General features: G+C 46.7%; 1 protein-coding gene across 2 annotated transcripts; it reads right to left on the reverse strand.

Annotated features, from left to right (window-relative positions):
* Positions 1-20,963: 20,963 nt before the first annotated feature.
* Positions 20,964-90,243, reverse strand: LMBR1L (limb development membrane protein 1 like). Of its 2 annotated transcripts, XM_029594664.1 has the most exons (17): positions 89,988-90,243; positions 82,811-82,895; positions 81,920-81,953; positions 60,422-60,561; positions 60,143-60,246; positions 59,930-60,056; positions 57,400-57,468; positions 51,412-51,476; positions 50,944-51,016; positions 50,477-50,560; positions 48,877-48,953; positions 48,419-48,496; positions 47,786-47,859; positions 34,359-34,449; positions 26,972-27,038; positions 23,728-23,889; positions 20,964-23,262 (listed from the first exon to the last, which is right to left on the reverse strand). In XM_029594664.1, the coding sequence occupies exons 1-17, from the start codon at positions 90,051-90,053 to the stop codon at positions 23,213-23,215; spliced, it is 1,446 nt and encodes a 481-aa protein (XP_029450524.1). In that variant the 5' UTR covers positions 90,054-90,243; the 3' UTR covers positions 20,964-23,212. The 2 variants fall into 2 exon arrangements, with proteins under 2 accessions (XP_029450524.1, XP_029450525.1); XM_029594665.1 differs by lacking the exons at positions 51,412-51,476; positions 60,422-60,561; positions 81,920-81,953; positions 82,811-82,895; positions 89,988-90,243.
* Between the last annotated feature and the right edge of the window lie 33,547 nt (positions 90,244-123,790).

Here is a 123,790-nt window from a genome sequence, read left to right on the forward strand (position 1 = left end):
ACAGACTAGGAAGGCAGGGATTGACACCAGCAAGCACAGAGGCAATGTTACCATGTTGGGGGGGGGGGGGGGGGGAAGATAACAGAGGTGAAAATAAACTTATTGAGCCGTCAAAAAACCTAAGAGGCTAGAAGGAACCGGAGAGCGACCTGCATAGAAGAAAAACACGAAAAACCCAAAAAGAAATTGGTAGAAAAGTTTTCCAAGGCAATTTTCAGAAGAAAAGCCACAAGCTCACTTCATTGCGAGGCAACAGCTCTGTGCAAAAAAAGACTGAAGAGGGACCCCGTGTGGACACGTGGTATAGGGCAGGCTCAGTGTGCCTAGTCAAAGTTCTAGAAACTTTGACATAAGTTTTCCATGCTGGGCTCCATCCGATGATGTCACTCATGTGTGAGGATTACCATTCTGCTTGCCCTAGGAGAATGCCATAGGTTCATATGCAACTTTGTCCAGAAATACAATTGTGTTAGGCCTGCACTTCATGCCCTAGGGAAAGGAGACAGGGAAGGGTCAGTACAACAAACTAGTATTGTATTCTCTTCAGCTCAGCATAGAAAACACAACTTTCACTTCATTTTAAAAATTTCCTCAACTAAAGAAAAATGCACTTGTTTTAAAGTAATTATGAGGCATTAGTGTATAGGAAGGAAACGCAAAAGGAATCTCACACAATATAGCGGAGAGGGGGATGCGGCGCAGCAACAATTACCCCTTCCAAGCTCATTTCCTGCTATGAATACACTGCTTGGAGCCAGGGGAAAGGAGGGAAGAGGGCCCTCTGATGACAGGGTCAGTGGCAGATGAAAGACGAGGACTCCCTTCTTGCCAGCTCTCACTGCACTGACTGCTCTTTGCACAGAAAGGGGAAAAAGACATTTTCATCCCAAGCACAAGCTGCTTATTTCAGGTTTGGTTGGGGTGCTCGTTCTGAAAATATCCCAAAGCTGAAGCAAGGGAGGATAGCCCTGCCCCTCAAACATCAAAGGGCATCTAAGGAAGTGCTCACAACCCTTGCATGTGACATGCAGATAAAGGAGACTTAACATTTCCTCTCAAGGTCAGGTCATAGGTAGACTACCCCCCTTCCCTATCAAGGAGGGTCCAGGGAATGCGATGGGAAATTAGTACTGCCCCATCTTGGAGTACATGGTGTTAAAATACTGGACTCGTTCTGAGCATATTTTGTATATTTTACTAGGATATTTTAGATACATATCCATGATCACTTAGGGGTGGGGTGGCAGGAGGGGGGAATAGGGAACAGAAAGGAACATTTGTTCTTACCTAATTTTCATTCTTGGAATACCACAGATCAGTCCAGACAAGTGGATTTTTTGCATCTCCACCAGCAGATGGAGGCAGAGAATAAAAACTTTTCAGACACTGCTACATAACCTAGAGTGCAGTCTCTCAGTTTTGACCTGTACCCAAGCCAAGATGAATGTAATAAACTAACCTACTCCATGATTAGCCTATCTGATATGCGATGGCTTGTAATATAGTTACTTGGAATGTTTCTGGCCTGGGGATACCAGGAAAAAGGGAAAAAGTTCTGGCAAGACTCAAGTTACAGGCTAAAATTATATTTCTCCAAGAAACACACCTATGTAAAGCAGAGGCAGTCAAATTGAAGACGAAAAGGATTGTCCAAGTATTTTCCGCTGCAGGGACATCTAAAAGCTGCAGGGTGAGCAAACATTCATAAAGCACTCGATTTTCAAATTACTAAACTGATGGCGGACCCAGGGGGAAGGTATCTCGTTCTTGTGGGGAAACTAATGGGAATCATGTTAACATTAATATTAGTGTATGCCCCCAACAAATACGATTATTCTTTTTTGTCCAGGTTGACTTCCCAGGTTTCACAACGTGATGACACTCCCATTATCTTAGGAGGAGATCTAAAAATTGCATCATCGACCCCACTCTTGCTAGGCAACCCCATGAGTGATAATAAAGGTCCCCCTTTTTTTTTTATGTAAACAGTTGGGCCTGCTAGACCTTTGGAGGTCCCTGCATCTGGGAGAAAAAAAACATATACCCACATGGCACGTGCCCATTCCACTTGGTCCCAGATTACTTATTTCAGAAAACTTATTTGTGCGATTCCCCAAAGTGTCCATTGAAGACCTGATTATTTCATACCATAGCCCAGTATTGGCACATATGGTGTTGGGGGAACCTCAGGGTCGTAGCCATTGGAGGTTACTTCTTAGCTTATCTACAGAATTCCCAGCATACCTACGTAAGAAATGGGCAGAATATGTCAAGTTTAATGGGCAACATGCTAAATCAGCCAATTTTGTTCTGGGAGACAACAAAAGCTGTGCTACGTGGTAATAGCATAAGTTATGTCAGTTATAAACAGAAACAAATGAGCAGGAAGATCAGTTTAGAAACATTACTCAGGACCCTGAAACACAAATTAATAGGAGGTCCCATAGATCCCTATCTGGAGCACTACAAAGCCACTCAAATGGCGCTTAATTTCCTACACAATAGAGCGCTAAACTCTTTATAGTGCATGAAATATCATATGTTCCAACATGCTAATAAATCTGGACGTATGTTGGCAAGACGTTTAAAAAGTCAAGAACTATCTAACAGGCCGATACAGTACAGTACGCGATTGGATGCGCGTTTGACGCACTAGCTTTACCCCTTATTCAGTAAGGGATATTAGCGCGTCGAAAACGCGCGTCGAACCCCCCCCCCCCAACCTAATAGCGCCCGCAAGATGCAAATGCATGTTGATGGCCCTATTAGGTATTCCTGCGCGATTCAGTAAGTAAATTTGCAGCCAAGCCACACATTTTACTTTCAGAAATTAGTGCCTACCCAAAGGTAGGCGTTAATTTCTGCTGGCACCAGGGAATTTCTGCTGGCACCAGAAAAGCAGTAAAAAACTGCACCCTGAGTGCACCCTCCGACTTAATATCATGGTGATATTAAGTTGGAGGTCCCGAAAGTTAAAAGAAAAAAAACCATTTGAAATAGGCCCTCGGCTCAAGGGTTGAAAACCAGATGCTCAATTTTGCCGGCGTCCGGTTTCCGAACCTGTGGCTGTCAGCGGGCTCGAGAACAGACGCCGGCAAAATTGAGCGTCGGCTGTCAAACCCGTTGACAGCTGCTGCTCCTGTCCGAAAAGAGGCGCTAGGGACGCGCTAGCGTCCCTAGCGCCTCTTTTTACCGCTGGCCCTAATTTAAATAACTTAAATTACTGTATCGCGCGCACAGGAGAGTGTCCTGTGCGCTCGCCCGCGATTTTTACTATATCGGCCCGTAAGTTTATAGAAGCTATAAAAAAGCCACAAGGGAGAAATATGTGCATGTTCCTCAGATATAGCACAAGTATTTTCTAAATATTATCAGGAACCTGTGGAGGAAGCAGACCTAAATTCTCTTACTAAATTTCTTGGACAAATGTTTTGGGGTAGATTTTCAAAGGGATACACGCGTACCCCCCAAAAACCTACCCCAACCCCCCCCTGCACGCGCCGAGCCTATTTTGCATAGGCTCGGCGGCGCGCGCAAGCCCCGGGATGCGCATAAGTCCCGGGGCTTGCATGGAGGGGCGTGTCGGGGGGCGTGTCAGGAGTGACACAGCATTGCGGGGGCGGCACCGTGGGCGTGGTTTAGGCCCGGGGGCATTCCAGGGGCATGGCCGCGGCCTCCGGACCAGCCCCCGGACCGGAACATGGAGCGAGGCAGCCGGCCCGGCGCGCAAAGTTAGGGGGGGTGGGTTAGGTAGGGGAAGGGAAGGTGCGGGGGGGGGGGGGGGGGGGGGGGGTGGAACGGAGGCAGACTGCGTGGCTCGGCGCTCGCAGGCTGCCGATTTTGGGCAGCCTTGCTTGCGCCGACCCCGGATTTTAATGGATATGCACGTATCTATTTATTTCCAGTAAAATGGGCAGATGACACTATAAAAAACTTAAGAGGTATTAATTCACAAAGATCTGGATCAATGGTGCCAAATCAATATTCCCCACTTATTGAGAAATTAAAACAAGCTGGAAATCTGGCGCTCTCCCCCACTCTCTCTACAGGGCCGTGTAGCAGTTATAAAAATGATTATTGCACCGAAGCTCTTGTATCTTTTGCTTATGCTCCCAGTATCACTACAAATCAAAGAGCAAACAATTATACAGACCAGTCTAAGAACCTTTTTATGGAAGGGGAAAATACCACATCTGGCATATTCTCCCAGGACAAGCAGGATGGTAGTCCTCCCATATGGGTGACATCATCAGATGGAGCCCTGTCACAGAACACTTTTGTCAGTTTCTAGAACTTTGACTGGCACACTGAGCATGCCGCTAACCCTGTAGCCATCAGGGGTCCCCCTTCAGTCTCTTTTTCCACACTGCAGTTGCCTCGCGGTTTAGGAGCTCTGTGAGAAATTTTTCACAACTTTCCTCACGGAACTATTTGAAGTTTATCTTCTTAAAAATCCCTAACCAGGGTTCCCCATTGCGCTCCGTTCCCTCTGGCGCTAAGTGCTTTTTCTGGTACTTGCGGTCAGTTCCCTGCAGCTTACTGCTCTGGTGCCCGACTGTCATCGACCACACGCCCGCCAAAATTTTGTCATGGCGACAGGGTTTAAAAAGTACCCCGAGGGTCCAAGGACTAGGTCAATAACGGACCCGCACAAAGTCTGTGTTTTGTGCCTAGGCCCCCCTCGCACGACGTTTGACGTTGCCCTAGTTGCGCACAAATGACCCCGAAAGGCTGTTGCGCTCGCCTAGACAAGATGGAGCAGTTACTTCCTTCGAAACGCACTGCTCCATCGATGCCAGTTCAAGCGCCACGACCGTGGAGGGTCCATCGACTCCGAGACGATTCGCCAGGAGCATCGTGGTCAGGGTGACCATCACAGACTCTATCGAGGACATCGGCTTCATTGTCCTCTGTGCCGGGGAAAGACCAGACCAAGCACCAAGGGAAACATCGACACTGGCACTGACGGACTTCCCCAATCGGTGCCGGCACAGATACCGCAGCGGCATAGACTTCCATCGAGCTGCCTGCGAAGAGGGCCCCCTCATACTCCTCTGGACCTGGGACCCCTAGGCGTTCCACTCAGATACCAGTGCCGGGCACCGAGCCTCCACAGGCCCCGGTGGAAGCTCCGGTGACGCCTAGCCTGCCTCCTACCCCGATTGCCGTGCCACCCATGCCGGCTTCCCGGGAGGAATTGGACCGCATAGACCAAGAGGCAGTGCTGAATGCCCTACGAGGCTTCCAATCGCTGCCGCCGGTCCCCATACCGGCAACCAGAACCGGCTCCCTCGATGTTCGCACTGCTCCTCAATATGCTCATCGGTGCTTTGCCGACTCAGCCCATGCCACCGGACACGCTGGCACAGAGTTGTCCATTGAGGCCTCCACAGGTCCAGATACCAATACCGGGTTCCTCGGAGGAGGAAGAATCGGTTTCCAGCCAGATCTCTCTATGGGAACCATTGATGCCAGAACCCATTCCAGGTCCATCGGGGTTATCAGTGCCCAAGCACACCCCATTTGCCCCGGTGCCCTCGGTACCAATGCCACATCCATCAATGCCTTCCCCCTTTTGGATTTGGCATACTTCCTCCATCAGGAAGTCCTCCAGGGGCTGGGGAAAGCCCCTATGATCCATGGGGAGATGCATCTACAGATGATTCTTCACAAACATCTGAGGAGAAGCTCTCAGAGCCTTCATCCCTGGAAGAGAGGCGACGATCACCTCCGGAAGACCGCTCCTTTGCCAATTTCATCAAAGAGATGTCTGAGACTGTCCCTTTTCCACTGGTGACAGAAGAAGATTCTCGTCACAAGATGTTGGAGGTCTTACAATTTGTAGGTGTTCCAAAGGAAATAATGGCTATACCAGTGCACAAAGTCCTTCTTGACCTCTTGCACCACCTCTGGTACTGTACCTCCAGTCAACAAAAAGACAGATGCTACGTACCTGGTCCAACAAGCCTCATGTTTTCAGAAAAGTCAGCTGCCACACCATTCTGTAGTTGTGGGATCAGCTCAGAAAAAGGCTAAACGATCACATCCACATTCCTCTGTTCCTCCAGGTAAGGAACAGAGGGCACTAGATGCATTGGGACGAAGAGTTTTCCAAGGGTCCATGTTGATAGCGCAAATAGCCGCATATCAATTATACATGACCCAATACAATAGAAATCTCTGGAAACAAGTCCAGGAACTTGCGGAGACATTGCCACAGCAGCAGCAAGACGCCTTTGTCTTCCATCCTACAAAAAGGATTAGAAGCAGGCAAACGAAGTCAGAGCTACCTATGATTCTTTTGAAACAGCATCTAGAGTCTCAGCAGCAGGTATCAATCAGTGCTAGGCGCTGGGCCTGGCTTAAGGCATCAGACCTACGCCCGGAAGTGCAAGACAAACTTGCAGATCTACCCTGTACCAGAGATAACCTGTTCGGGGGTAAGATCCAGGATAAAGTGGCTCAGTTAAAAGACCAGCACGAGACCCTGCGTCAGTTGTCAACTGTCTCCACAGATATTCCCTCCGTAGCTCGCAGGGGTACCCGTAGGGCCACCAGAAAGCAATTCTACCGGCCATGCTGGTATTTCTCTCCTGCGTCCCGTGTAAGACCAGCTTGAGCACTTCAGAGAAGACAAGTACATCAAGCTAGAACATCTAGGCCACAACCAGCTCCACAAGCTGGCACTGTGCCTGGATTTTGACTCCTTTCTAGAGAGCAGCAGCCATCTTCCAGTGGGGGGGGGGGGGGGGGGGGGGGCGCCTTTGCCACTTTGTAACAAATTGGCACCCAATTACCATGGGCCAGTGGGTACTATCCATCGTAACCCACGGTTACAGTCTAAATTTTTCAAAAATACCCCTGGACTTACCACCCATTCCATTCTGGAGCTGGGAAGATCAAGCAGGACTACTCGAGTCAGAGCTCTCGAACCTTCTGTCGGCCAGAGCCGTGGAACTGGTTCCACCAAATCAGCGGGGGAGAGGGTTCTACTCCAGGTATTTCCTAATTCCAAAAAAGACTGGCGGCCTCCAGCCTATTCTGGATCTCCGTGCCTTGAACACATTTCTTCACAAAGAATGGTTCAGAATGGTATCCTTGGGCACCATGCTTCCGCTGCTACAAAGGGACTGGCTCTGCTCTCTGGATCTTCGGGACGCACACGCCCACATTGCGATCTTCCCTCCTCATCGCAAGTATCTGCGATTTGTGGTGGGTCACAGGCACTATCAATACAGGGTCCTGCCATTCGGCCTTGCCTCAGCGCCCCAAGTGTTTACAAAGTACCTGGCAGTTGTGGCTGCCCAGTTACACAGCAAGGGTGTATACGTTTTTCCATACCTAGATGACTGGCTCATAAAAAAGCCAGTCCAAAACAGGAGCCCTTGACTCCCTTGGCCTCACCATAAGGCTTCTCAACTCCTTGAGGTTTCTAATCAATTACTCCAAATCCCATTTGACACCATCTCACCATCTCTCCTTCAGAGGAGCAGAACTGGACACAACCCTAGCCAGAGCATTCTTACCAAATGACTGCGCAATAATGCTGTCCAACCTGGCCAGCTCTATCCGCCATCGAAAAACCACCTCGGCTGGCCACCTACAAGTTGCTCAGCCATATGGCATCAGCAGTCCATGACACCCCAATGGCACGCTTAGCCATGAGAGTGACACAATGGATTCTAAAATCTCAGTGGTGACAAACTACGCAACCGCTTTCATCCCTGGTACACATTATCAGCCAGCTTAGTCTGTCCCTTACATGGTGGACACAAAGCCAACTTGCAAGTAGGTCTTCCTTTCCAGCAACCAGCTCCTCAGGTGACCCTAACCACAGACGCCTCCAACCTCAGTTGGGGAGCCCATGTCTAAGGTCTTCAAACTCAAGGGACTTGGACAACAGCCGAAGTGACCCATCAAATCAACTTTCTGGAGCTTCGGACGATGCAGTACACCCTATATGCATTCCAGGACTGCCTCTCCAAAACAGTTGTCCTGATCCAGACAGACAACTAAGTTGCAATGTGGTACTTAAACAAACAGAGGGGCACGGACTCTTACCTACTCTGCCAGGAGGCAGCACAGATTTGGGCCTGTGCCCTGTCGCACTCCATACTACTGCGAGCCACTTATCTAGCAGGTACAGAGAATGCACAGGTGGACCGCCTCAGCTATTTCCAACCCTACAAATGGTCTCTGGATCCCTCGGTTGCGAGCAGAACCTTCCACAGGTGGGGTCAGCCATTGACCTCTTTGCATCCAGTCAGAACCACAAAGTGGAACGCTTCTGCTCCCTACACAGGGACCGAAGAACACCAACCATGGATGCCTTCGCTCGTCCCTGGAACAAAGGTCTGCTGTACGCGTATCCTCCGATTCCGCTGATAGCCAAGACTCTCGTGAAGCTACCACAGGACAGAGGTTTAATGATACTCACAGCCCCGTATTGGCCATGCCTAGTATGCTCCCCATAACTTTACGACCTCTCTATCCAGGAACCCATTCTCCTGGGCATGGCACCCAACCTCATCACACAGAATCACGGCAAGCTACGCCACCCGAACCTCCAGACCCTGTCTCTGACAGCCTTGATGTTGAAAGGTTGATTCTACAACCACTCAATCTTTTTAGTGGTGTCCTTGTAGCTTCACAAAAGCCTTCCACTCTAAATGGAAGAGATTTACCTTGTGGTGCACGCAGAAGGGCTTTGATCCCTTTTCTTGCCCCACATCCAAGCTATTGGACTATCTCTGGTACCTCTCAGAACCTGGTCTCCAGACATTATCTATCCGAGTGTACCTTAGTGCCATTTCTGCTTACCATCAGGGAATAGGGGATACCCCAATAACGGCTCAACCCCTGGTGAGTTGCTTCCTGAGAGGCTTTTACAACTTAAGCCTCTACGACCACTGGTCGTGGCATGGGTCCTCAATGTTACCCTTGCACTCCTGCGAACTCGGATACCTTACATGGAAAGTACTTTTTCTGGTAGCCATCACATCTGCTCGCAGGGTATGTGAGTTACAGGCCCTTGTGACTTACTCACCCTACACGCGGTTCCTCCATGACCGGGTGGTTCTCCGCACTCACCCTAAATTCCTTGCTAAGGTGGTAACTGATTTCCATTTAAATCAGTCCATAGACTTGCCCACTTTCTTTCCAAGGCCTCATGCTCACCCGGAGAGCGAGCTCTGCTCATCTTGGACAGTAAGCGTGCTCTTGCATTTTACTTAGATCGCACTACAGCCTCCAGGAAGTCCACACAACTCTTTGTATCTTTTGATAAAAACAAACTTAGAAATGCGGTGGGCAAACAAACATTGTCAAACTGGTTGGCAGACTGCATCACATTCTGTTACCAGCAAGCAGGCCTTGCACTACAGGGACAAGTAAAGGCACACCCAGTCAGAGCAATGGCAACGTCAGTAGCGCACACTACCATTCAGTACCTATTGCTGACATCTGCAGAGCTGCGACATGGAGCGCTCTCCACACCTTCGCAGCTCACTACTGCCTGGACAAGGCTGGACAAGAGGATTCCATCTTTGGCCAATTTGTCCTAAGAAACTTGTTTCCAGTGTAGGAATCCAACTCGTCCTACCTCGACCCGCTGTGAATTTCAGGCTGCCTCATCCTTGCCAACAGCACCCCAGTCATTGTGCCTGTTGCACATGTGTGCTGGTTGGCCTATTTCATATGATGCAGCCTACAGCTTGCTATTCACCCATATGTGAGGACTACCATCCTGCTTGTCCTGGGAGAAAGCAGAGTTGCTTAACTGTAACAGGTGTTCTTCCCAGGACAGCAGGATTTGTCCTCACATATGGGTGACGTCATTAGGCGGAGCCCTATTACGGAACACTTTTGTCAAAGTTTCTAGAAACGTTGACTGGCACACAGAGCATGCCCAGCATGCCATGATCCCTGTGTCCACAGGGGTCTCCCTTCGGTCTCGTTTGTAGCAAAAAAAAGTGCGAGCGAAAAATAAAATAAAACGGAAGCGGACCCAACTCTGCGGGGTGTGAGTGGGTTTTGTGAGGACTACATCCTGCTGTCCTGGGAGAACACCTGTTACAGGTAAGCAACTCTGCTTTCTCCCAGGACAAGCAGGATGGTAGTCCTCACATATGCGTGATTAGCAAGCTACAGGCTGACTCATATTACAACAGGCTAATAGACAATTCATGCAACAGGCACAATAATTGGAGTGCTATTGGCGATGAGGCAGCCTGAAATCACAGGTGGTTGTGGAAGGAGTTGGGCATTATACTGGAAAAAAATTTTTCAAGACAGATTGTCCAAAGGCACAGTCTTGATGCCATCCTTATCTAAGCAGTAATGTGCTGCAAATGTGTGAAGAGAGCTCCATGTTGCAGCCTAGCAGATGTCGGCAATTGGTACGGTACAATAGTGTGCTACCGATGTTGCCATGGCCCTTACAAAATGTGCCTTCACTCACCCCTGGAGAGGAAGGCCTGCTTTTTCATAGCAGAATTCGATAGTTTGCTAGCCAGTTGGAGAGAGTTTATTTGCCCACTGCAATTCCCAGCTTATTTTTGTCAAAAAACAAAAAGTTGGGTGGATTTCCTATGGAGTGCAGTGTGGTCTAGATAGAATGCAAGTGCACACGTACAGTCCAAGGTATGCAAAAACCCAGGGCCAGAGGAACCACTAGGCGAGCTAGGCCTGTGCCTAGGGTGCCAAGAGTTAGGGGGCCTCGACTCACCCTGCCTCCCCCCAGTGCCACCCTCCCGACACCCCCCCCCTGGTGGTCCTGCGGAGGACCCGGGAGCGATCTGCCGCTCCCGGGGCCTCGGATGTCACTAAGCAAAATGGCGCAGTGACCTTTAGCCCCTACCATGTGACAGGAGCCAACCAATGGCACTGGTAGCCCCTGTCATGGTAAGGGCTGAAGGCCACCGGCACCATTTTGCTTAGTGGCAGCCGAGGCCCCGGGAGCGGCAGATCGCTCCCGGGTCCTCCGCAGGACCACCAGGGGGGGCATCGGGAGGGTGGCACTGGGGAGGGGGGAGGCAGGGCGAGTTAGGGGCTGGCTGCCTGCTGCGGCCCCCCTTAAGTCTCAGCGCCTGGTCTCCGGCTGCACCAATCTTCCTTTCTTCAGCCATGTGATCAGCTAGACCGGCTGCGCCGATCTTGTATGTGTGTGTATGTGTGTGTGTGTAAATGTGTGTGTGTGTATATGTGTGTGTGTGTATATGTGTGTGTGTGTATATGTGTGTGTGTATGTGTGTGTATGTATGTGTATGTAAGGAATGATGCTTCTCTGTGTGTGTATGTGGTATGTATGTGAGAAAGGAATCTGCCAGTTTAAAAAAAATGAAATGTGATAATACATATATCTCAACTTTTGTGCTGGTAGCGCAACTTTTGAAAAGTTGGAAGAAAGATGAAATTACTGAATTTTAAGTACCCCTCTTCTGGAAAATAAAATTTAAAAAAGTGGATAGAGCAAATACTAAAGCAAAAAAAAAATGAAAGTATTTAAAATGTTCATCTCAGCAAAATCACAAATTTAAGATAGTGATGCCAGGTGGGGTTTGGGGTTTTTTTTTGGAAGCATAATTTAAACCATGAAGACTTGAATAGTTCCAATCTGAAATGGTTTTGCTTTTTTTTTTTTTTAAGCCTTTAGAAAATATATATTTTTAAATGACTAAGACTGGAATCTTCCCATTTAAAAGGGAAGCTGACTAAGGATGTCGTTCTGTTCCATATGACTGATAGTTTGAAGAAAGACACTTGCTTTATTACCTGAAAGCGTAAAACAAGAGAAGCTGTACGGTGTGGGTGGCTGTCCCTTGGGAGGACAGAACCTGAAGGAAGGGTGTCATTTCGCCTTCTGATAGGAATGTGGTTTTCTTATTTAACGGTTGGGAGCATCACGTTCACATTTAGTAAAAGTGAAGAATGCTGTAAGTTTGAAAGCAAGGTGCTTCTGTATGTGTGTGGTGTATATGTGAGACAGGGATGGTGCTTCTGTATGTGTGTGGTGTATATGTGAATCAGAGAGGGTGCTTGTGTGTGTCAATGTGTGTGTGCAAGAGAGATGGAGCATGTTTTTGGCTGGCTTGTGGCTGTGAGAGGGCATGTGTGTGATTGAGCCTGTTTGCAAGTGAGATAGAACATGTGTGTGATTGAGAGCTTGTGTGTAAGTGAAATAGAGAGAGCATGTGTGTGATTGAAAGCCTGTGTGTAAGAGAGAGCGAGAGCGACTGGCCAGAGAGGTTGTGTGTGTTTGTATGTGTGTGTGAGTGTATATGTGTGTGTGAGTGTATATGTGTGAGTGAGAGAGAAGAGACTGGTTGTAGTCCCTAAGGAAGAGGACTGTGAGGACAGCTTCAGCAGCTACTGCTGCGGCCTGCAAGGGAAAGGAGTAGGAGAACTGCTGGAGAGGGTAAGTAAAGGTGGCTTTTAAGTTCATTTTTCTTGATTGACTACCATTTTAATTAATGGGTAGTATGTGATGTGTCTGCTGTTTGAAATATTTTATTGGTGTTCGGTAAAGCTTTCAAAATTTGCATGAGTCTAATTATTGGATATTCTATTCATCAGCTGTTTTGAAATTATTTTATTTGTATGATTTTATGATTATGATTTATATATCTTGATTTTATTGATTTGTTTCACAAGGAATGGTGAAATTTTTGTTTTTCTATTGTTACACCGTATAGAGTCTGGCGTGATGCGTTTTACAGTTCAGTTTTTGTCTGCACATTTCTATTTATACTTTATGTGGCTTTATTCTGTATTTGGTGAGGGTCTGTCTCTGCTCTGTGTGTATGACAATGAGAGATTCTGCTAGCATATATAGTGTCTGTATAGGGATCTATAACAATCGGGTTTGATTTGTTTCCTCAGTAGGTGTATTGGTATTCTAGGACCCAGTGTAATATTTACCCTTGCTTTTTCACAGGTAAGGTTATTGTTGTTTGAGTCCTTGGTGTTATTACTGTTACGTTACGATGGGATTGCAGTATAGATTGAGTGTCTTTTTTGCGGGGTTTTGTGTTAGTTCACAATGTGCCTGGCAGTGGAAGGTGTTTGTGCTGCTGTTACTGTGAGGTGACACCAGAATTTGAAAATATATTTTAGTATGATGAGCTGTAAAGGAAACATCCAAGCTCCATTGTTTGGGGGAATTTCAGTGGATGCACAGAGTTACAGAACTGGAGGTGCAGGATTTGTATTGACATTCTGTCCCTTCCTCTATATTCCAGACTTCACTCTTAGTTGAATGAGGCTATCAAATAATTTTATAGTGTGAAAATTGGCCAGCTTTTTAAAATTACGCAGAAGACCCTTTGGACTTTTTTATTAACACTTTTTTTTTTTTATAACCAATTTTAACACAGGATCCATGCTAGAGAGGTGGGAGTGATGAAGAAATGTCATTTTGACTCCCCCCCCCCCCCAACAATTCTTCTGTCTAGAGACGCCACTGATTTTCTGTGACCTTAAGCATTAGTACAAGAAGGATTAAGGGGGGATGCTGGAGAGGCACCCAAATGCATTGGCCCCCGGGCGCCGGAGACCCTTGGTGCACCACTGGGTGCGAGCCATATGGGGCTGCAAGCGGTGGCAAAGAGGAGTGGAGATTTGGCGGGCCATGAGCAGTGCCCAACCTGCTTGTGACCCAGAAAACTACACAGTCGGCGGGTGTGATCGAGAATGAGGTAGGAGTCAGGGCCGAGACCTGGGGGTGGCAACATGACCCGGGGGGGGGGCGCAAGGGAGAAGGCTCGCCTAGGGCACCAAATCCCCTTGCACCAGCCCTGCAAAAAGCTCTCGCCCTGGTGAGAGTGAGGCCTTGGGAAAAGAGTGGGCAGACTATAGACTGAGTAAGGGGAGAGACTGTGTCCACCTTAGGAAGAAATTTAGGGAGAGTACGGAGGACCACTGTCACGGAGGTACATAGTGTAGGGTATTACTCCTGGGGGGACTTCTGAGCTACTGCGGAACACAGAATTTGCGCGGAATTCCCAAATTCTGCGCAGAAAATAGCAGATAAGACCCCGACATGCTAACGGAGCACGTCCCGTGGCACACGCTCCATTTCACGGCGAAGATGAAGGCCCGCACACCGTTTGCGGTGAAAAGGGAAGGCCCCCATGTGCTGCGGGACGCGCTCCGTTCGTGAAGATGAAGGCCTGGCGCGCCATTTGCGGCATATGGGGGCCTTCCCTTTTCACCACGAATGGCATGCCGGGCCTTCATCTTCGCTGCGAACGGAGCGCATCCTGTGGCATGCCGGTGAGAATGTGTGAGAGAGAGGGGAGGGTGACAGAGCATGGTTGGTAAGAGGGGGGTAGGGAGGGTGAGAGAGCAGGAGGGTGTGAGAGAGCATGGGAGGTAAGAGAGGGGGAGTGGGGGATGCTTGAGTGGGTTTCAGAGAGAGGGAGCCTATATGAGGGGAGGGGGATGCCAGTGAGAGAGAATGTGTGTGAGAGACAGGAGAGAGGGGGTGTGGGGGAGGGTGAGAGCTTGGTTGGTAAGAGGGAGATGCTTGAGTGTGGGTTTCAGAGAGAGAGAGAGAGAGAGAGAGAGAGAGAGAGAGCGAGCCTATATGAGGAGAGGGGTGTGGGAGAGGGTGAGACAGCTTGGTTGGTAAGAGAGGAAGTGGGGGGGATGCTTGAGTGTGGGTTTCAGAGAGGGAGCCTATATGAGGGGAGGGTGACAGAGCAGGAGGGTGTGAGAGAGCATGGGAAGTAAGAGAAGGGGGCTGGGGGGATGCTTGAGTGTGGGTTTCAGAGAGAGGGAGCCTATATGAGGAGATTGTGAAGGAGTGTGTATGTGTGAGAGATTGGGAGCTCGTGTGTATGAAAAAAGGATTGTGTGTATGTAAGGGTGCTAGCCTGTGTGAAGGGATTGTGTATGTGTGAGACAGAGCCTGTGTGAAGGGGTGCGTGAGAGAGACATAGGTAGCTTGTGTAAGGATGTATGTGTGAAAGAGAAAGGGAGCTTGTGTGGGTGTGTATGCAAGAGAGGGCCCTGTATGAGGGGATGTGTGTGTGCGAGAGAGTGATGGAGCCTGTATGAGTGTGTGTGTATGTGGAAGGGACACTTACAGTGAATTTCTAGGGAAATTCTGCTCAAAATATTTATAAATTCTGCAACTTTAAGTAATAACTTTTTTCTGTAATAATTTAAAATGTAATTACTTAAAGACTGTCATGTAAATTGTGTTATTTTGACCAATATAAAGTTTGCAGAATTTTCAGTTTTTGTGCGCAGAATTCCCCCAGGAGTAGAGTATGCAACAAGGGCTTGTAACTCACTGACCCTTTGAGTAGATGTAATGGCTATGAGGAAAAGAATTTTCCATGTTAGAATTTTTAATGTCTTAGGAATGCAAAGGCTCAAACAGGGAACGCATGAGCTTTGTGAGCCCTACATTTAGGTCTCATTCCGTAACCGTGATCATAGAGGAGGCTTAAGTTGTAGAAAGCCCATCATAATCCAACTCATAAGGGGTTGAGCCATTATCAGGGCATCCCCTATTCCCTGGTGGTACACTGAAATGGCACTGAGGTGTACCCGTGTGGAGGATCTCTGGGGACCAGAATCCAAAAGGTATCCTAGATAGCTAATAGAGATGGAGTGGGGCAGGAAAAAGGGGCCAATACCTTTTTGTGTATGCCCTTTGTTAAATCCTGTCCATTTCGAATGGTAAGATTTACGTGTGGAAGGTTTTTGTGAAGCTACAAGTACCTAAAAAACATTAGTGAAAAGATTTGAAGGTTCAGATGGTATAAACTGCCGTGATTGTGTGTTATAAGATTGAGCTGTGGACAGGAGAATTGGTTCCTGGATTGATAGGTCGAGAAGTATGGGGAAGCTTACTTGTCGAGGTCAGTACGGGGGTATGAGAATCATTAAACCCCTGTTCTGTTGTAGCTTCATGAGAGTTTTTTGGCTATGACGGTATCTGAGGAGACATATATAGGAGGCCCTTTGTTCCAGGGGCAAGCATAGGCGTCCATGGCTAACGTGTTTCGTTGCCTTTGTAGGGAGCAGAATCTGTCTACTTTGTGGTTCAATTCGGACGCAAAGAGGTCGATGGTTGGTTGACCTCAGTGCTAGAAGATTTTGCTCGCTACACATGGATTCAGAGACCACTCGTGGGGATGGAGACATCGATTGAGATGGTCTGCTAGTACGTTCGATAGGCCTGTTAGATAAGTGGCCTGGAGATGCATGGAGTGTGCAAGGGCCCAGGCCCAGACATGCGCGGCTTCCTGGCAGAGCCGATAAGAGCCTGTTTGTCCCTGCTTGTTCGAGTACCACATTGCCACTATGTTGTCTGTTTGTATCCATACAGTTTTGTGTGAGAGGCGGTGTTTGAAGGCATAAAGGGCATAACGTATGGAAGCTCTAGGAAGTTGATGTGAGACTGTTCATCGATCGGAGTCTACACATCTTGGGTTTGGAGGTTGTTAATACGAGCTCCCCAACCCAAGTTGGATGCGACCGTGGCTAATGTCACCTGAGGAAGTGGTTACTGGATCGGTGACATGGTTCAGGGATGAAAGTGGTTAAATGGTTTAGAGCCACTGAATTTTAAAGTGCACTGAGTTTTTCCCATGGCTAGTCTGGCCATAGGAGTGACGTGGACCGTAGAAGCCATGTCGCCCAGCAATGGGAAGAATTGATGGGCTGAGGCTATGTTGCATGCATGCAGAGATGTGGACAGTTTGATAATGTCTGCGCGGTTGTTGGGCATGAAGGCCTTTTGGACTGTAGTGCCCAGATCTGCTCCGATGAAGGCAAGGAGGTGAGACAGATCCATATGGGATTTATGGTAGTTGATCAGAAATCCCAGCAAATTTAATAGATTTATAGTGAGTCTTAGAGAATTTAGAGCTCGTTTGGATTGACTTCTTATTAGGCAGTCGTCAGGTAAGGAAACACGTGAATGCTGTTTATTCGTAGATAAGCAGCAATCACTGCTAGGCATTTGAACACGAGCCATGGAACCATGCCTTCTTTGTGAGATGCCTCTTATCCAATACCTCCGCAATTAAACTATCTTATGACTTTTGATTTTAAGTTATGGCCCTACTCGGGCCTTTTTTACTCTATTTACTTCCAAGCTGTAAAGCCTCCAAGTTTATAGTCCTTGTTCAATGTAACTTTCTTGCTCTCTTTCTGATTATAACTTATTGTTCCGTTTTTTTTTTTTTTTTTTGTTACAAGTTTCTATCCCTCGTTCGATGTAAACCGATCTGATATGGTATTCAACCATGAAGCTCGGTATAGAAAAAATGTGAAATAAATAAATTTGGTGTAATACACGAGGTGTCGAGTGTATTGAAGGTCATGAGAATGGTCAACCTCCTTGCTGTAGTAAGGGAAGCATTTTGAACTTTTCTTTCTGAATGTTGATGGCAGTGAGGTTCCCTTGGTGTTGTGTCAAACATAGCTGGTAAACAGCAATATATGACACCAACATGGATCCCCAGAAGATTTTACGACCTAGACCTCCCAAAAACTTCTGGTCCTCTTTAGTGACCAGGTCAAAAGGGATGTCATTTGGAGGGATAGTCTCCACTTCTGATGAGAAGGCTCCGAGAGGAGGTTGGTTTAGGTCTCGATGGGATCGGTGCTGAAGCGGGATTAGAGTCCTCATTGCCCTTTGAGGATCCCGGGATAGATATAGGGGCCTGTGGAGGCTCAGGATGAGTTGGCATCGATGACTTAGGCTGTCGTTAGTAGGGTACCGTTGAGGGCAGTGAGGCAGTGCCGCAATGGTGTGAATTTCGATGGCTTCAGTGCTGATGCCAGTAGGGGGCCGGCATCGATTGAGGTTGTAGATTCTGGAAGGCATCGAGGACAGCCTGGCGGACGAGGATGTCCAGCACTTCCCTGGAGTTGGTATAGATAACGCAGCTACAGGGGGAAGCAGGCTAGAGGCGTTACTGGCACTTCCACATGGATCTGTGGTGGCTCAGTACCCGGCCCCTGTGTCGGAGGGGAATGCCTCGGTGCCTCGGGTGCAGAAGAGCATGGAGACTTGTACCAGGGTCCGCTTCGCAACTGGCTCGATGGACATAGATGCCGATGCAGTATCGGTGCCGGCAACGATGTTTCCCTCTGTACTCGGCCCGGTCATTCTCCAGCACAGAGGAAGATGCCACAGATGTCGTGGATGGTATCTGTGAAGGATGGTCACCGTGCTGGTGACGATTCCCATGGTGCTCGGCCCGGTCATTCTCCAGCACCATTGTTTTTCGCTAAGGATTACATGGGGGCTCTGGTTGAGGTCTCGAAGTATGGAGCGTTTTCATTAGTCGAGTGGCTTTGACAGTATCAACTGAGGCCTCGATGGCAGACAGCACCAATAACGTTGATGGTGGCTTAGATGGCGGTCCCGATGGATCGATGGGGGCTTCCACGGAATTGATGGCATCGACGGCGGCCCTGACGGCAGAGATGGTAGCCGTGATGGGATTGATGGCGGCCTCCACGGCATCAATGGGAACCGTGGATGCCCCGATGGAAGATCGCAGCAAGGACACCGCGGGCATCGTGGGGCGGACTGAGTGTGATAGACATAGGGAGAGAAAAAAAAAAAGAGGGCCACAAAATGGTTGGTAACCCGGGGAAACAGACAGTGAGGTGACAGGAACCGACCAGAGAAAACAGAATAGTACTCTGAGCATCGATGAAAATGTATGCGAAGGGAGACCCGTGTAGGGAAATTTGTGAAGTAAAACTTCAAGTTTTTCTGTGAGGAAAAGTTGTGAGAAAAAAAATCTCAGAGAGCTCCTAAATGGGAAGGCAACTGCAGCGTGGAAAAAAAAAAAAAAAGACTGAAGGGAGACCCCCTGTGGACACAGGGATCATGGCATGCTGGGTATTCTCAGTGTGCCACTCAAAGTTTCTAGAAACTTTGACAAAAGTGTTCCGGAATAGGGCTCCGCCTATTGATGTCACCCATATGTGAGGACTACCATCCTGCTTGTCCTGGGAGAAAGCAGAGTTGCCTACCTGTAACAGGTATTCTCCCAGGACAGCAGGATGTTAGTCCTCACGAAACCCACCCGCCACCCTGTGGAGTTGGGTTTGAAAGGAAAATTAGTTTCTTACCTGACAATTTTCATTCCTGTAGTATCACGGATCAGTCCAGACACCTGGGTTTTGCCTCCGCACCAGCAGATGGAGACAGAGCAAGATTTGACGGGCTCTGCCACATATATCAGGGTGCCACCCACAGCCTCTCAGTCTTACGTAATGTCAAAGCAGAATGGAACAACCAACCAAACTACCTAACTATGCTTCGCCTCTAAAGGCAGAGTCCAAACCCCGAACTGGAACAGAACTCTCAGAACCAAAGGAATGAACGATAAGATAACGAATATCCAGAAAAAAAGAACATACGAGAGGACTCTCCGTTACATCAGAATACACACAGACATGGGTGGGTCCCTGGACTGATCCGTGGTACTACAGGAACGAAAATCAGGTAAGAAACTAATTTTCCTTTCCCTGTACATACCCGGATCAGTCCAGACACCTGGGATGTACCAGAGCCAACTTACCGAGGGTGGGAACCAGAGAGTCCCGCTCGGAGCACTCCCTCACCAAATCCACCCGAAGTTGAGGCTTGAACATCCAGACGGTAATGCCTTGCAAAAGTATGCAACGACTTCCAAGTAGCCGCCCTGCAAATTTCCTGAGGGGACAATTGATAAGATTCCGCCCAAGAAGCAGCATGAGACTGCATAGAATGAGCCCGAAGGCCCACGGGAACAGTTTCCCCACGTAGCAAATATGCAGACCCAATAGCCTCCTTGAGCCATCAAGCTATTGTGGTTTTCGAGGCCGCACCACCTCTCTTCGGACCACTCCACAACACAAAGAGATGGTCAGACACACGGAAAGGATTTGTAACCTCGAGATATCGCAGCAGCACCCTGCGAACATCTAGTTTCTGTAAGTCTCGCGCCATAGGATCAGCCCGCTCCATCTCAGGTAAAGAAGGAAGCTCAATCGACTGATTCAAGTGAAAAGACGACACCACCTTTGGCAGAAAGGAGGGAACAGTCCTCAAAGACACCCCCGAATCAGAGATCCGCAAGAACGGCTCCCTACACGACAAAGCCTGCAATTCTGATACTCGCCTGGCCGAAGAAATCGCAATTAGAAACACCACTTTCAGCGTAAGATCCTTCAGCGTCGCCCTCTTGATAGGCTCAAAAGGCGGTGAACATAAGGCCGAAAGCACCCAATTAAGGTTCTAGGAAGGGCAAGGATGGCGAAGCGGGGGACATAAATGCTTAGCCCCCCGAAGAAAGCATTACACCCTGATGTGGCGCGTTAAGGACACTCCGTGAACCTTACACCTAAGACAACCCGGAGGGAACTTGTACCATCTGCTGGAGACAGAGAAAGACTGAGAGGCTGTGGGTGACATCCTGGTATATGTGGCAGAGCCTGTCAAATCTTGCTCTGTCTCCATCTGCTGTCTGAAAACTTTTTCTTCTCTGCCTTCATTTGCTGGTAGGAATGCAAAACCCACTTGTCTGGACTGATCTGGGATATGAACAGGAACTAACCAGATTCACAACTAAGACAAACTAGTTATAGCACTAGGGCTGCCCGAGGAACCCGGCTGGCTTTGTGGGCAGCGGACTCCCAGCATTTATAATACGGCTCACTGCCAAAACAGTTAAAGCCCTTCTGCTTCCCTCCTCCATCCTACAAACCTGTGTGCGTGGGTTTCAGCTTCTGTGCCAGCATAGCATGTACCCCTCTACATGATCAAGTGTGGGTGTGGTGGCAGTGCTCTTTTATACAAGGGTAGGTGAGTTAGGGGTCAGAGATATTTGTGATACATCACTGCAGCCTTATCACAGGACACAAAACCAATGGTTCTAGCTTTCCCCCTTCCTCCCCCCTCCCCCCAAAAAAATAAAGATTAATAAGTTAATAAACTCCCAAACTGACTTACAAATTTAAAGTTTATATTAACAGCATTGTTCATGTTTACACAGCATTGTTCATGTTTACACAGCAGATGAAGATCTGATTAAAAAAAAATATCCTTAATATAAAATCAGTCGACAGAGTGACACAGCAGAGAACAGGTAAAAACAACAAATGCACGTCTGCAGCCCAGAACAATTTGGGGGCAGTTCTACAGAAGTCTTCTTGCTCCAGGTTCTGGGGGCGAGGGGAGGGTCCTCCATCAGGTTAAAGAGGTGCAATTTACAGGCTGCATCTGCAATCCTCTTTGCAAGCTGTGGCCACAGAGTACAGCGCACAAGCCCTGGGCCTACTAATCCCCATCTAACCCACCACTCTGGAAAATAGGGTGTCCGTGTCTGTTCTTGCTGCTCAGTGGCTCTGGATACTAGTGAGAAGCATTGCTCTGCACTGTTAATATTCCGTACTCTCCAGCTCATGATATCAGTCTGCTGATTTCACCAGCTGGGAGACAAGAGTGATACAAGCACAGATGCTTTGAGGACAAAGGTCTTTCCCTCCCCTCTCCTCCAGTTTTCCCAGATATCACACCTCAGCTAAGAGCAGTCACAACACACACTGAAGAGACACAATAAATAAGGACTTTAAATGCTTGCATAAAGCCACTCAGCTGCACAGGGCTTAGTCATGTGACTTTTCCCATAGCCAATCAAATCTGGTCCACTTTTCACTGCAGCCATATCCCATAGGCTGTTTTAGGAGATTGACAGCCAATCGGCTAGGAGTCTGCACAAAAAAGCAAATTGGCTGCCAGAAACCCGATGGAATGCCAGGGTTGAAACAGTGGAAGGAGAGATTAGACCACAGATGTTTGAAGCCCATTTTCCATATCCCTGTCTCAGCCTTGCACATTACTGGAAAGCTGCAGAACCAGAGCTGGCAGGGATGCCCCAGAGTTTGTGGCATATCCATAGGCACAGTTTCTCCCAGGGCCCTGCTCACTCTTGATCCAAGGCACTAATGCTTAAGGAGGAAGTTAAGCTTCTCTTCAGTCTCGCCAGGAAGTAACCACCAAACTCTGCCTTGGCACCCTCTTCCACCTCAGGGAAAGGGATTTATTAAATCTTAAATGAAAGTGGTCCCCTAGGCAGAGATCAAGCTTGATGAGGTTGGGAACCTCTCACTAGTTCAAACAGTTTCTTCCTACATCTGCCCTTAGCCCTATATATTCTAAAAGCTCTGGCTGGTGGCATATAGTGAGGTCAGCTGGAGACTCTTCTCCCCTTTCCTGTTAGAGCAGGGTTTCTCCCACCTTCCAACTCCACATATGAACATTAAACCCCCACAAAACCCAAAGCATGATGGAGCACAAGCGCCCCCCCCCCCCCCCTCCTCCTGAAATGACCACGATCCTTGCACACTTCATTTCAGTGTCCTTTCAAGTCTTGCTGAGAGCTGCAGCAAATGCATCAAGTAAACAGTAAAACAGATTACATTTAAAAATAAAAGAGTGAAATTCAGTAAGAAAGATGGGAGTCTAGGATGGAGAGACACTAAGAATTCTGCCACAGCTAATGCTTCTGGGCACTACCCATTACAAGGTGATGGGACGTGAAGGAGCTACCTACGAGTTTCCCCCATCTATCGCTAGCACTTCTGCACCAATCCCTTCAGCCTCCCCAACCAGGGAGAGGCCGGGGATGAGATGCTGTAGCAGCACCCACCCAGTCTGTGCACCTCGGCCCTGCACCCTTTGCAGTCGGCAATGGAAACTGCTACAGACAACGGAAATCACATTCAGTCGTTAAAGAACATCAGTCCAAAACTGGCTCAGGTAGCACCTGTCAGTGATGACCGGCAGCAGGACAGCAGCCACCTGTTGCTTCTTTCCCCAAGGAAAGTCCCACTCGCTCTTAGCTGCCCCCGGCCACAGTAAAGGGGGGGGGGGGTGTCCTCTGTGCAGGTAAACGGTCACTGGAACCAGAGACTGCACCCAGCAGAAGTCACAGTTGCAGTCTCGTTTTGGGAGGGGCGAGAGGGATGGGCACCTCACAACCCACTGCAGTCCTGCCCTGTGCAGCCCCCTGGTGCAAGAAGGCTGCAGGCAGCATCCGCTAGGGCTTCTCCAGTTCCCAAGTCCCACGGGAGGGCAACAGAAGGGGTTAAGGTTCTCCTCCTGCAGGAAGTAGGTTGATGCACAGTACCCCCCCCACTGCCGAGCACCCATTGGTCTTCTGGAATCAGCACAGGATACGAAGATACTGGTTTAGCTGATTTTCCCAGGGCGGGACACAGGGAGAGGCAGCTTGTCCAAACCTGGAGACAGAACAAAGAAGGATTAGAAGATCTGCAAACAAAGAATATCCTTCATGAGGCAGATGCAAGAAGGGGCAGCATATGTTTCTAGTAATGCTTACCTCAGGGGTAGGAAACTCTGGTCCCGGCCTGCTACAAACAGATCTGGTTCTCAGTTCAGTCACAAGGAATATGGAATGAGATATATTTACATACAATGAAGCCAGTGCATGCAAATATACTTCATCTATATTCATTGTGGATATCCTGAAAACCAGTCCTGGCTGTGGCAATTCCAGAATCTGAGTAGCTTAGCCTGTAAGGACCAAGCAGCACCTCTGGTGATATCAGGATTAAATGAATCTAAATGCAAAGTGACATTAACACCCCCTGAAGGTGAAGCCATGAGTCTATTCTGCTGAAAGTGCCAGCCTCAGAAGACTGAGTACACCCAGTACAATAGCACAGGCAGTGCCGCACACTTACCAAAGGCTCGGATGAGCTCTGCCTGCATGGCCCATGTAAACTTCCTCACCAGACACAGTGTGGTGAGGCCAGCAAACAGCATGTTATACATGAAGATCAGGTAGAAGTTCCCAAGCCAGTTAAACCTCCCAAAATCTCCCAGCAGGTCAAACCGTGTGATTCCTAGAAACAAAAAAAAGTTTTATTTAGCCAATAGCAAAGAGGATGTACAGCTGGTGCTACATAAGTGTCTGCAAGTCCTTCACAGCACTGTGCTGCAGCTAAGCAGTGCAGACAACCTACAGCTTGTATGAATCCTAGCCACCACTCACAAAATGGATTTTCCCCACTTAAAAATGGATAGAAAGCTCTTTGGTACAGGGATTTAGTACTAGACAGGAACTTCAGGCAAGTCCAACAATTGCTGAAGAAAGTGTCTTCCTTGCCATGGAAATGTGAAAAAATGGCTGCCATCCTCCCCCTAGGTGTCTCCTAGCATTTCTGTGCTGTTCTCCTGTCCTCTCCCACAGCATCTGGCCACCTCCTCTTCCCAAGAGGTCCCCTTGCCCCACCATCTCACTGTCATGAGTTCTAATTGGCCCACACTGCTACTACAGTTCAGCTCTCTGTAGGCCAGGGTACCAAGCAGCTCTGTTCCCTTAAGACACACAATAGAGTACCTGCACTATACAAGCCACCAAGAGCCAGCAGCAATGAGGTGGAGGAGACAGTGGTTGGGGTAACAGGAGGATAAGGGTTAGGGATTGGGGAAAGGGGGGAGGTAGCCACAGTGGTGGCAGGGTGAAGAGTAAGGCAGCAGCTTTGCAGGGGAGGGAGGGAGGGAAAGGAAAGAGTCCATAGAAGAAACAGGAAGCTGGAAAAGAAGGATGCTAGAAGAAGAATAGGAAAAAAAGAGAAAGAGGCAGGGAGAACAAAGTGAGGAGGCATTTGGGAGAGAAACAGAAGAAAAACAGAAACTGTCAACAAAAAAAGATAAGTATTTATTGCATTTACTTTTGTACATTAATATAGCACCTTATGCAAATCTGTCACACAATTTCAAAAGCTGGGTTGCTGAATTTTCCTTTGAGATGCCACAGGAGACTGGCGGCCTCCACCACAGGAATAAATTAGTATTATATGTGTGCTGCTTTTGAGGGAAATATGCTGGTGCCACCTTGTGGAGGTCTGGAGACAATTCTTTAGTTGCCTCAGTGGCTAAGAGCACATAGCACGGCCCATTGCCCTTGACCTCTCTACTCACATTTTATGTGAATGGGTCCCAACTTTCAGCCACTGGGACCCCTGGGGAGAGGGACAATGTCTCGAGGGGCAGGTCCCGTGGGGAGGCTCAGTATTGTCAGGGCCAGTTTATTGTGGCAGGTTAAGGGGCCAGGGAGACAAAAGTAGATAAAAGGAGCCAAGTTGTGAGGAGGTTGGAGAGGGGGCAAGGGAAGAATCGAGCAGCAGCTGGGACAGAGGCAGGAAAATAACTGGCAATGAAAGCAGGCAGCAAAGTGTTAGGCATACTTGAGGAGAAGGCTGTAACAGGCCAATACAGTAAACTGAGCTCTCCCACACTCACAGGAGTGTTCTGTGCGCGCGATGCAGTAAAATAATTTAAAATATGGCTGGCGGTAAAAAGAGGTGCTAGGGACACTAGCGCGTCCCTAGCCGCCTCTTTTCAGACAGGAGCGGTGGCTGTCAGCGGGTTTGATAGCCGACGGTCAATTTTTCCGGTGTCTGTTCGAGCCTGCTGACAGCCACGGGTTCGGAAACCGGACGCCGGCAAAATTGAGCGTCCGGTTTTCAACCTGCGATCCACGGGCCCATTTCAAATTTTTTTTTTTTTTAACTTTCGGGACCTCCGACTTAATATCGCCATGATATTAAGTCGGAGGGTGCACAGAAAAGCAGTTTACACTGCTTTTCTGTGCACTTTCCCTGTGCCGGCAGAAATTAGCGCCTACCTTTGGGTAGGCGCTAATTTCTGAAAGTAAAATGTGCGGCTTGGCTGCACATTTTGCTTTCTGAATTGCGTGGGAATACCTAATAGGGCCATCAACATGTATTTGCATGTTGCGGGCGCTTTTAGGTTCAGGGGAGTTAGATGCGCGTTTTTGACGCGCTATTACCCCTTCCTGAATAAGGGGTAAAGCTAGCGCGTCCAAAACGTGCGTCCAATCGCGGGTTAACAGTGCGCTCTGCCGGAGCGCAGTGTACTGTATCGGCCTGTAAGTGATTAAGGCAGAGAGGCATGAAATAGCATCAGCTGATTCCCAGGCTTTGGCAGATAGCACATTTAGGTAGCAATGATTTGGTAACACTGAAGATAATCAACTTGACAGCAGCAATGAAAAAAATAAAAAGACATGACACTGATTATAACATGGTGGCTCGGCCTCAGGGCTGGCAGAAGCACTAGGCGAGCTAGGCCTGGGCCTAGGGCATAGACTATTAGGGGGGCATGAGCCATGTTGGGCCACAAGCAGTGGTAGCAAAGAGGAGTGGAGATTTGAATCTCCACTCTTCTTTGCTGCTGCCGGTCACGGCCCAAAACAATGAGTGCAAGGAGTCGGGGCCGTGAGGTGTGTCAGCGCGACTGGGGGCGGGGGGAGCGCAAGGCAGAAGGTGCCTAGGGCGCCTAAATCCCCTTGCACTGGCCCTGCAAGCCTGGTCATCTGGTCTCATGTCATTCCTAGACTGGTTTGGAGAGTCGCCAAGAGTAAGAAAGGGATAGAGAAAAAAAGTCAATAAGGAAGTAGCAAACAATGTGAGCTCTAGGAAGTGCTCAGTTACAACATGCAGAAACACCGGATGCACAGGTTTATTTAAACAGGGTCTACCTCACAGATACAGGTTTTGACATTTTCATTTTCTGTCTAGACAATTGAAGCAGCTATAGAATCCTATACGGGCAGCGTTTGGGCTCTATTAAGCTATTACTGGCCCTTCCTGTGGTGAGAGCTCGCCAGCCAAAAAGACAAGACGATCAAAATTGGGGGGGGGGCAGGCCTTAGGTGCCAATAGATAAGGTGGCACCTGGACTGGTAATGGGTATTTGCATTATTTTGGTTCAAACGGACCCCTTGAGAGCTTGGACCACAAATATCAGGTGGCTGAGAACAAGTACAATGTTAAACGAGAATAAAGGCGACAGAGGCCAGGAATACGGCCAGCATGACGATGCAGTGGAAATAATTGAGACAGGCAGACATTTAGCAGCCAGCCCTGAATGCAACTGTTAGCTGCCCGCAATACTCACCCAACGTTCTGGAGAAGACGGGCAGTGCAGAGCTTAGAACCAGGAGGGACACGCAGTTCCCAATGATCTGAAACAGACAATTCCATTTCAAATCCAGTCTCGCCTTTCCTCACAGAGGTTAACCCTTACTCCCATCCCTTCCTCAAACAGTCAAACTGCAGAACTCAGCAAATGTGGGTGTAAATGCAACATGAAAGAGGATCTGCTCTAACCACCCCTAATCTCCCCAGGAACTCTCCAGCCACTTACTGCCACTGTGGCCTCTATTTGTGCATTTAGCTCACACCTTTTTCATTGTAGCTCAAGGACAGTGACATTCAAGTAAAGTATTTTCCCTGTCCGTAGAGAGCTCACAATCTAACAGGTCAATGCAATACCGTGCACTCAGGCTAGCGCACTGGTTAACCCATGATTGGACGCGCGTCCATAACCCCTTATGCAGTAAGGCAATTAGCGTCCCAAGTGTAGCTAATACCGTGTTTCCCCGAATATAAGACAGCGTCTTACTTTCTTTTTACCCCCAAAAGTCCCACTATGTCTTACCTTCAGGGTATGTCTTATATTGGAAAAAAAACCTGAGTGTTCAAAAAAAAATTATTTTTAAATACCTGTCGGAGGGCCGCGTGGGTCCAGGCGGCTGGCGGCGGGAGCCGGGTGGTCGCGTGTTAAATCTAGGCCGCGGGCGGGTGGGCGCTTGTTCCAGGCGGCGGCGGGGGCGGGTGGACGCGCGTTAGTTCGAGACGGCCGGCGGGCGGCGGGTGGTCGCGTGTTAAATCTAGGCCGGGTCGCACAGGCGCGCATTCATTCACTGCCGGTGGGAGCTGCCTCGGCAGCCCCCACCGGCAGTGAATGAATGCGCGCACAGGCCCACAGCGCCTGTGCGACCCCTGCGATTCGGCGCTGGGGGCTGCCGGTGGGGGCTGCGGCAGCGAATGAATTCATTCATCCAGGCGGAGGAGCCGGCTGCTTTCGCCGCTGCCGGCTGCTTTCGGCTGCCGCTGCCGGCTGCTTTCGACGCTCAAGGCAGTCACATGCTGTGACGTCACGGCATGTGACTGCCTTGAGCGCCGAAAGCAGCCGGCAGCGGCAGCCGAAAGCAGCCGGCAGCGGCGAAAGCAGCCGGCTCCTCCGCCTGGATGAATGAATTCATTCACTGCCGCAGCCCCCACCGGCAGCCCCCAGCGCCGAATCACAGGGGTCGCACAGGTGCGCATTCATTCACTGCCGGTGGGGGCTGCCTCGGCAGCCTCGGCAGCCCCCACCGCATTCATTCACTGCCGGTGGGGGCTGCCTCGGCAGCCCCCACCGGCAGTGAATGAATGCGCGCCTGTGCGACCCGGCCTAGATTTAACACGCGACCACCCGCCGCCCGCCGGCCGTCTCGAACTAACGCGCATCCACCCGCCGCCGCCGCCGCCTGGAACAAGCGCCCACCTGCCCGCGGCCTAGATTTAACACGCGACCACCCGGCTCCCGCCGCCAGCCGCCTGGACCCACGCGGCCCTCCGACAGGTATTTAAAAATAATTTTTTTTTGAAATGACAGGTACGTCTTACTTTCGGGGGATGTGTTACATTAGCCGACCCCCCTAAAATTCCCACTACGTCTTACTATCAGGGGTGTCTTACTATCGGGGAAACACGGTAGCGCTCAACACATGTAAAGCAAAGTTGCTTACCTGTAACAGGTGTTCTCCTAGGACAGCAGGATGTTAGTCGCACATGGGTGACATCATCGGATAGAGCCCAGCTCGGAAAACTTATGTCAAAATTTCTGGAACTTTGTGCATACTGAGCATGTCCAGCATGCCCTATTCCATGCGTCCACGTGGGGTCCCTCCAGTCTCATAACATAGAATTACAATAAAAGTTAACACAAAAAATAGGAGAAACCCAACTTAGAAGGGGTGGTGGACGGGTTTCTTGAGGACTAACATCCTGCTGTCCTAGGAGAACACCTGTTACAGGTAAGCAACTCTGCTTTCTCCTAGGATAAGCAGGATGGTAGTCCTCACACATGGGAGAATCCCTAGCTAAAGGCTGCTCCCCAACATGAAAGGGAACCAACAAGAAACAACCAGGCACAACAAACCACAGTGCTGTTGGTAACAAAGGGGAAGACAGCCTGAACCCAAACGATGGGCCCTAGGCAGGGAGAGTTGGGTTCTACATCTCAAATAGATTCTGAAGGACAGACTGGCCGAACCTATTGTCACGACGCTATCCTTATCCAGACAGTAGTGAGATGCAAATGTATGGAGAGAACTCCACATCACAGCCTTGCAGATCTCCTCCACAGGAACTGCTCGCGAGTGGGCCACAGATGTTGCCATGGCTTTAACAGAATGATCCTTGACATGATCCCCCAAGGTGCAGTCCCGCCTAGGCATAACAGAAAGAGATGCAATTTGCTAGCAAAATGGATAGTGTGTCTGGCAATGGCAACTCCTATTATTCCTGTCAAAAGAAATAAAAAGCTGGGTGGACCATCTATGGGCTTCTGTCCGCTCCACATAGAAAGCTAAGGCTCTCTTGCAATCCAAACTGTGCAGGGCTTGTTCACCTTGGTGTGAACGGGGTCTGCTAACATTCTTTCCCAGGACGATTGACTGGTTAAAATGGAAATCTGTCAGCACTTAGGCAGGAACTTAGGGTGCATACGCAAGACCACCCCTGTCATGATAAAGCTTAGTATAAGGTGGATAAGTCACTAAGGCCGGGAGCTCACTGACCCTGCATGCTGAAGTGACCGCCACCAAAAATATGACCTTCCAAGTCAGGTACTTCAGGTCACAAGAGCTCAGCGGCTCAAAAGAGGCTTTCATCAGCTCAGCTAGCACCAGATTGAGGTCCCAAGACACAGTGGGAAGCCTTAGCGGAGGCTTCACTTGAAGCAGGGCCCACATGAATTGTACAACTATCGGCTGTACAGAGATAGGCGCACCATCTACACCTTGGTGGTATGTGCCAATTGTAATGAGATGAACTTCTAATGGAGTTGGTCTTCAAGCCAGCCTCCAATAGGTATAAAAGGTAGTCAAGCAGACTTTGCATAGGGCAAGAGAATGGATCTAGGGCCTTCTGCTCACACCACACAGAAAATCTCCTCCACTTCAGTCCATAGGATTTTCTAGTGGAAGGCTTTCTGGAAGTCATCAGGACCAGAGAAACATCCTCTGAGAGATCAAGTGGCTGCAGGATTAACCTCTCAATATCCAGGCTGTAAGCGACAGGGCCTGGAGATAGGGCAAGCTGCTGCATCCCAATCTTGCATGATGAGATCTGGGGAAGTCCCCAGACTGATCGGTCTCTGGATGGACAACTCCCAAAGGAGTAGAAAGTAACTATCTCAGCCAATAAGGATCATAGTCCCTCAGTCCTCATGAAGCTTCAAGAGAGTCTTCATAACTAGAGGAATTGGAGGATTCGCATACAGAAGACCCCCTGCCCCAAAGTTGGGCAAAGGCATCAGAGGCTGGTTTGCTGTCTGACCAGTACAGGGAGCAGAACTGAGTCACCTTCCTGTTGCAGGGGGATGTGAACAAGTCCACATCTTGGATCCCCAAGAGGCAGAAGATCCAGTTCACTACCCCCTGGGTCCAGAGACCACTCGTGGGGTCTGAAGCCATGGTTCAGTCTGTTATCACATTCTCCGTTCTGGAGAGATACAAGGCCCTGAGTACCATCCCATCAAACAGGGCCCAGGACCAGTTCTGGACTCTTCCCGACACAGGAGGTACGACCCTGTGCCTTCCTGCTTGTTGACATGCCACATTGCAACTTGGTAGTCTGTATCAGGACAATTCTGCTGGACAGCCGATCTCTGAAAGCCCACATCGCGTAGCTGATCATCTGGAGCTCCAGGAAGTTGATCTGATACCGAGCTTCCTGGGCAGACCATAAGCACTGGGTGCAGAGCCCCTCTACATGAACTCCCCACCCGAAGGTGGACGCATTTGTGGTTAGGACAATTTGGGTAGGGGGATTTTGGAAAGATATTCCCCGTTCCAAATTCGAGAGAGCCCACCACCAGGACAAAGAGTCCCAGAAAGATGGAGTGACTTGGATGAGAGCCTGGAAGCTCTGCATGGCCTGACGCCATTGCGACCTCAGAGTCCATTGGGCTCTGTGCATGTGTAAGCATGCCAAGGGAGGACCATGGACGGTTGCAGCCATGTGGCCCAACAGCCTCAACATGTGCCGAGCTGAAATCTGCCGGCTCTGTTAAATCACCACCGCTATGAACACCAAGGTGACCGCCCTGGAGTGCAGCAGGAAGGCTCTTGCCTGAGCCATGTCTAGCAGGACTCCTATGAAGTCCAATCGAGGTGACGGGCTGAGATGGGATTTTGGGTAGTTAATGACGAACCCTAGTGACTGCAAACCCGGATGGTCAAGCGAAAGGACTGATCGTCCCCTATTTGAGAGGTGCTTTTGACCAACCAATCGTCCAAATATGGGAAAATATGCACTCGCAGTCTGCGGAGGTGCGCACCCACCATGTCCAGACATTTCATGAAGACACATGAGGCTGACTAGTCCGAACGGCAAAACTCTGTATTGGAAGTGCTGTTTTCCCACCACAAATCTGAGATGCTTCCTGTGTCTTGGGAAGATTTCAATATGAGTGTATGCGTCCTTTAAATCTAGGGAGCTTAGCCAGTTCCCTTTTTACAGGAGGGGAACCAGGGTGCCCAAGAAAACCATCTTGAAATTTTCTTTTGAGAAACTTGTTCAAGGCCCTTAGGTCAAGGATGGGACGGAGTCCCCCTGTTCTTTGGCATCAGAAAGTACCGGGAATAGAATCCCTGCCCTCTTTGCCTTGGTGGGACAAGCTCAACTGCTCTGGCCGTTAAGAGGGCAGAGAGCTCCTGTAACAGTAGCTCTTGATGCGCTATTGACCCCCAAAAAGGGCACAGGGCAATTTGGCAGGACACCCAATAGGTTTAATTAGTACTCGTGACAGACGATGGACAGAATCCACTGGTCCAAGGTTATACTGGGCCACCGATCCTCAAAGAACCGTACCCTGCCTCCAACCAGGTGGGTCCAGCATCTCAGGTACAGGTGACTGGCTTATGCTCCCTACAAATCAGTCAAACCCCATCCCCAGGATTTGGCTGGGTCTTGGGAGTTCTGTCGCCTGGTATGGCCACGTGAGCTCACCCTCTGCGAATGGGAGTGAGGGGCTGAAGGATAGTACTTCCTCTGGCAGTGGAAAGACTTCCTGACCTTGCCTCACAGACTTCCTGGCTCAGGAGGGCGGGTCTGAAGAGCTGGTGGCGAGAGATGTTGGAAGGTAAAGCTGGTCGGGGGCTGCAGGCCTCTGTGTCCCTGCTGGCCTTGATGGAGCTTCCTCCTCGAAGAAACCGGCAACGAGCACCATATCGATCGGGGGAAGCATCGGTGCCCCACCGGGCATAGATAGCCTCCCAGGAACCAGAGCCAACTGGGTCGGTAACACACTGATAAGCACATTGAGCTATTCCAGCAATGGTTCCAGCAGGGCGCGTGCTGGCACTGGCATCATCTGTTCAATGCCCTGCAACGCCTGATGCACCTTCACTTGGACCCTCCACTCCAGCTCCTCCTCAAAAGTTGCCGATGCCAAAACCAACTGGGAGGTAGGAGGGGTAGTCAAATCTACCTTGGATCCCCAAGATGGATTGGGACTGGCACCTGGACTGGTGGAGACCGTTGTGGATCCTTGGCATCGATGGAGGATGGGAACTCCTTGCTGAAGGATGACTTCGGGGACATCACGGCATGAGCCGGCGCCTTCCATCAAAGTGGACTGGTACTGATGGTGCCTTGGCTTCCCTCAGTGCTCGGCCTGATCTTTCCCCAGTGCCGACAACGAACCTGATGTTCTTGTACTGGAAGAGATCGACAAGGTTTCTAGCGCCCTATCTACCAACAGCGTCGACAGAAGTGATGGCCCCACTGATGCCAATGGCTCAGTGTCCATCGGTGCGGCTCCAAGGTCCATTGGTGCAGACGCTGCCAAAGCAATGGCTTGGAATTCCTCATGTGCACCCAGATGACCCTTAGGGGGTCTATATAATGGACATGGTCCTTGGACACTGGGGGTACTGACGGAAACTGGACGAGGCCATGACGAATGAAAAGGAATGAGAAAAAACCCCAAGAGACAGTGATGGCAGGCAGTTGATGCACTGCTACCACAGGGGGGGGGGGGGGGGGGGAACGGAAGCAAAATTAAACTTACCAAATCGCCGAAAAACCTAACTGGGGAGACTAAAGGGAACAAAGAGTGACCCGCATTCGATGAAAAGAATGGTGGAAAAGTTTCCAAAGGCAATTTCTTAAAGAAAAGCCATGAGCTCACTCAACCGTGAGGTGAAAGCACCATAGGAAAAAAAAAAAAAAGACTGAAGAGGGACCCCCATGGGGACGCGTGGAATAGGGCATGCTGGGCATGCTCAGTATGCACAGTCAAAGTTCCAGAAACTCTGACATAGGTTCTCTGTGCCCAACTCCATCCGATGACGTCACCCATGTGTGATGACTAACATCCTGCTTGTCCTAGGAGAAATTCTTGTTGATGAGACTATTAGCTATTACACACTTATGTAAAAAATTAATGTTCGCCCGATGCGCACATTTTACTCAAAAATTAACGCCTGCCCCAGAGCAGGCATTAAGTCTTGAGGAGCCCCTAAAGTTAAAGAGAAAAGCAGAAAATACTGCTTTTTTGTAGTTCCTCAGACTTAATATCGTGGTGATATTAAGTCGAAGGAACTGAAGAAAGGAGCAAGTTAAAAAATATTAAAAAAATGTCTTGCTGTCAGTTTAGGTTAGGAGAAAGGATGCTCAATTTTCACACACTAAATATTGCAGCAGCTTGAATGTCTGTACCTGAGACAATGAAGGGTGAAGTGACTTGCTCAAGATCACAAGGATTAGCAGGATTTGAATCCTGGCTGCCTTGGTTTGCAACCTGCTGCTCTAACCTCTAGGCTAAACCTCCATACCACTTCTACTACTCCAACTACAATATGACATGTCACCTAGTTACATGTTACCCTTGTAACAGCAGCAATAGACTTCATGCATCACACAAAGTCACTGGATTATTTTAGCTTTGGCATGTCCATGTGTTATGACACACATTGCAGATGAAAGTCATTGGCTAGTCTGCAATGGTGACTCCAGAAATACTTGTATTGGGGGCCACAGAGAGGGCACAGTAAATTTCAGAGTGGGTAAGCGCCAAGTGCCTTTCCCTCCAACCAAAATGGTCCAATCAGACTGGATGGGGGCGCAGGCAATTTCCTTGTCTGGGAGGTCCCTCATCCTCAGCCTGGAGCCACTCCTGTTAGCTTGGATAATCATCTCATATGCGTATGTGTATCATATCAAATTACCTTGGTCATGGCTGTGTTGTGTCTTTGTGGTAGCAGTTTGATGAACAGCGGGGAGCTGTAAAACCCAACCAGAGAGGACACCATCAGGTAACTAAGTCATGTTAAGGAAGACTCCGAGACACAAATAAAAAAAGTTGCTTGCCTGTAACAGGTGTTGAGGACAGCAGTCATTACATGTAAAAGATGACATCTGAAGCCCTGGTTGGTGCAATGATCAAACAGTTTTCTAGAGCAGGGCTTCCCAAAATTTTGGCCAACGTGACATGATCCTTAAAGGGCCAAAATAAGTTAGCAGTGGGGGCAGACCCCCTGCAACTACCACTCCATTCTCATACTCCCACTTTATCCCTCTTCAACTTCCATTTCCTCCAGAGTACCCCCCCCCCCCAACCTCTTCTCTAGCTAATCCCTTTTTATATCCACCAGTAACTCATCTCCCCAGCCTATCTCCTCTCACCCCCTCCACCTTTTTGCATCCCTCCAGCTAATTCCCACTTCCAAGCCCTTCTTACAATCCCCAACTGATCCTCTGTCATCCCCTCTTACCCCCTTCTCCCATCCCATCCCATCCTCTCATCTCCTATCCTCATTTCACCTACAAGCTTCTTCCTTTCCACATTCCCTAGTCAATCTTGTGTCATTCCCCATCTCAACCTCCACAGCGAATCCTTTTCCCACCCCCATGTCAAATGATCCAGCTCAAATCCCTCCTGCATCTTATCCCTCCCTTCAAACAGCCAGACCAGTCCAGATGCCTGGGTTATACTCCCCAACCAGATGGAGACAGCCAAGATTTGCTGACAACATCCTTTGTAAGTCCAAGCTGTGCTCAGCCTGCAGTATTCTGTGTAACAAGCTAAGACCTAGATTTATCAAAATGCAGTAAATATTGCATGCGATAGGAAGAGGGGTGTGTTTTATGGTAACACCCTATTTATTGCAAAGTGCGCTATCTTAGCGCTTCGCATAGGTATTACCGCAGAGTGAGATAAATTTTTTGCACTTTGCAGTAAGTACAATTATTGCAATTCCTACCTACAACTATGGGGGGGGGGGGGGGGGAGGAGAATAGGGAGAGGGATTAGTTTTAAGGCCCAGGCCTTAGATATTTATACCTCTATAGGAGGCCCACCTAGTAACTCGAGGTGAGGTTTAAGTAGTAGTGTAGGGGGGCCCATGTGACATTCAGAGTGAGAGATACGAACAGAACAGTGCACTCTTGTGAAGTTTTGATGACCTTCGGAGTGAGAAAACTCACACAAAGGTCATTAAATCTTCAGAAGAGTACTGTTCTGTTCGCTCATCTCACTCTGAATGTGAAAGTGGCCCCTAACCCCTACACTACTACTTAAACCTCACCTCGAGTTACTAGGCGGGCCTCATATAGAGGTATAAATATCTAAGTACTATAAGGGCTTTATTGCTAGTCTCTCTCTCTCACTCATCTTAAAATACTGAAAAGGCTATTTGCGACATCACAAAGTGCGATAAAGCCATATCGCACGGCTTAACGCAAATGAAAAAGGCGTAGTTATCTCCCGCTGTGCGAAGCCAGCCAACTTGGCCAGAAATCCCGCCCCAAACTCCTCCCCCTTTTCCAAATTAGCATTGCACCATGCAGTATGGTGCTTTTTGCATTATTACATTTTCTCATGCAAAAACACCATACAGCAATAAGAAAATTATTCCTTACCTGCTAATTTTCGTTCCTGTAGTACCACGGATCAGTCCAGACAGTGGGTAATGTCCCACTTCCAGCAGATGGAGTCAGAGAAAACTTCGAAGGGTGCTTCCTTATAAGGCAGTGCACCCTCTGTTAATCCTCAGTATGTAGAATAACAAAGCAAACAGGAAACCAGGATGGATCAAGCAACCAAGAACACTAACTTAGAACAGCGTGTACTGGGCACAAATTGTGCCAAACAACAAACTTGCAAAATGAACTATTAACCAGCCAAGAGAATGGCGCTGAATATAGAACAATTTGAGCAGAGAGGCAATCCCAACCCCAAAAAACTCTCAGGGAGGGCGTCTGGACTGATCCGTGGTACTACAGGAACGAAAAATGGCAGATAAGGAATACATTTTCTTTTCCCAGTACGTACCAGGATCAGTCCAGACAGTGGGATGTATCAAAGCTTCCCTACGTAGGGTGGGCCCGGATAGCCCTGCTCGAATGACCCGAGTGCCAAAGGAGCCAAAAGATGACGACGGTATGTTCAAACGATAGTGCCGAGCAAAGGTATGTAATGATTTCCAGGTCGCTGCTCGACATATCTCCTGGGGCGAGACAGATTGTCACTCCGCCCATGAAGCTGCTTGAGCTTGAAGAGAATGGGCCTTGACACCTGTTGGAGGCTGCCATACCGCCCCAATGTACGCCACAGAGATAGCTTCTTTCAGCCAGCGAGCAATTGTGGTTTTCGTGGCCTTGGACCCCTTAAGAGAACGAAAAGATGGTCCGACAGGTGAAAATCATTAGTGACCTCCAGATATCGAATGAGGATGCACTTGACAGAGTTTGCGGAGATCCCCTGAATCGTCAGCTGAGAAGGACGGAAGCTCTACCGTCTGGATTCATGTGGAACATGGAGACCACCTTGGGCAGGAACGAAGGCACTGTATGCAAGGAAATTCCCGAGTCCGTGAAACAGAGGTAGGGCTCTCTGCAAGATAGTGCTTGAAGCTCCAAAATCGTGCGGGCAGAACAGATAGCTACATGGAAAACCATCTTGAGAGTGAGATCCTTGAGGGTCATAGAGTGCATTGGTTCAAAAGGTGGCCTGCCTAAGATCCAGAGGACTAGGCTGAGACTCCAGGAGGGACACAGGGCATGTACCGGAGGGTTTCACGTGCTTCACTCATCTGAGGAATCGGATGATATCCGGGTGAGAGGAAAGAGGAGTTCCCTCTCGTTGATGAAGTAGGGATCCACGGGCAGACACCTGAACCCTCAGCGAATTGTAGGCCAAACCCTTGTCTAGTCCCTGCTGAAGGAAAGACAAAATCTGAGCCACCGAGGTGGTCTGTGGTGCCTCAGGTATGGAGGCACACCAGCTCTCAAAAACCTTCCATACCCGGACGTAGGAGATGGAGGTAGACTTCTTCCTAGCCTTGAGGTGGGTCGAGATAACGGCCTCCGGGTATCCACGCCATCTCCGCCGGCGCCTCTCAAAAGCCAGACCGCAAGACAGAAGCGATCTGCCTGGGCGAAATATACTGGACCCTGGTGCAGTAAGCGTGGCAGATGACCCAGGCGAAGAGGCCCATCCACTGCGAGATTGATCAAGTCGGCAAACCACAGCAGACATGGCCATTCTGGCGCCACCAGTATTACTGGACCTTGCTGGGCCTCTATTCTCCAGAGCATTTTACCCACCAGAGGCCAGGGTGGGAACACATGGAAGAGAATGTGACGGGGCCAGGGAGGACCAAGGCATCTACTCCCTCTGGGCCATGCTCTCTTCTGTGACTGAAGAATCGGGGTGTCTGTGTTCCGTGAGGTGGTCATCAGGTCCAACTGGGAAGTCCCCCATCGGGGGAACAGTAGTCTCACCGCCTCCTCAGAGAGTTCCCACTCCCTGGGATCTATATGTTGACAACTCAGGAAGTCTGCTTGAACATTGTCTACTCTTGCGATGTGGGAAGCCACTAGGCGGGAAAGGTGAACCTCTGCCCATGCCATCAACTTGTCCGTCTCCCGAGAGACGTGCCGGCTCCTCGTGCCCCCTTGGTGATTGACGTACGCTACAGTGGTTGCGTTGTCTGACAGTATCCGGACTGCTCGATGGACGAGAGGTAGGAAACGTTTCAATGCCAGACGTACCGCTCGGGTCTCTAAGCGATTGATCGGCCAGGTTGCCTGTAACAGTGTCCACTTCCCCTGCGCTGATCTCATCTGACACACCGCTCCCCAGCCGGAGAGACTGGCGTCCGTCGTGACAATCACCCACTCTGGGATTTCCAAGGGCACACCCTGCAGGAGATGATGTAGGTTGAGCCACCACGAGAGACTATCCTTGGCCCCCCATGGGAGCGGGAGGATGACCTGGAAGTCCCGAGATACCGGCTTCCAGCGGTGTCTGTAAAGGGCTCATGTGCGCGAACGCCCAGGTGACCAGATTGATGGTGGAAGCCATGGATCCCAGGACCTGGAGGTAATCCCAAGCCGTGGAGAGAGAAAGGCAAGTGAATCGTTGTGCCTGAGCCATGAGCGCCTGAGCCCTGTCCGGGTGCAGGGACACCTTGCCCAGCGCTGTGTTGAAGCACGCTCCCAGGAAGTCCAGAGAATGAGATGGAGAAAGGATGCTCTTGGCAAAGTTGACCACCCAACCGATGGATTGGAGAAGATTCAACACCCTTTCGATCGCCCGCTGGCACTGGGCGAAGGACTTTGCCCGAATGAGCCAGTCGTCCAGGTATGGGTGGACCAAGACTCCCTCCCTCCTGAGGGCTGCGGCTTCCATGACCACCACTTTTGTGAAGGTCCGGGGGAGGGGGGGGGGGGGGGGGGCGGTCGCTAGTCCAAAGGGCAGGGCCTGGAATTAGAAATGCTGTCCCAGGATCTTGAACCGAAGAAAACGCTGATGCACCTGGAGGATGGGAATGTGCAGATAAGCCTCCGTCAGATCCAAGGAGGCCAAAAATTCTCAGGTATGCACCGCCACTATCACTGAGTGCAAGGTTTCCATCCGGAAGTGGGGAACTTTGAGGGCCCTGTTGACCATCTTGAGATCTAAGATCAAGCGGAAGGAACCTTCCTTCTTGGGGACTACAAAGTAGACTGAATAATGGCCCTTTCCTACTTCCATTGGAGGAACCGGACAAATCACTCCGAGAGCCAGAAGCCTGTCAAGTACCTGCCGTCCTATGAGTTGCTTCTGTACCGGGCCGCATGGGGAAAAGAAGAATCTGTCGTCTTAGAGGTCGAGCAAATTCTAATGCGCAGCCGTGCTTTAGAATATCCAGCACCCACTGATCCGACGTAATTTTGACTCACTCCTCGTAGAAAAGAGACGTCCCCCTATCCTGGGGATCGGGGAGTGGGCCGGCATAGCTTCATTGTGAAGACTTGGAAGGTGCCCCTTGGGCCCCATTCCGGGGTTGTCTTTGGCCTCGAAAGGAATGAGCCCAGGATTGGGAACATGAAGAAGGCTGACGAGGGGCTGCAGGCTTTGCGTGGCGGCAAATTCGTTGGCTCCTGAATCGGCTTCTGGTGGAACTGAACGACCTAGATGATCTAGGACGATCCTCTGGCAGTTTATGCACCTTATTCTCTCTGAGGGACTTGATAATCTGAGCCAGATCTTTCCCTAAGAGTAGCTTCTCCTTGAAGGGTAGGGATCCCAACTGCGCCTTGGAAGAAGAATCCGCCGACCAGTTGCAGAGCCAGAGGAGGCGTCTAGCCAAGACTGCAGAGACCATAGATCTGGCTAAGATTCGGAGAAGGTTATACAGAGCGTCTGCTCCATACGCTATGATGGCCTCCAGGTGGTCTTGCCTGTCACGCTTCCTCAGGAGGCAGCTCCTGGGAGCTGAGCAGCTGTTGGACCCAGTGGAGGCCTGCCCGCTGGGTGAGGGAGCTACCAATGGCCACCCTGACCCCAGAGCGGACACCTTGAAGATCCTCTTGAGATACACTTCCAGCTTTCTATCCTGAAGGTCTCGCAGGGCTATGCCTCCTGTCACTGGAATGTTAGTTCTCTTCGTCACTGCAGAGACCGCAGAGTCTACTTTAGGAACCTTAAGAAGCTCCAGAAAATTATGTGGGAGAGGGTATAGTTTTTCCATAGCTCTGCCAAACTTGAGGGAGGCCTCCGGGGAATCCCATTCCCTAGAGAGAACAAAGTCTGTGGAAAACGGAGGTTGCCCCGAGGGAGGCAACATGGGGGGATCCCCTGTCTGAGGAAAAGGTTCCAGAGGATGAATGGGCATCAATCGGCGGCAGAGATGAAAAAAATCACATCCTGATCCTCCCCTGGCAGTGCAGGGACAGCAGAGTCTGAACTCAAAATGGCTACTGTTCCCGCGCTCAGCGGGATCGGGGCCGGCCCCTGTTCCTCGAGGTGTGCCTGAAAATGCGAACCAGAGCGTCCCGCCGGCTGTGATGGACCCTCCCCACCAGGAAGGCAACCTGTGCAAATCCCCTCGCGGGAGAGCTGCGAACCGGGCTCCCCGCATGCACAGCACCTGGACGATTGCTGCATGAGAATCCCCGAAGGAGCCACGAGGGAATCAGCTGATTTCTCTGCGCGAGAAACAGGCAGGGCCTTTTGACTGCGAGAAGAGCCTCCGCTTCAGTCCTGCTCTCTCTAACCCTCAGTGACCCGTTGATGTAAAGGCACAGAGGAATAACACCTCTCTGTGCAGGCTGCCCCGAGGTAAACGGCGTCTCAGGGCAGTGGGTTGAATAGCAGCTAAAGGGGGAGAGGTTGGACCACCAACTTGCACCCCGGAGAGAGGGAGAGAGGAAATAGCCTGTAAAGAAGGAAATAAACAACTTACCCTGGCAAACAGTCAGGGAAAGGGGAGAGCTGCAAATAGTTCTGCCTGCAAGCTATAGAATGCTCCCACTAAACCAGGAGTGGAGGCTACAGTATAGCTCTCTACAAACAATGAAATGTAAGTCCTTTTGTTTTGGGTTTTTTTTTTTTGTAAATAATCAAACTTGATCCATCCAAACAGGAGAAAGCCAAAGAAAAATAGAGAAAGATCCCTAAATTAGCTTTCCAGAAATCTCAGTGGGGAACAAAGTTCAGCCACTGTCATCTGCTGGAGTCAGGAGAATATGGAGGATTAACAGAGGGTGCACCGTCTTATAAGGAAGCACCCTTCGAAGATTTCTCTGACTCCATCTGCTGGAAGGGGGACATAACCCACTATCTGGACTGATCCTGGTACGTACAGGGAATTAATAAATGACCCCCTAAGAAAATTAAACTTCCCTGCCACAGAACCAAAGGCTTCCAGGAACCAAAAATATGATTTAACAAAAAAAAAAAAAGTCAGTCACACAGCTGAACAAGAACTCAAGGCTCAGTCAGAATAATCCTAGTACTTTTCCAGCTAGAGCCATTGAAAAAAATATACATACAGATAGCGCAACTGTTGACACTCAGGGATGGTTTCTGGACTGGTCTGGCTGGACTCAAGGAAATCATCAAGGAGACATTTCTCCTTCCTCATCATCCAGCCAGACCAATCTAAGCACTTGGAATGCACCCCAAGCTATCCTTCATAAGGGTAGCCTTCAGTACTCTGGAGCCAAAGGCTACTTCCTCTCTGGCCTGGACATCAAGCAGACAATGTATTAAAAAAATAATGCAAAGTTGCTGTCTTACAAATTTCCAACTGCAGTTCCACCCAAGACATTGCCTGAATTCAAGTGATTCTTCAACCTCTTAGAGGCAGACCCTTGTCCACACAGGCTGCACATATATAGTCTCCTTAAGTCAATGGGCTAATGTGGTTTTGGAAGTTGCCTACTGGGTCCACTAAAAAGGATAAACAGATGATCAGACTTCTTAAAACCATTAGTCATCTTGAGATAACGTAGCAAAATCCCTCTTACATCTATTCTAGAAGATGCAAAACAGCATACTTATCCCCACACACCAACCACTGAAAGGAGAGCAGACTGACCACTTGATTCAAATAAAACACGGAAGCTACCTTTGGGAGAAAGAAAGGTACTATGTGAATGAACACTGCCACTTCTGCAGAGGACAGAAACAGCTCCCTATAAGAAAGGGCTTGGATCTCTACAACATGGCTAGCCAAACATATTGAAACCAAAATACCAAATTCAGCTTTATATTTTTTGTCCAAGCCTTCCTGTAGAGACCCAAAGATCAAGGATAACAAGACTATTGGCCAATAGACCCTTATCTGCACACCAGGTTTAAAAAACCTTCCAGACTAGTATACGCTACACACACAGAAAGTTTCTTAGCTTGCAAGAGTATTTACCACCCACTGACTCCTTTTTAATCTCTCCCTCTCAAGGGCCAAGCCATATGGCAAAACAGAGATGAATCTTTGTGTAACACTGGGCTCTAGTGCAACAATCCCCTGGACTGCGGTAATACCACCAGTTCAACATCCAGCAAACTTACTAGATCTGCATACCAGGGTCACTTTGGCCAAATGGGCGCCACCAGGATCACAAGGCCCTGATGCCCAGACATCCTCTGTAAGATTCTGCCTATCAAGGACCAAAGCGGAAACACAAAAACCCTTCAACAGCCATTCCTGAATTAGAGCATCCAAACCTGATGAGCCCTGCTCCTTACTTCAACTGAGAAACAGGCTCAACACTTGTCTCCTCCACCTGCTGACTATGACAGCAAAGGCCTCCTCCGAGAGAGACTATTCCCCCTGGATTCAAGGAGTTCCCAATGAGAAAGTCCACCTGCACATTTTTATGCTGGCAACGTGGCCCACAGAAAACAGCCTTACATGCTTTTCCACCCAAATCAATTGCTCTGTTTCCTGTACCACTTGCTGATTTCGGGTTCCTCCCTGATTTACATATGCTACCACTATCGTGTTTCTCCAAGAGAATTCTGTCCGCCTTTACTCAAATTAGAGAAGCAAAATGCCATGACATAGCAACTTCATAGCTTTATGTTATGGCGGCTCATTTTTGAGTGTATAAAAGACTTCCTTTTTTTTTTTTTTTTTTTTTAAATTTGCATGCTTGAATTGTGTTGCCATTTCATATTTATTAACGCTGAACTCTTCTGTTTAGAGAAATGTTGACACTGCTGTGTTAAATCACCCCTGAAGCAGAGTCTCAATCGAAAAAAGACGTTTCGGGTGATTTGAGTGACTTATAAGTCTCAGTGCTGCCTGCCTGCCACCTGAGAAAGGGAAGTAATAACTCCTTTTATTTGCAAAAATTTATAAAACCAAAACTAAAAGAAGGAATAATTTTTGGACCCATGATTAAGCATGACCCGCTTAGAACACGCTTATACAAATTTGTGATGTATGTGTGGGTGTTATGATGGTCCATGGCAGCAATACTTCAGCTGTGCCTTGAGTATATAAGAAAATCGCATTTGAACAATTATACTTTGAAGATTCTACTTATTGTTGAATGCTCTATTTTGTTTGGTTTTCCACAAGATCTAACTATTACATAGTTGGGTAGATGCAACTTATTGAAAATGAACATTTTACCTAGATTGCTGTACTTGTTTCAGCACATCCCCTGAAATCTCTCTGCTATAGTCTCCGTTGAACTGCACAGCTTAATGGCTAAATTCATGTGTACTAAATCAATCAGTTGCTACTTCTGCCATAGCTGCTTCAATCCGCTTACATTGGCCAGTTTTAGCGCTACATGAAATCTTCAAAGAGCTTCCTTTGATAGTTACCACACGCGGCAAAAACATCCGCGACACACTGATACATGCAGTGACTAATCGCGCCAGTGGTGAACTGGGAGGTAGCCATAACCCATGTGGACATTGCGCTCATTGTACACAAAGTATCAACGGAGACACATGGATTGATCCAGTGACGGGTTACAAGGTTTTTCGTAAGACTCATACTACTTGTGAATCAGACCAAGTGGTTTACGCCATTGTGTGTCCTTGTCCCAAGACATACATTGGCAGAACCACTAGAAAAATCAGAATTCGTTTAAACGAACATAAGTCGAAATTACACACTGTAACTTTAACAGCACCAATTGTGTCTCATTGTGTGCAGTTAAGTCATGGTTTTTCAGATCTGAAATGGACAATTCTGGATCAAGTTCCATCCCCCCGTCGCGGGGGGGGGGATCGAACCAGATTGTTAAATAAACGAGAAGCTTTTTGGATTTTTACCTTGCAATCACAAGTCCCTGGAGGATTGAATGAATTATTAGATTGGAGTTTCATTGTATAACTTGCAATTACATATAGAGCATTCAACGGGGTCTGTTCCTTTGATTGGCCGTATGATCGCATACGTCATCCGTTCAGAGCTTGCTGGGGATTGGACACGCAGCTATTCCGGCAATCAATTCAAATAAGACACTTCCGTTAGCCCACAGCGTTGTTAGCCTTGGATAGAATCGGATGATTCACGTCATGTACCTAGTAGGCAATGGCTCAACATTGACCGACTAGACATCGCCAGAGGACGAACTTCCCTGATGAAAGGTCCGAGAGTGGACCTGAAACGTGGCCGCGTCGGTGACCCGCACAACCACCAGATAAGTCGGGATGTTGTATGAGCTTTTGTTTAAGCCATCAGAGACTGCCTAGCACGCCGATCTAGGTTGCCTTGAAAGTATTGTTTCATACCCTTCACCGGGATCATTCATAAGGCTGCGAGGAGTGTTCATTTGAAAAAATATTTTAAAAAAAATATCTAGACCTTTGGAGTGATTCACTTCACTATTATAAACAAGTGAAATGATTAATGTTTTAAAGGATACACACAGAAAATTCACTTTTGAAAAAATATTTGCACATTGATTATACACTTTGGTTGGAGGAGGTTCGTTGATGATTAGATTGACAGTTAAATCACCCTGTTGGGGATTTATGATTATTGTATATGAAACGTTCCTCTCCTTCCATAAATATTTTTTCATAACGGTTGAATCACTATACTCTATTTTGAGAATTGAGGAATCCTATTTAAGAGAAGTCATACATGCAATATGAAGGATTTGTTTTGGGCTATTCTAAATTCATTTGGCGACATAAGCAAGCTAGGATTTCATAGAGTTGGCTGTGATTGGCTAAAATGCAGGGTGGAATGGTCCTGACAAACTTCCATATCTAGTATTGGGCTGCTCGGCTTATTTGTCTTAAAACCTTGCTTGCCAGTGGAGCAACTGCAGGCTGGCCATGGGCAGCCTCCCACTTACTGCCTGGCCTGCACCTGATCTTGCCGAGGATTTCAGCCTGCTAGGCCGCACAGCCTGCTCACATGCGTCTGCTGTTGCAAAAGCAGACAGCTGCCGGTGACTTTTTTTTTCGTTTTTACAACAAAGATTTAAAGGCCCATCACACAGGAAAGCACAAAAATAAAAGTAAGGGTACTTCCCTGTCCTGGGCTGGCGTAAGAGCTTCGGGCCCAGCGAAGGAACCAGACCACTGGCTGTCAGTGGTCCCGGAGTCGCAGGCTGAAGCTGGCCAGGGGCATCCAACCCACCGTTCGCCCGGCTCAACCCGAGGGACGACCCTTCTGCAGGAGCCTGTCACCTCGGGGAGCAACCTTCCTTAAAATATCCAGTCCGTCAGGACTGCAGGGTTAGCACCTCTACCATCTGCTGGAGATAGAGAAATACTGAAGGACTGCAGGTGGCAGTCTCGTATGTGTGGCAATGCCCAAAGTTTTGTTCTCTACCTCCATCTGCTGGTAGGGATGAATAAAACCCGCTTGTCTGGACTGATCTGGGAATGTTCAGGAATGATATAGTTTACACATTTCCAAAAGCAGGTCCGCAATTTCATTTCTCAGTTCTTTCAGCACTCTGGGATGGATACTATCTGGTCCAAGTGATTTGCTACTCTCTTTGGTTTGTCAATTTGCCCTAATACATCTTTGAGGTTCACTGAGATTTGTTTCATTTCCTCTGAATATCATTTCTGGCATGGGCATATCTCTTACATCTTCCCCAATGAATACCGAAGCAAAGAATTCATTTAGTCTCTCTGCTATGGCTTTGTCATCCCTAAGTGCTCTTTACCCCTTGATCTACCGGTCCAACCGATTCCCTCATAGGCTTTTTACCTCAAATGTACCTGAAAAGGTTTTTGTGAGTTTTTGCTTCCATAGCAAGCTTCTTTTCAAATTCTCTAACAGTCTATAGTACCTGAAGACTGGAGGGTTGCCAATGTAACACTAATATTTATAAAGGTATTGGGGGTAATCCAGGAAACTACAAACCAGTGAGTCTGACATCTATGCCAGGCAAAATGGTAGAAACCATCATAAAGAACGAAATTGCTGAACATATAGATCTATATATGTGTTGGAACACTCAAGATGTGAATTAATTTTGGGTGGAGGTAATGAAAGAAATCTTATATTATTGGGCAACAATACGTATGACTTCACTTCTTGGTCTGCTTGGAAGATGAGATGGGTCATTAATTTGACAGAATAAATTACTGGTGGCTCATTTTTTTTGTCAGCAAGATTCCCAACTTCCACCTTTACTGGGTCAGACAGAGGATCCATCAAGCCCAGCATCCTGTTTCCAATCCAGGTCATAAGTATGGATTTCGAGTCTACCTGGTTAACTATTTATGGACTTGTCCAAACCTTTTTAAACCCAGCTATGCTAACTGCCTTTACTACATCCTCCAGCAATGAATTCCTTAGCCTAATTGTGTGTTAAGTGAAAAAAATATTTTCTCAGATTTGTTTTAAATGTGCTACTTACTAACTTCATGGAGTGTCCCCTAGTCTGTGGGTTTTTTTTTTAAACTATTTAAAAATTTAGTATATACAGTCAAACACAGGCATGAACATAGAGCACAAGCACAACCCCCTCCTCCCCAAACCTTTACTGTTGCCCATGTTATCAGTCAACTTTGACTGCCTCCTCCCTTGTATATAGTTAATTTTCAGTCTCTTGTATATAGTTTACAAGCAGATAATAATCTATTGTAAAGCCTGCTACTATATCATTTTATATTGTGAACCGTTATTTATATTCATTGTAAAGCTATTTGCTATGTTATGTTACACTGTGAACCGAGGTGATGTTTTGCTACGTGCCCCGGTATATAAAAATTCTTTAAATAAATAAATAAATAAATATGATACTTGAAGCACATAAACATCATGCTAAATCATAAATTTCTCTAATAGTACCAGATTTGATCATACTTAATCTTTTCACCCTTAAACAGAAATCTGAGCAATTCAATATCAGCAATATCCCTAATTGTTATATCCTGCTTCTTTCTCAGATACAGCTACAGACCCTCAGGAGTGAAAGTATTAATACAGACATCAACCTAGAATCTGAGATAAAGTCTCATGAATTTTGGTTGAGAGGTCCTGGTGCTGAGTGTATGGGCAGTATTGTGGGAAGCGCTGACACCCAAGAACCATCTAGTGTGTTTACGCCTGCAGTATTCCCACTAGCTTGTGCAGGGTCCCTCTGATTACGTTCTTCCTGCCTAGTGCCACGCCAGCCATGGCAGAAAGACCAAAATGGCCCATCTAGTCTGTACCACAAGAGGCCAGCTGGTTAGATGGTAGTTGAGGTCCCCAGGTAGGCTAGTGGAATACACTGCAGACTGGGCTGAACATTCAGAAGGCTTTTTCCAGAGTCCTCATTATAATCTTTGGAGCATAAACACTCGCCACCTATGTATTCCTTTCCATTCATTCTAAGGCTGTGAAATGTTCTGGAAGCAGCTGACAGCACCTGCAAGACCTGGCAGGGAAGATTTTAGAAAGGATACAAAATAAGTATGACCTGCATGGCAGCTCCAAAGGAGCCAAACACGGAGAAGGAGACTTTTCCAAGATGTGCATCCTGAAGAGAAAGGAAAGAGTTAATGAGCTTTGCAAAACAGGGAAGAGCAGGTCCACTAGATGACGCCATATCACAAAGCTGAGCACTGAATGGGTCATAGCTTCACATGTACAACCCACGCCCATAGCCAGTTCTAACCTGCAGCGGTATCTTTTAAGTATGCACTACATCCATTAAAACATTTTGAACAGAAAAACACATTGATAAGAAATGCAAATTATAAATAATTACTAATTCTATAAAAAATAAAACCAATAGAAATAAGACGCAGGGAGCTTAGACAAGTCTTTCTACCCCTACAGATTACATTTTACTGAATTTTAAACACTCATGGACTTCACGGCCAGCCAAGCTAGTAATGAACTGCTCACTTGCCTACAGCAGACAATGAAGGGGCAAGAAGGAGAAAGTTACACCCACTCCCCACCCAAGGTGGCTTTCTGCTCTTGGCTGAAAGTTTTCACCTGTATTAAACTTTACTCGTTGCTCTACAAGAGTCTTTTCCCATGCCATCTGATGCAAATGACATTTTAAGATGAAAGTTTGATAATGAACACACCTGAATCCCCTTGGGCATGGCAGCCTCATCAATCAGCAGCTCCAAAACATGGAAACACACAACCAGTACAGCAATACCCTGCCAGAGAGAAATATTACAGTGTTGTCACAAGATCCCTCATTCGCTCAGAGCGGTAATGGGAATAGCAAGAACCTTGCTGAGGGTGAAGGAACAGGCCACCTGGGTGAGAAGCCTATGCTCTAACTAGCTGCTGCCCTTCATTCTGTTAACTTAAGAGCTAAATTACTCACCAGGTGTCTACTTTACTTAAAATGAAATATTGGTTTGCTAATGTGGGCTTTATAAAACTACACCCGTCTCAAAGATCAGGCATTACATATCTCAAAGCTGTAGGTTCAAAATCATTGAGACAAAGATAATAAAGTGTCCCGTCTTTACCACTGAGAGAAACCAGACACCCCTGGCCCAGTCCTCACAAAGCTGACCAAAGAATTTACCGTTAAAGCCAGGAGCAGGGTCATCACCAGCGGGTACCCCAGGTTCCTCTGCCAGGGAGATGCTCGACCCCTCATTTCTGCAAAAACACATCCAGACTAAGCACCTTATTGCTCTCATTTTGCCCATCCACCCTTATTTATAGACATTCGATTTCTATGCTGCTCTGATCTAATATTCCAGAGGAGAAAAAAATGTAAAAAGGCAGAATAAATTCTGTCCAACAGTAAATAGCATACCATTTAAAAAAATGTAAATTGCCCCAGAAAACAAAAAACTGAATTGGGTAAAAAGTCCTTTTCCTGCACTAATCCAGCAACCTGGAGAAATGTTCTAGCCTGAGTAGCTTCAAATCTGTGTTATCTAAATATCCAAAAACTATTTTTAACCATGTCCAAGGAAAAGGTGGTATCTGGATATTTGGGATTTTTACAGGTAGAACACTTGCATCATATCTAGTATATAAATCTCTAATCTAAACACTTACACATGTTTTAGCTTGTGTTTTAATCAACAAACCTGAAGATTAACCCCAATGAAAGTTATTACAGAAAGCAAATCCCTGTGCTTATTGGCCTCTGCCTCTCCTGCCGTATTTAAAACATTTCATTAACCTTTAAATGGCTTTGCAGAATTCTGAAGCCTCACACATTTAGGGGGTTGATATTCAAAAGATTTACCTGGCTAACAGTTTTATCAAGAATTCTTAGTTCAAAATTCAACCCTCTCCTAAGTCTGCGCTAGCAAATTGCTACCCATACACATTTAGCTGGCTAAGAAGGGCTAGCTCGGGCCATTCTCACAGCAGGCTTCTTAGATTTAACTAGGCAGTGCAATAATTTAGCGCTACCGGGCTAAATCTGCATTGATTTAGCTGAGACAGGCTACTGAATATCCAAAAAAAAAAAAAAAAATAACTGGGTCAAGGTCCCCCCATTGTCTTTACCCATCCCCCTTAGGCTTTTAAATATTGAGTTCTTGGTGCAGATTGCCTGAAGTGTAGCATGAAAGATGTAGCTCAGGTTCATGTTCCTCTAGTTCTGGGGGTTTAGGAAACTCTTAATACATGTGGCTGCAGGGCAGAGGAGCCCTAACCAACGGCCTCAGCCTGAGTTCCAGTCATTTCTAGAGCACTAGTAAACAAATGGCAATGTATATATAAATATTCATAGAGCTTATCAGGAATTACACAGCCTGTATGTGGCAAAACGGAGGCCTGCCCAGCATGTTCCCCGCCTCCCCGAATGACCTGGAGCCAATGGTAACTTCAAAAGTCAAGGATGTTCACTTCCGGTCAAGCAAGATAGTCTGGTTTTAGATGTAACCAAAATATGCAAATTGATTCAAATGTATGCAAAATTTCACAAATATTCAATGGCCACTATCCTAAAAATTAGAACTGCTTGCAGTCCTTGAGAGTCCCAGGTAAAATAGCTCTGCCCTAGGTCTTAATTAACCTAGGTTTATATTTATTCAACACTTGTCAACCTAGAACATGGCTGTTGCTCCCCGGAGACTAATTATACACCTTCTGCCATTTGTAGCTGTTCTATGCTGCCTCTAACCCTGTTCTTCACCCACTGTTCCCTCTTCTCACCTTACCCAAGGTTTTTTTATGAGCTCGAATTGCAAGAAGCTGTTTCTTCAGCACTGCCATGTTCAAATTCAGCCAGCAGGATGTTTTGCCTAAGACAGAGAAAAGTTAGTTAATATTTCAACCTCCAGCGACTTATAGCACTAGCTAGATTCTATGCCTGTCCCTTTTCAGGAAGGACCATCATGACAGTCAGATATAACTGCGCTAGTGCAGCACTTCCCAACCCTTTCCTGGAGGCACATCTAGCCAGTCAGATTTTCAGCATTACCACAATGAATGTGCATGAGATAGATCTGCATTACATTGGAGACCCAGGATGTGAAAAACCATCTCATGCATATTCATTGTGGCAATCCTGAAAATCTGATTGAATAGATGTGCCTCCAGGGGAGGGTTGGGAGACACTGAGTTAGAGAACCAAGCCCCAAAGGAACTGAGGAAAGTAAACTGTTGTGGGGATTTTCTAACATACCAGAAATCTTGCGGGAAATGGCAGCCTCCTCAAAAGCTGTACAGCTCAGCTGCTCGTCCAAATCCTCCAACAGCTGCGTGAGGAAAGATCAGAATCAGCCATCTCTGGCAACAACAAAGCGGAGCTCAGTATGCCTGGGTGCTAGAATTCAAACTCAGAACAAGGCTGAAAGCAGACCCTGCCCCCCTCACCTTCTAAACAGCTTTCTTGCTCCCTGATAGACCTTAAAGAACAATGACAGTAATAAACTCCCAGATCACTAAAATTATATTATATGACTATCCCTCCATGAGTGTGCACAAGACATCAAATAAGAACCAGCAATGTGTGAACTATCACTGACACTGTAGGCCATAAACCTTGGTCTCAGATTGCCATATCCTATCCAATCGGCAGTGCTCACCACCTGCCAGTATGGGACAGCACTTTTGCAAGCCCCAGCAAGAAGTGCATCACACGAGTCCTTACCCGAGGTTTCACCAGTAACGTCCCAGTGACTGTGAACATGCGCGACAGGCCCAGTGGGGTGCACACTGTGGACACAAACACACCTCCCTTTAGTTACATGCCATGCAGTTCTCATAAGCCACTAGGTGGCGATAGACTTCCTTTACTATACTGAGGCATCCATAGGGCTGGAGCTCTGAGGACAGGAGGATGAATCTGCCCTAGTAGGTAGGAAGTGGAGATCTTGGGGCGAAAATCATGGCATTCACCCCAAGCCCTGAACGCTGGGTGAGGGCCACTAAGCAGCAAAAGATGGGAAAGGCGGGATCAGCCATACATTGACCTATGCCAAAGAGGCATCACCATAAGCTGTGTGTCTGCTAGGGATGTACAACAACAAAAAAAAAATTTCTTTTCAGGGCGCACTAATTAAAATGACAAAAAGAGTACTTCCCTAGTGCCTGCTTGTGCAGAGAAAGGGATGGCAACATCTTCTCGTGCACTGGCATATATGCAAGCTGAGTCAGAAGGCACGCGCTAGCATGCTGAGGGGATGGTGTCATCCCATGCGGGGCCTCAAGGCTCAGCGTTAGGAATTATTCAGTATGGATGTGCTGTTTCGTTTCAATTAGTGTGCAATGACATTTTTTGGCTACACACCACTATCATTCAGTAGTCAGAGCCCAACAGTTATCTGGTAGGGGAAATGTGCTAGAGGAAAATTAGTTATCTGCTAATTTTCGTTCCTGTAGTATCACGGATCAGTCCAGACCGTGGATTGAGCCTCCTGTCCAGCAGATGGAGACAGACCAAAACTGAAAGGGTATCCTATATCAGGACAGAGCCTACCTTGCATCCCTTCAGTATTTGTCTGTCTGACTGAAGCAGAGGTAAAAAAAAACAAGCTGCCGATTTATATTGTCTTTCCTTTTGACCTTATTTATTTGTTTTAAATGCAGGGGAATGAACTTCCCTATTATTACAGCCGGGGAATTAAATGTCCCGGGGGCCAAGGCAGCTATATAGGGGAGTGACTGGACCACCAGTATCGCCCCAAATACATAGGTCACCGGGAAGGGAGCCTAGACTGAGTAACTCAAGGGGCAAGCCCCCTTAGGGTCCCCAAGAGCGAGGAGACAGCGCTGTCTCCTAAAATAACAGAGCTTCTTCAAACTTTTTTTTTTTTTAAATTTACAAAGAAGAATACTTGCTTGATCTTGTCAGCGAGAGAAAAACCCCACAGGGCAAAGGTAAAGTAATAAGGAAAGGGAACCGCAGGGTGAGCTGTCGCATCTGCTGGAGACAGACAAATACTGAAGGGCTGCAGGGTAGGCTCTGTCCTGACATAGGATACCCTTTCAGTTTTGGTCTGTCTCCATCTGCTGGACAGGAGGCTCATCTCACCGTCTGGACTGATCCGGGTACGTACAGGGAACTGGGGTTTTTGGGGGAGTTCAGGATGAGGATGAGGGGAGGGAAAGCGTGCTGGCTGAGATCTGGAAGAGTGCTCTTTAGGTGGTTTGCATTCAGGGTTGCTGTGTCTTATACGTGTGATGGGGAAAGCAATGGTGACCCCCTTCTCCCCCTCAATATCAGTGGGAGACCCACTCTGGCTGATTTGCTCTGGGTATTAAAGCCTGCTAAGGTAACCTGGAGAAGATGCGCCGGGCCTCAGAATGGCATACTCTCTGGAACACTGCAGCCTTAAGTGATGTTGAAAAGCTTCTTTGAGAGGATGCCCTTTCAAATCATCGGTTTAAGTTAAAAATAAATAAATCAAACCAGAGGTGCATTGACAGCTCAAGATCCGAAATCTTTGAAGATGCTTTTAGGAGGGAATCTGGTAGGACAACCCATTCCCATCTCACTGGTCTGGCCTGCAAGTCCTAGGGAAGCGTTATCACTTACCTCCCCATGTGACTACTAGTACCCGTTTAACTTTATACTGTTTATTCAGCATTCCCTGAAAGTGCTGTAAGTTAAAAGGCGCAGAGCTTCTTTAGGCACACATCTGTTGCTAACCAAGGCCTCTAATAGAAAAATGAATTCTTGCTTGCTAATTTTCGTTCCTCAAATACCACAGATCAGTCCAGACTCCTGTTTTTTGCCTCCCTGCCAGCAGATGGAGACAAATGTTTCACTGACAGTGCCATATAACCTAGTGTGCCACCTGCAGTCCCTCAGGTGGTTTGCTTTCAAGGATGCTGTACCCAAGCCAAGATGAACATCAATAAAATACTAACAACTAACACTCCAAACCCCCGCTCAACGAGCAGGAAGAAGGTGAAGCCTTAAAATTGGAAATCCTTTCCAACCATAACAAAGGAGTAAATGTCACTGAATCACTCGAGAACTCTGCATCACAAAAACAAATTAGAATGAGCAGACTCTTCAGAACAGGTGGGGCTCTGGATTCATCTGTGGTATTCCAGGAATGGAAATTAGCAGGTAATAACCAATTTTCCTTTTCTGTTCATACTCCAGATCAGTCCAGACTCCTGGGATGTACCCAAGCTCTCCTAAATACAGTGGGACCATGAAAGTCCCCCCTCGCAGAACACACTCACAAAAAACCATAGAATCCAGCACATGGACATCTAACCAATGTCTGGTGAAAGTGTGCAACAACTTCCAAGTAGCCACCCAACAAATCTCTTCTGGAGACACTTGAGATTCAGCCCAAGAAGTCACCTGAGAATGAGTCAAGTGAGCCCTCAACCTTTCTGGAAGAGGACAACCCTTACAAATGTAAGCTGAGCCAATAGCTTCCTTCAGCCAGCATGCAATCATCGCCTTGAACGCTTTAACACCCTTTTCTTTGGACCATTCCAAAACACAAAGAGATGATCAGATATCTGGAAACTATTAGTGACCTTAAGATATCTCAACAATGCCCGCCACTCTTCCAGCATTCAAAGTTCTTTTGCGTGAGGTGCGGAAGAATCCAAATTCTGAAAATCCAGAAGCTCCAGAGTTTTGTTTTTTCTTGTATTATTCTCTTTATTGGTTTCAATATGCATAACATGATGGAGGTTTTGCTCTTAGTTGGTATTAAACAATTTGCATTGTATCAGTTGATCCGATTATTGGTTGTACCTGCCATAGTGTGGGACTTGTTCTCTGTTCATGTTTTGTCCCAATAAAAAAATTTTGAAAAAAAAAAAAAAGAACTCAATAATAATCCAACAAAACGAAACCAGAACAATTTTACATATACATTAAGTCCCCCCCCCCCCCCCCCCCCCAGATGCATCAAGTTAGTTTCACATACACTCGCTAATACTGCCAGAGGAGCTACTGCAAGTAGCTTGGAAAGGCAATCAAAACAGATTCAATGCCTAATATCGCAGCAATTTAACAATATCAAGCCAGAAATAGTTATAGGGAGACAGTTTTCCCAAGAAGATAAGGAGCCCAGATTGAATGATATTTCTGCATATTATTCCATTTAACAGCTGAGAGTTTACTCAGTATGCAAACTCTGTCCAGCTGCTAAAGAATTTTACTGGTCGCCGGCATAGATTGGTGTCTCCAGTGGGTAGCAATCTAGATTCTAGTTGTGATCAACATGTTCTGCCCTAGAGACAATCCTGGCTCAAGTTTAAGTAACAAGGCTGTCCTAGCATGTAGTGCAAAATGGATATGCAGTGATAAAAGACTCAGTTCGTTTCCACATCCCTTGAATAATGGGACAATCCCACCAGATATGGATAAATGCCCCAACTTTACCATAGTCCCTCCAGCAGAAGCTACTAATATTAGAGTACATTTTTTTGGAGCCGCTCAGGTGTGTAATACTATCTGTATAACATCTTGTAACAATTTTCTATTAATAAAGTTGAGATAGATACCTTACGAGCACGCAATATAATTTAAACCCACTCCTCTACGGTGTAGGTTGTCAGATAAGTGTTCCCAGAGATCAGAAGTTTATTTTATTGAATATATTGGATTTGGAGGCAGAGCCTTATTTCCTGTCTTTAATTGGACAAATCATTATTTAACTGGTTAAGTGGTGGAGGAAAGCTTTAATCACTCAGGAGGCAGCGCTGTGCTCCTGTACTGAGAAAATATATCTTATGGAAAAACTTAGAGCAATTAGACAAGATGCTCTAGGGAAATTCGAGCGGGTTTGGGCAGCCTGGGAGAATTGGAGGTTAGCCTAAATTTGGTGTATTTTGTATTTTATGTACATTGTTGGTAAATATTGGCATACCTTTTTATTGATATTAACTGCTAAAATTGTATCCTTTGCTGTTTTGGTGATATTTTATGATTTACATTATTGTTATAAGCTGAGTTCTCTGGAAGGTTGAAGATTAAGGGGGTAGGGGAAGACAGGAGGCAGTGGGCTTAGGTACTGGATGATGGAAACATCAGATACAAGTGTTTGACATAGGAGCATATTCATTTGCTGGCATAAACTAGTGTCTTCTGAAAGGATACTCTGTTCTTATATTGTTTATATCTGTATATGTTCTTAAAACACTGCTGAAACTTTTGTATTTGTCAACCAAAGCTAATAAAACAAACAAACAAAAAAACCACGAACCGCTGGTGGTCTGGCCTGATGGCTATATGTAGTTATGCCTCTGTCAAATTGAGAGGGCTAGGAATTCTCCCTTGTGCACTATGACTGAATGCAGGGTCTCCATGTGGAACCAAGGAACCTTGAGGGCCATATTTACTTTTTTTAAATCCAAAATCAGACTGAACATTCCCTCTTGTTTTGGTACCACGAAATAAATGGAATACCTCCCTGTCCTCTGATCTTGTTAAGGAACCGGCACTATTCCCCCAAGACCCTGCAAGCGGTCCATTGTCCCCTGGACAGCCACATGCTTGGCGTGGAGAGCGGAAGGGGAGATGATGTACACCTATCGTATTGGCCAAGCAAAATTCTAACGTATAGCCATCTTTTATCACACTTAGGACCCACTAAGTCTGTCGTAATTCTGATCTACTCCTTGTAAAAAAATGGGACATATCTCCCCTTACATATGCCTTGTACATAAGAACAAATCGGCAGAAAAAGCATTAGGATCATCAAAATCCTCCTCCAGAGGGTCTTTTTCCAAACTACAGCCACCCCACTCCACTTTGAGCCCGGAAACTGCAGGAGATAATGGGGGTGCAGAATCCCCTGCTTCCCCAGCCATTCCTGATACTGCAGTGGCCAAAATGGCCGCCGTTCCCACATTTGCCCCTGATGCTTGTGGCAGCTGCTTGGCTCGCTGCCCCCAAGATGCATCGAGTGGACAAGCTGACTGTGATAGCTGCGACCGCACTTACTATATGGCATCTGGAGTCGCTGCAGTCACCTCAGTGCTGCCCCCCCCCGCCCCAGTGAGAACGAGGTGAATAGTTCTGCGCCTGGAGTCACCGGAGATTGAGACCGCCATGAGTTAAGCATGTCCCTGGAAAGCTTTGCCGTTTCTAAAAATTATTTTTTTTTTTTAAACTTTAATGTCCCAACATGCAGGAAAATATACTTCCCTGTATATAGCTGGGCTCGCAAAGCAGCAATCAAATCTCCTGAAGGATAAGGGAACTGGACCACCAGCTGTACACCTCCAAGGATTACAGGATCAAGTTGCTCTTAAGGGTCACCAACCCTCTCTCTGCTCGTCCACCTATAACCAGGAAGGATGGTCCCACCAGCATCTAACAACCCCCTGGGAGTAAAAAATACAGATAAACTATCTTCTTCCTTTTTCTAATACTCCAGACTGCAGGTTTTACACAACTACCATCTACGGAAGGCAGAGAAATACAAGTCAATACCGAGGGACTGTAGGTGGCACACTAGGTTATATGGCAGTGTCAGTGAAACTTTTATTCTGTCTCCATCTGCTGGCAGGGAAGCAAAACTCAGGAGTCTGAACTGATCCGGGATATGAACAGGAACTAAATTCTTGCTGGCAAGCAAAGCTGCTGTAGAAAGGTCACAGTGCAGCAAGCCGATCTCAAACTGTTCCCATCTACGCCCTCCAACACCAAAGTACTTACACAGAAGCAGCAGTACCCCAAAAAGGGAGATGCAGGAATATAGATAAGGAAGATAATATTCCCAGAGATCTGAAACAAGGTAAATACAAACAGATCACAACACTGAAAGAGTTTATACCACAGTGACTGTACTCACACACAATTCAAACTCATACCACAACGGTAGATCTCTACAAACCCTTAACCCCATCAATAGGAAGATTTCACCGTGACCATAGAAGCATGAGGGCAGGCAGAAAAAGGCCATATAGCCAATCTAGTCCGCCCATCCATCCAATTTATCTAGCCCTTACAATTCCCATCACTCCCTCAGAGATCCCCTATATTTTTCCCATGCTTTCTTGAATACAAGATACCGCTTTTGCCTCCATCACCTCCCACTGGGAGGCCCTTCCATTCATCCACTACCCCCTTCGTAAATATATATTTCCTAAGATTATTCTTTAGTCTATCCACTTTCACCCTCGCTCCTTGACCCTATGTTCTAAAACCTTCCTTCCTTTGAAAGAGGCTAGCCTCCTGTGCATGGAAACCTTTGAGATATTTACGTCTCTCCCCTATCTCCTCTTTCCTCTAGGGCAGTGGTTCTCAACAGGGGTGTTGGGATACATTAGTGTGTTGTGAAGTCCCGGGAGGTATGTCACAGAGCCAGCAGAGGACTGATCTTTCCTCATCAGCCTGGGTGGGAATTGGCTGACTTCTCTTTTATTGGATTTGGCAGGAAGCTGGTCTTGTTTCCTTCTCTTCCTATCCAGTGGGAGGTTGTTCCTTCCTCCTTCACCCAGATCAAAGCACAATATCACCAAGCCCTGTTCATATGGGCCTGGCAGGACACCAACTTTATCTTCCTCTGTCTGGCAGTGAGGCAAGCTGATGCTCTCTTCACACCATGGGGCCTGGATGTGAAAGCAGGAGCATAAGGGAGAAAGGTGAGAGATCTGTAGATCTGCTGCTGCCTCATCTTCCTCTCCTCAATGCTTCTTGCTCTCATCTGCTGCTGATAAAGAGGGAGGGAGACTCTGGACTGGACAAGTTTTCTGCTTGCTGGGAGCCAGGTGGTTGGAAATATACTGGGCAGGAAGGCATGGGAAAATAGAGAGTCAGGTGTGGGGGAAAGGAAATTGGAATACTAGATATGGAGAGGCAGATGAGGGAGAGTTTGGGGGCTGTTAGGCAGGGAAGAGAGATTGAAGTGGAGAGATGGAGGTGTGGAGCAGCTGAGCAGGAAGGAGTAGGAAAGAGGTGATCAGATGCATTCTGGGTAGGGAAGAGCAGAAAGTTGAACAGGGGAGAGAGGGAGCATGGGGAAGAGAATGTAGGGGGGAGGTGTCAAATGTTGGATGATTGAGTAGTTGGGAGAAGTAAGGTGTGATGGGGACATGGAGGGGAGTGACTGGGTACAAGGGCCATACCATGTCAGTTTTGAGAATATGCATTTCTTCTCTCTTTGAGCTTTGCTTAGTGGAGGAGGAAATATATTTGTTACTAGTCTCCAGTTTTGCACTGCATGCAGAAGGTGGTCTTGGGGTTTCCAATCCAGGTTTTGTTTCCACATTTGTAATTTGTGGTCTTTTATTCTATATTTGGTGAAGGCAGGTCCGTCTGTGTGCATGTGAGTGAGATGAGGTACTTTACTAGATTTGTATCAGCCTTATTTGTTGTATTTTCTCAATATTATTTCACACTGGTGGAGAACTGCTGCCTTTTCATGGGTAGGGCTATTGCTGTTTCATTTCTTGGAGTTAGTGCTGCTGAGGTATGGCAAGTTTGATAGACATGTACAGAGTGGGGTTTGTTTGTATTATTTTACAAGGACGGTGTTTGTAATGCTGTTAAGATGACACCAGAATCAGAATATCTTTTTTGTATGGTGAGTTGTACAGGGAAATGTCTTAGTTCTGCTCTGCATCCATTATTAGAAAGCAGGGGACTCCTGTGGATGCAGAGCATATGCTTATATTTAGTCCCATGATGGTCATGTGTTCAACGTGTCACGCATGTGACATCATCTCTCAGGTGTGTCCTGATAGAATAAAGGTTGAGAACCACTGGGCTAGAGTATACATGTTCAGATTTTTAAGTCTATCCCCATATGCTTTAGAACAAGGACCACTGATCATTTTAATAGCCACCCGCTGAATGATTCCATCTTGTTTATATCCTTTCGAAGGTGTGGTCTCCAGAATTGTACATAGTATTCCAAGTGAGTTCTCACCAGGGTCAGTATCACCTCCCTTTTTCTGCTGACCATTCTCCTCTCCCTATGCAGCCAAGTATCTTTCTGGCTTTTTGCCATCACTTAAGCCGCCTGTCTGGTCACCTTAAGGTCAGATACCCCAGATCTTGCTCTCCTTTGGTGCTTAGATTTTCGCCTCCAACATTGTACCTTTCCCTTGGGTTTTTGCAGCCCAAATGCATTACTCCTTTCCCCTCATTCTAATGTCCCACTCCCTCCTTTGTTAGAAGGGTCTCAACTTATAGTCAGAGTCTCCCTCCCCTTCACTCTGAGACCAGCTACCCAGATACGTACCATACAGGGATTCTCTGCTGGCCGCATTATCGTCCACAATCGCTGATGCCACCCACATAATTCCCAACAGGAGCAGAGTCAGCAGCGAGAGCACTACAAAGGTCTCGTACACGCGGGCCATGATCCCCTGCAGGGTAACCAGAAAGATGTCACTGCAAGATCTCAAGAGATTATGGAAACCTCAAGTCACATATGGAAAAAAATCATCTTTACCTTCTTAGATCCTGCAAATCCTTCAGCCTCAGTAAAGAAATAAGCAAAGGGCATGAGGAAGATGAGGGAGAGGTTGGAGAAGAGAAATATCAAATTCCATAGTCCTACGGAGAAAAAGAGAACAGAGTGAGGGCGGTACAGAAGGCCCCCACCTCATACCCTGTCAGAGAATATCAGCACAGTAAGCCAATCATGGAAAGGAAGGTTTTTCCATCTGTAAATCAAGTAAGTCCCTCCATGCAGAGAGCTCTGTAGTTGTCTGAAGAGAAAAGAGCTCACCATGGATGAGAGAGCCGTTCAGCCACTGGATGTAGTAGTTCTGGGGCAGGGAGAGCAGCACCTCATTGCTGATGATGGAGAAAGGAAGGAGGAGAACAGCTCCCACAGACACGGCCAGAGTGAAGGTGCACATCCAGAGCCTGCAACACATCCAAAGTACAACCCCAGTGAGACACCAAGCCAAAGCACACCAGAACAAGTACTGTCTGGCTCACATCCTAGAAGAAAACACCCGAGACCAAATGCTCTTGTATCAGGATAAGATGAGCGCAGTTAGTACAGATTTTGTGGTTCTGTTCCTCCCTGCAAGTTTGGTAGGAAACCAGAATGGGAGAGAACTGATGGCAAAGCATAAAAGATTGGCTAATTACTACATGCAATTTTCTGAACTGTCACTAGATGGAGCCAGAAAAGGAAAAAAAATAAACCCTAAGACTCCCAAAACTCCTAACTATTTCAAAAAACAAGGAATTTACAACCACCAATTCTCTCTTAAACAGCCAGCTATTCATTTTTCAGCCTCTCACGCCACCAAAATAGTTGTACATGGGAAGACTTTTTATATGTCCATACCTTATATGATCATTAGGCACCAAACATACACACTTGTATTAACCGTATAAAACAGTCTTGATATCGCAGAAAACTTTTATGCAGTGTGGAGAATTACACTCCCCTCTAAATGAAGCAGCAAGCAAGCTCTTCCTTGGTGGTTCATTATTTAGAGAGAAGTATATGTTTTCATGCTTCAGGGAGAAAAAAAACCTTTTGGAGGAAGAGCTTGCTGCTTCATTTAGAGGGAAGTATAATTCTCCACACTGCATAAAAGTTTTCTGCGATATGAAGACTATTTTATAGTGTTACTTAAGTGGGGGGTGGCAGAGAAAGATGTGACCTGTGAGAGGAAGTGGAGCCAGGACTGGGTGTGAACTACCGCCCCCCCCCCTAAAATAAAATACATATCCGAACACAGTTCTCTCGCTTTTTCTCCTCCTTTCCCCTTCCCCCCGCCCCATGGCTCTCCGTTTCCAGCCCTCACCAGTGCCTCAGCTCCCAGCTCTCCTTTGCCCACCAGAACGGATTTACACCACTGGGCTCAGCTCCAGGTCCCTCAGGTTTTGGGGGAGGGGGGGGGGGAGAAGTCCATTCTAGGTCATTCCACCAAAAATTAAGCCCAGGTAAAAAAAGACAAAAAGGAGGTGAATTAGCACAAGTTTGAAACTTGTGAACAGTAGTGTAGTAGCCAGAGTTGATGCCTTGGCGATTGGCATCACAGCTCACAAGTTTCAAACTTGTGGCAAATCGACCCCTTTTTGTGCCTGTTACTTGTGCTGCAGTGTCTGCTTCAGGGTCACCCCCTCCTCACCTGTTCTGCAGGGGAGGGGGTGGGGGCTGAATTAGTGAGCAGAATGGTTACCCCCCCCCCCCCCCCCGCAGGCTGCCTGGAACAGAACACCCCTGGATGCTCTGTTTCACATCTGAAAATAACATGGTGTAACTCCTAGGCCATTCCCCCACAATTTAAGCCCTGATACCTAACGATTATATGAGGTATGGACAACATTTTTGGTGGCGTGAGAGGCTGTAAATATGAAGGCACCATTTTCACTTGTTTACTAGCTGACCATTTAAATGAGATGTATTTAGATTCAGTATTTTTCAGTTACAGCAAGTTTTTTTGGGGGAGGGGGGGGTCAGAGTTTGGGGTTTTTTTTGTTTTTCTGAATAGATTCTTACTTTGATCCACCTTCCTATTTCATTATAACAAACGTTTTTGATTTTGTATTTGGTTGCTAGATGGAGCCAACCAATTCCCCCTGAAGTCTACTAGCCCGAGTCTCTAGAGACGTCCTACTGAGTGAGAGAGTTGGAGGCTCTGCTGGGCTAAGCAGCTTATCACCATGGTTCTAGCCTTGTTTCACTCCCAGAGGAACGTAAAATGCAGGCCCAGTGACGCACAGGATGTCAGCGTTTCATCTGCTGCCCTTGTTTTCAGGCAGGGGGGTGAGGCGCTCTAGGAAAGGGAGGTGAAAAGGGAAGGAAATGACAACAAAACAGGCTCAACCGGCTCAGGCAGTTGCACCACCTTTTACATCCAGCTTTAAATTTCTGTCCAAGATGATGAATAAGGACCTTAGCCGACAGGAAACTAAACATTAGAACATGTGTCCCTGCCCCCACAGGCGATTATAAAAAGCAGCTTCAGCCATTACCAGCAAAAGGTCTGAGGATTGAACACCGTCTGTCTTGATATCGGTATGTGAAATCTCCCGCACCACACACTGCTGAGGCTGAAAGGCTCAGAGGAAGGGCCCAGTGGGATGAAGGAAGTTCATTTCTTTCTTATTTTTCCCCTAATTCTCGTAGCTACCTTTTGTTTGGGTACCAGTTGAACAGGAAAAGGTGCTCAAAAAGCTGAAGTGTTTTCTTCAGCTCTAGGACCAGAACCTTTTCCCCTTAAACTATTAATGCCTGGACGAAACCTTTTGGGTGCAAATGGGTGCTAGAATGTAAGAAAACTCTACTCCTAACCATCTAAAATTGCATTTTACCCTTTAATAGGTTTAAATATTGCATCTTTTGCTCTGTACATTTACCTTTTAGCCTTAAATTTCAAACCACTGTAAATCCATTTCAATCTGCCTTCCACTACCTATATTCCACAGAATTCAAATTCTCCAGCAGCCTCTCCATGGCTCAAGTCCAGGGGTCATTACTCAATCCTCATCCACCCTGACGTATCCCTTGCTTCTGACACTGTTGATCACCATCTACTCCCTTGACATTGACCTCACATGTATTTTAGGATCCTGTTTTATCTTGGTCCTCCTGCCTCTTTCAGCACATCTTGAGGGATCTTTCACCACTCTCCCAGTCTGTGAACCTCTGAGCTCTGTCTTGCCCCACCTTCTCTGATCTCTCTTCCCACATCATTCAGCATCTTCTATATATGCTAATGCCCCCCCCAAACTACCTCTGCACAGAACATTCACCCAGAATCCAGACCCAAATCTTTACCTGTTTATCTAAAATTACTGTCTGGATGCCCTACCATCATCTTAAACTTAGCATGGCCAAGACAAATTCTCATTGTTCCTCCTAAATCCATTTCCAGCTCTCTTTCTATGGATAACGTCACCCTATTATAGGAAAATTGGTTCTTACCTGCTAATTTTCATTTCTGTAGTACCATGGATCAGTCCAGATTCCTCTGTTTTGCCTCCCCACCAGCAATGGAGACAGAGAAGTTTTGATGGGCTCTGCCCTAGGTGCCACCCACAGTCTGTCAGTATTTCCATATATCAAAGCAGAACTCTTAAACAGTAGCATCAAACCACTAAACCCCCACCCCAACCAGGGGAGAGAATTCTCGCCTCTTAAAGAATCCTGCTCACAAACCTCAAAAGGAACAGGACAGGCGAAAACTACTGAACAAGTAAGAAAATACTCTGCCTAGCAATATACATCAGAATGAGCGGACTCTCAACCCGGGCGGGACTCTGGACTGATCCATGGTACTACAGGAACGAAAATTAGCAGGTAGGAACCAATTTTCCTTTCCCTGTACGTGCCAGGATCAGTCCAGACTCCTGGGAATTACCAGAGCTCCCCTAACCTAGGTGGGACTCCGAGAGGGCTGCTCGAATCACACCAGCGCCGAAACCCCCAGAATCTAGGGCCTGGACATCCAAACAATGTCTGGCAAAGGTGTGCAAGGATTTCCAAGTAGCTTGGCATTCCGCCCATGAAGCTGCTTGCGAATGAGTAGAATGTACTCGTATACCAACTGGACTCTGACGGCTCTGTAATAAGTACGCTGAGCTCATACCCTCTTAACCAGCGAGCGATCACTGCTCTAGATGCTTTATGGCCCTTCTTAGAGCCAGAGTACAAACAGATGTCCAACACATGAAAAGAATTAGTCTCCAAACAACGCAACAGAACGCGACGCACATCCAGCTTTCTCAATTCTCTGGACTTGGTCTGAAAGATCTAAATCTGGAAAAGATGGGAGCTCCATAGACTGATTGAGATGAAACGAGACGACCTTAGGAAGAAAGGAGGGAACCGTCCGCAACGAGACCTCCGAATCCATAATTCTCAAAAAGGGCTCCCTATGCCTGAAGCTCCGACATCCGGCGAGCCGATGAAATAGCCAAAAGGAAAATCGCCTTCAGGGTAAGGTCTTTCAAAGTTGCCCTCTTCAGGGGCTCAAACGGCTCCAAACATAAGGCTCTGAGAACAGGTTAAGGTTCCAAGAACAAGGACCGGTGGGCGCAAATGTTTCCCCCCCCGGAGAAAGCGTGCCACGTCCGGATGAGCCGCTAACGGTAGTCCTTGAAAAACCCCCAAAACAACCTAGGGCCAACACCTGGACCCTTAAGGAATTGCTTGATAAGCCCTTAGACAAGCCGGCCTGCAAAAATGACAAGATATCCGGCACCAAAGCTCGAAAGGGTCTCACTGCATGTTCAACACACCAAGACTCAAAAACTCTCCACACTAGCATAAGCGAGAGAAGTAGAGGGCTTCTGTGACCGTAAAAGGGTAGAGAACATAGCGACCAAGTATCCTTTTCCCTTTAGACGTTACCTCTCAAAAACCATGCCACGAGACAAAAGCGATCCGCCTCGTCCATACATACAGGTCCCTGGTGTAGAAGATTGGGAAGGTCCCGGAACCTCAGAGGACCCTCCACTACCAAGTTGACCAGGTCCAGGAACAAAGGACGCTTTGGCCACTCTGGGGCTACCAGGATTACCTCAGATGCATGAATCTCTATTCATTGCAGCATTTTGCCTATGAGAGGCCACAGCGGAAACACGTACAGGAGTATGTCTCTTGGCCAGGCGAGAACCAGAGCATCTACCCTTTCGGCTCCTGGCTCTCTGCTTCGATTGAAGAAACACGGAGCTTTGGTGTTGGACATTTGCCATCAGATCCATCCGTGGAGTGGACCACTTGTTGCAAATGATCTTGAATGCCTCGGAGAGAGCTCCCACTCCCTTGGATCTAGCTCGTGGCAACTGAGGAAATCGGCCTGAACATTGTCGCCTCCGGCAATGTGGGAGGCCGTGATCCTGGCTAGGTGCTGTTCTGCCCAACAAATCAACAGCTGCGCCTCTCCCGCAACTGGCTGACTTTTGGTTCTGCCTTGGCGATTGATGTAAGCAACCACAATTGCGTTGTCTGAGAGAACTCGGACAGATTTCCCCTGCAGGAGAGGGAGGAAAGCCTGTAATGCTAAGCGGACCGCTCTGGTTTCCAAGCGATTGATCGACTACCGAGCTTCTTCCGCCGACCACTGTCCCTGTACCGACTTCTCTTGACACACCGCTCCCCAACCGGATAGACTGACATCCATAGTAACCACCGTCCATTCGGGAACCTCCAGGGGAACCCTGCAACTCAAATTGGACGTGAGGAGCCACCAGTCCAGGTTGAGCCGAGCAGTCTGTGAGAGGAAGCTGAAGGTGAAAGTGTTCAGATACCGGATTCCAATGGGAGAGTAATGCTAATTGCAGAGGTCTCATATGCGCAAAGGCCCATGGGACTAACTCCAGAGTGGACGCCATTGACCTCAGAACACAAATAATCTAAAACTTTGGGTGGTTGCTTGGATAATAAATCCCGGACTTGCCCCTATAGTTTCACAATTCGCTCATCCGTCAAAAAGACTCCCCTGACTCATGTTGAAGAGGGCTCCAAGAAACTCCAACGTCTAGGAAGGGACCAGAAGACTCTTGGCGGGATTGACCACCCACCCGAGAGATCGCAACAGCTGAAGTACTCGTTGCACCACCGACCAGCAAAGAGATTCCGATTTTGCTCGAATCAGCCAATCGTCCAGATAAGGATGTACATACAACCCTTGCCCTCTGGAGCTGTGCTACCACCACAATCATAACTTTGGTAAAGGTCCTGGGTGCCGTGGTCAGTCCGAATGGAAGGTCCCGAAATTGGAAATGCTTTCCCATGATGGAGAAGCACAGAAACTTCTGGTGGTCGGCAGGTATGCTTCTGTGATATCGAGCAAAGCAAGATATTCTCCCCTGTGAACTAATGCAATGACCGATCTGAGGTCTCCATGCAAAAATGGGGAACTCGAAGGCACATGTTGACCCTTTTGAGATTGAGGGTGGGCCGAAAAGTGCCTTCTTTCTTTGGCACCCTAAAGTAAATGGAGCAGTGCCCCCAGCGGCACTCCACGGAGGGAACCGGACAAATTGCGTCTAGATCCAGGAGCCGCTGTAGGGTGTCCTGTACCGCTTTTCTGCATACGAGCATGGGGAGACAAGAAACCGGTCGTGAGGGGCGCCGTACAAAATCTAATACGTAACCTTGTCTTATGATGCTGAGGACCCACTGGTCGGAGGTTTGGCCCATTCCTCGTAAAACAGGGACAATCTGCCCCCCCCTCCCCCGCCGGGACAGAGGAAGGGTCCAGCCTGGCATCATTGGGAAGATTTGGGTCCTCCTGGAGGCTGAGAAGCCCCTGCTCTTCCGAAGCATCGTCCCCGAAAGGACTGCGACCAGGATTGCTGTCTGCTGGAATTCTGGCGACAGGAGGACCCCGATGACCTTGAGGATCGAAATCTTCTATTTCCTCTCAAACGCGATCTAGGAGGAAAGGAACTCCGCAGCTTAGGCTTATCCTCCGGAAGCTTATGGACTTTTTCTCCCAAAGATTGAATCATATCCTCCAGGTCCTTTCTGAAGAGGAGTTTGCTCTTAAACGTCAGAGATCCCAGCTGAGCCTTAGATGATACATCCGCTGCCCAGTTCCTAAGCCACAGCAATCTTCGAGCATAGACCTTGGATACCATAGACCTAGCCAAGGTTTGTAAAAGATCGTAAAGTGCATCCGCACTATAAGCCACCGCCGCCTCCAGGCGGCTGGCTTGGATAGCTCTCCTCTTCCGAGAGCGTGGAGCAACCTTACAACATTTGGACCCAGCGGAGCCATGCCCGCAAGGAAAAACTACTGCACATAACAGCCCAAACTCCCAGCGCTGAAACCTCACAAATTGAGGCCCAAGTCTGATGTATCCCACTCCCTGAATAGCAAATATGTTACTGAGAGCTGAAAAGGAAAAGATTTTGAAGGACCCCGGAGGCAGACCATAACAGGATCAATGGATCCCATGCGGGAATCCTCTGAAGTGGCCTTGATCCCCAGCTCCTCCACAATAGCGGGAATCAAAGGACCAAGCTCGTCCTTCTTAAAGAGCCTCACCACTTTAGGATCATCGCCCTCCACCTGAGGGCCAGCAGACGATAGATCTGAACCCCCTCCCTTACAATCTAGTCAAGCCACAACAAATAAGAGTTTGCGGCAAACAAAGGAAAAGATTCAAAGTCTCAAAGGTGAGTTAATATGAGGGGGTCTGAAGTCAGAAACCATTTTATCTAACTGGACAAGGTTGTAAGAATGTTACAGACTCAAAAAGCAACCTATAAAAGCTAGAACCTACAAGCATGACCAATGTTTCATCTTATTCTGCCAGCCCTCAGCTCAAAACCTTGGGAGTTGTCAGATTCCTCTGCAACAAATCAGAACACTGCTAAAATGTTTCTCTCTATACCATCAAAAGCCACTCCTTCCTTTCTGGACACATTACCAAATCTCCACTCTCTCATCCTCTCCAATGTAGACTACAACCAGCTTTTCACAGGCCTCACTGAGCCATCTACCCCCACCAGAATATTCAAACTTCAGCTGTGGAAGCTCCTGAAGTCAGGTTTGTCTTGACTAGATTGTAAATTGAACAGCACAGACCGTCTTACATGCGTCTGTTCAGTACTGTGTACACCTAGCGGCACTCTCCAAATGAACAGACTGTCTTTTCATCCTGCAATGAGTGATGGCTTGGATTGCCTGCATCAAAAGGTGAATTAAGGTCGGTTCTCCCATTGTCTCAAATGAATCTGCTGGAAGGGGAGGGGAAAGGCAATGTCTACTGAACAACCCTTGGAAAGGAGTCTGAGTCTGAAACCAGAGAAATAAAAGAACAAAGTAGCCCCCTTTCCCTCCCACACTATGGCTTTAGCACCTGGAAAACAAGGAGACAGAGGGAGCAAAGGGAAACAGTAGCCCTCAGACCTGCACTCAACATTGTGTGAATTTACTGGAAAACAAAAAGTTACAAGGGAGTGCATCATTACAAGCAAGCAACTTCTTTTGGAAAATATTCCAAGCAACTGAGGGGGAGATGACCTGACGTCTGCAGTCCTCCATCTGTGTTGCAGGGATAAAATAGTGCTAGTCCACTTGAATACACGGAAATAAAAGTTAAATAAAATCAAATTATATAAGGGAATACCATTTTATTGGATGAACTTAATACTTCAAGGCTAGTTTTCAAGAGAACTCATCCTTCCTGGGTGATATTCCAGACCTCCAGAATGGACTATAAGGACAGCTGGCCTTTTCCTCTGCATCTTAGCACGTTAAAAAAGTTGTGTTTCCTGTTCTACTTCAATTTTTGTTGACATTTACCTGCTGTTAACCTGCCTATATTTGTACGGTGTTTGTGTAAATTTCTGTATAAAATTCTTCTACCACAGATTATTTAATCCTAATTATTCTGTTAGTCTGGTTTCTGTCCTCAGACACATTACCTCTAAAGTTGGCACATGAACCAAAAGTTTAATAACTGGCTAAACCTAAATTCCACTAAAATTTACACGCTGATTGTGGGACTATTCTGGAAAAAAAAAGTAGTTGATTTGATTGCTCAACCCTGGAGAGGGGAAGAGGCAGCATGGAGAAATCAAGAACTTAAGCAAGTGCTTACAGGCCGTGTCAGACCAGGTTCAAAGCTCTCAAGAAACAAACGAGCTGCTTGTCCCGATTTGAGCAGAAAGAGGGGAGGTAAGCATCCCACTGCCCTGGGAAGGGAGCGTGCAGGATTTTGATCAGGGAACAGTTTGCCCTAGTTTTGTGGGGATGGGGGGAGTCGCTCAATCACGAACTACTTACTGTTTTGTGCCACGAATTTTATATACCACTTTATATGAATCCTTTTTACTTTGTCACCTAGAGCAGCGGATTTAAGTGGCATATAAATTGGTTAAATTTGGTGGTGCATACACCCAAAACTAAAAGAAGCCCAATTTCTGGGATGTGCGCACGTGTCCACAGGCCAGGATTTAAAGAAGTTCCCCGCACCTATAAGAGCCTTCATGTTCCTGCTGACATGTCCTGAATATTTGGTGTGTCTAGGACTCCAAACTAAAAGGTTATTAGGGGGCGGGGACAGCAATGATCTCATAAGCCTTTTCCTTCAGAAAATAGATTTAACACTTTATCAGAGAGTCTGAAGTATCTATACTGGTAGCAGCAATACAGAATCCAGTTCTGAGGATCCGAGACATTAAATACTAAATCACAATTATCCATGTCACATCTTATAAGGAATGTGTCCAAAGAGGCTTTGAAAGTTTTTTTTTTTTATTTGAAATTTTATTTAACCAATATCAACCTTAAAAACATAATACCTAGTTCACAGTTAACTTTACAATCCCACCCCCTCCCCTAAACTCAACCCTGACGAACTTGCAAACTGTCACCCCATTTCCAACCTTCCCTTTTTATAGCAAAAATCCTCGAAAAAACAGTCAATCTGCAACTTACTGACTACCTAGAAAACAAATCACACTCTTCCCTTCCCAATACGGATTTCGTAAATATCACAGTATGGAGACCCTCCTCGTCTCCTTAACAGATCACCTCCTCAAAGGCCTGGATAAAGGCCAATCATGCATCTTGGCTTTACTAGATATCTCCGCAGCCTTTGATACTATAAGCCACAAGATTCTAATTGAAAGACTCACAGAAATTGGCATTATGGGAATTCCCCTACTCTGGTTCAAATCTTACCTACACAACAGACAGTACAAAGTCAAAACAGGCAATAGTGAATCAAAGGCTATTGACCTATCTCGAGGTGTTCCCAGAGGCTCCTCATCATCTTCAACCCTATTCAACATATACTGAAGACTGGAGGATAGCAAATGTAACCCCAATATTTAAAAAGGGCTCCAGGGGCGATCCGGGAAACTACAGACCGGTTAGCCTGACTTCAGTGCCAGGAAAAATAGTGGAAAGTGTTCTAAACATCAAAATCACAGAACATATAGAAAGACATGGTTTAATGGAACAAAGTCAGCATGGCTTTACCCAGGGCAAGTCTTGCCTCACAAATCTGCTTCACTTTTTTGAAGGAGTTAATAAACATGTGGATAAAGGTGAACCGGTAGATATAATATACTTGGATTTTCAGAAGGCGTTTGACAAAGTTCCTCATGAGAGGCTTCTAGGAAAAGTAAAAAGTCATGGGATAGGTGGCGATGTCCTTTCGTGGATTGCAAACTGGCTAAAAGACAGGAAATAGAGAGTAGGATTAAATGGACAATTTTCTCAGTGGAAGGGAGTGGAGTGCCTCAGGGATCTGTATTGGGACCCTTACTTTTCAATATATTTATAAATGATCTGGAAAGAAATACAAGTGAGATAATCAAATTTGCAGATGACACAAAATTGTTCAGAGTAGTTAAATCACAAGCAGATTGTGATAAATTGCAGGAAGACCTTGTGAGACTGGAAAATTGGGCATCCAAATGGCAGATGAAATTTAATGTGGATAAGTGCAAGGTGATGCATACAGGGAAAAATAACCCATGCTATAATTACACAATGTTGGGTTCCATATTAGGTGCTACAACCTAAGAAAGATCTAGGTGTCATAGTGGATAACACATTGAAATCGTCGGTTCAGTGTGCTGCGGCAGTCAAAAAAGCAAACAGAATGTTGGGAATTATTAGAAAGGGAATGGTGAATAAAACTGAAAATGTCATAATGCCTCTGTATCGCTCCATGGTGAGACTGCACCTTGAATACTGTGTACAATTCTGGTCGCCGCATCTCAAAAAAGATATAATTGCGATGGAGAAGGTACAGAGAAGGGCTACCAAAATGATAAGGGGAATGGAACAACTCCCCTATGAGGAAAGACTAAAGAGGTTAGGACTTTTCAGCTTGGAGAAGAGACGGCTGAGGGGGGATATGATAGAGATGTTTAAAATTATGAGAGGTCTAGAACGGGTAGATGCGAATCGGTTATTTACTCTTTCGGATAGTAGAAAGACTAGGGGGCACTCCATGAAGTTAGCATGGGGCACATTTAAAACTAATCGGAGAAAGTTCTTTTTTACTCAACGCACAATTAAACTCTGGATTTTGTTGCCAGAGGATGTGGTTAGTGCAGTTAGTATAGCGGTGTTTAAAAAAGGATTGGATAAGTTCTTGGAAGAGAAGTCCATTACCTGCTATTAAGTTCACTTAGAGAATAGCCACTGCCATTAGCAATGGTAATATGGAATAGACTTAGTTTTTGGGTACTTGCCAGGTTCTTATGGCCTGGATTGGCCACTGTTGGAAACAGGATGCTGGGCTTGATGGACCCTTGGTCTGACCCAGTATGGCATTTTCTTATGTTCTTAAGGCCAAAATATGCCTTTCTACCTGAACAGACTGAGGCTGTACTCCGTCAATAGCAGACCAAAACTCGAAGATCCTCCAAATTCGCACTTAAGTCGAGGATGTAGAAGGTGGAAATAACCGCTTTCAAATATCCCATCCATTTCAGTTGTCTCCTCTCAGAAGTGAAGTCGTGAGACAGAAGTGAGCCACCTGACCCAAAAATATTGGGCCCTGGTGAAAAACAGTCAGCCTATGTCCGAACCTCAGGGGCCCGTCTATGGCCATGTTGATCAGATCTGGAAAGCATGGTCGATGTGGCCATTTGGAGCTACCAGCATCACAATGCCTGGATGTTTCTCTAACCACGTTAAACTCTTGTCCACCAGAGGCCATGGGAGGGAAGACAAAGAAGAATCCCTTGAGTCCACAGCAGCACCAGAGCTTCGATTCCTTTGTACTATGTTCTGTTCAACGGCTGTAAAACCACAATGCCTTGGTGTTCTCTTTGGTTGGGATATCCATCTTCTGTGAATGAGACACATTGCTGCCTCCAACAGCTCCCATTCCCCAGAGTCTAACTTTCTATGACTGATAAAATCCACCTGAACGTAGGTCACTCCAATGATGTGAAACACTGCCAGCCGCTCCAAGTGCTGTTCTGCCCAGAGAATCAACTCCCGGGCACTCTTGAGCTGCTGATTCTTGGTTCCGCCTTGACGATTGATGTAGTCCACTATTGTATTGTCTGATAGAATCCGCACTGGAAGGCCACTTAACCTTGGCAGACAGGCAAGCAACGCGAAAGGCACCGCTCATCTCTAACCGACTGATAGGCCATAAGGCCTCCTGTTTTGATCACTGGCCCTGCGCCGACTGATCTTGCCACATCATCCTTCATCCCGAGGGGTTTGCATCGGTGGTGACTATTATCCAATTCAGAATCTTCCATTCCGCACCACGCTCTAGCTTGATGCAAGCAAGCACCACGAAAGGCTGTCCCTGGATTCCCCCTCTAACGGACAAGGAAGATGAAACTCTTCCAATAACGGATTCCAGTGGGAGAAGAGCCCCCTGCAGAGGCTGCATCTGTGCGAACGCCCAATACATTAATTCCAATGTTGATGCCATAGAACCCAGACCTATGAATAGTCCCAGACTCTGGGCAACAAAAGGTCTAGCAGAAGCCTAATCTGACTCTGCAATTTCAGCAATCTCTCTCCATGAGAAACACACTCCACCAGTGTGGAGAATTGAGTTCCCAGATGCTCCAAAGTTTGTAAGAGGGTTAAAATGGCTCGTTGCTAGGTTCACCACCTATCCTAGAGACTTCAAGCACATCTGTACCTTTTGTACTGATTGATGACAGAGGTCATTTGATTTCACATGAATAAGCCAGTCATCCAGATATAGATACACCAACACACCTGCCTTTTGCAATGCGGCTGCCACCACCATCACCTTGGTGAAGGTACATGGAGCTGTTACCAGCTGAAGGGAAGGGCTCGAAACCGAAAATGTTCCCTTAGGACCATGAACTTCAGGAATCTCTGGTGCTCTGGCCTGATGGCTATGAGCGGATATGCTTCTATCAAGGCGAGAGATGCCAAGAACTCTCCCTCGTCTACTGCCGCTATGACAGACCTCAGAATTTCCATGTGGAAAATGGGAAACCTTGAGAGCTGCATTTACCTTCTTTAAATCCAGTATCTCTTGAATTGGATATAGTGGGGAAAAGAAACAGGATGCTCAACTTAAAACTGACCTCCGGCCACACTAAGCTTGTTCAGGGGCTGAGCCAAACTCAGCAAGACATCTGTGAAAAAAAGAAAAATCTGAGCAGAGACCAAAGCAGCTCTCAATCATATGCAATTTCTCCCTCTTCTAGAAGTGAAAAAGTCAATTCTCTATCGGAATCCTTCAATGTCTCAAGATCCACATCTCCTTGAACATTACTAGGGACAGCCTCCCTGTGGCATTTGCTCGCCGTGACTGACAAATGGGAGGCCCAAGCACATGATCCCTACATAGTAGGTTGCTTCACCTTCACTGGTGACCCCTGCAGAAAGGTCTGCAGGCCCTGGAAACATTTCACCCAGGAGGAGGAGGATGGATCTATACCAGAGTCCAAAGGCCCAACATTGCTCTCTCCAACCAATCTCTGGGAAGCTTCTGCCATAAGGAACAAGGGAGAAGAACTGACCATTGCCTCGCCTCCCCCTCCAGAGACACCATAGGACAAGGGGATATCTCAACATGGGCAAAAGCTGTAGTAGTCAAACCGCTTTGAGCATCTAAAGAGCACTTATACAAACAGAGAGCGTGAGAACTGAATTGCTATCAGATGGCACACCTCACAGATAGCAAGGTGCTTGGACCTGTTCATCCCTGGCACCTAGCTCTCCTGAACTTTGGCTTTAGGCGGTCTGTGCGCACACCAATGCCACCTGGGCATACACGCACACCCCTCCAGGACACATGCAAATAGGCGGTCAACACTAGGTTGCAGCCTTACATGCAGAAGTACTGTGCAAATATGTGCTCAAGTCTAGGTCACAGGTGCACAGCTCAAATCTAGGCCGTGGCCTTACACATACAGGTCCCAGCACATGCTACCGCCACATGGTGAGAATACACGTACACACCTACGCACATGAGAAAAGAACCGCTGCAGTGGCCTACCACACAGCTATGCAATGCCTGCCTGCACCTTCAGCGTGTTTAGGTCCAGATCCTTTTAACATCCAGCAAAGAAAATCATTGGCCTGAAGAGCTTCTCAACAGCTCAGGCCTTTTGACTGGCCAAGAATCCATGGAGACTGGGGCCAAGAGCCAGCATCTCGCTAAACACGCTTTGCGCATAGGCAAATTAAAACCAGCAGAAGACCTCTACCAGAACCAGAGATGACTCCTCAGTGCAAGTGCCCCTCTGCGGACAGGAAACTGCTAGCAATAGATGAGGAGAAGACTCCCCCTGCCTCTCCCACTGATACTGCTAGGGAATCGAAAAAAGTCACCGTTATCTGCAAATGGGCTAGTTTTAAATGTACAAAAAGCTAACTTTTTGTGGATTGGAGAATACCCTTTAGCAGAAGAAAACCAGATTACCTATGAAGATGCCCAGTTATTTATGCTGAGTGAGATATTGAGTCTGTGGATTATATTAGATTCTAACACTACATTTAAAACACAAATTCGCCAATTGGCAAAAATAGCATTCTATAAGTTGAAATTGTTATGTCCAGTAAACCGTTTTTGCTGATATGTTTAGAGCTGTGCTCCAGACCCTGGTACTTGGGAATGTTGACTACTGTAGTACCCTGTGGATTGGTTTACCGGAGAAACTCCTGAGGAATACAACATGCTGCTGCCCGATTACTTCTGGGATTATCATGATGGTATCATATTACCCCTGCACTAAGAGACCTAACATTGGCTCCCCATTAAAAGTAGGATGGAAATTTTGTTTGCTAGTTACTGTGCATAATCTTTTCTAAGGATAACACTCTCGTTCATTAAAAAAAAGGGCATTCATTGGTACATACCATCTAGACCACTGCAGCCCTTGGGGCTCCCATTTATTGCAGGTCCCCTTATTATAGCATTATGCTTGTGAGCAGGCTAGGACAAGCAAGGGCGCTCTTTTCTATGGTTCCGACAAAGAGGAACATATTTCCTATGCAACTGATAATGGAGCATGATATGAAGGAATTTAGACAGCAAGTAAAGGCCATGTTATTTAGGGAAGCTTTTGGCTGTTGTGATTTCTAATTTACTCTATTTAAATGTTTTAAATATTTTAATCTGAGTGTATGTTTAATCTGAGTGTATGTTTCTGATGTTTTACTATGCACATGTACTTGTAATCTGCACTGAACTGAAACAGTTTTTAAAGAGGCAGAATGTAAGATTATGAAAGAAGTGCTTTTGAATATGAACCTCTATATTTTTTATGCCTCTGTTTTGCCCATTATCTCATAAGGATCTTACCACCGGCATTCACTATTATAGGTTTCCAATTCAAACCTGGCCCGGGATACTAGACGTACACAATCACTGCCTTAGTCACATTTGGTACCAGCTGGCTCCCGAGGTTACTACTAGCAGAGAATCTAGGACAGAAAGGACACTGGCAGATGAAATTTAATGTGGACAAGTGCAAGCTGTTGCATATAGGGAAAAATAACCCTTGCTGTAGTTACACGATGTTGGTTCCATATTAGGTGCTACCACCCAGGAAAAAGATCTAGGCATCATAGTGGATAATACTTTAAAATAGTCAGCTCAGTGTGCTGCAGCAGTCAAAAATGCAAACAGAATGTTAGGAATTAGAAAGGGAATGGTTAATAAAACGAGAAATGTCATAATGCCTCTGTATCGCTCCATGGTGAGACCGCACCTTGAATACTGTGTACAATTCTGGTCGCCGCATCTCAAAAAAGATATAGTTGCACTGGAGAAGGTACAGAGAAGGGCAACCAAAATGATAAAGGGGATGGAACAGCTCCCCTATGAGGAAAGGCTGAAGAGGTTAGGGCTGTTCAGCTTGGAGAAGAGACTGCTGAGGGGGGAATATGATAGAGGTCTTTAAGATCATGAGAGGTCTTGAACGAATAGATGTGAATCGGTTACTTATACTTTCGAATATTAGAAGGACTAGGGGGCATTCCATGAAGTTAGCAAAAGGCACATTTAAGTCTAATTGGAGAAAATTCTTTCACTCAATGCACAATAAAGCTCTGGAATTTGTTGCCAGAGGATGCGGTTAGTGCAGTTAGTGTAGCTGGGGTCAAAAAAGGTTTGGATAATTTCTTGGAGATGTCCATTAACGGATATTAATCAAGTTTACTTACGGAATAGCCACTACTATTAATTGCATCAGTAGCATGGAATCTTCTTAGTGTTTGGGTAATTGCCAGGTTCTTGTGGCCTGGTTTGGCCTCTATTGGAAACAGGATGCTGGGCTTGATGGACCCTTGGTCTGACCCAGCATGGCAATTTCTTATGTTCTGAATTTTGCTCTTAGAGAGAACAGGGGAAGAAACCAGGCACCATAATATAAAACCACATGCTATATAATCTAACAGAAAACATGAAACCAATTTTAATAAATACCAGATAAGCCTAGGCTCTGACTGTGTGAGCAGGTTCAAAGCCCAGCAGAACAGAAATGGATCTTTGTTGCAGATTAAGCCCAACCCTGCTACTCTAGAGTAAACAGGCAAAAGGAAGGGTGGGCTGAAGAGCAGATAACAAGAGCCACCAACACTACACACATCATGGTCAGCTCAAGAGACTGCTACTGGCTGTTTCCTCTTTCAAAGAAGGGTTGATGCAGTTGCTGCCCCCTTACTTCATTTATCACAGAATGTGTGTGGAAGAGGGACAAAGCAGACCCAAGGCATCATAAGAACATAAGAAAATGCCATACTGGGTCAGACCAAGGGTCCATCAAGCCCAGCATCCTGTTTCCAACAGTGGCCAATCCAGGCCATAAGAACCTGGCAAGTACCCAAAAACTAAGTCTATTCTATGTAACCATTGCTAATGGCAGTGGCTATTCTCTAAGTGAACTTAATAGCAGGTAATGGACTTCTCCTCCAAGAACTTATCCAATCCTTTTTTAAACACAGCTATACTAACTACACGAACCACATCAGTGCACAAAGATGTTTTCCTAACCTCTGTAGCCCTTACTTGTAGGTAGGGCTGGTTCTTCCATTAAGCAAACTAAGAAATCACTTAAAGCAGTACAAATTTGGGAACAGCAAGGATGCCTTACCGTAGGCAGCCTACTGCTCCAGCCCCTCCACTTCCAGACAGCATGTAGAGAACAGGACAGGAGAGTAGTGAAGCTAGAATGCAGAGCACAGCTGTGCTCCCTAACCCAGCCCCTCTCTTCCTGTCTGCAGGAAACAGGAGGGGAGGGGCTGAGGATGGAGTAAACAACAAAGCAACTTTTGTCTGCTTATTTCTGTTTCTAATATATGGTCAGTTATTTTGTATTTTCTGAGGTTGTGTTCAGTTGAGAAGGGCACCGCATAATGTGGGTGCCAGGCACACGCCGCCCTAATTGGCTCTCTGACAGGAAGGGAACCTAATCGGCTGGAACCCAGCCGATTAGGTTCCCAGGGAGCGCCGGCAGCTCCCTCTTTGCCTGCCGACGCTCCCGGGATCGCATCCCACCCACCCACCCTCACGGCACTTGCTAAGTTATGTTCATATTGTTCTTGAGCCAATGTTGTCGCAACCGGGGGAGGCAGGGTCGCCCGAGCCAATTGAGAGGCAATGCGTTGAGGGGCAGGACAATTTGGTGCAGCTGTCCTGTGGAAGGCTCCTTGCTGCAGGTGGCGGGAGCTGGTGGTCACAACCCCTTGCTGATGGCGGGGGTAGTGGGTACAACGCAATGTTAATATCTGCGCACCTTGCTGGCGGGTGTGCAGGGAAGCTGATGTAAAGTACTGGCTCGGGCACCTAATTGTTGTACAATAAAGATGCGGCCTGTTTAATCCCACTCTTGCCTAAGTCTCGTTCATGTTATCGATTGCATTGCTTGTTATTGATTTGTGAGAGGGTAGGTGCTGGGAAAAGTCAGTCCTGGCTATTCATATTATATGTGACAAGTGAGGTACTCTGCTAGTGTGTACTTTGTGTAGGGATTTATAGCTGTTTGGCTTGTTCTGTTTTCCTAATAGGAGATGTATTGATGTTGTAGGCCTAGTGTACAATGTTTTCCTTTTCATAGGTAGGATTATTGCTGTTTGCGATCTGGAAATTAGCATTATCTTGTATAGCAGGTTGCCTATATAGTTCAGACTGTCCTTTTTGAAGGATTTTGTGTTACTTCTCAAAGTACCTGGTAATAGGAGTTTGTATCAGTGTTACTGAAGTGTCATTAGAATTTTTTTCTTTTTTTGGAAAATGAATGATAAAAGCCAGAGATTTCACAGATTACTTTTAGGCAATGGGGTATGGTTTTCTTTTTATATAAGAGATTGGTAGAATTCCACTTTATTTATTTTTTTAAATTTACACAAATTGTCTCATCTCAATTACATTTTACCTCCTGATTTGGTGAGTGATTTTTTTAAAAACCTTTTTGCAGCCTTCCTCTAAAAATCATAGATGACATTTAGCAGACAGTATTCTTTCCTGTTCCCCTGATTGACAAGTCCCCTGCTGACGTTAGACAGCATAGTCACACCTTCCTCTGATGTCTGACAGGGTATTCACACCCCTTTAAGACCATCTGATCCGTCAGTTTGGCACTCTTACTTTTGCTATTTAAAACCCTTTCCCAGAAGGTTCCTTTAGATCTGCTGTTCACTGACTCAAAGTTTACAGTTTAGGCGAGTCTGCACTTTTTGGATTGTAGAAATAGAAACATAGAAATGATGGCAGAAAAGAACCAAATGGTCCATCCAGTCTACCCAGTAAGCTTATGGTAATATCTGCTGCGCTTTGCAGGTTACCCCATGCTTATCAGTATCCCCACCCCGTAAAAGTCAGGGCCGTCATGGTTGCTGTTTGAATCCAGATTTCCCTGCAGACAGCAATGATGGAGTTGCATCAACAGTATGAAGGTTTATTGTTAAGAGTAGTAACCGCCACACCAGCAAGCTACCCCCATGCACTCTCTTCTTCATTTCCATCTTCTAGTCTTTAGGGATCCACAGTGTTTATGCCATGCCCCTCTGAAATCTCTCACTATTTTTGTCTTTACCACCTCCTCCAGAAGGGCATTCATTGGTCTTGAGTCATCCTCCCTGGAGTTTCATTACATGCAGGGCTGGTGCAAGGGTATTAGGCACCCTAGGCAAACCTTATAGCTTGATGGGCCCCCCCCTCTCCCCACACACAATTTTAAATTATGCATTTATAACAGGATTTTACATGAAAAATAACATTCTGAGATAAAAATAATATATACATTGTGATAGTTTCATGCACTGTTGGGATGCCAACAAGAAAACTCTGCAACTTGGAATTCTCATGGCATTAGATCTATTGTAACATGTTTCATGGGGGCATGGTCTTCCCATATCTGCCAACACTCAAAACAGTAACAACCCTACCTACGAAAAGGAATACCGCAAATATTACACCAGAATCTAATATATCAATACACCTCCTATTGGGAAAACAGAACAGGCCAAGCTACTACAGATCCCTACAGAGAAACCACATGCTAACAGAATGCTTCATCTCAGTCTCACATGCAGAACACAGACCCTCACCAAATACAGAGTAAAGCCAACAAAATATAGGTAGAAATGCGCAGACAGCTGAACTGTAAAATGCAACATGCCAGACTCTATACAGTGCAACAATGGAAAAACAAAACTGTCACCATTCCTCATGAAGCAAACAAAATCAAGACATATAAATCATTAAACATTAGTAAAATCATACTAAAAATAATTTCAAAACAGCTGATGACAAGAATATCCAATTAAAGACTCATACAAATTTAGAAAGCTTTCCCAAACACCAATAAAATATTTCAAAACAGCAGACACCAAACACCATCCAATAATTAAAAATACGGATAAAAAAATCTCCTGCTCTCCATACCTGGGAAGTTTTAATTTTCAGTCTGAGTTTGTCATAGATTAGTGGGAGCAGGCAGTGGCTGCGATACACAGACTTTCTCCTCTCTCTCACATACACACGCTCCAACACAGGCATGCTCGCTTATTTATACCTATTCACACACACACACACACACACACACCCCATCACTCTCCCCCACATGCTCTTGCTCTCTCCCACATGCTCTCTCAAACATACACAAATGCTCTTCCCCCCCCCCCCCCAAAGACTCTCATGCAAACACATACTCTCCCCCGCCCAATACACATGCACTTTTTGTTACTCCCCTTCCTAGGTGTAGGCAGTTCCTTAGACTTCCAAGGCATCAGGAGGCCTCCACTGTCTTCCTTGTTGAGCAGAGATGCTGCCTCGCTTTAGCTGCGTGGCCTGGCCAACCCTGCTTCGCTTCAGCCGCGTGGCCCGGCCAATGCTGCAAAGTTATTTCACCATTCTAAGCAGGTCCGATGGAAGCAGTAGGTGGCTGCTGAGCTGTCCCCAAACCTGTGGTGCCCTAGGCTGTTGCCTAGTTCACCAATTGCTTCCACCCACCCTGATTACATGATCCCTAGTTCTACTGATTTCTTTCCAACAGAGGTTTGTCAATTGTGCATCATTAAAACCTTCCAGGTATGACGATCTGTATCCTATTTCCTCTGCACCTCCTCTCCTCCAGGTTTTTACCTTCATTGTGTTTCATTTCTAAACTATAAGCATTTTGTTTTGCCTTTGCCTGTCCATTTATTATATTTTATTTTTGTCTCTAGAATTGGTCCCTCCTGACGCAGTTGCACTAAACAGTCCATGTCGGGGAACCACCAATCTTATTTCTAAGATGCAAGTTGATGTGCGTTAACCTAATAAACTTCACATTTTGAACAGCACAAACTGGACAAGCTAAGCTTTTGTTTCTAAACCTTCTGTAATCGACTCCTTGATTGGTTTGGTTATTCCACCTTATTACCCTGCCATTTAGCAGACAGTGACAGGACTTCCAAAACATGTGCATTCTATATACCATTGGGAATCGATCAAGTTGAATTTAAACATAGCATCAAAACAGCATTAATACACCTTATTTATTGACACTCCCTTGTGTGCATGTATATTTAAAAGTATGATTTATTTTTTTTTTTTACAGGATTGTTTGGGAGAGGGGTGCTGGTGGTTCCATTACGATTTAAGTTTAATCATCAAAATCTTAAGGGAGGGAAGGAGGAAGCAAAACCAAAGGCGCACTTAGGGAGTCTAGCACTCTTGCATCGGCCCTGGCTGCAGAAGAGAGACCTGGAGCCCAGGCTCCTGGGCCTAAGCCACAGGAGGCACTATTGCAATATCAGTTAAAGAATTGTGCATGGAGGAAAGGAGGATACAGTCCCAGCCCAGAAGAGGAGGGAGCAGAGCAAAAGAGAAAAAATAAACTTACGCAATTCTGTTTACTACTGCATCTTCATCATCCACTGCAAATAGAAAGGAGAACTTTTTAAAGAGGCATCCACAACACGAAGGCAGGTGAATGCAAACTTTACAGAAAGTAATTAATGGGACAAGGAACAGCTGAAATACTAGCTGTTTACCTAAGGTTGTCACAGGAGGCCTCCATTCTCACTAGTATTTCTTTCCCACCCTGCTGCTACGGATGTGGTTAAGATGAAAGTTGAGCGAGATCCCCAAGACTGTGGAGGATAATACAGAGAACATGTCTGACCATTCTGCAGACACGGAGAGCTGGGAGAAGACTGTTTCCCTAGAGTGCAGAGCTATGGAAACAATCCCTGCAATAACCTGTAGTGAAACTGCCATGGCTCCCTTACATCAGCCTCCAAGCGATGTTTACGGTCTTGCATCATTAATTATGGAAAAATAAAACTCCTTCTGGGGAGCCAATTTCAGATACTGGTTACACTTATGGGTTCAGCTCTGGACTCCCTTCCTCTTGGCCATAGCAAGAAGCATCTGCACCTGTTAAGATGGTCCAAGGACCCTGTGACACCCTGCCCCTCTTCTGATTTCGGAGCACCCCTGCATAAATACCGAAGAGGCTAGTATCAGGGCAGGGGAGGTTATACCGAAATGAGATTCCATGTAAGAAATAGATACTGCACTATTGCAAGCCAATTTCCACCCATGTAAATCCTGCTAAACTGGGAGGCGTGCTGCAGAACCACCAAAAAGAACAAGGAAAACATTTAACATACTGGCAGCCAGGGTTTATGGGTGCAGTACTAGATTTAGCGGCATGTGGATACCCAGGCAGAGAACTACAGCCACCACATGCAACCTGTAGCGTGGCAGGGAACCGGTCACATGGTCTTACCTGTGGCAAAGTCGGCATGCTTCTTAAACAGGGTGATGAGGAGGTAAGACAGGAGGTAGAGGATGGCAAACAGCAGGGAGCAGATCTGAGGGGGAAAGAAGAGAAACCAATGAGCAATGTTTATTCTTACACATTCTCCCCACTGATATAGGAATTAGATGCAATCCAGAAAAATACAGAGAATCCGTGCTAGTATAAGTAGTTCCACACATCCAGAGCTCTGAAAGAGACCCAGTCTGCAAACCCTCCTTCCCCCACCCCAGCCAGGACTACGGGAAACTATCTTTCCAGGACAAGGAAGAAAGTCTGCTAGGAGAATTCTGATAGCACACAAAAACAGCCACACAGCCATCCAGATCACAGTGGAAAGTAAAGTATCCCTCTATCAGAGCTGTTACATCAGTCACCCCTCCCCCTCCGGTCGCCTCCTGGGATATTTCTAATTTGCAGGAGGTATTCAATCAATCTAGACAGTTGCAAGGAGAGTGGAATAACTTCCGTGGAAGTCCTTTCTTCCTCCCAACTAGGGCAGCAAGCATCTGCTAGGAACGAATGAACTAGACAGAGCTAGTGTCGAGAATATGCCACAGTGGAGAACTTGTTTTCACCTTCAGGAACACAGTTCACATGAGCAGAGCACGTATTCAGTATCTCAGGCTGCAGCTGAGCTCTCTGGGCAAGCGAGAACCGAGTGCTATCAGAGCAAGGCAGGTGGGCGGCAGGGAGCCAAAATGCTGATGTGCCTGGCAGGAGACCTGAAGCCATCACATGGGCTCCCCAACGCAGCCAAGCAAGGGCAAATATCTCAGCAGGGTGGAGCCCCCCCTCTGTTTCCTACTTGATAACAGTCACTAACTGGGGGCAGGGGGGAGAATCAGCCAAAGAAAACCCTCTACAAATAACTCATGGGGAGATGCAACACTGTCCCATCCTCCCTGGCATCACTTATGAACAGCACTGTAGTCAATGTGACAGCAGCCTAAAACCAACCCATGGCCTTCTCTCTCAAACCCTGACCAGTAAGTAGTTAAATCAGGAAACACCTTTTGGTCTGTTGATGATGAATCAGACAAATTCTCTCAAGAACCTTCCCTGTCAGGCATGTGGCCCAGTAAGAAATGCTCCACCTCAGGGTGCGCAATGTTTTCGTAGAAGGCAGCAAAAAAGAATTTCACCGAAGCCGTTCATCATGAGAAACTCCCCTCCTGTCAGCTCCTGCACTCATCCTTCAGGGCAAGTTTAACAGTTTACTGCAAAAATTTTCAAGCAAATTCAAGACAGAACCATAGATAAAGTTAGAAGCCTTGGGGGGGGGGGGGGGGGGGGGGGGGGGGGGTCTTTTTTTTCATCTCAATCTCTGCTTGTGGCTAGGGCTGGGGGGGGGGGGCATGTCTCCAGAGACAATAACCACCTCTAGCCATCAACTGCACAAGGTGGTTTTCTATAATTAGGGCACAGCTCTGCACTAATGTGCTTTCCTCAAGCTCTCAGCATTTCCCAGGTCCAACAAGATTAAAAAAAAAAAAAAAAAGGGAGGGAGAACAGGAAATAGCCATGGGCAGAGGTGGCCTCTGGCACCAGGTTAATGCACACACGGCATCCAGGCAAGCTATAATCACAGAAACAATGGAAACACAAACAGCCATAAAAATAATTCTTTCAACAGTCAGCAACAAAACATGCTGCAGAGTGAGCAGCTGGAATGATGATGCCGGACTAGGCCGACTAACCTACTTCTGGCATTGTCTCCTGAACACTGACTGGAGCCCTGCTAACTACAGCATGTCTGGCCAGGCATCTTTTTTCTGTCGAGCTTTATTTTTTCATATTGCTGCTTTCTGTGGTTCCTTCTACTTAGTACTGTGACAATACTAAGTAGCAGGGACCAGAGAAAAGGAGTTTTGTTTTTTTTTAGTTTAGCCCTTGGTGCGCAGCAAGACAATGCCAGATCCAGGGCTGGTGTTAATGTTCCATGTTAAAAATTGCGCATCGGGCGCACTGTGATTTTTTGCATCGGCGTAATAGCTAATAGCATCATCTACATGTGATTAGCACTATTAGCTACGGGATTGTTTGGACATGCTAATCCCATTACTGCACTGGGAGTTATTCTAGTGTGTCCAAAATGTACATCAACCGCATGTCAAGCAGAGCACTAGGATGTACGCACTATATTGCATCGGCCCCTCAAGAGTTAAAGCACTGGACTACCAGACCACCCTTCTCATCAAGTACCGGCCATTTTCTGAGCATATTCTGCCGTAATACCTGGAAAGCTTACCCTTTCTGACCTTGAAAAGCCATCCTTCCCCACCCCCCCCACCGGTGAAATGACTAGTGCTACTATCCAAAGACTTCAATCTTGTATTATTCTCTAACATGAAACTCAGACTCTGTAGGGAGTGATCCCAGAAGCAATCTCCCAGCTGAAAAATCTAGAAGATAAGAGTGTGAGTTTATAAAGGCAGCCTTTATGGGGGTGCGGGCTTGAGGTATTACAGTGAACTTTCAGTCTGATCACACACTCAAAATATTCAAAATTAGAAATACTTCTATATCAGTGGGTGTTTGCCTTTTTTTTTTTTTTTAATTTGGAGTAGTCCAGTACTCTCCTCTCCATCCCCTATTTGTGGATTAAAAAAACCCAAACCCCACAAAGCCTTAGAGATCGTTTTCAGTTGATGTAGTGTTTTAACATGAGCTGTAATAAAAGCAGAGAACGTACTGCACAATTCAATCTTGTGCAACAGAGACGGCAAAGTGCAAAGGGTGAGAGGAGTTCCACGCTGTCTCTGCTGAGGCAGCCACTATATTAAGTCAAACCTGGACATTGGAGCCAGAATGTAAGCCTCAACATATATACGCTTCACAGCTCAGCCAAGCTAGGACTGAAAACACTTGAACAGCTGGAGAAAAGTGAAAAACAAAAATGATCAAATGGTTGCTAGCATTCTGTGCAGTCTGTAGCATAGAGAACCCCAAGGATTTTGTATACAACCACATGGTTTTAGGGCCATGCAACCACACAGGGCACCGTTGTTTCCAAGGGGTGCCAGTGCACCGCGCTTTAGTTCTCTAGGAGACCCCCTTCATCTTGGCCACATGAGACAGTAGCAGGGACAAGGCCTTGCTCTGCACTCTCCAATGAAACCTCAGTGAGCTATTAGTATTTAAAAGGTGCAACATTTTCAAAAACACAGGCCCAACTGCCTGAATGTATCTGCATTAGAATTTAGTAAACTCAAGAAACTTTATTAGCAAGACAATTTGTATGTTTTTGGCCTGCTGGCAGGACACATTTTGTTGCTATAGACGCTGCTTCTCCTATTTCTCTAAAGGCTATAGACGTTTTCCTGCTCATTCTTTTATGGGAAACCTTTTCTGTCAGTTTTAAGAAATATGCATCTTTTCTGTGTTTGTATTTTTTTCACTGGGGATGAAATGCATTTCTGTTTCTGCATTCAGTGTTGCACTGCATGCAGGGTCTGGCTTCTTGGAGTTTCCAGTTCAGTTTTTGTGTGCACGTTTTTACTTCTCATTTGTGGTCCCTTATTCAATTGCCATGGCCACCACTTGATGGCTAAGGGCACATAACACAACCATCGCCTTGGCCTCCCCCCACCTTTTATTTTAAAAGGTCCCAACTTTCAGTAGTTAAGACCTCTGTTGTGAGGCAAACTGCAGAGTGGGACAAGGTCACAAGGAGCAGATACAGGAGAGGGAAGATGGCAATCAGTACACCAGGGCCAGTTGCCCAAGGCAGGTAAGGGGTGGGGAGACAGAAAAGGGGATAAAAGGAACCAGGTCTGGGGATGGGTAAGTAAACAGCAGGACACAGACAGGGAGACAGCAAGAAAAAGGTTTCTTTGGTGATGTGTGCTGCATTATTGTATGCATGAGTTTAGTTCATTTAAAGCTGTGGCCTATTGTTTTAGACAAGTTTGGTTATTAGAGCCAATTTGTTAGGTCACGATGGAATTAATACAATTTGGATGGAAAATTACAAAACGGTACAGTGTTTATTAGGAGTGGGGGGAGGGAGGTTGGAGTAAGGGAGGACAAGTGGTGCAGCCTGCCTGTGTATTTGGCGAGTTTGTGTGTTCTGCATGTGTGATCAAGATTATGTATACTGCTTGTATGTAGTTTGTGAAGGCATCTATAGCAGTCCAGCTTATTTTCTAATCTACATCTACAAATCAGAGGTGTACTGGTGTTGTAAGACCCAAAGTAATATTTGCAGTGTAGTCTTTTCATGATGTTACCATTAAAATATGCTAAGCTCCCTACACTAATACAGAATTGTGTTTTATCTCAAAGTGCCTGAAAGTGGAGGGTATTTGTGTCACTCTTACCAAGATACCAGAATTTGAATATATTTTTTTTTATATGGTGTGTAGTAAGGGAAAGTGTCCTAGTAATGCTCTGCACCCGTTATGGGGAAGTTTGCAGGGTTTATAATCGGGTTCTGGTCCATCCTGTATATAGTTTGGGGTTTATGATAGATTGCAGACTTAATACTAACAGGATTGGTTTACTGATGCTATGAAATTCATTTTACTGAAAGCTGAAATTGGCCACAGGTTTCTTTATTATACAGAAGGCTCTTACAGCTATTACTTGTAGTGTAGAGTAACTTAAGTTCCCAGATGCATTTAAGAGGCCTCTGTACTGAAGACTTTCTTCCACCTTGTGTCTATAGGGAAAATGCTTAGTACACAGGGTAGTCTCAGGCAAAAGGTACAATCTACTCTACAGCATGCTTTACTTTTTGGTTAACTAAATTTTGAATTGGTGCTAGAGATTATGAATTTACCAAAAAAGCCAAATCTTTGTCATTTCTAGATTTATTGGAGGGCATATGACAGATAGTACCTGCATGTAATTTGCTTTGTCATGCCAAAAAGCAAAATATGTTTATTTTATATCTGATTTGCAGTGCATCTCTAGCAGGTTTAAGGTCTCTTGTAGACCTTCCAGAACAGGGAGGTAAAATGACCAGATCTGTACATAGCAGGCATTTGATCTCAGTTATTTAATTTCAGTCTTGGGGCTGAGGATCTCTCCAGCAGTGTGGGGAGGTAATTGATGTAGTAGGACTCATGTTACATCCCTCTCTTATTCCTCACTACTGCCTGAAGCTGTATGTTTATTTTTACCTTACAGCCGATAGTTAAACACATTTAAGTATACTGTACATGTCTTGTCTTTCCCTCCCTCAACTTCAGTCATCGATAAAATATGTAAATAGAGTGGTTAAAGCAGCAGGCTGAGAACCAGGGAAGCCAGGGTTCAAATCTTACTTCCCCCAATGTCAGTAGCTGCTTGTTATCTTGGATAAGTCATGTTGCCTTCCATTGCCTCCGTACAAACCTTGGGGGTTATTTACTCAAGGTTTTCTGTAATTTTGTGTTTATGGAAGATTGTGTAGTAAACAGGGCTCTTAGGGTCTCATTTACTAAGAATGAGGGAAAAGTCTCGGTGAATCAGGCCCTTAGATTATGAATTTTCTGGAGCAAAAAAAAAAAAAAAGCTTGAGATCAGATTTGGAAAGCTGCATAATTATTTGAGTTAACCATTACTGTTCTGATCATGTCTCAGGGAAATGGCCACATATCAATTTTTTTCTCAGCAATTTATCCATGTCTTCAACAAGAGAAATGAGGAAATGGTAATGGATGCACACTTGCAGTAGAAGTGTAATGAGACCCCAGCCACTGCTCCCCTCGCTAACTTTGGGCATAAAACCCAGACATTCATCAGTACATGACCAGAGGGCAAAACAATGGGCTAAATTACAGACAGGTCCTCAAAGAGCACCAAACCACAAAAGAAGGCTCTCCTAACAAGGCAAAACTGCATATGAGCCCTAGCAGCAAGGTGTCCACCAACTTGATCAAGCCTAGGGAATAATCTGCATGTCACAGACTACTGCACTGTCATAACATGAATCTGAGCATAAACCCCCTAAAGATACTTTTCTGTAAGACCTCCTAAGTCCAAGGAGCATGGCTAGTCTGCCAGTGGTTGAAGGCACTCAAGAGAAGGCAAATCCAAATCCTGAGTATTCTTGAAAGTCAACATTTTACCACAAAAGGACTAGTGCACTATATAAAGACAGTTTTCAGAGTAAAAGTATACAAGGAGTGAGGAACATTTTTTTGTGAATCACACAAGACCAGCCTTTATACGGTATTATGTCAATTTCACCTCCCAGTGTGCAGTAAAATGAAGAGAACAGGGAGAAAGGGTACAGCTTGCCTGGATGTCCTTGTATCAAGCTGAAAACAGTGTTCAATTCAGACATATCCTGCTAGGGAGAAAAACTACCTTGCAACCAGACTGAAACACACTACCTATGAGAAATATTCAAAATACCAGGGCGAAGGCAGAAGAAAGATTCGGGGTCTATCACTTCTTCCAGCCCCTCACTATCAGGAAAGCCATTAAAAAAAATGTAGAAGTCTTCCTTCTTATAAATTCTCAAAGAATATAGAAGAGTCCAAAAAATCAGGCAATGAATCTTTTCGATTTGCCGTCACCCTATTATTTTTGCAATAACCCCATATTTATGCTATTAGGTAAGCTATACCAGTTCCTCATAGAAGGTAAACGTTGCTCTATCCAATTCTCAAATTTCATTAAATGGTCCAAATAATAGATCCCCCCTCCCCCTGGCTTTTATTTATTTATTTATTTGTTTGTTTTTAACAAATCTGTTACTTCACAGACAAATATACACCTTGGATGACCGACACTCCTCCTCCTCATACAATAGGTAATCTACATCTCCCAAAACTGCACCTTGGGACATGTCAGAAAACCTAGTTAAAGTAACCTTTAAAAAAAAAAAAAAAAAAAAAGGGGGCCTAAAACACAGAATGGCTCTCGGAATTACTCTGGGGAGCCACTGCAGGCTCTACCTAGAGGAGTTTTGACCCGCAAGGGTCTCCGAGTAATCAAAGTTGGAGCTGCGGCCAAGCAACATTCTTCGGAAGAAAACTATAACGGCGGATCGAGACCACAAGCGTCAGCCCCTGTTCAGGGTACTGGACCCCAGCCGTCCCTCACTGCCCGAGCGCCGCAATGCGGGCTGTAGCGGGGGAAGGCTCCTGGAGGACACCCGGGCCGCGCCCCCTCCCCCCTTTGCTCTCCCGGATCCGTTCTCCCCGGTACTCACGATGCACTCCCGGACCTGCTCGTGGAAGAGCTGCTCCCTGACTGACACATCCTCGCTCCCTTCCATTCTCCGGCAGCATGGCGCCCGGCGCTCACTGGCGGTGCCCCGCTGCTGTCGCTCCCTTCATCTCGGAGCTCACCTCCCCGTTGCCGGGCTGGGAGGAGGGGAGCCGGGAGGGAAGGGGAGAGGGGTCAGGGATTCGGCTCCGCCGCCGCTGCCGCTTATCCGCTTCCCTAGTGGCCGCGGCAGCCCTAGCATTGTGTTATTAAAGGAATTCGCGACTCCGCCTCTCCCTCAGCCGCCAGCCAATGAGGAGAAAGAAGCGGGGCATGCACGTAGACTGAAACCCCGAAGGACGTCTCTCATTGGTCGGAGTGGAGGCGGGGGGGGGGTTCCTGAATAAGCAGAGGGTGATTGGTGGAGGGAGATCGTGCTGGCACGGGATAGGCGAGAGGTGGTAGCGTTTCTACTTTTTGCTCTGCGGGTTAAAAGTGAACTTTGACCTGTTGTCCAGTGCGTTTCGAGGTGGCTCTGTTTTATACTTTGCAAAATGGAGAACGTTAGAAAGAATCTTGTAAAAGGGGGCGTAAGAACTCTACCAAAAATGGGATGACAATTTACCAAATTTGGTATGCAGGAACAGAGGCGTTGCTAGGTACCTCAGATATGTGGGGCACAGGCCCATAGGTTCTTCCTTTCTCTCCCCCCCTCCCCAACCGGCTTTCCAAGGTTGTCCTTTTTTCCAAAGACCAGAAAGCAGGGTTGCTTACCTGTAACAGGTGTTTTCCTAGGACAGCAGGATGTTAGTCCTCACACATGGGTGACATCATCAGATGGAACCCGGCACGGAAAACTTACGTCAAAGTTTCTAGAACTTTGGCACACTGAGCATGCCCAGCATGTCACTATCCACGCGTCCATGCAGAGTCTTTATTCAGTCTTGTAACACAGGATTATGAAAAAAATAAAAAAACAAACATAGGAAAAACCCAACTCCACGGGGTGGCAGGTGGGTTTCATGAAGGCTAACATCCTGCTGTCCTAGGAGAATACCTGTTACAGGTAAGCAACGCTGCTTTGTCCTAGGACAAGCAGGATGCCAGTCCTCACACATGGGTGAATCCCTAGCTACAGGCTATTCCTGAACAACAATTAAACCAACCGACACCTAACCAGGTGCCAACGGGCACAGCAACACTGGTGCTGTTGGTAACAGAAGGAGAAATCCTGAACCCGAAATGAGCCCTAGGCAGGAAGAGTTGGGTTCTACAGCTGAAAGAGATTCTGAAGGACGGACTGGCCAAAACTGCTTTCGTGTCGCCATTCCCTCTCCAGACAGTAGTAGAAGGCAAAGATGTGGAAAGAACTCCACATCGCAGCTTTGCAGATCTCGTCCATGGGGACCACTCGCAAGTCGGCCACAGAAGTCACCATGGCTCTGACAGAATGAGCCTTGACATGGCCCCCAAGCTGCAGTCCCACCTGAGCACAGAAAAAGGAGATGAAATCTGCCAACCAGTTGGACAGAGTCTGCTTAGTAACAGCAATTCCTGAACATACATAGATTAGTCCAGAAAAGTGGGTTGTATATCCCTACCAGTAGGTGGAGTCAGAGAACAATTAGAACTTTGGGCACTGCTACATAACCAGAGTGCCACCTGCAGTCACTCAGTATTTCTTTGACTCCAGCAGGTGTTTTTTGTAAAAAAAAAAACAACAAAAAGAAGTTTAGCCGGCGGCCATCTTTCTCCTTTGAGGTTAGAAGTCGGTGCAGTGGGGGCCTGCTTATAGCGGCTGTTTCGGGAGTTTGGCAGCGTGTTCCTTCAGCTCTTGGGGCTCCAGGGTGTTCCCTGAAGGGAGAGGGTGAGTTGGGGGGTTGTGCCCGTTTGCGCTGAGTTTCGCTGCGTTTTCAGCACTGCTTGTGCGGTTTGGGCTGCCGGCATTGAATTTTTTATTTATTTGTTGCTGCGCCGACGGACAGCGTGCCTTTTTCCGGTGTACATAATTTCAGCGACTTTTCCCCTCACAGTTCGACCACGTGGCTGTGCGGTCTGTGTTATGGGCCTTCGCTCAAAATCGCTGGCCTGCCGCGCGTGTCCGGTAGGGACTGGGGCGCGCAGTCAGGCACTAGATGCAGCTTCCATGTGCGCTGCTTGCACCTTAAGCATATAGGGCTCGTCAGGGCCTGTCGACTCTCCCAGTGGAAGGGGGAGGAGTGTCTCATGCTGCGGAGTGGGGGATGGAGATTCTCCACCCATTTTAGCCCCCATGGGGGAGTATCTCGCGGGCAATGTCATCCCCTGCGATTCTGGGGAGTGGGACCCAGAGGGGTTTTCCCCTGAATTCATTTTACTCATGCACCAGGCCTTTCTAGCTAGAAGGCATGCGGCGCCTAAGAGGATTCGACAGCCGGTGGATCTGTCAGGGCCCCCTGGTAAGAAGACACGGGTTGCAGATCCGCAGCAGCATCCGGGGGAGCAGCCTCGCCAGATGGGAGACACCCTCCAGGTGCCACAAGATCCAGGTGTGGGGTCAGGCACTCCCACAATCCCGGGAACGACTCCGGGGGCAGACCCAGACCTCATTCAGAATCCAGGGGACGTTGATCCTGATGATCCCAATGGTGACGATCTCACACCCGCTCAGGGAGATGATCCCAGCGTGGTCCGCCTTTTTAAGTGGGACGAGCTGAGGCCCCTAATTCCCCAGGTCTTGGATGTTCTGGGTCTTAAGGTTTCTCAGGAAGAATCTGACAATGAAGGGGTTAATCCTGTCCTTGATGGCATTCGGGGTCCTACAACCTGTTTCCCGTTGCCCAAGAAGGTCTGCAAGCTGGTAACCTGCGAGTGGGATGCTCCAGATGCTGGGCTGAAGGTTGGCAGGGCTATGGCAAAACTATACCCCATGTCTACAGATGTTTTAGACCTTCTGAAGATTCCGAAGGTGGATGTGGCAGTCTCTGCGGTCACAAAAAAGACCACTGTTCCAGTAGCGGGGGCTGCAGCTTTGAAAGACATGCAAGACCGCAAACTGGAGATCCAGTTGAAGCGGGTTTTTGAAGTTGCGCTTTGAGTCTTCGGGCGGCAGTTTGCGCGAGCCTTATGCAGAGGGCATGCCTGTGCTGGGTTCAGGACTCTGCTTCCACGTTGGGGTCTGGTGGCAATGGGCCGCTACAGGCTGCCCGTCTGGAGGCGGGCATCGCTTATGTTGCGGATGCACTTTATGACCTGGTGCGCACTTCGGCTCGAAGTATGGTATCAGTGGTGGCTGCGCGTCAACTCCTCTGGCTGCGCAATTGGGAGGTGGATTTGTCCTCGAAGTCCCAGCTTTGTAATCTCCCCTTTAAGGGCAAGCTCCTTTTCAAGGACGACCTTGATAAGTTAGTTAAGCTGCTTGGGGAATCCAAATTGCCTTGTTCCAATCTGTGCTCCAGCCTTGACCTTAACCTTGCCTCACCTCACTCCAGCCTTGTCTTCAGCATTGCCTCACTCCAGCCTTGTCTTCAGTCTTGCCTTCATCCAAGCTTGCCTCCAGCCTTGCCTTTGTCCCAGCCTGCCTTTGTGCTTGCTTTTGTCCAAGCCTCTCCAGCCTGCCTTGTATCCAGTTTGCCTTGTCCCCAGCCTGCCTTGTCCAAGCCTTGTTCCCAGCTTTGCCTGCTCAGCCTTTCTGTCTGGTTCTCGTATCTGTCCTACCCATGATATGAAGTCTGCGAAACAATGCGACAAGGCGATAGCAAAAGCCAGAAGAATGCTGGGCTGCATAGAGAGAGGAATATCGAGTAAGAAAAGGGAAGTGATAATCCCCTTATACAGGTCCTTGGCGAGGCCTCACCTGGAGTACTGTGTTCAGTTCTGGAGACCGTATCTCCGAAGGGGCAGAGACAAGATGGAAGCGGTACAGAGAAGAGCGACCAGAAAGGTGGAGGGTCTTCATCGGATGTCATACGAAGAGAGATTGAAGAATCTAAATATGTACACCCTGGAGGAAAGGAGGAGCAGGGGTGATATGATTCAGACCTTCAGATACTTGAAAAACTTTAACGATCCAAAGACAATGACAAACCTTTTCCGTCAGAAAAAAATCAGCAGAACCAGAGGTCACGAGCTGAGGCTCCAGGGAGGAAGACTAAGAACCAATGTCAGGAAATATTTCTTCACGGAGAGAGTGGTGGATGCCTGGAATGCCCTTCCGGAGGAAGTGGTGAAGTCCAAAACTGTGAAGAACTTCAAAGGGGCGTGGGATAAACACTGTGGATCCATCAGGTCTAGAGGAAGTGTATAAAGAGGAGGCAGCAAAACACTGCACGGAGCGGCAGTAGCCACAGAGGCATTCACGGAGCGGGATGCCAGTGGCCAGTGGTTGGTGTTCCACCTTCACGGAGCGGAAGGATGGAGGGCTGCCATCTCCAAATTAAAAAAAAAAAAACAGGGGTGGGCAAGAGTATGTAAAATTAATGAAGAGTTCATAAGCTATAGGTATTACCAATTATTAGGCTTATTCAGTATTTGTTGATAGATAATGTGGCTTTCAATGCATACTTCACTTTCAACGCATATCCAACATAGCTCTCTGCTTCAACAGCAGGGGAGAAGAAAAACTAATACTTCACGCATATCCAGCATAGCTCTCTGCTTCAACGGCAGGGGAGAAGTAAAACTAATACTTCACGCATATCCAGCATAGCTCTCTGCTTCAACGGCAGGGGAGAAGTAAAACTAATACTTCAAGCATATCCAGCATAGCTCTCTGCTTCAACGGCAGGGGAGAAGTAAAACTAATACCTCACGCATATCCAGCATAGCTCTCTGCTTCAACGGCAGGGGAGAAGAAAAACTGATACTTCACGCATATCCAGCATAGCTCTCTGCTTCAACGGCAGGGGAGAAGTAAAACTAATACTTCACGCATATCCAGCATAGCTCTGCTTCAACGGCAGGGGAGGAAGACCGACACTTCACTTTCAATACATATCCAGCATAGCTCTCTGCTTCAACAGCAGGGGAGAAGAAAAACTAATACTTCACGCATATCCAGCATAGCTTTCTGCTTCAACGGCGGGGGAGAAGAAAAACAACCAATAAGGGCTGAATAACATAGTCTGGGTAAACAAATAAGTATGGGTGTAGCTTGCTTATTGCGGCGGCTACTACCCCTAACTAATCAAGCTTGATATTTCACTTGGATGCAGCTCCATCACTGCTCTCTGCATTAATGGTGGGGGTGAAAGGGAAATAGAACCAAAGGTTACTAGGAGCCAAGAAAAACAGATAAGTATGAGAAAAAAAGAAGTGTGAGGCTTGCTGGGCAGACTGGATGGGCCGATTGGTCTTCTTCTGCCGTCATTTCTATGTTTCTATGTATGTTTCTATGTCTTCCCTATTCCCCTGTGTTTTGTCTCTTTTGGCTAGTCCTTCCCACTTCGACCTTAGCTTTGGCCCCTGACTTTCAGATTGCTCACCACCTGACCCTAGTTTTGGATCAACCATGCCTTGCCAACCACCTGCCCTGACTCCTGGACTATCCTGGAGTCTACCTGAGCCTGGCCTGCATGAAGATTTGTTTGCCAGCTGGTGGCACAGACCTTGGGGCTGTGCCCACGAGGTGGCACCAACTGTGCCATTACAAAAAAGGGTTCCGCTCTCGCTATTCATTACAAAGTTAGCCTTGTTTATACACAATGCTTGGTTCTGAAGCCTTGCCTTTGATGAACTCAGTGCTTCATGTCTACAACCCTGAAAGATCTCTGAGGTTATCAGAAAAAGGACTCTTAGATGACTCCTTGGTTCATTGTGCTCAGTTCTCTGGGACATTTGATAGAGCCCTCTCAGTAGTGGAGCCAATTTTATGGAACTCGCTATCTTTAGCGGTCTGTATGACCATGCAAAAAATTATTTTAAAAATTGCTGGAAACATATTTATGTCAGATGGCCTTTCAATGATGCTGCTAGTACCAGCCACATTGTATTCCTTTTCATGATTTCTGATGGGTGACTGTACTGTTTGTATTGTGATATATTCTTTTTAATTATGTATATTTTATTTTTGTAAAGCACTTAGAGTTGTAATATAGATGGCATATAAATGCTTTTAAATAAATAAAATAAATAAATAAAATTTGCCCCACAGAATCCCGCCCCAACACGCATATTCATCCACAACACATCTCTCAATACCTTATACAGACACACACCAACTCACATATACATACACACCCATATCCCCAGACACCCCCATGCACATAACCCCTCCACTCACATCCAGCTTATACATAATCCACACACACATTCTCTCTCAATCACAGCCATACACTTCGAACACAACCATGCACACACAAATCTCTGCCATCCTCACAACCACCTACCCACCAAAAAACACATTCATTCCTTACACTTCTATCCCTGCCACACACACTACACACACACACGCTCATCCCCAAGCACACACCTCTGCCACCTACATCCACCCATTCATACACACATCTACACCCAGCTTATATCCCATTCATATACCTATACTCTCCATTCCCCCTATATACACCCCCACCACTGTGATGGTTATCATAATACTGGGTGGACATGAGCCTTAACATGAGGCCTAGGCAGAGAAGCTTAGTCAAGTTAAGGATTGTCACTCTATTCTTTGCTTTATGCCAGCACGCAGAAAACACTTCTGGATGACCTCATGAACACAGTTACACTTTCCTACAGAAGAAAGGCATCATGTCCAACAGCTTCAAGGACATTTGGCACAGAACATGGAGATTTAATAACCATCTGCAAAAAGATACTTCCTCCAGTTACAAACGAGCTACATGACTTAACTCAAGGACAGTGTATTCTCAAGCAAGAGAGATGTCTCCCACATATGCCTGCAAAGATATTTCTCTCATTTCCAGAAGAAGATAACCAACTCCTGAAACAGCTCAGCCAAGCAAAATTCTAAGAATCTCTACTGCTAATTGGAAAGATAAGAGAAAATGCTGACCAGCCGGTGAAACAAAGTGCTATAATAATGTGTGTGGAAAACATCCCTCAATATAGCAGCTGCAGCAGCAAGTAGCACCAACAGCAACCAACTAGTGACTGAAATATCAGTAATCCTGTTTTCTTTGCTTCTAGTCAAAATGGGAAACAGACTGGCATAAGTGAGAAATAACTCCTGTTCATTTTGGTAGCTAGGCATAGAAAGACATTTCTGTACTGAGCTGGCTTACTGTAGGTTCTAATGTTTTGCTTTGTTATATACGAAGGTTATAATAAATATTACAGTACCATTAGTTGGTTCTCCTGTGTCTATATCCCACACATGCTTCCTGATAGTCAGATCAGTGGTTCTGAGGACACAAACCCCCATGTCTACAAATCCGTATTGGAACGCATACTCAAAACCATGCTTTTCTATTCTTTCTCTACTTTTTTTTCAGCAGGATGTTTAATCCTTGTGCTTTGGAAATGATCATTATATCATCACTCAGTTGATTTGGGAGGTAGGCAAGATGTTAATCCTCCATATTGAACCAATCTCAACCAAAAGGCCAAGGAGAAAGCAGTAACATAGTAACTATGGTAGAAAAAGAACAATGGTAGAAAGTGCCATTCTGTGCAGAATACCACCATGTTTCTGTTAAGGGTAGTGTGACGGAGTGCACCAACAACTCCCTCATTCTACCTTAAGTAGAATGAGGGAGTTGTTCAGGTCAGGGTTTTAACCCGGTCATCTTTAAGGAAGAATGTCGCAAGGGATTCTGGGTGAAATTCCCTTCACCTTTATATTTTTCTTCATACCAAAAGAACCCAGGCCTAGAAAGCTTGGGGAGGCCCCAAGGAGCTGGTAGGACCTTATGTACTCCCATATGTAGTATGTCTACCTGATATTTGTGCCTGATGCAAAGTGAGTTACTATTTTGATTTCTGTAACTTTGAAGCACTGTAAATAAATATTTTACCAAAATTAAGTTAGTCTAGTCTCATATTCCTTGGCTATTCCTGAGTCACTGCTGGCCTGAATACGCTACAGGTAGTAACTGCTGCTGCTGCATGCAAGTTACCCCCAAGTCTTATGTTAAGGATAGTAATATTAACAATCAGAACCAAGCAACTGTCAAACCCATAACAAAATTACTGCTAGCAACATTTTCATATGATGAGCAGCCTTCTTGATAATTCATAGAGTGCTGCTGCTTGAACACGCTTTCCTTTTGGACTTGGCCGTAGAAGCAGTCCTGCGCGTTTTCCCTAATGTCTGTGAATCGGTATCTGTGCGCTGTGGTTGTGTGGAGGTATATTTTATATTAGGTTGCGCAGAAACAAATATTGCAAAAACAAAACTTAGTTTCCTAAGTGTTGTGAATATATGGATAATAAATCAGCAAAGTAATATCAACATTGAATACATTATCACAGTAAGCTGTACATAAATCAATACAGGTAAATAGGAGACAGACAGAAATAAAGATAGAATACTAACAAAGAATAATAAAGAACAAAAGACCTGAACACCTCCCTTATACGCCCTCATTTCTCTATATAACCCAGTGTTCATAGGAAATCTGGAGGACTCGGATCCGGGGACTCTGAAAGAACGACTTGCTCTGTCTTCTTCTCTGCTCATCCAACTTTATATGCTTTATATATCCCTCTCTGCAAGTTAAGTGCTTCAATTTGCACTTTTACCCAGAAAGGTATTTCAGTACCAGTCTTTGAGAAGGGCACCCCTACGAAGTATCGGAGTGCCTGGGCATAATGTGGGTGCCAGGCATCCACTGGGCCAGCCCTCGGGGGAGGGGGGGGGGGCGGGGAGGGTAGGGGAAGGAGCGGGGAGAGTGGGCCGCCACGCATGTGTGCCCGCGCCGGCGAGCCCGCTCATTGGCGAATCCGGTCCTCGGGGAGGTGGGCCTGGATCTGCAATTGGTTCCCCTTCGTCATTCTCCTGCCCTCCCCCCCCCTCGCTCGTGCAAGACTTGCACCGGCCTTTTCCTTGGGCCCTGCTCCTGCCTGCAGGCCCCATGCCTTCCTGCCGCCGTGTGAGCACCAGAACCCCCTCCCGTGATCCCGTTTGCCGGCTGCTGCCCCCAGTGTGCCTGCTTCTGCCTTCCCAGGCCTGTATCCGGGCCTTGCCCATGTGCTTTCGGCCTTGCACTTCCCGGCCCCCCCTTGATTGATCTCCCAGCCGATTAGGTTCCCAGGGAGCACCGGCAGCCCCCTCTTTGCCTGCCGACGCTCCCCGGACACGCATCGCCCCTGCTTCGCACTGGACATCGCCTACACGAGGCCCCTGCTTCTCCCGCGGCAGGCCTCAACCCTCCGTCGCTGCATGAGTAATCGACTCGCCTCCCCCCCCCCGCGCGGCCCGGCACCCCAGTTCCTGCCTCTTGCTCTGCCCGCGTGTCTACCGGTGCTCTGCAGTCTCCCCAGCTCTGCTCGGCCCGCAAACCCCTTCGTCGTTCTCCTGCCCCCCCCCCCCCTCTTCGCTCGCTCGAGACTTGCACTGACCTTTTCCTTGGACCCTGCTCCTGCCTGCAGGCCCCATGCCTTCCTGCCGCCGTGTGAGCACCAGAACCCCCTCCCGTGATCCCATTTGCCGGCTGCTGCCCCCAGTGTGCCTGCTTCTGCCTTCCCAGGCCAGTATCCGGGCCTTGCCCATGTGCTTTCGGCCTTGCACTTCCCGGCCCCCCTTGATTGATCTCCCCATCTCTAAATAAATAAATAAATAAATAAATAAATAAATAAATAACAAACCTACATGGAGTCCCAAGTTCCTCAGCCCCACCGGATTGAGGGCTCAATGCTACAGCTCCACCAGATAGATGCCCCTGTGCCATAGCTCTGCCAGTTGCAGGCCTCAGGGCCACAGCTCTTCCAGCCTGGAAGCGAAAACTTCCAGCGTTCCCCTAATGTGCCCCGCACGGTTCCCAACATCAGCCTGTGGGAAATTGAATCCAAGGAGGCCACAGTGGCACCTGGAGAGCCATTGGGTGAGCCACATGCAGTCGAAGTGATTTCCGGGAGAGGACGCCAGGCCAGGCCCTGCAGGGTGATAGTAGGGCATTGGAGGTGGTGCTTAAGATGAGAAGATGAGAGGTTAGTTCATGTAGATCTGCAAAGAGATGTTAGGGGGGTGGAGCTGATTGGAGCTTAGTATGTGGTGGATTAACATACAGGTTGGTAGGCTTTTTGGTCTTTTTGCTGCAAGATGTCTTTTTGGCTTTTTGCTGCAAGATGTCACCAGAACCTCTGTCTCCAGCCAATGCTTAGGTGCAAGCACACCCAATGCTTCTGCATTTTAAGGGCCCGCAGCAGGAAAATGTCACAGCACCCAAGGATGACATCATCTCCTTTAGCTCTATAAAAGGGCACAGCAGACATCCCTACCTTGCCTCAGCAACAGGTCCTCCTACCTGTGGTAGTCCATGTTGCTAGCTCCTTAGCCTGTCTTGCCTTGTCCAGCCTTGCCTCATCCTCCCAGCCTGTCCTGCCTCATCCAGTCTTGTCTCATCCAGGCTTGTCTTACCTTATCCTTATCTTCTTTTTGGATTGCCTACTGGTACTGACCCTTTGCCTGGATACTGACTTCTCTGGATTGTTACTTGCCACTGACCCGCTTGCCTGGGCACCGACTACTCTGGATTGCCACCTGCCATTGACCTCTCACCAGGTCATCAACCTTGTTTGTTCACTGCCTGCCTCTGACCCTTGCCTGGCCCTGGACTACCACCTACCCTGTTCTTTGAGAGACTTTCACCTGAGTCCTGCCGGCCCCATGAACCCAAGGCAGGGGTGGTTCTATGAGACAAGGTGAGGCCACTGGCTCAAGCGGCAGAATTTTGAAGTGGCAAAAAGTGCCCCTTCAAAATTTTGCCCACCCCCATTGTGCCCCCCAGCCCCCCCGGCTCCCTAGATCGCTCCAGGGGGGCCCAGGAGCTATCTGCTGCTCCTGGGCCATCGGCTGCCACTAACCAAAATGGTGCCTGTCATCCATTGCCCCTATCATGTGACAGGGCCCGGCCAATGCACTGGTAGCCCCTGTCACACAGTAGGGGCTAAACGCCACGGCACCATTTTGGTTAATGACAGCTGATGGCCCGAGAAAGGCAGATCGCTCCTGGGGCCCCTGCTGGACCACCAGGGATTTTCATGAGTCTTAGGGGGGGAGGGGCTGTGAGGGTGGGGGGTATTTCATTTACATTTGGGGGTGGGAGCGGCATGTGGTCCTTGCCTTGAGCCTTCCCTGACCCAAGCCTCAAACTCCAGGGAAAGGGGCTAGTAAAGGTGAAGCTCTAGACCAATCTTCTGCCAGAGAACCTCTGCCAGCTGTCAGTGAGGACCTATAGGGCTCACCCCATAGGCTGCGCCAACCTCACCACAGCAGCAAGAGTCTACTTTGCTTACACTGTGGGGAATGAGGCTGGTACAGGTGAATCCCCAGCACTGTCCCAGCCCAGAGCACACAATGCCAGCTCTCAGCATGAGCCTAGTAGGTTTGTCTACTAGGTTGTGCCAACCAAGCCACAGCACAAGAGTCCACTTCTATTACATAGACCATCTTTACCATATAATCTATTGCTCCTTACATGCCCCCAGCCTCCAAGTATCCAAAACCACTTTCTTTACACAGTTTTTTGAGCCAGACATTGAAGTTATCTATATGGCAGAGCCTTTCTTTTCCCATTCCATGAACAGCTAATACTTCCAAAAAATACAATGCAAAGCAGAAGGATCTTTTACTGAAACCATGATTAATCTGTTAGAAAAGCCAGGGAAAGATGTGTCACCATGTACAAAATTATATACCAGTATCAAAGATTAATGATGACTGTAAGATGCATGCAAACATTTTGGTGCTAAAACTGGGTAAAGTTCTATGAACAATCATGCATAAAGATCAGGTTGGTTTTATGCAAAGCAGATTGTCATCAGGAAATACAAACTGTTTTTTGTAATATATCACTTGTATTAAAATATACAGAAACCTTGACAGTAGCAATATCATTAAATGCTTTCAGGACATTTGATCGTGGAATGGAAATAGATGTTAAATATTTTTCTTATTTATTTTTTTCCAAACATTTGATATACCACTTTTATCCAGTTCAGACTCAAAGTGGATTACAATGAATTAGAACGGCTTAACAAGTCAGTATCAGAGCAGACGCTGAAACTTGACAACAGTACCAAAATGAATTTAATAGAACTTATCCTACAGCATAAAGTCAAACTTTGACAGACTGTACCAGAACTAATTTAACTTAACATACAGTATAAGGTCAAACCAAATCCAGACTAATAAACAGTAGCTCTACTGACCTCCAAGCAGAGTGCTCAGGGCAGTGGAACCTAATTAATTTAACAAAGCAGACTGATTGCAGTATCTCCGAATGGACTAGAGGTACAATATCTAAATAAGAGTCTAGAGCAGTTCTAATTGCCTTCTATGGTAAGTGCTCATAAGAGGAGAGATTGTTACGCTATGCGGCTCACGAGACAACCCTGCGAGCCACCTACTCCCAGTGCTGCCAACAACCTCATGCGGCTGGAATGCCGCCAACACTCAACCCAGCCAACCACTGCATAGGATGCCGCCATGCTGCTGCTCCTTGGCTCCTCCTTAGATGTATGCGCCCGACGCTTCTTGCCTTAACCCATTACGTCCCAATGTCCTATTTAAAGGATAGCTTCTTAAAAAAATTGGGTCGTAATGGGTTAAAAGGCCTGTGGTGGGAAACCACTTTAGCGCTCCCTGATGACATCACTGGGCTCCACCATAAACGACTCCTCCTAAGGAGCATCAGAAGCCTCAGTAACAGGTCTCCTGCATCTGGTTCCTGACTCCTATCTGTGTGCTGGTTCTTGGTTCCAGCCTTTCCTCATCCAGCCTTGCCTCATCCTGTTTATCTTATCCAGTGTCTCCTTTGTGACTTTGTCTATCCTTGGCCTGATTTCCGGATATTGACCTCTTGCTTGGACTTGTGCACGATTGCCTGCCACCTGGATCTGACCTCTTTTTTGGACCTGACCACGATTGCCTGCTGCCTGGATTCCAATGTTTCCCTTGGATGCATCATTCTCCATCTCATTCATATACGGAAAACCTTTGCCTGGATGTGTCATAAAGGCCACTGTCCCACTCACCATGCAAACAGGTATTCTGCATGGAATGCAGACCAGCCTATATGTGTTGCCCAAAGTGGTCATTGCAGTCATTCTTGGGCCTTCTGTGGTTCATGTTACATGAGCCCCACATTGATTAGTCCATGTTACAGATCGCCAAGTGGAGATCTTGCTGCCATGAGCAATGTCTTGCCAAAGTTTCACCTGTTGTGCCCCTGGCTCAGACAGTTACTTCAGAGGTTCTGGGCCTGCAGATGTGTTTAGCAAACAACAGGCAGAGGTTTGCCACCTCATCGCTCCTTTGACTGAGCCAATGACTTGGTCCCTGGGAAGGTACCACCCAGGTATACCTACCTACTCTCTGCCACTGAGGCAAAGGCTATGAACAAATAAAACTTTAAAGAAAAATTGGACAGAGGCTTAATACGCTGGGGCTGGATTCTTTTTTGTGGGGAAGAAGTATGGATCACTATGTTCCTGCATTGACTATTGGATCTCAACTCCATTGCCAAGAAAGACCGCTATCCTCTTCCCTTAATCTCCCGCAGCTGGAACTCTGCCAGCACTCAACACAGCCAATCGTGGCATAGGACATCGCTGTGCTGCTGATCCTTGGGTCCTTCTTACATGCATGCCTAACTCTTCATTAAATGACCCACGATGGGAAAACACTTCAGTGCTCCCTGATGACATCACTGGGTCTCCACCATAAAAGGCTCCTCCTGAGAAGCATCAGATGCCTCCGTAACAGGTCTTCTGCATATGCAGTGTGTGTGTTGCTCCTGTGTCTTGGTTTCAGATTGTTTCAGATTCCTGTCTGTGTTTCTGGTTCCATCCTTTCCTCATTCAGCCTTGCCTCATCCAGCTTTGCCTTGTCCTGTCCGTCTTGACCAGTGTCTTCTGTGTATCTTCATCCATCCTTGGCTTAATTTCCAGATATTGACCTCTTGCTTGGACCTGACCACGATTGTCTGATGCCTGCCCAGATGACCTGCCCCCAGCTTATCAAGTCTGCTATTGCGGTAATGAATAGGCATCAGACAGCAGCATTCATGGCAGGCAGGAGGAGGGAAGGCAAAGAGGGCAAAGAGGGTTTGTCCTCCCGAGCCTCTTCCTTTTATTGTACATTCATACAAAGGCAGATGATGTGTCATTACATGATTGGCTACTTTCCCATAGCAACAGAAGAGTCATTACACCATTGGCTTTGGCTCAGGGGGTGTGCACGGATCATATCATTGGCTGCTGAAATCTACACCTCCTGACTTTGTCCTGCCTCTGACTAGGGAAAACCCAGCCCTTCTTTCAGGCTAACAGGATTAATTATAGGCCAGAGAAATACATGAAGTCAGGTATCCTCTCCTAGGCAGAGAGGCTTAAGCACAAGTGATGCTTTTATTCAGGCAAATGTCAGGGAGAAGGGAAGTTAATGTTTAAACCCTGAAATGGCTTGCTGGCAAGCGCATATTTCCCACATCTGCCATCTCCCCTGATCCTGGCATGCCCTCGGAGTCTTGCTCATCTGACCACCCTAGGGCCCCACCTAAGTCCTGCCAGCTGCGAGAACCCAAGGGCTCGACCTGTGGGGAAGGCGACTGATATAAGTGATCAGCGGCGGACTCACGATGTCGGACCGGCCCGGGTATTCGCCGCCCAGGCCGGCCCAGGACACGTCACGTGGTCTGCCGAGCGCGGCTCTGTCACGGCCGCGCACGGCAGACCACATGACTGGAGCGATCAGCCCACCAGGGGATGCCCAATCCCCCGATAGGCCAATCCGCCCCTGTAAGTGATGCTCCAGCCTGTCCTTCTACAGGGCACCTTTGCCAGCTGTCAGCATAGGCCTCAGAGATTCACCTATGAGGCAACGTCAACTATGCCACAGCAACAAGGGCTCACACCCAAGCCACCCATCACAGGGAGTAGGTCAAGTTAACAAACAGATTGTGAGAAGGTCTGGTTAAATAGCCATGCCTTTGCTTTCTTTCTGAAAGTGAGGTAGCATGGCTCAAGGAGGATGGTAGGCAGAACCTTGTTCCAGAGTCTGGGGCAAAAAAGCTGAAGACCTTTCTTGTGCAGGTTACTTTTGCTGACGTCAAAGGAGAGGAAGCAAAAAGGGCCATCTGTGAGGACCAGAGCTTTCTTGATGGGATGAGATTATATATTTTTGTATTGAAGATGAGATAAAATATATTTGAATTCAAGCAGCCACAGAGAACCATCCACAGCTACAAATGCAGCTCTTAGGTTTGGATCATAGCCAAAAAGAGTTCAAGAAACAATATCTGTAGGAACTCTAGGATGCAACATTCATTTACTCCAATGAAACTGCCCTAGTTTTTGAGGGGAGACTTTATGTGTGATGGTTTCCTGATATGCAGCCCTCCTCCCTCTTGCCTATTGGTATCTTTGGTGGTAATTTTAAATGGAAGCAAAGGGACTATTTTTTTTTTTTAATCAAAATGCATTGGGATGAAACTTCAAAAAAACAGGAACTGTCAAAAGGTTCCCCCCTGAAACTGGGTTACTAAGGAGCTCTGTGTTCATGCGGTGTTTGCTTGCTTGTTTATGCAGACTGGAGCACTGATGTTAGGGAGCAAACCTTTCAAGAAGGCAAAAGACGAGCTGCCTTTTGGCCTTTTATTTATTTAAATTTTGTGTGGGGTAGATTTTAATACATGCGCACGCGGCCTACTTGTGCGTGCGCTACCTGGCGTGCGCACATATATGTCCGATTTTATAACATGCGCGCGCATGTTATAAAATCCGGGGTCAGCGCAAGCACGGGGGTGCACAATTGTACACCTTGCGCGCGCCGAGCCATTCTGCCTTCCTCCGTTCCCTTCCCCCTAGCCTAACCTTTCCCCCCAGCCTTACTCTAACCCCCCAAACGTTTTATCCTACCCTTTGCGCCTGCCTATGGCCCCGCCCCTTTTGTAAAGCCCCGGGACTTACATGCGTCCCGGGGCTTTACGCGTGCTGCCGGGCCTTTTTAAAATAGGGCCCAGTGCACGTAAGGCCGGTTACACGCGTAAGCTTTTGAAAATCCGACCCTATGTTTCTTATATGATGCTAATTTCCAATAATAGTTCAACACGGTTTACAATAAAACAATCATAAAACAAAACATTAAACTCATAAAACACTTAATAAAGATGGTAACTTGAAAACAAGTGTGCGGGCGCTCATACATCCACTTATGGGCGTGCAAGCAAACATAGGCTGGAATTTTAAATCACGCGTGCATTTATGTGCATAAGATTTAAAATACACCTGGTACATGTATGTATCCTCCTAATTTTAAGCTGTTATGCAAACAAACATCCTTCACGTATCTTCCTTAAGAAATTGTCGGCTTTAATGCATGCAGGCAAGCGGATTTTAAAACATGCTTGCGCGAAGGACATAGCCAGTTTTCCCAAATGGTCCACCAGTTTGCCCCAGTCTGTCTCGAGATCTTCTAGACCCCTCTGGTTCTTCATCCTGCACTCCCCAAGCTGACCCGGACCCCTCCCGCTAGTGTGTTAGGCCTAAAAAGCGATTTCTAGAGACTTAAGCCTCACCAGGAGCAGCAGTAAACATATTTGCATAATTGTTGGCTTCGCCCCAGAATGCCCATGCCCCACCCCCCCCAACTCCACCCTTTTGTAAATCTCGCACGTGCGTATATATGCGCGTAATTTCCAGCTTTTAAAATATGTTGCTTGCATGTGACCCAGATACTCGTGTATATGGGCTTTTTAGCACAAGCGACTCTTTAAAAATTCGCCCCATAATAAACAGATAATATTAATCAAACAACATGAAACTCACGACAGAGAGAACGCTTCAGTAATAATTCCTTTAGGAATTATAACAGGAAGTCTGGACAGCTCAAGGGAATTGTCTCAGCCTTACAGAGCCTTTCATTTCTAAGTCATGGACTCAGATCTGACTCAGCTTGGGTAGTGACCAAACGTTATTGCTGTCTGAAAGATGGCTTACTCTGTTTGCAATGAGGTGGATGGACTCAGTTCAATGTCCAAGGGACAAGTGTCCACATCACAGTTTGGAACTATCAGGCATTATTGTTAGCAGTTTGAGCAGGAACGGCCTAGAGGTGGGCCCCCTCGAAATCAGAGCTGAGGGGCAGAGGAAGGGCAGCGTGGGAAAACTTGCACAGCCACTTGCTCATGTCGCACCTCGTCTGTCAGTAAATGAAGGGCTTTGATTTCCAGTGCTGTCCACCTGGCACCAGTCAGGAGCACTAAAGTTCACTAGAAAACAACATAAAAAATATCACAGAAATTATATAGCACTGGGAGAGTCTGTGCTAGCCAGTGCCTCTGCTTCCCGCATCACCAAAATGCAAAGGAATCTTTTCTGTGCACTTCCGAAATGACTGCATGCTGTAGACTTTGGTGTCAGTCTTCCATGCAGAATGTGGTGGTTTTAAGTCAACGTAAGAGTAATGCTGCACTCAGCTGAATATTAGAAGTCCTGTTGTTCAGCAACTGACATGTCAGGTGTACTGAGAAACCTAGTGTCGCCGTCAACCAAGCAGAGCGCATGAGCTTCTTTCAGGCATTTCCCCTTAAATATATGAAGATGGCACCATCTGCAGGACAAGAAAGAACCAGCTCAGAAACAGGCAACCTTTGGTCAGCAGATTAATAAAATCAGTAATTATTCGTTTACCTATGACTTCCCAGAACATCAGTCATTTTTATATGAAACAAATGCTTGTTTTTCAGATCCTTTGTTGAAAGTATGGTTTTACTGTGCATAGCATACTTCATTTATATGGCTCTAAATACTTTACAATGACTGCTGGAACCAATTGGATTCTCTGCAGGCTGTGATATCTTTTCTTGGCCCACAGATGGTTATCCAGATATGTTTGTGGCCAACCCCCACAAGGAGCCATCCATCCCCCTCAGTCCCTTCCACCTGGAGGGCTGTGGTTGGATGCCTCAGTACTATTTAGCCCAGCCATTTTAGGACACTTTGGGATCAGTTTGAGGAAACCTTGTAACAGTGAGGATATTTAAGTTTTACACTCTGGTGAGGCCTCCCAGTTTCATCTAGAAGGAGTTTCTTTTAGAAGTGACACCTCATCGTGCACTCCCTGCCAGAGGGTTCTTCTTCTACTAATTTACAGAAGAGATAGATTTTTAAACCTGATACCCTTTTGTGGTATCTTACCAGAGGACCATAGAACTATGAGCCCACTCTAAACCCTAGGCAGGCAAGCACCTGTGATAGATCTTGCTGCGAGAGACAGTGAGGGAAGAAGATGTATCCAGGTTAAACTTTAGAATTGGCTTTTGAATCTGAACTGGAATGCAGTGCTGAGGTAGGCTGATCCCCTTTGACTTTTTCCCTTGAGAAGTTTCTCCAGAAATATCACCTAAGGCTGAAAGAACAAGATTGGGAGACCCCCAACCTGATCTCCACCTATGGGACCAGGATGGGCTGGGTGTCCAAGGAGATGATGACCTAAGACCTTGGTCGGTCCGGTCTGATTTATCACAGCCTCTCACCTCATGGGAAACATCTGCATTATTTAAACAAACTGTGTAGCAAGATACCATGGTCTGGGCCACAAGCAAGAGCTTTCCCTCCAAAAAGGAAACCCTCCAGGATTAAGAGTCAAGCATGGGAGTAAATTTGCTAGCCGGAGCAGCCCCTGAAAAGAAATAAATTTGTTTGCCCTTGGGATTAACAACCCCGCTAAGGGTTATATAAATTGGTGCCCAACAAACATGGGGGTCTGAGGATGGTGGGAAAATGTGTACAGTGTGTTTTAAGAAGAAATGGGATGTTTGGCGAATATAAAATGTACAAGAAAGTGTAGAAAAGTAACTGTGACATTTACAACAAAATGGCACTCATTCCCACGCTCGAGTATCGGCAGGGAGGGGGGGCGTGCCAGATAAGAATGCATGTGTGATGTATGTGTCTGATGTCACCATAGCGTATGCAACGTACGACCAATAAAGCATTATAAAAGCGGTGGCACGCTTGCGACATCATCCTCAGCATGAGGGACTGTGCGGTAAGGGCATGGTGCCTAGCAACTGCAAGTGAAGGCCGTGACTTCTAACCCAAAATAGGATAGCTGATGCAAGTAATCTCTTCTTTTATTAAAATTCTACTGTTTATACATTTACGGGTATTCCAGTTTTGATTGCAACATCTCCAACATTCCGATACTGAACACCTTGATCAAAGTGGCAAAGGAAAAAACGGTGACATTTTCCTCAGACAGCATGGCCAAAAAATCTACCCAAAAGCTTTCCAGCTCTAATGAGGGCAGCCCTCCCAAATCACCTAGCTAAAGAGGCCTTCATGGTGCAGACAGTCGGAGGACAGTGAGTGAGTAAGGCAGTTATCCCAGTATGTGAACTGTTCCAGTATTTTGGCATAACATAAGTGATGAGAGCAGTGCAGTATCGCGCTGGACTATGAATGTTTTTTGCTGGCGGTTGAATGCATTGACCGAAGAGTGGTACAACGTCTAGCACATGTTTTCATGCAGTGCTACTGCTGTAAATGACCTCTGTTCCAGGATATCAGGGTAGGCCCCGGTATCACCGTTGGATAGCAAGCCAATCTATCCACTTCTAGCACTTTCTGATGCCTGGTGCTTCAGCAACGTGAAGGCCAAGTTTCACCTGAGGGGTCAGATTCAAGCAGTAGCAGTATCATATGAGTCAAAACAATGTCAACCGAGAAGTCCCCTTCATCGAAGATGTCAGTGGTACCTGAAGCAACCCATGCGGCAAAGTCCGAGACAGGGTGGAATCACATCCCTTCAAGTGGCGATAGCCCAGACATGGTGGTGAAAGCCATTGTAGAAGATTCCCCTGCTGGTGGGCCAGCAGTGATCCCGGTAAACTCTCCTGGGCCAAGCAACTAGAAGTTCAAGAACAAAGAGAACTGGAAGTACAATGATACTTTCCGTGATTAAGTGAGGCCGGCGGTCAGTGAAATCAGTGGACCCAGAGACTGTGCAGCCGTCAACTCCAATGAGAGTCCCTCCTGGACCACTGGAATAACTATGGGTGGGCCTGGGTGGGCAGTTGCCCACCCAATTTGGACCCAGGTCCACCCAACTGAAAGAGGCCTTTTAGAGCAATGCCATTGCGGGATCCCATCCCCACGAAGGTGAAGAGGAGCGCCGGATTTGCAAGGCTGCTGCGGGATCCTATCCTGCATCAGCGACGAGAAGAGCCAGAACTGCAAAGCCAGATCCTGGGAGGTGGTGGGCCAGCAGCAGCAGGAGTGGCTGCGGATCACAGGTGGAGCCTAACCAGCCAGCGGCCCATGGCCTTGCCTGCTGCCGTACAGCCCATCAATCTTCGTGCTTGGGGCGGGAGGGAGCAGAAGCTGTGCACGCCTGGGCACAGCTTCTGCTCCCTCCCACCCCATGCAAGAAAATCAGTGGGCCGAATGGCCCGAAGATAGTAGGAGGCCCTCAGGGCCATGGTAGAGCTCATCTCACCAAGGCCCGATGGTAACAGGAAACCATGATGTGTGTAAGCTTACATCTATGTGTGAATGAGTGAGAGCCTGTTGTTACAGTTTTGGCTGCAGTACAACCGCCTCACCACCAGGGGCCCCTCTAGTGCTGGCTCTCCTGACAGGCCCAGGCCATCTCCCCTGTCCACTCTATGTTCTGGGTTGGCCCTTATAACCCTGCCTGACAGTTCCCTCGGTGCTTCGGCATCGAGCTCACCTGGGCTCCCTGCTCTAGCCTTGCGCGGCCTTCGGGCCTTTCCTTGCCTTGCCTTGCGCTGCCTTCGGGCCTTCTTCCTCGCTTTTCTTACCTGGCCTACGGGCCTTCTGACCTGCCTTGCCCCGCTTACGGTGTGTGGCCTACGGGCCTTCTGTGTATGTGTGGCCTACGGGCCTTCTGACCTGCCTGCTCTGCTTACAGTGTGTGGCCTACGGGCCTTCTGTGTATGTGTGGCCTACGGGCCTTCTGACCTGCCTGCTCTGCTTACGGTGTGTGGCCTACGGGCCTTCTGTGTGTGTGTGGCCTACGGGCCTTCTGACCTGCCTTGCCCCGACTACGCTGTGTGGCCTACGGGCCTTCTGCGTGTGTGTGTGGCCTACGGGCCTTCTGACCTGCCTTGCCCTGCTTACTGTGCCCTGACCCAGCCTGAACCTAGACACTGCCTTCTGCCGCCTGCCCTGACCCAGCCTGAACTTAGACACTGCCTTCTGCCGCCTGCCCTGACCCAGCCTGAACTTAGACACTGCCTTCTGCCGCCTGCCCTGACCCAGCCTGGACCCAGACACTGCCTTCTGCCGCCTGCCCTGACCCAGCCTGAACTTAGACACTGCCTTCTGCCGCCTGCCCTGACCCAGCCTGGACCCAGACACTGCCTTCTGCCGCCTGCCCTGACCCAGCCTGAACTTAGACACTGCCTTCTGCCGCCTGCCCTGACCCAGCCTGGACCCAGACATTGCCATCTGCCGCCTGCCCTGACCCAGCCTGGACCCAGACTCTGTTTTTGCCATTTCTGTCTCTCTCAACCTGGAGCCACCCTTCTGGGTGGTGTTCACGACTCCTGACCGGAGCCCAGCCGTAACACCTGTATGTGTCTGAGAGCCTGTTTATGTGTGCATGTTTGTGTGTGTGTGTTGAGAGAGAGCCTGTGTGTGTGGGAGGGTGAGAATGAGAGCTTGCATATGTGTATGTGTGGGTGAGAATGGGAGCTTGAATGTGTGTATGTGGGTGAGAATGGGAGCTTGAATGTGTGTATGTGGGTGAGAATGGGTGCCTGGGTGTGCGTCTCTGTGTACATAAGAATGGAAGCCTGGGGGAGGGAGGGGTAGAGAGTGAGAGCTTGTGTGTGTGTGTGTGTGTGTGTGTGTGTGTATGACAGAGTATGTAGAGTGAGAGCTTGTGTGTGTGTGTAGAGAATGTGAGTTTGTGTGGAGGAAGAGAGCATATGAGCGTGAGAGCTTGTGTGTGTGAGAGAGTCTGTGAGAGAAAGTGTGTGTATGAGTCTGGCGCGGCCCTGACTGAAATATCAGGAGTAGCGCGAAACTCGGGGGCGTCCCCCCGAAGATGACATCACCTGCGACCGATATTTAAGGTCTCAGTATTTGCTAACACATCGAGTTAGCAAGGATTGACATCGGTCTCGCTTTGTCTTTCTAAGCTACTCTGCCTCCTCGGACTTACCAGAGGTACCCGCTCCTCGGGGGCCTCGCTCTCTCCTTTGTTTTCAGGTAACAGTCTAGAACCGGTACTCGCTCCTCGAGGGCCCTTGTTCCCAGACTTGCTTTATATACTCTTCTGCCTGGAAGTCATCTCTACCAACTATATCAGCTACATCAGTGAGTTACCATCGTTCTCTCTGAGCTTTCCCTGGAACCAGGTACTCGCTCCTCGAGGGCCTACACATGCCAGCTCCTGGGCTTTATTGGGACATTGGGTGAGTGTTACCATCTGCATACCCTACCTACTCACTATATCTCAGTTTCTCTACAGCTCAGCCTCCAGGGATCGCTGTTCCAGTCTGAGGGACTATGGCCCAGCCAGGCTTTCCAGCTCACTACTGTCATCTCTGGTGGTTAAATATACTGTTTAATAAAAGAACTAGTGTGTGTCTGTCTCCAAACTCTGAGCCTGACCGGTGGTCCCTCTCAGGATCTTCCCCTGGGGGCGTGGTCATCTGCTACCAGCCCAAGGATCCACCCACAACTATCCCAAACAATATCAGATTGCTAACTCCCTAGCAGTCTGCTAACTCCGAACAGAACAGATTGCTAACTCCTAGCATCAGATCCAGAACAGATTGCTAACTCCTAGCAGCAGATCCAGAACAGAGAGATAGCGAAAGAGAGAGAGAGTGGCTCCTGGACATGATAGCACAGGCTTATCCTTTGGAAACATGTAAGCAGTTGCTATTATCTAGTTTATTTGTTCTATCCTCCTATTGCTCAAATAAACTTACTTTCCTAAGTACCTAGAACTGTGATGTACTGAATCAAAGTTTATGTGTGACTCTCTGTGTAGGGAATAAGCTCCTGGGTTCAAGCCCCCAGGTATAATCCCAGTAATTGTGTGTGTTTATATTGGGTAAACCTCAAGGTAATCCTGTGTGCACGCAGGTGATAAGCCCCTTAGGTAGCACTCAGTGCAGACCTCAGTGATATTAACCCCCAGGTCAGAGCCCCTGGGCAGAATGCCAGTGTGCACGGTCTGTAATGTGATGTATTTTTTATATGTGTCTTGGTTGTAATGTAAGAGAGTCCTTCTTCTACTAATTTACAGAAGAAATAGATTTTTGTGCCTAATACCCTTTTGGGGTGAAAGGGCTGTCACCAGAGGATCAAAGACCTGTGAGCCTACTCTAAACTCTAGGTAGGCAAGCACGAGTGATGGATCCTGCTGCGAGAGATGAGAGACAGTGAGGGCAGAAGATGTATCCAGTTTAAACTTTAGAAGTATTTTTTGGATCTGAACAGCATGGGGAAGTTTTTGGAGTGCCCCCCCACTGGGATGTAGTGCTGAGGTAGATTGATCACCTTTGACTTTTCCCATGAGAAGTCCCCCTCCCCGAAATATCACCTAAGGATGAAAGAACAAGATCAGGAGACCCCCAACCAGATCTCCACCTGTGGGACCAAGACAGGCTGGGTGTCCAAGGAGAAGATGACTTTAGACCCTTGTCCAGTCTGATTTATCACAACCTCTCGCCTTATGGGAAGCATCTACATTATTTAAACACACTGTGTAGCAAGACACCATGATCCGGGAGAGCTTTCCCCATAAAAGGAATGCCCCCAGGATTAAGAGTCAAACCTGAGAGTAGAGAATAGAGTTGCGAGTTTTGGGTAATTTTTAAAACAGCCCATGTTAGAAAGTCAGCAAAAAAATGCACTTTAAATTACACTAATTTTCAAACATGAAATACTAGAGATGTGAATCGGAACTGAAATCCGAACCGATTCTGGTTCCGATTCACATCTCTATGAAATACGTTTTATGAAATCCTGAGGCATTCCAAGTTGAAAAGCCATATGAATTTAACTTACATGTGCGTCTGGAGTAGGAAACAAATTGCTTCGTTATGTGGCCACTTTGCAAAATGCCTTGCATGTGAGATTACATATATGAGAATATTACGAGAACATAACGAAGCAATTTGTTTCCTACTCCAGACGCACATGTAAGTTAAATTCATATGGCTTTTCAACTTGGAATGCATCAGGATTTCATAAAACGTATTTCATGTTTTCCTTTTAGAGGCATAAGCCCCTGACGAAGTCCACGAAACACCAGCGGTGTCGGGCGGTTGTTGAGCATTTGCTGAGTAAAGTTGGTGAATGTCTTGCTCCAAGCGTTTATCTGGAAGGATAAGTTAAAAAAATATTTTTTCTTATCTGAAATGATGTTGGAGGGACAAAATTCTCCTTTAAAAATAAAAAAAAAAAAATTGTGAAAAAAATTCAAAATAGTTGTTTCTTTAAGACTGTGGCAACTTTTTATGAGAAACAACGTGAATCACCCCGTGATTAAGCATACTGAGCAAGCACTACTAACAACAAGTGTTTAAACATTAAAACGCTTTGCAGCGTAAGTGTGCAGTTGCTCAAAGATGAGGGTTTAACACGTCGCTTACTCGTAATAGTCTCATATATGTGATTCTCTCCCGTCCTTGCTATAATTCTTATCACATATTGTACCAGTTTTTTCAATTTTAAGTTTTTTTTTGCATGTGAGATTGGTACTGGGCATCCCAACATGGGCAGAGTCTTGCATGCAAGCCTATTTTGGTCACACTCCTTCCAACTTCAAGGGCTTACCTCCATACGCCGGATTTAATGCACTTAAGTGGATTTTCAGGTTAATTCCTTGGCCTGAACTGGAGTAAAAGTTAACTCAAAATTCTGATGGCCATGACATGCTATTGCTGTACCCATGTGGTAGTGTCTTTCTGCCAGGCTGGGCGCAGCTATAGAATAACTTTGGCCACCAGAAACCTGAGTTTACTCCACCTCACACCAAAGAAGGCACAAGCTCTCTGGGGTCTGCATCTACAGGTAAACAAAACACAAACTCTCTTGGGAGGCCCTTTCAGCTGAATGGCATATGCTTGGTGTTGTGCCTACAGATCTTGAAGTACGTTCAGCTGCCTCAGAAATCTTACATTAGAAATGAAAATCCTCCTAGGTCTGGAGTACCATACTGGGCACAACAATAGAATTTTGCTGCCAGAAATGTAAGTTTACTCCTCCTCAAACCCAGGAGTTAAACGTACAATGTAAGCTCTCCAAGGCAGGCACCAGTCACAGGTTTTCTTTGTTTTCCTGAACAGCTGGACAGTATGCACACAGTGCTAAAGTAAAGTGTCTAATATTCAGCAGTTGGTGCCCACCCAAATAGCCTATGCATTGTTCATCTAGCTGGAGGTGCTTTCCCCAGAGAGCTTATTCTTTTATTTTACTTGCCATGCCTTGTCAAAATGGCCTTGAATGAGAAAATGTGCCCACAAGTTGGGATGCACAACACCAATCTCACATGCAATGCCATTTTGGTAAGGCATGGGTAAGTAAAATCAAAGCATAATCTTTCTGGGGTGGTCACTTTCAGCTGAACCGTATGCACTTTGGCGCTGTGCATCCGACTTTGATTTTCTTCCCATTCTCTACCAAAAGGGCCTTGGATGCAAGAATTTGCTCTTTGGAGTGGGCACTTAAAGCTAGCTGAACAAAGTGTAAGCTTCCTGGGGTGGGCATTTACATTTAAACCTCATGCCAAAGCTGGATGCACAGTGCCGATGTACTGTTCAGCCCTCCCCAAGAACACCAAAACTATTCCTGGGTCCAAGGTGGCATAAATTCACATTTCTAGTGGCCAAAGTTATTCTATTGATGTGCCTAGTCTGGGAGAAGTAGCTGGACACTACCACACTGGGCACAGCAATACTATAACATGGCTACCAGAAATGCGAGTTACATTTTACTCGTTCCAGTGTTAAGAAAATGTGCTTTAAGTTGTCTACTCATTAACTCACTTTCCTGCATTGCTGGGGAATAGCTAATGCCTTCTTTTACATGGGATTTGCATGCACCTGTGTTAATCTTAGTGCTGTTTTTTACTGCTGTTTTAGTGCACATTCTTTAGGACTTAAAACCTCTGTTACATATGTAAGAAGATAATCTTAGGTAGCTTATCTAGATCCCCAGAAGACTTTGTACCAGGAATAGAGAGCTAGGGATCAGAACAGGCTCTAATGATTGATGAATGTGAATCAATGTATTGCATATAATTTAAGTACAGGGCTTGAATAAAGGCATAACACATGTTCCCGGGACATCCTGGCAACAGGAGAGCTGGGATGGACCAAGGGAACATCTGGTGTCTCCAGGGATATCAAAGGCTAAGACATTTGGTATCTCTTAACACCTTGAAAGATCAAATGCTAAAGACGAGTACCCATACCAATGAGCTGATAATGAGTTAAGATCTTTGGTGTCTTTATACCTTCCTGGATAAAGTGAAAACTGAAACACCTAACTTGAAGAGGGATATATAAAGCGTTGCATTTGCTTATTTTAGTTGGATGAGCTGAAAGGAAAAGAGATCGAGTCAGCTGGTTTCTTTTAGGGTCCCCGAGTCTCGTAGTCTTCCAGGTTTCCAAGAACACTGGCTTAAATAGAGGAAGATGTATAAGGGAGATGTTCTTTGTTATCTTTTGATTTTCTATCTTTATTTTTGTCTGTTACCTATTTACTTATTTATGTACAGCTTGCTGTGTTACAGTATTCAGTTTTGATATTACTTATCTTTGCTGATTTACTATCCATATATTTATAACATTTAATAAACTAAGTTTTGTTTTTGCAATGTTTATGTGTGTTCTATGACATAATATAAAATGTACCCCCAATATACCAGCCACTGCGCACAACATACCAGTTAAAAGTGGGTGCTAAAACAGGAATAAAAATTTGCACTAACATTAACGCTCCTTATTACATCAGTCCTTTATGAGTGATTTCCACTTCATTGTTCTCTTCTCCTTGTATTAGCTTTTCCCTAAGGGGCCGATTTTAAAATTTAAGCGCACGGGATACATTTGTGCACACTACCCGGTGCGCACAAACGTACACCTGATTTTATAACATGCACGCGCTCCCGCGCGCATGTTATAAAATCCGGGGTCAGCGCGCGCAAGGGGGTGCACCTTGTGCGCGCCGAGCCCAAGGGGAGCCCCGATGGCTTTCCCCATTCCCTCCAAGGCCGCTCCAAAATCAGAGCGGCCTTGGAGGGAACTTTTTTTTTACTCCCTCCCACCTTTCCCTCCCTTCCCCTATCTAACCCCCCCCCCCCCCCCAGCCCTACCTAAATCCCCCCCTTACCTTATCTGGCATAACAGGCTGCCGTGTCGGAGCACTTGGCCCCGCCCCCGGAGCGCCACCACACCCCCGCCCCTTTTTCGAAGCCCCGGGACATACACGCATCCCGGGGCTTGTGCTCAGCACGCGCAGGGGTAGGTTTTCGGGGGTTACGCAAGTAACCCTTTGAAAATCTACCCTTAAGTGTTTTAGTTAGAATGCAGTTTTCTCAGAGTTAATTTTGGGGTGACAGCCCTTTTATTTGAAGGATTTTATTAGAACTTTGAAGTGCTTTCTTTTTTATTCAAATTTTATTATAATACTGCAAAAATGTTACAATAAATCTTGCACATAAATCCAACACTCTCAATGACATTCCATTGCTAGAACAGTTTTATACATCATTTTTTCCAATAATATCCCCACCCAACTACCCTCTAATCCCAACCTATCTTGCCTCGGGTGCTCCAAAATTAATATCATCAGAACTATCATAACGTCAACCATATTTCAAAGGGATGCCAGATCTTCTTAAACCTAATGAGAACATTCTCTATGCAAGCAGTCATTTTTCCCAATAGACAAACTCTCTCAACATGTTTATACACGTGGCTGAGATGGAATAGATAGTATTCCACCAACGGGCAAGAACTTTGAGGTGTTTATCCAGGTCCTTTGGCTCACAGCAAATACAGTAGCACCTTGCAGCTTGGCTGTTTAGAATGGACTATTTGTATGCAAAAGATGCAAGCTGGAGAAATGGAGGTACAATAGTTGCAACTGGTAGTTAGTTTTCTGTATACAGATGTTTGTAAGTGTCCATTGTTGATTGAGACTGTAGTGTCTACAAAATTAAGTTTTTCCATGGAAGAGTCCATTTTGGGGTAATATTTTTTTTTAACTTTATTTTTATTGCAGTTTAACATGTTCAAATACAAAACATATATGAATAGAAATACAAAGAATAGAGTTACGAGTTTTGGGTAATTTTTAAAACAGCCCATGTTAGAAAGTCAGCAAAAAAATGCACTTTAAATTACAGTAATTTTCAAAGTGGACTTATGTACATAAGTCCACTTTGGACCTTCTGGACCTTTTGGCAGCCTTCGATACCGTCAACCACTCCATCCTCATCAACCAGTTAGCTGCCATAGGAGTTTCCGGCTCTGCTCTATCTTGGTTCAAATCGTTTCTCAGCAACAGAGGTTACAAGTCAAAATCCAGGACAAAGAATCTTCACGCCATGACTCATCCGTAGGAGTCCCACAAGGCTCCTCTCTATCCCCGACACTCTTTAACATCTACCTTCTACCACTTTGCCAACTCCTCACCAACCTCAACCTAAAACACTTTCCCCTCGCAGACGATATCCAGATCCTGATCCCCATCAAAGGCTCATACTCGAAAACCCTCGACTACTGGGAATCCTGCCACCAAGAAATCAAACGTCTCCTCAATAGCCTAAATCTAGTACTAAACTCCTCCAAGACCGAAATACTACTCATATCTCCAGAGAACAGCAATCTCACCACTTCTCATCCAACCAACCCACCAACCACTCAAGTGAGAGATTTAGGAGTGATAATTGACAACAGGCTGAACTTCAAAGCCTCCATCAACAAAACGACCAAAGACTGCTTCCACAAACTCCAAGTTTTAAAAAGGATAAGACCTCTCTTCCACGCCCAAGATTTCAGAACGATCCTCCAAGCAATTATTTTCTCAAAGTTAGATTACTGTAATGCTATCCTACTTGGTCTCCCTTCCTCCTACACCAAACCGCTCCAAATGGTACAAAACACAGCAGCCCGTTTACTAACAAACACCAGGAAAAGAGACCATATTTCCCCAATTCTAAAAGACCTTCATTGGCTACCAATTCACTTCAGAATCATCTACAAATCCATCTCCTTGATATACAAAATCATCCATCAACACACCACAATTGACCTACAATTTCCTCTCCGCTTACACAACTCCACAAGACCTACCAGAGACGCATACAGAGGATCCCTCCATGTACCCCCTACTAAAACCACTAGTCACATTACCTTAAGAGATCGAGCCCTCTCCACAGCTGGCCCACCGTTATGGAACTCCATCCCTCCCGATCTCAGACGGGAGCCTTGCCTCCTAACCTTTAGAAAAAGACTCAAGACTTGGCTGTTTATGCAAGCTTTCCTGGACTTAAATTAATGCATCTCGCCATCAACATATCCAACACAACAGCTGTACCTCATCTCCTTGTATATAATTTAGTCTCTGCTAAACTATCTTTATTTCCTCTGATCCCAGTTCAATAGTCCTTGCTAATTGTAACTGCTTTCTTCGACACGTTATTTCTGTTTTGATGTATTTATTGCACCCCTGTTTATTTGAAAACCAGCATGATGTGATCGCTTCATGAATGCTGGTATATAAAAACCTTAAATAAATAAATAAATAAATCCACTTTGAAAATTATAAAATCAAATCTGTCCAGATACACCTGCTTAAACATCTGTGCAAATTTTCTTTGAAACTTTATGCACTTTTTAAAATCCTAAAATATGCATACAAGGCAAACTGCTTCTCATCTCCACCCTAAGGAATGCCTCTGCTCTGTCCAGGTAATCTTATGCACAAACATGTCATATGCCCCTCAGTTTACCGCATAGCAGGCAGGCAAGTTTGTAAACAGCTGCCTGCTCTTAAAACAGTTTTATCCACATGAGGTCCTTTTGAAAATTACTCTCCCTGACTCTGATTGTGGAATGAACTGCATTGAAGGAGAGTGAAAATAAATCATAAAAATCAAAGCAACCTTTTTCACCCTATCTCAAACTGTAGCAGACATTCTGGGGGGGGGGGGGGGGGAAGTGATTAGGGCATATTATGAATTTACATGTGTAACAAATTTTAAGTCATTCATGTAAATGGCATGCCATCAATGTGCATAACTTTACATCATTTTGGAATGGATAAAGTTATGTGCATAACAACCTGCTATCCATGCCCACTTTATGCAGATACCTTGTTTGAAAATCAGATTTTGCATAGGCTTAAAAGAATACGTTGGTTAGGCACATTACTGAAAATGTATCCCCAAATCTGGAAAAATGAGAGCAGACTTCTCCACCATAAAATAAAAAATTGAAAAGAAAAGCACAGCATAGGGCAGGCAAGAAAATGTGGTGAATCATAATCAGAGAAACCAGTTGGGTTTGGGAATTTGGTAGCTGTGTTCAGTCCCTTCTCCATCATTGCTCAAAAGTGACATCTAGTGGCCAAATTTAGGAACCATGTTAACCAGATTTTGGAGGAAGCTGTAGCTTGTAGCCTCTAATTGAGGTCTGTCACTGCATTGGCTGAGCTGAGTTGGGAAGAGACTTAACAGTGGAGGTTTGTAAGAGTGTGCTTGATCGTTAATTGGGGTACAAAGTGTAAAACTGCAATATATTTTTGTTTGGTAATAATAAGGGGACAGAGTTTGATGGGAACAGGAGGGACAAAGTGTGCATTATAGGGGAGGAGGGGTGCAGGAATTAGAATCAGCGTATTTGAGGGGTGCAGGATTTGGGAAAGGGAATCAGGATTGTGCATTGGAAGTGCAGAAAATCGAGTTATCAGGAGTGACAGCCCTGTATGTGCATGGACTGCAAATTGCAGCCGTGCTAAAATGGCTGTGTTCACACACTGCTACCATGTACATTTGTTTCAAAATTAGAGTGAGATCTTGTAAAACCAAACGTTCTATAAACCCCCAAATTCTCAGGGGAACCCCCCTCCCAGTTAAAACCAATAACAAAGGGACCTTGCCAGTTTACATTATCTTGAAGCTTGTCAGCTGCATTTTTGCTCAGTAGCAGCCTCTAGCGTATTTCCCTGCAATTGTCTTTGCTTCTTTGAATGTCCTTACATGTTATTAACTGACCTGGCTTTGTCACTTTGCCTCTGGTACCTACTCTTATGCGTCCTTCCTTCCTGAAGTTATTTGTTATGTACTAGTATGCATGCTATTTGTTCAGTCTGGTGTGATTGGTACTTTTTAATGGCCATGACTTGGTTTTGGTTTGATCTTGCATGCCCCTTCTTGAAAGTGTCAGACAACAGTTTTTCCATTTCACCTCTTGTAGCTTACTTGTATGATTGTTCTTACTTGCTTCTAATTGTTATTCAAATACAAGTATACTGCTTGACTTTTTCTTAATATACCTCTTAAATTTTGCTAAAAGAGAGTTTTAATTATTTTTGACTTGGCAGTTTCTTCTTGCTCATTTTGGGCTTCCAGCTTGGTCCGAAGCCAGGGATGGGATCTGACACTATTAGCCATCCATCATTCACAACTATGCTGGGATTTTTTCCTATTTTATATCCCTTCTCCCAACTTGCAGCACCAGCACTCAGCTGGGGGGACAGGTACCAGGGAACTTTCCATTTCAATCATGGGCCCCAAATCCTGCCATGTAGGTGCTGTTGATGTATAAGGACCAGGGCCTCTCTCCCCCAGCCCCAGGGGCTACGGACCTGGCCTCTGCAGCATCCCCAGTCCCAGCCAACCCAGAGAACAGAAGAACCCGGTTGGGAATGGAACGCAGGTCAGTGCATAGTGCTGCCATTGAACCAGCCCTTTTAATTTTTTTTTACTTCCTTTCAGGATTGTATTTGAATCTTTCTTTTCAATTATTCCCTTAAGATGTACTTACTGGAATTCTATTTACATACACAGCCACCACTGTTTATAGTGAATTTGCTCCATTGCCACTAAAATGTCCTGTCTGGCTTCAGACAACAGGTGTCTGATTACTTTTTCATATTGACTTATGTAACTTACTGTATATATTAAAATTCTGGATGTGCACTGGTTGGCCAAAAGCCAGAACAACTGTGGCAGACATATGTACAGAAAGTACCACTTCCATTTCATGTTTTATAGTAAGGCTTAGTTCATATCACAAGCATATTCCCTTCCCTCTTCCACTGTCTTTCTCCACCTTTGGTTTTATCTTTGTTACACCTTTTCAGCAAAAATTCCCAATAGGCCTTATCTCTGTGGAGTTATATTGTTGTCATACAACATAAAACAGCAACTGCTAATTATAGAAGAGTATGTTATGCTCCTATCTAAAGCTTAGAATCACAGATTTCAAATGGCACTGGCCTTCTGCGTTTTGTTCAAGCTATTCCATTTCCATCTTTTCAGATGTCCTGGTGCCTACTGTGGATGTTGTGCATGTTTTGAAATTAATAAAAAAACAATTATACTAAATGTTTTGATCCTCCAAGCTATCCACAAGCCACCTTCTTTATAACAGCTATGTATTAAAAATTAAGGTCCTTGTCTGTTACCAAATACCCTTCCTAAATTCCTTTTACTACACACTTGGCCAGGTTGATAATCCTAGTTTATGTGGGCACAAATTCCATTCATAACAATGTAGTTTGTATTGTTCTTCTTGTCTTCCCCCAATCCTACCAAGTTCTTCTTTATGGCCTCCCTGCAGGACTCTGCTCCTGTTTTGGGGGATCACTTATGCTCAGGCTTATTTTTATGGCAGCCTCCTTGAGCTGTGTACACTTCAGATCAGGTCTTCCTAAACTGTGGGTCAAGACACCAAATGGGTCACAAGCACTTCAAATGGCAGCACTCTTCAGGCACCAGCAACAGTAGCTTCTGTAGTCAAACTTCTGCATTGGCCAGTGAGACAGCCCTTCCTTTGCCTAAAATACTTGTAGCAACAGGAAGCCCTTTGCAAAGAGGGATCAGAGCTAGAGAAATAAGATTTAGCCTGTGAGCTTACGCAGTTTTTCCTTCCTAATGCTATTGGCATGTGTAGACAACCCTCATGCACAGAACCAACCATTAAAGGGAGGGGTGGGCAGAGTGTGAATGGGCCAGTAGCATGCCACTATTGCTCTCCTCACCCACTTTGGAACACCAGAGAAAGCTGTCAACCTGCCTTCTCTCTTGCCAAGAGAGGTCATCCACCTTTTGACTATGGTCCAAAAGGAAGAGGGCACCGATAAAAGCAGGCAACAACAGATCAACTGGGAGAATGAAAAGGGCTAGAAGGGATGACAGAAAGGAGCCTTGCAGACCACTCTTTAACATAACTTAACCACCAACTTACAATAAGATAGCAGTACACTATGGAGAAGGTCCCAGCTTCAGCTATAATTAGTGAGGAGGAACCATATAGAGCTAGGAAAGGGATGAGCAGTTATGGCCATTACAGAGGGAAGTGCGGGTAACTCAATAAGTCCCTTCAACTTCAGATTCTTTTTCATCAAAGGTTTCTTTTTATTTTTACATCAGCAGCTCCATTGCTTAGACAAGCACAGGGGTCCCCCGACATGGGTCCATGTCGGGGGATC

Source organism: Rhinatrema bivittatum, chromosome 3 (genome assembly GCF_901001135.1).
Source record: "Rhinatrema bivittatum chromosome 3, aRhiBiv1.1, whole genome shotgun sequence".
NCBI classification, from domain to species: domain Eukaryota; kingdom Metazoa; phylum Chordata; class Amphibia; order Gymnophiona; family Rhinatrematidae; genus Rhinatrema; species Rhinatrema bivittatum.

What these genes read in the sequence shown, in the direction of transcription:
- LMBR1L (XM_029594664.1), bottom strand. Translation starts at nt 90,053, where the DNA reads ATGGAAGGGAGCGAGGATGTGTCAGTCAGGGAGCAGCTCTTCCACGAG. An exon ending in ATGCAGGTCATACTTATTTT is followed by an intron (nt 34,450 to 47,785) that starts GTATCCTTTCTA and finishes AACATGACTTAG; the next exon opens with TTACCTGATGGTGTCCTCTC. An exon ending in ACAACACAGCCATGACCAAG is followed by an intron (nt 27,039 to 34,358) that starts GTAATTTGATAT and finishes TGTCTGTTTCAG; the next exon opens with ATCATTGGGAACTGCGTGTC.